The 140,977-nt window shown below is 51.4% G+C and overlaps 2 protein-coding genes, 2 long non-coding RNA genes, 4 other non-coding genes and 1 pseudogene across 8 annotated transcripts; 1 reads left to right on the top strand and 8 right to left on the bottom strand.

Moving 5' to 3' along the window:
* Positions 1-44,793: 44,793 nt before the first annotated feature.
* PDGFB (platelet derived growth factor subunit B) lies at positions 44,794-64,384 on the bottom strand. Its single transcript, XM_074326416.2, has 8 exons — positions 63,665-64,384; positions 63,347-63,491; positions 55,368-55,464; positions 53,014-53,103; positions 51,582-51,787; positions 50,020-50,164; positions 46,770-46,920; positions 44,794-46,381 (listed from the first exon to the last, which is right to left on the bottom strand). Exons 1-7 carry the CDS (start codon positions 63,691-63,693, stop codon positions 46,796-46,798), a joined length of 837 nt encoding a protein of 278 aa, XP_074182517.2. The 5' UTR covers positions 63,694-64,384; the 3' UTR covers positions 44,794-46,381; positions 46,770-46,795.
* On the top strand, positions 64,314-67,298 carry LOC141570179 (uncharacterized). Its single transcript, XR_012494132.2, has 3 exons — positions 64,314-64,454; positions 65,924-66,219; positions 66,987-67,298. It is a non-coding gene; the product is annotated as an uncharacterized LOC141570179 (long non-coding RNA).
* On the bottom strand, positions 65,775-73,383 carry LOC141570180 (uncharacterized). The gene is made up of 3 exons (XR_012494134.2): positions 73,252-73,383; positions 67,306-67,357; positions 65,775-66,039 (listed from the first exon to the last, which is right to left on the bottom strand). It is a non-coding gene; the product is annotated as an uncharacterized LOC141570180 (long non-coding RNA).
* A 23,887-nt stretch (positions 73,384-97,270) lies between these two features.
* LOC109448783 (beta-centractin pseudogene) lies at positions 97,271-102,636 on the bottom strand (annotated as a pseudogene).
* A 15,832-nt stretch (positions 102,637-118,468) lies between these two features.
* RPL3 (ribosomal protein L3) lies at positions 118,469-125,448 on the bottom strand. The gene is made up of 11 exons (XM_088792981.1): positions 125,352-125,448; positions 124,807-124,979; positions 123,682-123,874; positions 122,842-123,010; positions 122,158-122,293; positions 120,919-121,105; positions 120,304-120,464; positions 119,699-119,800; positions 119,210-119,305; positions 118,721-118,840; positions 118,469-118,569 (listed from the first exon to the last, which is right to left on the bottom strand). The coding sequence occupies exons 1-11, from the start codon at positions 125,446-125,448 to the stop codon at positions 118,525-118,527; spliced, it is 1,479 nt and encodes a 492-aa protein (XP_088649107.1). The 3' UTR covers positions 118,469-118,524.
* Positions 119,358-119,448, bottom strand: LOC141570295 (small nucleolar RNA U83B). The gene has a single exon (XR_012494300.1). It is a non-coding gene; the product is annotated as a small nucleolar RNA U83B (small nucleolar RNA).
* On the bottom strand, positions 120,766-120,859 carry LOC141570294 (small nucleolar RNA U83B). Its single transcript, XR_012494299.1, has one exon. It is a non-coding gene; the product is annotated as a small nucleolar RNA U83B (small nucleolar RNA).
* On the bottom strand, positions 122,294-122,347 carry LOC141570303 (small nucleolar RNA U82P). The gene has a single exon (XR_012494308.1). It is a non-coding gene; the product is annotated as a small nucleolar RNA U82P (small nucleolar RNA).
* Positions 124,258-124,321, bottom strand: LOC141570268 (small nucleolar RNA SNORD43). Its single transcript, XR_012494273.1, has one exon. It is a non-coding gene; the product is annotated as a small nucleolar RNA SNORD43 (small nucleolar RNA).
* Positions 125,449-140,977: the final 15,529 nt, after the last annotated feature.

Raw genomic sequence — 140,977 nt, 5'->3', positions numbered from 1 at the left:
GCGGCGCCGTTTAGCCAGTGCTGAACAGGCGCCTCTACGTCCGTCGTTCCACCCGTCAGTCCGTCGGTCCGCAGGCTGTAATGCAGAGACACCTGGGTCGCTGCCTCGAGGGTCCGCGTCAAGGCAATAATACGCAGCAGGTGTGGCCTCGGCGGATAAAAAGGTGCACCCGGGAACGGATTTTGCTGCCAAGCTACCCTAAGTCTCAATATACACACACCACGCTGGGCGCTTAGCGCAAAGTAGATGTTCAACTATTTGTGGAATGAATGGGTATTGAGGTCCCGAATGAACTCGTTATAACTACCCACCCCCAATCACCCCTTCTATTTTCGCTTGGTACTTCCATTCATCCGCTCCAGGAACCCGGGGTCATCCGTGCCCCTCTGACTCCCCTCTGCCACGAATGATCCCAAATCTTGACACTGACCTCCTCCCCTCCACACCCTTTGTCCTTTCTCTGGACTGCAGCAAAGATCTCACTGAGTTGCCATTCCCTCCGACCAGTATCCACACATTGCCAGAGTGCGCTTCCTAAAAGGCAGATCTGACCGGGTCACCCTAATGCTTAAAAACTTTTCATAACTCCCTATTCTCCTCAGAATAAAGTCCAAACGCTTCTGTCTGGCACACAGAAAAAAAAGAAGTGACAAATTTATACTTGACTTTTTATCAGGAGCAACGGAAGACAGAAAGCAGAGGAATGATACATCCAATGTTCTGAGAGAAGATAACCATCTTCTTAGAATTATATACCCAGGGAAATTTTCTGTCCAAAACTGTACCTACTGAAAATATCTTGCCAGAACGAAGTGAAGTAACAACATTTACCAATAAAGAAACAGACTTTGTCACTAGCAGACCCTCCCTAAAGGAAATTCCAACGGAGTTACTTCAGGCAGGAGGAAGACATCACAGACAGAGGTCTGATGCAATGGGGAATAAAGAACAATGAACAACATTGATAATACAAAACAATAACCACGTCTTCTGGATAAAAATAGAGCTAAAATACACAGCAACAATAGCATATAACTTAGGTGAGTGGAGTTAAAGTGCTCGAAGATGCTTATATTCTTCAGGTGGACGGGAAGATAGATACCAAACAAATTTTGATGAGTTGAGAATGCAACTGTTATTACAAGATAAACATTAAAAGAATAGAAATGCAGTGTATAACATTTGTCCCAATTATTAAAGGGCAAAAATAGAATGAGAAATATCAACCCAGTCAATCCTAAAGTAAGCAAGAATGGACAGAAAAATAAATACAAGACAGGTGGGACAAACAGCTGACAGATATAAATTCAAATGCACTATAATTCAATAAATACAACTGGACTAAATGTTGTAGTTAAAATACAAAGATTCTCATACTGGATAAATTCCAACTGCATGCAATTTACAAAAGACATCCACAAGAGACACTTCCAAAACTTAAGGATACTGAAAGAGTGAAAGTAAATGCACAGGGGAAAATATAGCATGCAAAAGTTAACCAAAAGAAAGCTATGTGTCAATTGAAATTTATTTTAATATTTTGATGTTTATTTTAATATCAAAAAAATCACTAAAGATAAAGAATGTCACTTTGTAATGAAAATGGTCCAATTCACCAGAAAGATAAAACTATTTCAAATTTGCATATAAATGCATAGTCTTAAAATATAAGAAACAGGAAGAAGAGAACTACACAGAAAAATAAACAAATCCACAATTATAGTGGGAGATTTTAAAACACATCCCTCTGTAATTGGTAGAACAAGCAGACACATATTCAATAAGGATATGGTTAAGAAACTTGACTAGTGGACTTTTATAGAATACCAACTGCAGAATACTGTCCTTTTCAAGATATATAGAATATTTATAAAAAGAATAAATCTCAACAAATTTCAAGCCTGAAATCAGATACAGTATATTTTTTATCACAATACAAATAAACCGGAGATCAATAACAAAAAGATAATTTCAAAAGCCCCATATGTTTGGAAATGAAGAAGTACATTTCTAAATACCTGATGAATCAAAAAAGAAATCATAATGAAATTATAAAATATTTTTAACTGAATGAGACTGCAAATGTTACATATTAAAAATTGTGGGATACAAGTAAAGCGCGACTTAGAGGGAGATTTACGGCTGTAATACTTATATTAGGAAAGAAAAAGGCTGAAAGTAATAAGTAAGCACCCATCTCAAGAAACTAGAAAAAAGACAAAAAAAAAACAAAAGGAAGCCAGAGTAAAGGTAAACGAAGGAAGTAATGGAATAGGATCAACAAAAACAAAAATTATTTCTATGAAAAGACTGATAGTATCGACAACCCTCTGATGAAATTGATCAAGAAAAAAGAAGTCACAACCAATATCAAGATATGAAAAGTTAGAGAGTCTGCAGACATTGAGAAAAAGAAAATACAAGATATTATGAATAACTATTAAAATAGCTTAAACTTTTTTAATGAAATAGGCATATTCCTAGAAAAATATAACTTACCAAAACTGACTCAAGAGGAAACTGGAATGAGAACCATTCCTGGTCATAGTATCAAGTATTTAACAACCCAGCACCCAACACTGAGCATTCATAACAGGTGCGAGCTAGCCTTAGCACTCAGCAGAGTCCAAGAAGACCCTGGCCGGGCATTAACTCTTCGATCTACTCTTCACTGGAAGGTCTGGGGGAATCTGGGGCTACCATGGAGGGGTTGTTGCAGTTACTGGTTGGGAGTGGTGGCTAGGTACCAACTGGCATGAAACTATTTTAGTACTTTAGCAACCTGAAGACCTGTGGCATCAGCTGCACGTCAGACCTCCCAATAACCATTAAAGGAATTGAATCTATCATCAGTTTTCACAAAGAAAACTCAGGCCCATAGTGTTCAGTGTTCACCTATGAGTTATTTAAAGAAGACATGATTTCAGTATTACCACATAATAAAAAAGGCGACTATGTCCCAATTCTTTTTATGACAACTACAGTACAAAACAATAATATAGGCCAATATCACTCATGAATATAGATACAAAAATCCTAAACAAAACATTAGCAAACCAAATCTGGCAGTATAAAAATGATCATATGACAAAATCAGGTCTCATACAGAAATGCAAGTTTGGCTTAACGTCAGTTGGTTAGAGCACGATGCTCGTAATACCAGGGTTGCCTGCGCCTCCACAACTAGATTGAAACAACTACTTGCCTTGGAACTGATGGGTCCTGGAAAAACACACTTAAAATAAATAAAAGTTTGGTTTTTTTTAAAGTTAAAGGAGAAAGATATATGGTCATCTTGACAGATGCAGGAAAAGTTCAACATCTGTCTATGTTTTAAAACTTGTAGCAAACTAGGAATACAAGGGAATATCTTGATCCTAGTAAAGGTGTCTACAGAAAACCTACAGTAAATATCTTAATTAATGGTGAAACGTCGAAAGCATTCCCCCTGAGATCTGGAACAAGGCAAGGATGATTGCAATCCCCATTTCCATTAAACATTGCACTGGATATCCTAGCCCTGCCTTGCCCAATATGGTAGCAACTAATCATCTGTGACTACTGAGAACTTGAAATGTGACTAGTCTAAATGAAGATGTAAGAGTAAAATTAAATACACATTGGATTTTAAAGACTTAGTACAAAAAAAAACACACTGAAAAATACCTCATTAATAATTTTATATCAATTACATATTGAAACAATAGTTTTTTGATACATAGGGTTATATGAAGTAGATTATAAATTAATTGCACCTGCTTCTTTGAATTTTTTTAATGTAGCTATTAGAAAATTTCAAGTTACACATGTGGCCTGCATGTATGTCTCACATTAGATTTCTGTTGGACAGTGCTGTTCTAGACAGTAAGACAACAAAATGAAACAAAGTAAAAAGATTAGAAATAAACTTTAAAACTCATTATTTTCAGATTTATGTAAAAAATTCTTCTGATTATTTATTAGAATTAATAAGAGAATTTAGCAAAATTAGTGACTTTAAAAAATAAATATACAAAAATCTGTTTTGTGTTTCTTTCTGCCAGCAATAAATAATTAGAAAATGAAGTAAAATAAGATATCATTTACAGCAAAATGAAAATAGGTAAACTATCTAGGAATAAATCTAATGAAAATGTGCAAGGTCCTTATGGAATAAAATATTAAAATTGTATTTGAGACATTAAAGAAGATCCAAAAATGGAGAATTAAGCCACATTTATAGATTGAAAAACTCAGTACTGGAACCATGTTTATTTTCTCCAAGTTAGTCTATAGAGTCAAGACAATCCTAATGCAAATCACCACAGGTATTTTTTGGAACTGGATAAGCTGAATGCAAAATTTGTATGGAAGTACAGATGGCTGAGACTAGCCAAGGAACTCCTTGGAGGAGGAGGGAGAGGAGATGGTGGTGATGGGAGCATCCCTAACAGACACCAAGATATTACAAAGCTACAGTAAATAAAGCAGTGTGTTATTGACATGAGAATAGACAAATAGGACAATGGAACAAATGAAAGCCCATAAAAGAAAGAGGCAGAGAGAGACTGAATCTGCTGGTTACTGGGTCTGAACTTTTCAATAAATGGTGCTGGGGTTATTAGTTATCCATATGGGAAAAAATGAAATTAGGCCTCCTACATCCCCCAAATTAACTCCTTATTACTTAAAAAGCTTAAATGTGAAAGGCAAATCTCTGTAACTTTTAGCTGATATTTAAAAATATCTTTATTAACATGAGGAAGGGAATAATTTCTTACACAAGAAACAAAGAGCATAAATCATGTAGGAAACAATTGATAACTTCGATTACATTAAAATTATGAATTTGCTTTATCAAAAAACTGTAGCGAGCGTGAAAAGATAAAATATTTTAAACACTCAGAAATTGAAAAAGGAGAATATGTAAAGAGTTCCTGGAATCAGTATAGAGGACAGACCAACTGGAACAAAAATACAGGAGTGAAGGGTGGCAAAGACAGAAAAAAGCACTTCATAAAGCGGAACCACTAGTGATCAACAAAATGAAAAGTTGCTCAACCTCATGAGTAATGCAAATATAAGCCCACAATAAGATACAACTTCAGCCCCCACCTGCTAAGCAAAAAGTTTGTATAGGGATGCATGCATAGGTAGCAATACTAATGAAGAAACAAGGAAATTATTATTGAGAAGTCAGAATGGTGATTTCCTTCTGGGGAGAGAGATGAGTATGAATTCAGAGGAACAAACAGTCCTGGTTACGTGCCCTTTCTTAATTTGGAAATTGTTTATGTGGGCGTTCTCTTTTTTATTATTCTTTGAATGTTCGTATGTTTTATACACTCTTATGAATGTATTATGTGTTACAATCCAAAATTAAAGTAACTTTGAAAGAAATGTTTTTGAAAAGTTAGAGGCCAAACTACACAGAGCATTTTAGGCTATGTTAAGGATTTTTGTCTTTATCCTAAAAGTACCAGATAGTTGAGGGAGAACTGCGGCTGAAAGAGAAATACTAAGAGTGATGGAAAAAAACTGACTCAAAAGAAAAGAAAAACAATTCAGAATATAAAAGATAACTTTGGGATGAAAGCACCTCAGAGATATTTTAGGAGATACCACATGCACAAAACAAGAACAGGATGCTTTGAGAAAGGAGCCATCAGAAAATAAGAACTCTTGAACATTAAAAATATTGCTGAGGGGTGGCCAGTTAGCTCAGTTGGTTAGAGCGCGGTGCTCTTAACAACAAGATTGCCAGTTCCATCCCCACATGGGCCACTGTGAGCTGTGCCCTTGACAACTAAATTGAAACAACTACTTGACTTGGAGCTGATGGGTCCTGGAAAAACACACTTAAAATAAATAAAAGTTAAAAAATTTTTATCTTTAAAAAAATTGCTGACATTTTAAAAATTAATAGAAGAGTCAGTGGATCCTAGAACATAGGACATAAAGATGCAGACTATGAAAGCAAAGACGAGCTATAAAAGATCGATCCAGGTCCAACACCTGCTATTAGGAGTTTTAGAATGCGACGGTGGGAGAGCAAAGGGAAAGAAATGGTAGAAAGTAATTTCCCAGAGCTGAACAGAGACACAGACATCAAACTGGGAAGCTCATCAAATGATGAGCTAGTTAGAAATGTTCTACCTTTATGTAACAGAAATACAACTTAGTGCCTTAAACAAATAGGAGGCTACTTTTCTCATCTAACAAGACATCTGTAGGGAGCACTTCTGGCTTGTTCAGTGATCAGAGACATCAGGGCTAGCATCTCTGTGATCTCACAGGCCTTTACCCTATATTGTTGCCACACGGTCGGTCATATGACAGAGCTGCAGCTCCAGACATCACACCCATATTTCTTTCATAGCAGCTAGGCGACTAGCGATTAGCCTCACTAGCCAAACTCAAATGTGAGAGCTAAATAAAGACATTTCTCAGACCATACAAGAGCTCTGGAAATTTACTTCCTAAACACCCTTTGTTAGGACGTTATTTGAAAATGTACGTCAGCAAGATTTGCAGTGTATTAGTCAGGATAAGTAATAGACCAAACACGTGCGCATGCGTACACACACACACAGTCTCAACAATTAGATAAATACACTAAAGCTTCATTTCTTGACCACGTTAGAGGTCAGTGTGTGTTAGTGGGGCCAGGGCAGGGAGTGCCTTATTGCATTGGCTGAGATCTCCAGTACAATGAGGACTGGAAGTGTGGAGAGTCTTTGCTTTTTCCTGATCTTCGGGAGCAAGCACTCAGATTTTTGCCAGTATTTATGATCTCAACTATAGATTTTTTTGGAGACACCCTTTATTAGCTTGAGAAAGTTTCCTTCTATTCCTAGTTCGCTGAGATTTTTTTATTATAACAGTGTTGAATTTTGTCAAATGCTTTTCCTATAGCTGTTGGGATGATTATATGGTTTTTCTTGTTTAGTTAATTAACATGGTGAATTGACATGTGACTTTAAAAATTAATAATGAAGTTAAATATATTCCTTTAAAGTTTGATTTTTAAAAAATATTTTTTATTGGGGAATGTTGGGGAACAATATGTGTGTTTTTCCCAGGATTCATCAGCTCCAAGTCATTGTTTTCAATCTCGTTGTGGAGGGCATAGCCCACTGGCCCATGTGGGAATCGAACCAGCAACCTTGGTGTTATGAGCATTGCACTCTAACCAACTGAGCCAACCGGCCGCCCCTAAAGTTTGATTTTTAAATACAAAATGCATGTCCCCAGGCCATGTTCAGTGTCCCGGACCCTCCTTCTGGCTCACCTCCCACACATCTCTCCATTCCATCCCCTTCTCCACAACAACCACACCACAACCCCTCTCCCAGATCAAGCCACCAGTACTTCTCACTTTAGTCCCCGCCACCCCCTCCATCCAGCACTGGCAGCCACGACAGTGACACTCCCTACTAACCTTTGTGATACTGTGATTATAAAAACACACACATGTGTTTGGTCTTCTTCCCCATGTGTGGCACAGACCTCCTAAAACCCTTAGAATTTCCTAAGTGATAAGAATGATAAAGGTATCTTGATGTTCATAATAACCCCCTTTTAACCACATCCAAGTTTGTGTTAATGAGGTGACTTTTGCTTGGTGGTGTTGGAAAAATCACACACCAGACTACCCTTCAATGGCTCAGCTCAAGGGCTCCATACTCTGCCTATGCTCTTCCCCTCATGGCGTTCCTCCCCACCCCTGCCTCTGATTACTAAGGGCCTCTCAAACGTCTCCGCCCCCATGAAGCCCCCTGGTCTACCCTTCTACTTGCTTCCCCACTAAACCCCTGGGCTTCCCTCAGTCACAGCCCTGATCCTGCTGTTGGTTTGTGTGTGTCTCTCTATTAGACTGGGAGCTCCTCCAGGACAGGGAACATGTCTGATACATCTCACCGTCCTGGTGCTTTGCCTAGGGCCAGGCTCACAAGAGGAGTATAGTGTTTGTTGAGTGAATAAATGCTCAGTGAGACGTTGGCTTTCAACAAGACACAAGGGAAGAGGGCAGAAGGTGGGGGTCACACAGAAGGAGGTGGGAGGGCTGCTAAAGCGTTGAAAACAATTGGCCGAGGACTGGCTACAGAATGCTGGGGGCCGAGGTTCCCGCTGTGAGCCCTGAAGGACAGTGGGACTGGCTCTGACCACCAGGTGGCGCCAGACTCCCAGGTGTCTGGGTGCCCTGTGCGCTGTCTCCAACTTCTCTCATGGGATGGAGCACTAAGGAGGCCAGAGCTTCCTGCAGGTCCCACAGCAGCAACACAACAGGGTCCCTGGAGGCTAGCCCTTGATGTCACCTCAGGTTCTCAGGGGGGTTGCTCCATCTGCTTTTCTGTGCCTGAGATTCCACCACAGGAAATGGGATGCCTGCTTTACACTGCAAAATCCCCTAGGTAGGAGTGCCCTGGGTGACAGGTGTGTCACAAGAAAAATACAAAAGAATGGGACTTGGGTTCAGGAGACCTGGGTTCAAGTCCCCACTCTACTGCTTATTGGCTGTGTGACTTGTGTACTCAGTCTTGCGGCGTGGAGGCATATTCTGAGTGCTTTACATGTGTTACTTGGTTAATCCCTCCACCACCCTGGGATGTAGGAACCACTATCAACCCCATTTTACAGATGAGGGAACTGATGCACAGAGAGGTTAAGTATCTAGCTAACATTTACACAGCTAGGAGGTGGGTCCTGGCCCACCAAGATCCTGCTGGGAAGGCATTAGTTGTGGATGTACTGCCTGGAACCAGGAAGAGAGAAGAGGGTGGAGGCAGAGGCCCCAGAAGCAAGGTCAGAGGGTCCAGGCTGGCAGGAGAAGCCAACCAGACGGAGGAGGGGCCACCAGAGGTTTGGAGGAGACCGACAGAGAGGGCATCTTGGAGCCAAGCGGGAAGGAGACGTGGAAGGTGCTGAGGGTGGATGAGAGATGTGACAGCTAAGGAGTGACTGCAGTGGCCTTGGAACGAAGGGAGAAAGGCACTGTGGACAAAAGGGAAAGGGGAGGATAGGGGGGAGCTGGGGGTCACGGGGGAGGGGCGTGTTCATTTTAGAGCAGACACCGGAGGATGAGTCTGAACTGCTGGGGGAGAAACAATAGAAAGGGGGCGGCTGGTGGAAGGGGGAGCAGTTGATGGTTCTGGAAGGAAAGGCGCCAGGAACATCTCATGGGTGCAGGCTGTGCCCGCCCTGCCCTTGTGTGATGTCCCCCGGTCCTCATGCTTCCAGCTGTCATTCTACAGAGGAGCATGCTGAACCCTGAAGGGTTAAGTGACATGCTGAGAAACGCAGGCTGTGCACTCTCCCCCAGGACCACCTGCCTCCCGGGGTGCTCCTGCTATGTGCCAAGCCCCCTCCCAGTCCAGGGAGAGACTGACAGAGCAAACCCAATGGCCCAGTCCTACAACGACGCCAGTGGTCAGAGTCAGGAGTTTCCCACTTTCCCTCCCTCCTCCTCTGCCTGTTCCCATCTCTGTCCTGAGGGCCAGGGTGGGCACAGGGTCTGGAAGTGGGGCTGTCCTGGGGATCCCCAGTTAGAAAGCATCTTAGAATGGTTCTCTGGGCACTCATAACCTGCCCAGCATAAGTGCACTAACTCTCTGGGTCCTCCAGCACTCCGGGAAATGGGTGCTGTTACAATCCTCGTCTTGCAGGTGGGGAAACAAGCACAGAGACATTGAGTGCTTTGCCCAAGTCACACAGCTAACGAGTGATGGAGCCAGAACATTTCCACACCGCAGACCCTATTGCAATGTGTGTTATTAAAACGCCTCACCATCGGGTCTGTCTGGTGTGGCTGCGGAGCCGCAACTGCGTCCAGTTGCCGAGCCACACTCTGAAGCTCTAGGCCAGCCTGCTGCTTTTCCCTACAGTCAGATGAGGAAACTGAGGCCCGGAGAGGGGACTAACTCAACAGAGACCCCACCCCCTGTGTGGAGCAGAACCAAGATAACAACTCTGGCCTGGGGGCTCCAAGGCCAGTGCCCCTTCCTCAGCCATTTGTGAAGACCCTTTGTCTCTTGCTGTCCTAGGAGACACACGCTGCTCCCGTTGGGCCCCCTCCCTGTACCATCCAGCTCTCTCTGCCTCACCTGCTGCAGACAAACCACCCACGGGACTGTGTCTCTTTCCTGCAGCCCATTTCAACAGCCCCCATGAGGATTTCCACCCGGGATTGGAAGAGTACACTGCCCTTTCCCATCCCCGGGGCAGGTGCATGAGGGGCACCGGATAAGGAGGCAGGAGGACGGGTGTGGGCAGGCATGTCCTTTCTGGGTCCCACCTGAGGCCCTCAGCTGCAGCCCTGAACTCCATCCACTGCGTTTGGGGCCTGGCTTCCCGCTGAGCAGGCCCAGGCCCAAGGGCCAGGGGCTGGGACTGAGACTGACTTCCTCTCAGCCCTGGCTGCACCTGCTCCTGCCCCTCACATCTGCTTCTCCTCCCCCTCGCCAAGTCCTGGTCTCTGCAGCTTTTCCTGCAGGACCCCCCACAGTTATCCCATCTCTTCTCAGACGCCCCCTCCTTCCTTCCCTCGTCTCAGCCTTCCTGTCCCCCAGCTGGGCCTGGTGTGCCTCCCGCCTCTCCATGGCTCCCCACTGCTTCAGCTCCTCACTAAAGCTGGTGGTAGGAGAGCTCAGAGGGGGCTGGGGCTTCTTCCATGACCTCTAGGTCTACGGCTGGGAAAACTGAGGCCACTAACTCGGGCTCTTCAGAAGCATAGCTGGGGCTTGATTATCTGTGTGTCCCCAAGGCCTGGCGTGGAGCGGGCAGAGGGTTAAACACTGAGTGTGGCACGCCTGAGATGGCAGGTGGAGTCAGCTGGGCTGGAATCTGGCTCCACTGTTAACATGCTGTGCAGCGTGGGGCAACTCCCGCAACCTCTCTGAGCCTCCATTTTCTCATTTGTAAAAACTGGAAAGAATGAGGCCTACTTCATAGGGTTGAGGTGAGAATTAATAAGACAATGTATGCAAAATAAATATCTCAGTATAAGGTGATTATTATTCATTCAGTTAATAAATATTGATTGAGCACTTATTACGTGTCATTATTATTAAATTCAAAAGAAAATAAGTCAGCAGCCCCTGGTCCTATGCTCTTTCCTGGTATCCAGAGATATCTCCCTCAATTGTCCAATTGCACCTATCCCTGCTCTGCTCAGAACCCACCAGTGGTCCCCTTGCACCTGGAATATCAGGCTGAATCCTGGGTGTGACACTCAGGGCCCTCTGTGATCTGGTTCTTATCTCTTTCCCATCAGGTCTCCCCTTATGTTGTGACTCCAAATTTCACTTCAGTTATATGAATCCAGTTCCTATGCCCAGAAGATGTTTTTCTCACCAGCACACCTTTTTGCACATGTTGTGCCCCTGGGCAGAACAGTGACCCCTTCTGTCACTGCCAAACTCCCATCAGCTTTTCTGGTCCTCTTCCTCCGCGGCCTCCCTGACTGCCTGGGGCCAGCTCTGAACTTCATCAGCCCGGTCTTCTAAGCCTCCTGTCCCCACAACCCAGCCTCCGCCCTGCACTGCCTTGCTCTCTCACTAGCTATTGACAAGGACTGCTGGCCAACAGCAGGTATGGATCAGCCCACGCAGCAGAGGATGGCCTGTGCTCTGCCACTGTCCCGCCAGGGTTATTCATCTTCAGCACATTCCGAGGGACTTGAATGGTGGCCTCCTCTGCCCCAGAGCCTGTTTTCAGAGATCTTGGTCCTGTCCAGGTAATGGCGAGAGAGCTCAGGGTCCCACTGTCTCCACCTGCTGTCTCAAGCTAGAGGCTCCCCTCCACAGGCGCAGGTACCTGCCAGATACCAGGCAAGATTGTTCTATCCAGACAGCGTCACTGGGCCAGAGCACTCAGCTGGTGGGAGCAAGGATCCTCCACAGCCCCTCCCCCAGGACTCAGTCCCCTTGACAAGAGCCCACCAAGTGTTCCCAGCCTCTATGCCCCCTCCTGTACTGATGGGGAGCTCCGTCCCTCACAGGGCATCTTGCCCATCTCTGAGTGAGCTCTTGCTGAGCGGCACCTCGCCTCCCTGGAACGTCTGCCCGGTTCATTCATTCTTTCTCTAGGTCAGTTGATGCCAATTCATGTGTCAACTCATTGAAGCTGCACAACACCTCAGTGAGGTGGGGAGGATGGTGCTGTCAATGGTGACAATGGTGATGATGGGAAACTAGTGAGGAAACTGAGGCTCAGGAGAGGTTGTCACTGCACAGGATCCTGCAATCCGGCCGCAGTGGGGACAGGAGCTGGGTTTCCATCTCAGTGCCCTACCCAGTGCTCTTTCTTCCACTGAGCTAGCTGCTGCCCCCTGCAGGAACTGGGGAGTAATAATACCTGCCGGTGCTCTGTGAGTGTGTGTGTGTGTGGGGGGGGGAGATTAGCTCATCTGGTCCCCCAAAGCCTCCAGTGGAGGTCAAGGAACGACCTGGGTCAGGCCTATAGAGCCGGTGGGTGTGAGCCAAGCGGAGCCAGGCTAGCCTTAGGGGCCTCAGAATTTGGGGAGCTCAGCAGAGGTGCCACTGGGAAGGACCCCTCTTTTCCCCCAGGAGCCTTCTTCTGAGAAGGAAGTATTATTTAACTGACATTGTGTTGGGAGGGGAAACACAGGGTCCTTGGAACTCAGCCAGCCTCCTGCCTTCAGGCTGTTTGGCTTTGTTTGTTTTTTTGGCCTTTTTTTTTTTTTCCTTTTTCTTTGGGCTAATTGTTCTCATTAAATCTTTTTGTCCTGTTTTGTTTTTTACGGGCTGACAATGCTGCACAGTGCTCAGCGCTGCTTCCTGTGTTTCTGCCCCAGCACAGGCCTTCACCGGGCCTGGCTTCCTGTTGTGAGCTGTCGTCATGGCGACTCAAGGACCGGTGGGCTCCACGGGGGTGGGGAGGGGGTGACATGGTTGACATCACCGGGTGAGGAGGCAAGGGGCCGGGGTCCAGAGGGGGTTGAATGGGGACCGGGCAGGCAGTGGCGGGAGCCTGGCGCATTGCTGAGGGGTGACTCACAGGCTGGGAAGGGGAAGAATGCCCTCACATTCTTTCGCGAGGTAAACAAGGTCAGGGAGTACGGCTGGGATCCTGTTTACCTGACCCCGGCCCCCCCAGGGGACCAGGAGCCAATGCAGGACAGCATACTGGAACAGAACCAGACAGACCTTAGGGCTAGGGGACCAGGCGGGAAGGCCAGGGGAAGGTGGGGGGGCAGCGGCTGAGCCCAGACCCCCTGAGGGCTGGTGGGTGCCAGGGACAAGACCAAGATTCAAATCACAGCTCCATAACTATGAGCAGGTCACCTGGCCCCCCTGAGCCTCAGTTGCCCCTATTTCTAATGGGTTAGTCCCCCTATAGATGGCCCTGTGATCTCCAATGTCTTAGGGCCGGGTTTGGGGTGGCCTGGGTCTGGGCAGGCAGCACAACCCATGGTCACCTACCCACCAACAGGGTCTGGTTCAGTCAGGGGTGGGTGGGCTGCACCTGGACCAGGCAGGAGCAAGCTGGCCTCAGAAGGAAGGAAGAGATGGGTACACAGCCTGGGAGGGGGACCCCTCTAGACTCACAGGGCCGGAGTCTGGGTGCAGCTCTTGCTCTCCCCCTGCCCCTGCCTCTCCCTTCAGCCTTCCCAGATCCTCACCGTCTACCACAGCCCTTTCACCACCCCCTGAGTGATAGCTTCCCCTGCCCATCACAGAGTGCCTTGGAGGAGCGGGTCCTGGAGCCAATGGCCTGCGTCCTGGTCAAACTCTGGGATTCCCTGGGAGGAGACCCCGCAAGGACAGCCAGGGAGAGGGCCAAGAGCTGAGCTTCCAGCCCTGTATCTCAGAGACAAACCTCCCACACTGACCCTTTGCCAAATGCCAGACAGACCAGCTGCCAACAGGAAGTGGCTGCCTCTCTGCAGCACCCCGCCATCCTCTGAGGGGGTAATAGGGGCACCAGGGGTCGGCCCCCAGCAGCCACAGTGGTGTTGAGGCCACCCGGCCTCGTGACTAAGAGCCTGGGCGACAAAGTCAGACTGGCCTGGATAAGTCTGGCCTCGCCACTCGCCATCTGGTACCCTTACAAACTCCTTGGCCTTTCTGAGCCTCGATTTTCTCATCTGAGAATCAACATCCCAGGGTTGTGGTGAGAGTAAGTGAGTGAATACACATGAAGCGCTTAGCACATAGTAGGTCTTCAACACATGCTGAACCCACACAGACCTGCTGTGTCCCCTGCAGTGCCAGCCCCCCAGGCTCCCCTGTAATGAATGCCCCTCATCCCAGGGCAGGAGCAGTGCCCACCACATGCCCCATGGTTTTCCCATAAGGGGGTGGGCCTTGGGCTTCCCTGGACAGGGAATATCCTGTTCTCCAAGTGGGGGGAGGAAGAGGAGCGGGAAGGACACAGCCGCTCTGCATTCTTGGCATTCTTGGCGGCAGCCCCAGCCAGCTGCCTCTTAATATCGCTGCCGCCCGGGGCACTGGCCCAGTGCCATGCTGTCCCGGCATGGCAGAGCAGCACCCCACTTGGGGTGCCTCTTGGATTTGGGGTGACACAGGACCCCTCTCACACCAGGCTTCCTCACCCCAGGTGATCACAGAATCAGATAAACCCCAACACTGGAAGGAGAGATTTGGGGGTTCTGGGGCAGTCAGTCAATAGGAGAGGGGTTTCTGCTTTCAGTTCGACCTGTGAGGATCCCCAGCCTGCCTCCGACCCCCAGGGAAGCTCTGGAGAATGGCCAGGGGGCAAGGTGGGTGCGTGGGAAGGGGAGAGGCAGAGGGCTCCTGGGTTCTAGTCTCTAGTGCCAGGGACAGTTGTTTTTCTTCTCTGGGACTCAGTTTCTCCAACTGCAAAATGGAAGGTTTGTCTCCCTTCTCACCACTGCTATATTGTAGTGTCACTATCAAGTGATTGCCTCTTTGCAGAGCCTCTTTTGCTGACCAAGGGCAAAAACCCAGCCCTGCTCTGCACTGAGCCTGGCCCAGTGCATTTAGTGGTCCCCCCTGTTTATTTATCTATAGCCAGCTCCATCTGGAACAGAGGCCTAAAGGCTGAGACTCAGAGAAGAACTGGAAACAGCACAGTCCCACAGTGGTCAGGCGCCAGAGTCTGCTACCTGGGTGTGTGTCAGGCGGGGGGTGGGGGGGTCCTGGGAGGGAAATGACTTGTCCAAGATCCCACAGTTAGTTAGGTCAAGCTGACTCTGGACCCCATGCATTTGCTGCTCCTCCCCAAAGCCAGCCAGAGCTGAGTTCCTTCTTTTCCATGTTTTTCTTCTGCAAGCAGCCTCTGGTTTCAGACCCAGCCAGAGCTCTCTGGAAAGGAGCAGGGCCAGGGCAGCTCCCCAGGATTCTGCCTCAGAGACCTCCTTTCCACAGGAGACAGAGCCTGCAAGAAGGTGACCCCAGACACTGGCAGCTCCACCTCTCCCCAGTTGCACTCTACAGACGGGGAGCCTGGAGGTGTCTCTCATGGCCCGGTGGGGGAGGGGCTGCACCCTGGTGGACACAACTGGGGTCAAGCCGGGGTGCCAGTCTCTGGACTCCCTCTCTGCTCTCTTCTCCTGCAGCTCAAGGACCACTGCAAGCCCTTCTGCCCAGTCCTTGAGACGCTCCAGAGCAGTCTGGCCTCACTCTGGCTCTCAGGACAGAGACCAAGGGAACCTGGGCCAGGCCTCACAGGGAGGCACAAATGCTCTTTTCTCAAGTCAGGAGCCCCGAGAAGCCCCAACCACTGGACCTCAGCGTCTGCATTGATCACTGTCAGAGGATTGGACGAGACGGTCCCTCCCCACTCATACGCTCTGTGGTCCCAGGATTCTGAGGTTCAAGTTTTTGGTTCTGTGACCATCCACCTCCCTCTGCACAACCTTGAGAGTATTAAGCAGAGGAAGCCCCGTTTTGTCACCTGCCCTTGTCTGGGGCCTGCCGGTTGAAGTGCAGCCAGGACCCTTCTCCCAACAACCCCACTTTCCTCATCACCTGATCCCCTTGAAAGCCTGAACACCCCAAAGCCGTTGCTTCCACTTTCCCCTGGTCCCCCCTCGACCTCCTTTTCTCTCCCTGTCTGCCTGCACTGTGTATGTCTGTCCCGACATCTCTGTCTGAGGAACAGTAAGAGGAAGAGGCTGGAACCCGACCCTACGGGGTCCCCGTGATCAGTGTACTGTTCACCCTTCACTGGGAAGTCACCTCAGTTGTGTACATTGGGAGCCACGGGAGTGTGTGCCATTGTGGTTGAGGGTGTGTGTGTGGGGGATGGGTGAGGGGTTTGTGTGTGTGTAGCATTGGGTGGGGCAGTAGCTGTGTCATTACATTATGTGTGGAATGCTTGATTAAATAAATTACAATAAATTGATACAGTGGAATATTATGCAGCCATGAAATGTGATATCTCTGAAGAATAGACATTAGAAATGGTCACAATATAAGATTTAGTAAAAGAAAAAAGTGTGCCCCCAGAAGAAAACGTTGGAGTGAATACATCAAATGTTAATAATGACTATCTCTGGATTGCTAAATTACGAGTAATCTCGTCTTTCCTCTATACTTTCGTATATTTTCTGCAATGAACACATGTTAGTTTCATAATCAGAGGAAAAGAATAAAGGTAATTTTAAAAAACACGTTAAAGATGAAATAGAAAACAAATAAATATGATTTAAAATAAAAGAAACTGAAACCTAATGGAAAACATTAAACATGAAAGTAAGCCAAATGTCCAACTCAAATGAGCAAACACTGAGTGAGCGTCTCTGTGCGCTGGGGCTCTGCTGAGTGTGGGATTATAGAACAACCAAGACAGCCCTGCCTGGTGAGTACAACAAGCATCAAAAGGGTAGGACAGTCACCAGTCACAGATAATGCAGACACAGGTGGGATATGGTCCCCCTGGAGAGGGCACCAGAGAAGGAGAAAAATGGGTGAATCAGGAGGGCTTCAGGGCAGAGGTGACTGCTCATAAGAGGGCTTCAGGGAGGGGATGTGGTAAAGGAGGGAAATATGGTGAGTGCTTGGAGAACTTGCTTTGTGTCTGGAGCATGGATTAACTATAGAGCAGGGGTGACAAACAGGCTGCAACTCACTAGAAGTTCGCGGTGCTGGCTTGAAAGAGACTCCAAAGCTAAGCAGGCATTCACGGGGAAAGAATGCAAGGATATATTAGCAATTCATTCGTTCACTCAAGAAATATTTCTTGAGTACCCACTGTGTGCCATGCACTGTCTGAGGATCCTGTAGTGCAGCTTCCATTCAGATAGAGGAAAACAGGCACTAGAACAATTAATGAGCAAAATGCATTCTATGCCAGATATGAAAAGTACTATAAGGAAAGATAGGGGTGGGGGTGGGGGAGGCTGTGGGGAGGCGCAGGATGATTTTATGTGAGGTGGTCAGGGAAGGACTCACCCAGAGTGGCATTTGATCAGAGACTAAAGGAAGTCAGGTGTGGGTTCTGGGGGAGGAGGGCTTCAAACAAGGGGCACCGAAAATGCAGAGCCCCAGGGAGCACAAAGGAGGCCAAGTCAGCATGGGGCCCGCAGGTCCTTGTGGGCCATGGTGAGGACCTGGGGTTTTACTCGGAGTAAGTGCGGGAGCCACGGAGAGTTTGAGCAGAGAAATCCCTGGTCTGATTTATGCGATAACAAGGTGGACCAAGCTGCGGCCTGGGGCGGTGGTGGTAGGGCAGCCAGGGGCTAAGGAGAGGTGGGGGGTGCTAGGCTGGGCTGGCAGCATGGAGGTGGTGAGAAGTATTAGGTTGGTGCAAAAGTAATTGTGGTTTAAAAGGTTAAACATAATTGCTTCTGCAATTACTTTTGCACCAACCTAATAGTGAGGGAGCTAACAGTGTTTGCAATGGATTAGATGGGGGTGGGGGGAGGGAAAGAGAAGGATCAAGATCAATTCCAAGGTTTTGGCTTCAGCACTCGGAGGATGGGCTGGCTCAGGAGGGGCAGGTTTAAGATGGGGGGGAGCAGGAAGAGTAGGCGCTGAGGTTGGGCAGGTGAGGGTTGAGATAGATGCCGTGATAAGTCTGAGACATCCTCGAGGAGCCTGAAGTTCAGGTCCCAGCTGGGGATACACATGTGGGCATCATTGGCTTGTGGGTGGCAATTAAGCCATGAGATGGGATGAGATCCCCTGCAAAGGGGTGTAGACAAAGAAGAGGTCCAAGGATTGAGCCCTGCCCCCCCCAACATTTAGAAGTCGGGGAGATGAGGAGAGACCGACAGAGGAGCTTGAGCAGCCAGGGAGGTGGGAGACCCGGGCGAGCAGGGTCCTGAGCCAAGGTGCTCAGCTCTCAGCAGCATGGAGGCCAATGGAGACACAGCAGTGCCTGCAGAGCGGTGGTTGAGAGCCTGATAGGAGAGAGAGGGCTCCGGGAAGATTAGGGGAGAGGACATTAAAAGGGCGAGTCGAGGCAGCTCTTCCCAGGGGTGTGGCTGTATAGGGGGGCAGCAGTATTGCCCTGAAACCCAGGCAAGAGGTCAGAGGGCCTCACGGGGTTCCCCTCCAGCTGCCCTTCCAAGCTGTAGCCAAGGGCAGCTGTCTTCTCCAGGGACAGTGGACAGAGCTTGGGCTGTGTGTCCACATACAGGTGCCCAAGGCTGTCTAAGGTGTGGGTGGAGCCAGACAGGATGAGGAAAGAAGGGGGCTGGGCTGGGCACCAGGGCCAGGGCCAAGGCTGGCTCTCCCCATGCCACCATGTTTCAGAAGGGGGAGAATTCTGACTCCAAACCTGTCATTAAGAAGATCTACTTCTCAAGTGGAAAGAGAGAACATATTTGATTTAACAGTTGGTTAACATGTTTATACTATTTTGACATTTAGACTTAGAGTGTGCAGGACGCCATCTGTCCCCGGCCCTGCAAATGTTAGGGCTGACCTGGGAGCAGAGAACTTGACTGGTAGGATGAAGACAGCGTTGTTTTTTGGTTTTGTTTTGTTTTTAAGATGGGAAAAGAACTAGCATTCTCTCCTGGGGATTGATCCTTAACAGGGAAACTTGGTATTACAGGAGGGACAGATGGGATCCAGGGCATACATGAAGGGCCAGCCTTAAAGAGATTCTCAGACACTCCAACCACAGGACTGGGGGGAAGGTGCAAGGCCGAGGAGGTGGATGGTGGGAGCATGTGGAAGTTCTCCCATATTCCTTTCGTTATTTCAGTGAAAAAGCAGTAAGGCCATGGGCCTCAAATAAGAGAAGAAGGCCCTAGAGGTTTGCAGAGGGAGGACCAGAGAAATGTAGCAGCATTGTCCAACAGCACTCTGGCAGATTGCATTTTCCAAGATGGTGGCAATATCTCCCACCCCACAAGCTCTTCTAGAACCTTCCGCTCCCCCACTAAGAATTGGAGTCTGATTCCCCTTCCCGTGAACCTGAGCAGGCTTATGACTCACTTACTACCAATGGAATGCAGTGGAAGTGACACCGCAATGCTTCTGAAGCTACATGGGAAAAGCTGTTGTGTTGTAGAACACTCAAGCTATAGCCCTGAGCCACCATGCTGTGAAAAAGCCCAGAGGAGCCCAGGCAGAGAGACCACATGGAGTGGCTCCGAGTCTGGGGAGAGGAAGAGATGCCCAGCTCGTACCCACATGCTCCACCCCAGCCACCATCTGACTGCCCGTCTGTGAGACCCTGAATGACCCAGCTGAGCCCCTCCCAGATCCATGACTCACAGAATTCATGAGAGATAATAAAATTATTGTGGCCTTAAGTCTTTACGGTGCAGAAATAGCTAATTGGGACCAATACCAAGGGCCAACAGGGGATTCTTGGTGGTGAATTTAAAGTGACACACCTCTTTGGCCCAGTGAGAGACAACACATTTGGACTTGCCCCTGTAAGAGTACCCCAATGAGAGCTATTTACACTCCAGGCATATGCTGGGCCCATTCTGGGTTTAGCAATACAGAATGCAGCTGCCATCCTCAGATGTGCTGGGGTGGGGGGAAGAGAAGGGTCTCCCCAGAAGCCTGGCCATAGGTCTGGGGTCTGGGGACTCATAGTATGGCTGGATTCTCACTCCCTTCCCATCAGCCAGAGCCCTTAGGCACACAGCCGGTGGACTGGGAGAGTGGTGAGTCTCAATATTCCCATCTGAAAAATGGGGACCTTGAACTGAAAGCCTCTAAGTGGCCTTCTGGCTCTGAGACTAAGGATGGGACAGGGACATTTTTGGTCACGTTTCCATAGGACAGATGCTGGGCTGGACCCTGGGCTCCATCCTGTGAGCTGGAGATGCAGGAAGAGGAGCTGGAAGCCAGGCCCTCATTATGCTATAGACCTTGTTCAGGATTTTTAGGTTCCAAGTAGCAGAAACTCCGACTCATGGTGGCTTTAAAAAATGAAATCTATGGGATGTGTAGTAACTCAAAAGCACAGGGGTAATTGAGGTTCCAAGCAAAGCTTGATCCAGCCATGCAAAGGGTGGCAGGACCTGGTTTCTCTGCCTTTATCTCTCTCACTATGACCCCTAGTCAGGTTTGGGTCTACCTGCTTCTCTTCATATCCAGCGGAGAGAGAGAAAGTCCACCTTCTGGAGGTCTTGAGTCATCTGTTCATCCCTGAACCAATCACAGTGGCCAGGGGGTGGGATTTAGTAATTGGCTTAAACCAATCAGGGTCCACCTGGAGCTGAGGCTGTGTCTATCCCACTGAGATATGGGGAAGCATGGGGTCCCATCAGGGAATGGATGCCAAGGAGGCAGCCCCCCAATATCTGCTGCTATCAGACACACTTGAGAAGAACAGGCAAGGAACCAAGGCATGACCCCAGGTCCACCCAGAAGAACCTTCTGGAGACTGCGTGCTCTGTCAGAGAGGAAGTGGTTGAGCACCGGAAAGTGGGGAATCTCCCATCAAGGCTATTTCCAGCCGCCAGTACCAGCTGCCCATCTGGCCGGCCTGGAGCCCTGGGATGGGGGCGGCCACCATTGGCTGGAACCCAGGGCCTGCCTGGGACACTTGAGCAGCTGGAGACTGATTAATCTGGGAGAAGTGCAGGCTGGAGAGGGCTGGCCTGGGGAAGTGATCTGACTCTTCCCTAACACCAAAAAAGGGAACAGAAAGGGTCCGCTTAGGCACCAGGAGGGATCCAAACAAGTAGCATGTGACAAAAGCCAATAGCCTCTTCCATCTGGGCTCAGCTCTGCTGGGTCCTTCCGTTCCTTGCTCGCCCAAGAACCCCAGGAGCAAGGCTGGGTACGGACTATCCCATTGCTTAGATGGGAAGGCTGAGGCCCTGAGAAAAATGACTCACCCAAGGGGACTAGGGTGGGGTAGGACAAAGCCATGAACCTGAACTCTCTCAAAACCACCCCCTCCCTGTAGCACAGCCCAGAGTCAGGGCCATGACCACACAGAGTAACATGATGGTGAGGCCACTGGTTGGGAGGGCATTCAAATCCCCCATGAACCCCACTACCTGGGAGGCCAGCGAGATAGAGGAAAGGGGCTGCAGCGTCCAATTGGCCCAAGTTCAAATTCTTCCTCTGCCACCCTGGTTGTGTGAACTTAAGCCCGTCAGTGTCCTTATTTACGAAATGAAGGAACGAATACTTCTGTTAGAGGTCACTAGGAAGCATGACTGACATCACATATGTGAAGCAACTAGCAGTGTGGCACATGGTGCTTGCTGTGTTCCTCATATAATGGAAGGAAAGGGTAGCGTTGCATTCCCATAGCACAGCAGAAGTGCTGTGATCGGCTGAGCCAATGCTGTAAGATGCAGAAGGTCAGGGATTCTTCCAAGTAAACACTAAGAAATGGAGTGGCAGTGACACATTTGTCCATAAATGAACCAGGGGTCCAGGCGTGAAGGTCCTCCCTTTCTGGGAGGGACTCAGGTCCAATGCTAGCATGGTCCCTACTGCTAAGCAGAAGCCCAGACACTGTAGGGTATTTCCACCCTCTCCTGGGGCCAGATCAGGACTGTCAGCCCCGAAGTCTGAGCTCAGCAGGGGCAAGGAGCCCGCAGACAGGGGGTCATTGTCCATCCCAGCTGGGCCCAGATCCTGCAGCTGCCAACCGATCTGGGGCGCAGGGTCATCTTGGACCAGCCTGGCCATATGTGTGTTGTGGGGAGGTGTTTGTCCCCCGGTTGCCAGGGGAGACCCACATTCTACTGGGCACTCTTTCCAGTGTCCCGGTGATGACCCCACAGCATCTCCGACCAGCATGCTTGGGTGGGGCCTGGAAGGACAAAGCCTCTTTTGGCTGCCTGCGGCCAGGCGGGCAGAGTGCGTCAGCTTGTCGGCCAGACAGAGAGATCTGGAAGGCAGCCTGGCAGCCTTGTCATGCCCCCCCAGACCCCCCGTCACCACATACATTTTGTTTTTGTCATGACATGACATGACAGATGTTGCTTGTCATTTCTGCGGCTGATGTATCTCTAGACCCCTGCCCCTGTTGTCCAGCCACACAGCCGCTGCCTGCCCTGGTCACTTCCACCATGACACCCTCCTTCCTGGTCTTACAATTCGACTGCCCTGCATCCCACAGCCAGGGGGAGCTTTTAGAAACACAGTTCAACCACATCATGAGCCCCTGGTTTTGAACCCTTCAGTGAATATCTGCAAAACACATACCTGACAATGACTTGTATCCAGAATATATAAAGTATTCTTCCAAATCAATAAGAAAAAGAGAGGCAACCAGTAGAAGAGGGGCACGTGATCTGAACAGGCCCTTCACAAGAGGTTCTCCAAATGGCCTGTAAATACATGAAAACATTATTAGTCACCAGGTGAATGCAAAATAAAACCACAATGAGATACTACTGCACAGCCACCCAAACTGAGAAAATGAAAATCACAGAACATACCAAGTGTTGGTGGGGATGTGGAGAAACTGGAACTCTCAGAAACTTCTGCTAAAGAAAGTGTATTGTAACCTGGTACAAACATCTTGGAACCCTTTCAACATTGTATACTAAAGCTGAACAGATGCTCACCCTATACCCAGCAATTCTGCTCCTGGGTAGGCGTCCAGCAGAAATACATATACACATCCACTGAAGGACACGTGTGAGAGCAGCTGTTGCAGCTTTATTCTTAGCCCAAATCCAGAACTAACTCAACTGTCCGTCAACAGCACAATGGAAGGAGCATGGGTGAGGTTCAAATACCACAACCACCTGTATGCATCTCATGGTGCTGAGAGCTGGACACAGAGGAGTGTACACGGTGTGATTCCATTCATGTGAACTTCAACAACAGATGCAACCACACAGAAGTCAGGACCGTGGGTCCCTTTGGGAAAACAGGAGGAATAAGGCCTGGTGAGGCACAAGTAGGATTTCTTGGCCGGGAATGTCCTGTCTCTTGATCTGGGGGCTGGTTACACAGGAACCTGTGAAAATTCATTGAGCTGGACACTTACAATATGAGTATATATTCAATAAAATGTGGAAAAAACAACAACCCTGAACCTACATTGCCCAAAGTGCTCCGTGGTGATTCCCACCTCCTACTTCTGCTTGGTTCCCTAGACATGCCATGGGACTCTCTTACCCAGTTGGCAAACACTGCTCTGGGGGCACCACCACCACCAGGAAGCCCCCCCCCCGTGGCCCCAGGCAGAGCTGATCGCCCCTCTTTGGGGAGCCATATGCATCTTCATTTCAGCCTTTATTCCTCTGACAGTCACTTCACAGTGTTTACTGAGCACTTGTTATGTGCCAGACACATACACTTGTGAATACAATAGTCATAAATTAACAGGTTAGATAAAAAAAAGTTTTAAATAATCACCAAAATAAAAAGATACTGACAAATTGCAACAAATGCCCCCAAAGGACAGTCCAGACAATCAACTGGGAAATAATACTCGCTGGGACCTCAGGACAGGGCCTGGCCTTAGGTGTCTGGGAGTATTTTATGAACGAGTGAATGACAGGAGACTGAAGAGACAGACAGGGTGGGCACAGGCAGGGGTCTGGGGCCTCAAGGACACAGGTTACCCCTTCACAAGTGTGCACCTCCAGCTGGCAGAGCCAATGCAGGAAATAAAGGTTGGGGTTCCGAGCAGCACAGACCCTCCCATCCCAGCAAGTGTGCAGAGACACAAGCCAATCATGCCTTCATTTATTCATTCAGTTGATAAATATTAATTGAGCACCTACTGTGTGCCGGTGCTATACTAGGGGCTGTCCCTTTTGCCTCTCATTCGTGACAAATTCCCAGAAGCTATTTCCACTTCTGGGATTTCTGGCATTCAAGTCTCTCCCTGTTTCTGAATGTCCCCTCCACTGGACCAGGCAGGACTCTCCCCTGATCACCAGGGAAAACCCAGGTAAACCTTGGGTTATGCCAGCTACTTATTTATGAGTCCAAATGTGATTTAGGGGGCAGTTGTTCGTTTTGCCAAAATAATGCCTGCTTACCAAAGAATTCCCAAAGCTATCTTAATTTAGTTTTCCCTTAATTTAGACTTTCTCAGACATTGCTGGCGGGCACATAATCAGGTACTGCCCTCCCAGAAGCAATATGTTAGGACTTAGAGCAATGATGACAGCACGTGCCCGTGACCCAGCAACCCCATTCCTTGATGTAAATTTCAGAGCATGTTACACCCAGGCCTACAGGAGGCATGCCAAGGTGTTCCTGGCAGCAGCTGGGAACTGGAGGTGACCCAGGCATCCCCCACTTGGTAATGGGTAAGTGACTGGTGGTGGATGCATGTGGTGGTTATAAGTAGTTCACCTGTAGAATAGCATGGGTCAAACCAGAAAGACCTAGTTTTGAGTAAAAAGGGAAATAAATAATTTGGGGTGTCTGATATACCACTTGGGTAAACTTGAAATGCATTTGTTGAGGATCAATCATATTTAAGGGCACATATTGAATACCTTAGAGGGAGAGCCTCTGGAGGGAGGGTAAGAGGCGTTGGTTCAAGAAGGAGGGGAGATATTTTTTACAAGCACACACCCTTATATACATTATATAAAATAAGAGAGTGCCTTGCATGGACAATGAAAGTTACTAAGAACCAAGGATTTTAACTAACTCAACAATCTCCTCTTGAGGTAAAAAATAAAATTTAAATTTGAAAAGTTGGCTGTTTCTGGGAAGATGTAGTAGGCGTGCTCTCTTTCCTATTCCTCCCACTAAGTACGATGAAAAACCATAGGCATAATATATAAAACAGCATAAGGAGACTCTGAAAGGAGGGCAGGAGGAGGCAGATTAGCAGGAGATTGCAGGATCCAAGGAACAACATGGTGATGAGTTTTCTGGGTTTTTGTGTGTTTTTTTAATTTGCCTCATACATCCCAGACTTGGAGCTGAAGACGCAGCAACCTGGATAAGCCAAGGGCTCTGAACATTAAAAGCCTTCTCTCTCTAGCCAAAGAACCAGAAAAGGCGCAGCAAGCCAGACAGAAAAATTTTAGACAATAATTACTCTACTCCAGCCCAACACCTCAGAAAAATCTGTGACCCCATCTGTGGCGGCAAGACTGAGTGTGGAACCTAGATTTCCACCCTCAACAGGTGACAGCAAGGTGCTCCAATCTCCCTGCCAGGGTGTGTGAGAGAAGGCCAGGTAGGGAGCTGGGACTTTCCTCCCCATCTCAGCGGTAATAAGGAGCCCCACCACCAAGGTGGAGAACTTGGACTTCTAACCTCATTTGGCAGTGATGAGGCAGCATCTCTACATCCTTTGGCTGTAGTAGCATCAAAGGAAACCAGTTAAAGAAAGTTTAATAAGCTACAGTCTCATAATACCCTAAATATCTAAAAACAGAACAGAGAACCAAAAAAATAGAATGACAGAATTCAGCCCTAATATATCAATAATTACATTAGTTACGTTAATAATGTTAATATATAGATTAAAGACAGGGATTGGCAGAGTAGATTTAAAACATGACCCAACTCTATACTGTCTATAAGAAAATCACTTCAAATATAATGATCTCGGCAGGTTGAGAGTAAAAAGCTGTATCGTGCTAACGTTAATCAAAAGAAAGCAAAAGCCATGATATTATTATCTGATAAGATAGACTTCAAAGCCGAGAAAATCAACAGAGGGAAAGAGAAACATTATATAATGATAAAAAGGTCAATCCACCAAGAAGTCATAGCAATTCTAAGCATGTACGCAGAAAACAATAGGACTGCACAATATGTGAAGCAAAAACTTATAGAACTAAAAGGAGAAATAGACAAATCCCCAATTATAGTTAGAGACTTGAATACCCTCTTTCAATAAGTGATAGAACAAAAAATAGACATAAAATCAGCAAGGATATAGAAGAACTCAACAATACCATCAAACAACAGAACCTGACCAACATTTATAGGACACTCCACCCAACAACAGAATACACATTCTTATCAAGTGCCTTTGGAACATATACCAAGATTGACCATATCCTGGACCAGAAAAAAGGAAAAAACCCAGTAAAATTTAAAATAACTGAAATTATACAAAGTTGTTTCCTGACCACAATGGAATCAATAACAGAAAGGTAACAGGAAAATCTCCAAACACTTGGAAACTAAACAAAACACTTCAAAATAATTCACAGATCAAAGAGGAAGTCTCAAAGGAATTCCAAAAGTATATTGAACTGAATTAAAATGAAAATACAACATAGCAAAATTTGTGGGACACAGCCAAAGCAGTGCTGAGAGGGAAGTTATAGCACACACATTAGAAGAGAGGGAAAAGTATCCCATCTCAAGAACCCAGGAAAAGAAGAATAAAATTAACTCAAAACAAGCAAAGCAAGAAAATAATAGAGATGAAAGCAGAAATCGATGATATTGAAACAGAAAAACAATAGAGAAAATCAGTGAAACAAAGCTGTTTCTTTGAAAAGATCAATAAAAGTGATAACCCTCTAAGAAAGAAAAGAAAGATGCACAAAGAAAGATGCAAATTACCAATACCAGAATGAAACAGGGAATACCATTATACACCCTATAGACATCAAAATGATAATAAGGACACACTACAAACTACTCCACACAAATTTGACAACTTAGATGAAATGTACTAATATCAAGAAAACCACAAACTACCATAACTCACTCAATATGAAATAGATCATTTGAATGGCCCTATAACTATCAAAGGTATTGAACTTGTAATTTTAAAACTCCCCTGAAAGAAGTCTCCAGGCTCAGATGGTTTCTCCAGAGAATTCTACCATACTAGGAGGAAACATTTAACAAAGAATTCATACCAAACCTACACAATCTCTTCCAGAAAATAAAAGAGGAGGAAACACTTACCAATTCATTTTATTATCCTGACACAAAAATGAGACAAAGACAGAACAAAAAAGAAAACTACAAGCCAATTCTTTTCATGAACATACATGCAAATATTCTTGACAGAAAATCAGCAAATAGAATTCAGCAATATATGAACAAAATTATAGACCATGACTAATTGGGGTTTATTCCAGGGATGCAAGACTGATTCAGTATTTGAAAAACAATCAATGTAATCCACCGTACTAACTAACAAACTAAAGGAGAAAAATATGATCATATCAAAAACATTTGACAAAATCCAACACTCATTCATAATAATAAAAAAAAAAAACTCTCAGAAAAAAGAATAAAGGGGGAACTTCCTTAACTTGATAGAGTATCTACAAAAAACCTACAGCAAACATTATACTTAATAATGAAAAACTAAATGTTTTTCCCCTAAGGTTAGGAACAAAGCAAGAATATCCACTCTTACATTCTTATTCAACATAGTGCTGGCAATTCTAACCTATGCAATAAAGCAAGAAAAAAGAAATAAAAGACATAGATCAGATAGGAAAAAATAAAACTGTCCCTATTTACAAGTGACATGATTGTCTACATAGAAAATCTCAAGGAATCTATGAAAACAAAAACTCCTAGAACGAACAAGTGAGTTCAGCAAGGTGGCAGGATACAAGACAAATATGCAAAAATCAACTGTATTTCTATATCCTAGCAATGAGTGCATAGTCATCAAAATTTTAAATACCATGTACAATCACTCAAAAGAAGAAATGTTTGGGCTGGCCCAGTGGCTCAGGCGGTTGGAGCTCCGTGCTCCTAACTCCAAAGGCTGCCGGTTCGATTCCCACATGGGCCAGTGGGCTCTCTACTATAAGGTTGCCAGTACAACTCCTCAACTCCCACAGGGGATGGTGGGCTCTGCCCCCTGCAACTAAGATTGAACACAGCACCTTGAGCTGAGCTGCCTCCCGAATGGCTCAGTTGGTTGGAGCGCGGGCTCTCAATCACAAGGTTGCCAGTTCGATTCCATGAGTCCCACAAGGGATGGTGGGCAGCACCCCCTGCAACTAAAGATTGAACAGGCACCTTGAGCTGAGCTGCTGCTGAGCTCCTGGATGGCTCAGTTGATTGGAGCACGTCCTCTCAACCACAAGGTTGCCTGTTGGACTCCCGCTGCGCCCCCTGCAACTAGCAATGGCAACTGGACCTGGAGCTGAGCTGCACCCTCCACAACTAAGACTGAAAGGACAACAACTTGAAGCTGAACCGCACCCTCCACAACTAAGATTGAAGGGACAACAACTTGACTTGGAAAAAGGTCCTGGAAATACACGATGTTGCCCAGTAAAGTCCTGTTACCCTTCCCCAATAAAATCTTTAAAAAAAAAAAAAAAGAAGAAGAAGAAATGTTTCAGTGTAAATCTAACAAAACATGTATACAGGACTTGCATACTGAAAACCACAAAATGCTGACGAAAGAAATAAAAAAAGGTAAATAAATGGAGAGACATACTATGCTCATGAAGTAGAAGACTAAACATAGTAATGATGTCAATTCTCCCCAAAGCGACATGAAGATTTAATGAAATTCCTATAAAAACTCCAAACAATATAGACAAGACAATTCTAAAATTTATGTAGAAAAGCAAAGTAACCAGAATCATTGAAACAATTTTTGAAAAAGAACAAAATGAGAAAAATCAGTTTACTTGGTTTACTATAAACCTTATATACAAGGCATATAAAACTGAATTATATACCTACAGTCATCAAGACTGTGTAGCATTGGCAGAGCGAGTGACACATAGATCAGTGGAACAGATTAGAGAACCCAGATGTTGACCACACAAATATGCCTGATTGATATTTTACAAGAATGCAAAAGTAATTCAATGGAGGGAAGACAGACTTTTAAGCAAATGATGTTAGGACAACTGGACATCCATAAGAAAAACAAAAACAAAACAATATTGACTTTATACAAAAATTAATTCAAAATGGACCATGGGCTTAAATGTAAAATGTAAAACTATAAAACTTTTAGGGGAAAAGTACACACACACACACACACAACAACAACAACAACAACAACAACAACAAAAACCAGGGTGCAGCTGGATGGCTCCGTTGGCTAGAGTGCGAGCTCTGAACAACAGGGTTGCCAGTTTGATTCCCACATGGGCCAGTGAGCTGCGCCCTCCACCAGATTGAAGGACAATGAGTTTGAGGTGATGGGCCCAGGAGAAACACACTGTTGCCCAATATTCCCCAATAAAAATTAAAAACAAAACAAAACAACAACAAAAAACTATCCTCATTTAAAACAAAACAGGAGTTAAACTTTGGGATCCAGGGCTAGGCAAACAGTTCTCATACTTGACACCAAAAGTATGATACATAAGAATAAAGATTGATAATAGGACTTCAATTAGAATTTAAAATTTTGCCTTCGTGAAAAAGTTTAGAGGAAGAAAAGAAAAAAAGTATAGACTAGGAGGAAATATTTGCAACCCACTTATCTGACAAAGGACCAGTATCTAGAACATACAAGGAACTCTCAAAATTCAATAGTAAAGAAAGAAAAATATCCATTTAGAAAATGGGTCAAACACATGAAGAGACATTTCACCAAAGAGGATATGCAGATGGCAGATAAGCACTAGAAAATATGTTCAATATTATTAACCATTAGTGAACTACAAGTTAAATCTCAATGAGATATCATTTCACACCTATCGGATTGGCTAAAATACAAAATAGTGACAATACCAAATATTGGCAGGGATGCAGCGAAACTGGGTCATTTAAACATTGCTGGTGGGAATGTAAAACGTTATAGCCATTCTGGAAAAGAGTTTAGCAATTTTTTAAAAAATTAAATGTGCAACTACCATGCAACCCAGAAACTGCACTCCTGGGCATTTATCCCAGAGACACGAAGATTTCTGTTCACACACAAACCTGTACAGGGATGTTGATAGCAACTTTATTTATAATAAATAGCTACAAACTGGATACAATCCAGATGTCCTTCAACGAATGAATGGTTAAATAAACTGTGGGACATTCATATTATGGAAAACTACTTAATGATATAAAAGGAATGAACTATTGATATACACAACAACTTGGATAATTCTCCAGAGAATTATGCTGAGAGAGAAAAGCCAATTCCAAAAAGTTACATGCTGCATGATTCCATTTATGTAGCATTCCTGAAATGACAAAATTGAAGAAATGGAAAACAGATTACTGCTGGTCAGGGGTTAAGGAGGGAACGGAGGTGGGAGGAAAGTGGGTGTGGCTCTACAAGGGCCATGGGATGGCAACATTGTATCTTGTCTGTATTGATAGTAATGTCCTGCTTGTGATGTGCTATAGTTTTGTCAGACATTCCCATTAGGGGAAACCAGGTAAAGGGTACATGTATCTCTCTGTATTATTTCTTAAAACTGCATGTGGATCTCTTGGGAACTGTGACTGATGCCCAGCTTCCAAGGATGGAGCTGCCACCAAGATTCCAGCTGTGGCTGCAGAGCCCGGGCATCAGAACCACTGCCATCATCTTTGAGGAAACAGAATGGACTGGATCCAGGTGCTAAAGGAAGGTAAATGTTTCAAATGTTGAAAAGAGGGGAAATGTTGATACCAGAAAATATAAACCGGAGGGCTGGATATAGCCCTAGCAGACTTCCAAGGTGGACGAGGACACAGATGGTTGGAGATGGCTGGGGTGGGGAGGAATATTTAAATCACAGGAGCCAACCTGGAGTCTCTAAGGAGCAGTTGTGGGGGCAGGCCAAACATTTGGGTTTGTGCAGGCCAGCTGGAACCCAATGAAAAGCAAGGGACCCTATATGTGGAAATTTTGCTGTAGCATGAGAATGTCACTCTCAGACATCCCTGTATTAAGACACAGAATTGGGGCTCACCAACAGCTCAGCTTTAGTGGGAGGGGGTATAACTCATTGAACGAATGAGATTTAATTGTGGGAATGGTTTGAAAACTGTAGCAATGCACTGCGTGTGCTGGTCGATAGGGGACCACACACATGCTCTCCACTGATCGTCACTATAAAACTCCGGCATCTGCTAGCTGCTTAATTTTGGGGAGCACAAACTGTCCTTCTGGCCCTTTTGTCTCAGTGTTTCACACCACCCCCCTCCCCCACACACACACAGAATTCAATTTTCCCAATCTTTCCTCTGGGTTCTAGAGCTTAGAGAATTGTCTGATGCTGCCTTAAGACCCTGGAGGGGTAATGTGACATTTCCTAATTTTACAGACAAGGGCCCTGATGCTTAGAGAGGGGAACTGACCTGCCCTATTGCACAGTTAGTTGGCCAGGATCAGAACCAAGGCACCGGCTCTCCACTCAGCTTCACTTGGTCAGAATGGGAGGAAAGGGGAGGCTCCTTTGCACCTGGAAAAATGATAACCAGAGTCCCCTGCCCCAGTGTCCTCTCTCCAGCCCCACAGAACACCCTGGCTCAGTCATCACTCATCCAACAATACATGCTGAGGACCTACTATGGGCCAGGCACTATTCTAGACTCTGAGGGAACAGCAGTGATCAAAACACACAGATACCCTTGCCCTTCAGAGCTCACATTCACACCCACAAATCTGGTCTTTCCTCCATCCTGCGCTTCCACCTTCATCCTTCATCCAAGGGTCCTGGTTGAATACAGAGGGTCCTGTCACCAGTAGCGGTCAGGAGGCCTGTGGGCTTGGGCCTCGTATTCAGGGAAGACCTACTTTGACTTAGATCAATGTCAAATACCTAAAGCACCGTGTGATTTCACTAATCCTATTTGAATATTTCTTCGTGCTTTCAATATAACCAAAAGCCTCAATAAAATGGATGTTTTCATGGCACCTCTGGATCTGCATGAGATCCAGGGTAGCCAGCCCCCTCCTAGTCTGGCCTCAGCCTCCTCTGCCATGTGCTCTTTTGGGATGGGGAGGGAAAGAACCCTGCCCGAAGGGCAAGAGGGCTAGGATTCTAGTCCTGACCCTGCCAATTACTCTTGAGAACTTGAGTCAATTCCTTCCCCCTATGTGACCTCAGTTTCCCCATCTATAAAATGGGACACAGGGTGATGGCCTCCAGGGTTCCTTTCAACACTAACTCCATGATCTCCCCTGCTAGACTTCAGCTCCCCAAGGTCTATGAGTCCCCCAGCTCCTGCCCCTCAGGTACACACAGTAGGTCTTCAGGAAACAGGTGCAGGACACAGAGTTGGCACGAGGTGGGTGACCCCAGAACCCATCCGATTGTTCACAACTTGGCTGAGCTGATCCAGTGTTTTCCTTTCCAAACACTCTTGTTCTTACCTCTCCAGGTGTGGTTCCTGGACCAGCACTAGAGGCCTCCCCTAGGAGCTTGTTAGAATGCAGAGTCTCAGGCCCTACCCCAGACCTGCTGAATCAGAATCTGCATTCTAATTCCAATGAGATCCCCAGGAGATTATTTTGCACATTAATGCTTGAGAAGCCCTGTTTTGTAGCATAGAATCCCAAATCCCCCTACCCAGCCCAATCCCATTTGTTCAATCAATAAATTAATCGATCATTAAAATGCTTGTTAAGTGAATGTTAGCACCTTCCACTGGGGACGAATCCAGTATTCCCCAGGCAACCATCCAAGCAGCCCCTGGGCTCCCATGTTTGCAGGGTCGGCACCACCCTGCTCAAGGTGAACAAGCTGCCCTGGCTGTGCCCATGTGGCCCCCTCAGTGGGGATCTGTTAAAGATGAGAAAGCCCAGTCATGTCCCCCGACTCCAGCTCAGGCCCCTCCCCTGTGTGTGTGTGTGTGTACGTGCGCACACGCGCGCGTGTGTCCACACACACGTACACACACAGCAGGCCCTGCCTCCCTGGCCATGCCTCCCATTAGTCATAGGGTGATTCACAGGCACCTCCCCCTCCCTGATTTTGGGGTGGGGGGGTGGAGGGAGAATGGGAAAGGGAGAAAGAAAAGAGGTGTCTCAAAGTCAAACCTAAGAAAGTGACACAGCTGGGCCGAGGGCCTGTCAGGGTCTGGGCTGGGGTCCGAGCCGGGAATCCAGGGCATCCTGCCTGTGCCAGCTTGGAAAACAAGACAAGTCCCCAAGTCAAGTCCTGCCTTCTTCACTAGCCCCACAGGCCTGTGTTGAGAAACTACTGGGACACAGAGGCAGATGGCGATAGGATGGCACCCACCACAGCCCCCCAGTGAGTTCTTAAGGCTTGGGGCCATACAGACTGGTGGCCAACCATCAGTACCCCCTTGGGCTCCATCCCTGGACCTAATCTGGGGACTGTATCCACCCACGGGCATGTATGTAGACAGAGGACGGAGTCTAGACCCACGCAAAGCCCATACCACGCAGGGTTGGGTGCTCATGTTATCAGCCGAGCCCTCCCCACCTCACCCCACCCAGGACATAAGCTTCATGAGTGACAAGCCAGAGAGTGATGGGCTAGGAGAACACGCAGCCTGCAGGCAGGACCGCTCAGGTTGGGATGACCATGCCACCCCCTTGAGACCTGGGGCCTGCCTCAGTTTCCCTGTTTGGGTAACTTCCCATCATCGCTGAGTGTTCTGGGTATCTATTACACCATGACTCAAAATGGGGAGGATATGTCGGCAGGGCTGGCTAGGGGCAGGGGGCTCACGAGGAGCAACCTTGGAAAGATGGACACTTCCCCTTCCTGCCCCCACCCACAGGCACCCACTGTCCGTGTGTCCTACTCAAAGCCTCCTCCCTGTCTTGGATCGTCCTCTGGGCTGAACCCTGGACCCCATTCTCCCACCTACCCCAGAGGGAGCTGGCGGCAGATGAGCGATGCCTAACTGGAGACTCCTGGGGATGTGGAGTGAGCTGTGGGGTCCCCTACATCTGGGAGTTTCTCCCTAGCATTCGTTGCCTGACTGCTTCCCAGGCCCCAGACAGGTGGCCATGGCCCAAGACTAAGGGAAGCCTCAGGCAGCGGCCCCCACGCCCCTGCTTTCCACCTTAATTAGCAGAAACATTCCTACATCTGTCACGGCAAGACAGCCTGCTCCCCATCACCAATCACCCAGGAAACATAAACACATTCTGGCTGCACCCGGACCTTCTTCCCATAAAGTCACAGGCACTTGCAGGGTGCCTTCCCCCTCCCCGGAGCTAAGGGGGCAGCTGTGTGGGAGAAGCCCTCCAAACTTCATCTTCTGCCACAGCCAGGGAAGGTCTGAGTCATGGCTCTTGCCTTCTTCCTTGTGCACACACACACACACACACACACACACACACACACACACACAAACTCAGGAATACAGAGCTGCCAGCAAAACACAGATGCACTCACCACCACACCCACAGACAGCTGTGCACACAGACACTGAGACTACCGACCACAAACCCACAGAAAAGGGGGGCAAACGCACATCTCCACTAGGCTGAGCTCCTGAAGGGCAAACATCTCAGCTCTCCATATCTGGTACCCAGCATGTCCACAGTGAGTGGCCCTTTGGCACTTGTGCCAAGTGTTGTACCCATTTCTTCCATCCGATTCCATTGCCCTCTGCCCCCACTAGGATATGAGTTCCATATGGACAGGATCTCCTGTTCACAGTTGTATCCCAGCACCCAGCACAGGGCTTGGCACATAGTAGGTGCTCAGTAAACATTTGTTTGTTGAATGAATGACTGGGCAGCCCCACCCCAGGTCCGGCCCCACCCACAGGCGACCCTGCCCTCATCCCTCAAGCCAACCTCCCAGGGCTTGCCTGATTCTCCTGGGAAGCAGATGTGAGAGAACTGTCTTCCAGAACCCAGGGCGCCTCAGCCCCTTCTCCCTCACCTGCCTCAGAGGTGCCACCTTCTGACCCACACAATCCCTCTAACCTCAACTCCCCTTCCTAGCACCACCTTCTCCTAGGACATGGTCCTGCCCTCCCCACCTCTTGGTCCTGGCCATACTCACTTCCCCTGCAGGCCTGAGCCACCTGTTGCAGGCTAGCCTGATTCAAGGTCAGGCTCACCCCCGCACCCTGATCACCCTGGGCCATGCCAGTCTCACTCTCCAGGCTCCAAACTCGGGAGGACCTGTGCAGTCCGTCTGGCGGCCCAGGGCACAGGCAATGACAACAAGGGTCAGATGATGGGGACACACAGGCGGTTGTGGAGGTCCCGAGGTGGTGACACCCAGCAGAGACGGCTCCATGGGGTTGCTCTTGGTCTTCCTGTGGATGCTCACTGAGCCCCTGGAGTGCGTGTCAGCGGGCACCACTGTACCTTCCACCTTTGCCCACATGCTGCCCTCCGGCCATGCAGAACTCTGTTACCTAAGCGCCTCAACACCCCTTGCGCCTTCTCTCATCCTCAGGTGCTTCACTCATGCTGTTCCTTCCCCTCCTCTCCTGTCTGCCTGCTTAACGTCTCGCCCACAAAGCCCAGGTCTAGGAGTCTTTTCTGTCCCAGTTCCCCCTGCCCTCTCCCTCCTTTGGCAGAGTTAGAGACTGACCTCACTGATGCTCCCACAGCCTCTCTGTCTCCCACCATCACAGCCTTGTTGCTCCATCTTGAGGTAGTTTACCTGCCTGTCTACCCCCGTGGCCTTTTTGAGGGCAGAACACTGCCTTATTGGTCTCCATGTCCCCAGTACCAGTGAGGCCTCACCAGGGTCTGGCACGTAGTAGAGTTAAATGAACATTGGATGTCAGATCCTGAGGGGCGTGCAAGCTGATGGAGTCTTCATTTAACCTTGTGTCCGCTGCAGTGTGGACTCTCTGCTTTCTTCTCTCTTGCTACCGTTAACTTGTTCCTCCCCCAGGTGAGCCCTGATCCTGGGAAAGAGGCCCACAACAACCCTCCTCCCCAGCTGAAGCCTTCACAATCCACAGTCATTTCACAGTCTGGGTCTCATTTAATCCTCACAAGAGTCTGGGGAGACAGGTGTCTCTACCTGTCTCTTAGACATGATGGGACACTCAGAGAGTTGTACACCTTGCCCAAGGATGGAAAAGAATAGGAGGTCAGATAAAAACTCACATTTGTTGGGCTATGCAATAGTGTATTCTATAGGAACGCATTTGGTTGTAAGTAAAGAAAAAAAATCCAATTCATATTGGCTGAGGGAAGAAAAATAGGGGTTTAATTTTCCTCCATCACAAGAAATCAAGATACAGTAACCCTGGCATTGTCCTGTGGCTTGACAATGTCAGGCTGGAATTCCTGCTTTTCCCTTCACCTCATTAGCATCCTTACCACCTCATTACCGCAAAATGGCGGCTGATCCTCCAAGCATCACATCTGCATTCAAAGAAGGGAGAAGGGAAAATAGGGGAGAACTATCTCCCTGGAAGTCCCTGTCTTCTTATTGGGGAAGAGCCACCACTGTCACCTTCTCTCCATACCCGCCAGACTTCCTCTTACATCTTCTTAGTCAGATGGGGTCACATGGTCACACTTTGACCAACCATTGGTCCAGCGGAATTGGCTGTCCATGATGGGGTTAGACCAATCGCAATTCATCTTCTGGTGCTGTGGTCACTGCATTTCTGCTGGTTCCAAAAGCAGATCAAGGTTCTGTTTGTTGGGAAAAGGGAGGACGGCACTGGTCAGGTGAGCAAGGTCTGCTCCCCCAGACTCTACGCTGAGCAGTTTACATATATCAGCTCATCTGGTCCTCACACAACCTTATCGAACTGGGACTGTTTTCTGCTAATTTAGGAAATGAGGAGACCAAGCTAGCAAGCAGCAATGTTCTTAACCGTTCTACCAGATTGTCAGGTCATGGAGAGACTCAAATGCCAGGAAAGCAGGCGACAGTTCAAGGGGACCAGGGTCAGGCCCTGCTCACCACCAACTTCACCACACTCCTGCCCTATAGGTACTGACAGGTGACTGCACCAGTGTCTGGGGAGGGCAGGTGGAGCTCACTGCAGCCAGAGTGCTCTCGGGAGTTTGGCCAGAGGCTGAGCCCCCACGTCTTGTCCCTTCATCCACCCAGCATCTGCCAGTGCCAGACATCCAGCCAGACCTTGCAAGAAACAGAGTGGTGGTGGTTGAGATACAGATCCTGCCCTCACAGAGAGACCTTGACACCTAGTCTCTCTTAATTCAAGGAAATCGTGGGTAAATGTTTTAGGGGACTCAGAGGAGAAAAAATTCACTTCTGGCCACAAGAGCAGTCTTTTCTTTCCCCTGTGGTTTTTTATTGTGGTAAAATACACACAACATGAAATTTACCATCTTAACCATCTTTAAATGCACAATTCAGTGGCATTAAGTACATTCATATTGAAGTGCAACCATCACACCCATCTCCAGAACTCTTTTCATCTTGCAAAACTGAAACTCTGTCCCCATTAAACATTAACTCCCCCGTCCGCTCCCCCAGCCCCTGGCAACCACCATTCTACTTTCTGTCTCTATGAATTTGACTCCAATAGGTCAAATTTGACTCCAATTTGACCTATTTAAGTGGAATCATACAGGTTTTGTCTCTTTTTGACTGGCTTATTTCACTGAGCATAACATCCTCAAGATTCATCCGTGTTATAGGATGTGTCAGAATTTCCTTCCTTAGCATTTTAAGGCTGAATGCTATTCCATTGTATGTAGTAGGCCACATATTGCTTATTCATTCATCCGTCCATGGACACTTGGGCTGAAGTTTGCTCCTTTGAGCTGTTGTGAATAATGCTGCTGTGAATATGGGTGTATAAATATCTCTTCGAGACTCTGGTATCAAACTTTTGTGTGTGTATACATATATATATACGCAGAAGTGGGACCACTGGATCATACGGTGATTCTGTTTAATTTTTTGAGGAACCGCCATAGTGTTTTCCACAGTGGCTGCCCCACTTTACATTCCTGCAGGGGCAATTTTACAGTGAATTTGAAGTTGACCTTGAAGATGGTCAGTGGGGTTTAGATGTGGGGAAAGGTACTCCACACAGGAGCTGGAGGGAGAAGGTGCAGCCCGAATAGCGAGGAGGGCAGGCAACACGCACGACAGCAGGAGAAGCTAGAATATAGATGCGGCGGCTTTGCACATCTTAATGGTGACTGTGACCCTCGTTTGGGGCCAGCAGCCACAGAAGGTTTGGAGCAAAGGAGTGGCTTGACCACTCTGCCCCCAGGAGGCTGAGTGAGGTGGACTGTGGTAGAATATTCTGGGGGGTGGGGAACCCAGGAGGAAGTGCTTGATGATTGGGGCAAGAGAGAGTGAAGATATGAAACCAAGTCCACAAAAGGACAATGGAACCAGGACAGCAGGACCAGGACTAGTGTAAGGCAAGTGAAGCACCCTCTTCAGACACAAAAATGTCAATAAAGACATTGGTATTTGAATAAAGGATCTGATAGGGCCAAGATTAGGGACCGGGAGGGAAGCACCATGCAGAGGCAGGGTTGGATCCAGTCTCTCATTGAAATTTCATATTTGGCTTATTAGGGATTTTTAAATGAATTTTTATTTAAAGAAACTATTAGAGTTGGGGGGGTGTAGCTCAGTGGTAGAGCACATGCTTTGCAAGGACAATGTCCCTGGTTCAATCCCTGGCAAATCTCCTTTTCCTTCTCCCAACCCCTTTTCTCAAGCTTTTCCTGTTCCCAGGAAAAGGAAGTCCAATGGGTTGCTTTTATTGTCCTCCCATTTCTACTCCCTGGGGCTTACCATCTCCCAGGGTGGGGCATCTGCAAAAGGAAGATAAGAGAGAGAAAGAGAAAGAGGGGAAAAAAAAAAAAAAAAAAAAATATATATATATATATATATATATATATATATATATATATATTGCATTCAAGTATTACTTATCTTGATCACTGAGCTTCTGGTGGCCCCTGAAACTGCACGTGAGGTGACCACCTCCCTCACCCCACTTCAGTCCTGGGCTGAGGGACAGTTTCATACAGTCATCCAAGGACACTTACTGGGTGCCCATGATGTGCCTGCAACTGTGCTCGGATCCAGGGGCCCAACAGTAAGTGAAACTGGAGTTCTCCATTTTCCAGTTTACGACCAAATAGAGCTACTAAACCAGAGGAGACAGAGAACGGGGCAGGTAGTCTAGCCCTGTGCTAGCCTGGAGGAAAGTGTGGTGCAGGAGACAGACATTTGGCTGTTGCTTCCATTCGTTGTTTTGCCCACCCATTCTCTGAACGCCCCCCCCCCCATGGGTTCAGCCCCCTCTATAGAAACTAAAAATACCAGCCACCCTTGCAGCCGGGGCCTTTGAGGCTCACTGAGCAGATGCACCAAAACCAAGATTTAAAAACAGAACTCCTGCCGCAAAGAAGCAGAGTGCCTCCCCGCTGAGCCCCTAGGGCAGCAGTGCCCGGTGCTGGTGTTGGGAGTGGGGCACGCTGGTCACAGGGGCTGCAGTTCTGACCTTGTGGGCCGTCTGGGGGTATTGATCCTGTTTGCATACCACAAGCCCAGATCTCCAGCTCACTCATGATTCGTGAGTCACCTAACATTCTTCGAATACTCTTTTGAAAATCTATTCTTTGAACATACTCTTCTGCTTAAGTTAACCAGAATTCGTTTTTGATGGCTACAACTAAGAACATTGCCTTATATAGAAATTGGTGCCAGGAGTGGTTTCAGGCAATGGATACGGGAGGAAATTCAGAGAAGCGGGGGTGGGTTATCTGGATGGCGTGGGCTGGAGACAATAAAAGTCGAGCACGTAATGAGGGATCAGATCTGGAATCCGATGGCATGAAGAGGGAATTGGGGATTCAGATTCACCACCTGGAATCACCTGGAGTGAAGAAGAGCCCGTTGAAGGCATGGCTTTTGAGTCTGAGACTCCAGCCTTGGGAGAGAATGGAAGGAACAGAGAATTAGACTGTGGATGGGGCTGCTGGTTCTCAGCGCTGACCAGTGGAAGAAACAGAAGATAATCTCCAAAATCCTAAATTCTTGGCTCAAGACCCAGATCAAAAACTGAAGATTTCTATGCTAACATACCTCTTAATTCTTGCAGCCATAGTGCTGAAATAGCCAAAAATGAAACTCAAAATGTGAGCCTGCAGAATGGCAAGTGATGTCATTAGCTGAGGCCGCGGCCTCACCAGTGCTTCTCTGTGGACGTGAGACTGTTGATTATGAAAGAGCAAGCTCGAGTCACGTGGGAGGGTTTGGGCTGATGCTGAAGCCCCTGAGCCCCCAGTCCCCACCCAGCCCCCTTGTGGGCTAAAACATCCTCTCCCTGTCTGATGAGGCTGGTCTTGCATTCACAGAGCCCCTGGAAGGAGCCCCCTATGCCCCACCATTCCTCCGTGTCTTCAGACAACAGCTGGGTCCCCAGATGTAACAGGATTGAATATCAATCCCCTACCAAAATCTGGGCAAAACTTTGCTATTTTATATCACCAAAAATATGGAGACAATGTGTGAAAGGATCAATTAAGTGGAACTTACTAACATGGCCGTACCTACTGGCAGTTCTGGATTTGGGGTGCCAGCCTCATAGCTGGGGGTGGCTCTCATTGTTTCCGGGGTTGGTTCGTTGGTTGGCAGGGGTGCTGAAACCCGACTCAGCAGTGGGCCATGCTCACTGAGGCAGACGTGGCAGAAACGCCAAGGTATAACGTACAGACAGAGTGTGGATTAACCACGAGTGACCACTGCACCTACCCACAACCCTGTGAGAGCCCAAAATACCATCGTCCCTTCACCAAGATGGCATGAACCGCCTTGTTGAGACAGCCCAACAGCCTTCCAAAGGCCTCAGTGTAAGGTGGGGAGTCCTACCAGAGGCCTGACACCTGATGTCTGGGGTGGAAACCGAGACCCTGGGAAGACTGAGGCCCATGGCAGCAGACTGCCAGGAGCAGCGTGGACACACTCCCATAACAGCACCAAGTGGCCGTCCCAGTGGTTAACCAGCAGGGATTGGTGGAGCTAATGGATCACAAGGTCCCCAGGGTAAAAATGGATCAGAGACCCACAAGGACCTGTGGCTTTTATAACCAGGAAAGTCTGGTAAACAGAGGTCTGACTTGAGCCCCTGGATGGAGAGTCTGGTCCCTCCCCAGCCCCACACCTGAGTCAATTCACAGATGCAAAGTTCCTAAATAAGGAAAGAACCTGGCGCTATGTTCTGAGTCTGTCCCATGCATCCCCAAGGGGACTGTGGCCATTTACGGGAGAACTGTGCACTGAGGAGCAAGGGGGAGGGGTTTGAACCTCGCTGATCGTTGTTTCCTCATCTGTGACAGGAGGACAATAATATCTGCCTGAAAGGATTGCTGGGTTAATTGAGTAGAATAATGGGAGAGTGCCTGGAATATAAATGCATGCATTGGCTGCGGCTGAACTTTTAATCCCTCTGTGATTTTGTGTTCATGCTTTCATTTGTTTCCATCTTCACTCCACTGTACTGTGATCAGCCATTTGCTGGGTGCTGAGAGTTAAAAAATAACCCTTACCATTGACCGAGGGGGCAGTACGTGCCAGGAGGCAGTGGCTGGCCTTCACGTATCTAACCTATGCAACTGCTCTGCCAGGGCGTGTAGTGGGAGGTAGCAGTGCTGGGATAAGAACCTCGTCTTGTGCTGTTGCTAAACCTGTGTTCTCGCCAATGTGGCACCAAGCTCCTCTGAAGTTAATCAAATGAGGCGGCGAGTCCAGAGCTTGGGATGTGGTAAAAGTGATAAATAGGGAGGCGATGAAGGAGATGAATGGAGGGGCAGGTGAATGGACGGATGGGTGGATGGACAGATGGATGGATGGACAAATGGATGGGTGGGTGGGTGGATGGATGGATGGACAGATGGATGTAGATATGGAGGGAGATGATGGCTGGATAGACTTAGATGAATTCAACATGACACCAACCCTTGAGGATCTCCCAATCCAGAAGGGTGCAGTGCTAAGCACGCAGCTGGCTGAGAAGCTGAGATGTCTGTGGTTAGTGACATAGTGACACCCTCAGACTCTGCAGTTGTCCAGCGACACCATAGTATGTGCAATGAACACCAGCCAGGCAAGCTGCGAGTTGGGACAGACATACTTGATGTCTCCAATAACAGACTTTTATGTTCACTCATTGAACAGGCATTTATTGAGCACCTACTACGTACCATGTACTATTCTAGGCTCTGGGGTCAGAGTTGTGAACAAAATAACTCCATGTGGGGCTTCCAAGGAGGAGACAAGGAAAGATGTACATGGGGGGTGAGCCTGATGAGGATAAACTATGGAGACAAATAAAGCAGGGATTAAAGAGGGGCACGCTGGGGTGGGGCTCTTTTGGAAAAATTGGAGAGGGCAGGCCTCCCTGGTGGGTTGACACTTACATGAAAGGCCAAAGGAAAGATGGAAGCCAGTCAGGCCGACAGCTAGAAAGAGCAGTGACATTCCTAGATCACACAGTAACTAGGCAGCTGAATCAGGGCTATAACCCAGGTTTTGTACAGATGCTGGAGGCCTGAGGTGCCCCCCAAATAGAGGAAACACAACAGATATGGTGTCGTCAGGATCCAGCCAGTCAGGAGCTGTGTGATCTTAATCTCCTTAGGCTATCTGCCATCATTTCACCGCTCACTTCCTTAAAACAGTCTTGGAACTTTATTCCTTAAAATAATCTTGCGAGTATTAAGAATTCACAGATATTTTACTTTATAAGCAGTGAATGTTTGCTATTTTGTTATCTTATGGAGGCAGCAAATGCTAAGCCTCCAAAGAGGGCCACAGCGCTGCTCTTGTGGAGGGAGGAGGGCAGCTGGCTGGGGCAGAGGAGGGGTTCCTCAGGGAAAATAGGATCTGAGTGGGCTGGGAATAAGAGAAGCGTTCATAGCGAGATGCTGAAATGCCCAAAGATTGTGCAAGATAAACGGACCAGCCTCATGGATATATTCTATTATCTCTTTTTTTTCCAGAGAAAAGGGGGTTAGCTATTAGGATTAGGTTCTGTTACAAAGGACAGAAAACCCAAGGGAAGAGTAGCTCAAACAGAAATAAATTTCTTCCTTTCTTTATGCACAAAGTCCTGAGCTAGGCAGTCAGGTGTCGGGGACCCTGCCGCTTCCACCTTGCTCCACTTTTCTCAGCATTTGACTTTCACCTCAGGCTCAAGATGGCTGCTGGAGTGCCAGACATCATGTCTGTATTACAGCAAATAGGGCAGAGAAAGGAATGAAGAAGGAAATGCCTTCTCCCCAACAAAGGGGTTTCTAGAAGAATACCATTTTAGCTTAGTGGTTCTAAGACCCAGAGAGGGCCCATGAGGCCCCTGGGAGGCCCACAGGCTCTGCACTGTTGCTGCCTGGAATGGCACCGGGGAGGGGGGAGATGCAGTCAGCTCTGCCTGTTTCTCCCAGGGAAGTTTCTGCAGCCATCCATTAAACAGTACAGCTGTTTGCAGCTGCCACGATGCCACATGCACTGAGCCCTCCAACTGCCCTCTCATTTCCATCTCCTAGTGGAGCTGTCCCCTCCTCCTCCCATCCAGAGCTTCTCTGGTGCCCTGGGAACCCTGGAGGTTTGAGGGAGAAGGGAGGGTCCTACACACAGGGTTGGGAGGGCAAGGGTGAGAGTTTCTAGGTAAACCCCTCTGACCTGCACTACCCACCACCCAACATGAACTCCACTTCCTCAAGTGCAGGCCTAGGAATCCTAGGATGCATTTAAACCACATTGTTAGAAAAGCCCCTGGTAGAGACAGACATGTGGTAGGAGGTCAAGGTGAGCGAATGAATGAAGGAATGAATGAATGAGCCAATCAACCAATCACTCAGTCGTGGGGAGCCCAAATGTTATTCAGTCTAACCTCAGGCAAGTTGGCACCCAGCTTCCACTTCCATACTTCCAGTGACAGGAAGCTCACTACTTCCAGGGGCAAAATGGTTTTAGTTTTAAATGATCCCTATGTTGAATCAGGTTCTCCCCCTCCTGGGTTTCCCCATCAGCCCCATGCAGCCTGCAGGTAGGACCCAAAACACGTTTAAAATCTGTTTTATGGACGAGTACCGACGTAGGCGAGGGAAAGTACAGAACGCCACAGCTGGACCTTAGAGGCTACAGGTCTCCTGGTCATCTTCTCGTGTTCCAGATGAGGTTCTGGCCAGAGAGGGTCTGTGCTTTGCATGAGGCCACACAGCTGGCTTAGGGCTGAGCCAAGATCAGATCACAAACCCAACTTTCAACTGTGTTCCCTCTAAATCCCACAGCCCCTCCGGGACCTCCTCCAGCCTTCCCTACATTGGGAACCCCCTTCCCACAGCCAGTCCCACTCCGTGATGCTGAGGACCTGCTTTCCTATGGAGATCCTCAGGCTGGTTTGCAAAGCCACGTCTGGTCACTCCCAGAGAGAGGTACAGGGCTGAGGCCTGCGGTCCAGGTATCAGTAGCAGCTGCAGGACCAAGGCCTATAGAGTGGACGGCATAGCGCTTACCCACTCCCAGACAGAAGCCTCCCTCAGGGCAGCGGGCCCATGTGTGTGGGTACACGTGTGAGTGTGTGTGCGCGCGCGCCGGAGCGTGCACCGGAGCCTCCCAGAGTGAGAGGAACACGCAGCAAGCTGTCAGCAAATCCTGCCAGTGCGGAAAGGGTAATCGCTGCGCACGATGCCAACAGACAGACCTCCGGCAGATTCATTTGATTTGGTTTTGTGGTTATTTTTTTTTACAACTTTAAATACGGAATATAAATAAATTTTACATTTAAAAAATAAAAGGAAAGCCCCCAAAAATATAATCACCGACTTTACAAACTGAAGGAAGCAGATTTTGGAGAGGGGGAGGGGAAAATGTCAGTGGAAGGTGGCAAGAGAGGTGGGAGCTCAGAGCCTGCCCCTAGGGGGTCCTGGGGATCTTTTCCCTTTCTTTCCCACTCCCAGCCCAGGAGCTGGTTTCCTGGAAGGAGCCACCAGAGGTGGAACTCAAAAGCATCGAAGATGGGGAAGTATGCATGGGGCACAAGGCTGCCCCCTCCGTTGGAGACTTCCAGGTTTTTCACACCTGCTTGAGCTGAGGACTTGGGGAAATAGGGGACAGATGGACATATGCTGCCTCCCCACCTCCCTACCATGAGCTCACTCCTATCTGACCACTCCAAGCCACCAGCTGGGTCAGAGGCACAGCCAGTCCACACAGAGCCTTTGTGTCAGTGAGGAAAAGGATCCCTTTCCTCAAGACACTTTACCTCCACCCGCCAGAAAACTGTCATAATAAATATACAAATTGGCCATGTCTATGATGTGATCGGTGATCCCCGCAGGCAGTGCCCTGTGCAGTGCACAACCTGCACAACCTTACACGGCAGTCTTGGCCGGGCTGGGATATAATGGACAGGCCCCCTGCTGCCCTGGCCCCTGGTCTTCTGCCCTAGGAAGCAGTGACGGGGGTCATTTGGAGCCTCAATAAGAGGTGCTCCCTTTGTTGGAGCAGACTGAAGGGCCAGGACAAGAGAAAGTTGCAGGGTGGAGGTAGAGAGATGAAACAGAGGAGGAAGTGAAAGGGGGGAGGGGGAAGAGCTAGCAGATGCCCAGGTCACCATCTATACCCACCTCCACAGCAACCTTCATCTCTAACCCATCTGAGAGGGCACTTGGCTGCTTGGCACTCGGGCCACACTCGCCTGCAGGAGTCCACCTCTTCAAATATTTCATACGTGGAAAATGAAAGGAAGCCACTGAGCAGAGGTGACCAAGGAGAGGTGACTGGGCCTGGGCACGGTGAGAGGGGGTTTTCTCCAGTCTGTGCTCCCCCACCTGGTCTAGGCCACAGGGGTAGGAAGGATCCTGGCCTGCCTGGGGTGTTCCCGTCAGAGCTGGCTGGAAGTCCAGGAACCAGGCAGGCCATGCAGAGAGGTCCTCAGGGCCACATGCAGGGTTCCTTGGGCCAGTCCACAGCGCTCAGGTGTGGCCTGGGCCAGGTGCTGGGGAAGGGAGCCCCTTCCCCCATCAGTCTCTCTTGTACCCCTGTCCCAGATTTTTGGGGTTGGAGGAGGAAGACCTCGATGGAATCCAGGTCTTTTGTTTCCTTCTCAAATTTCCGGGCAAGATGCTGGAGGCCACTGAGGGGAGACCCACTGGCGGAGGGGTGGACGGACGCGTGGAGGGGCGGGGGAAGCACCATTGGCCGTCCGAATCAGGCATCGAGACAGACGGACGAGGGGAACAATATTATCACTCCAAGGACCCCATGGGGGCGATACAGCAAATACCATATTAAATAACCCTGTAAGATAAGCAGAGGGACACGGGGTCAGAAGCAGCCTAGGAACTCCATGCCACGCTCACGAGCCCCTCTTGCCAGGGACAAAGAGCTGGAGTGGACCAGTCATCGCTGATTTTCAGCAGCACTCAGGGCTGATGACTGATTTTTTGAGGGCATGCTGGGACACAGCTGGGCTGGGGTCTCCAAAGCGCCCCCGACCCTCCACCCCACCTCCCCTTCCCCCCCTCCCCCGCACAATGGAAAAACTCAGCTGATAACTGGGCAGCAGGGATCAAAGCTTAGGGCCTATGGGAAAATGCTTCTCCCCCAACCCCTTCCACCGCCCAAAACACAGGCCCAGGAGAAGGAAACAGGGTTGTGGGCCGCAGCGCCCCCTCCTGGCCCTCACCTGCCCGCACTCTCTTGCAGATGCCCCTAGGCTCCGAGGGTCTCCTTCAGGGCCACCTTGTCGTGCGTGTGCTTGAACTTCCTGTGCTTCCCCTTGGGGGGCCGGCGGACTCGCACAGTCCGAATGGTCACTCGAGTTTGGGGTGTCTTAGCTGCTCAAGAGAAAGAAAGGACTTGTCAGCAGGCAGAACCACTGGTGGGTGGGTGGAGGTGTCTATCCCTCTCAACCAAGGCCTGCCACACACCTCCCCAGAGCCTCTGTGCTGAGGGAAGGGGCCAGACCTCCTGGGTTTGAATCCCAACTACATCGCTCACCGGCTGTACATGCCTTGGGAACAATTACTAAAACACTCCATGCCTCAGTTTCCCTATCTATCTATTAACCAATAAAAGGAGGCAGAGCAGTGCTGTGCCAGGTCCAGGCATAAGCCTAAAAAGGCCTGGTAGCTCCCACCTTTGCACTTCGTGGAGCCCTGTGCCGCCACATAAGAAGTCTGGTTACCCTGCTGGGGAGACCATCTGGGGAAGAGAGGCCCTGAATGACAGAGGCCCAGCTGTCCCAGTGTGGCCTCCAGATGACTGACTGAAACTATGAGACAGCAGTAGAACCACCCAGCTGAGCCCCATCAGCCCACAGACATAGGAAAGAAGGAAATGGCTGTTGTCTCTGCCACTGAGTACAGACTAAGCTGTGATTGGCAAATGGCAGCTGCTCTTATGAACTTCCCTTTCGTTTCCTCGGCTTCACCCATTGAGGTTTTCCTCCCACCAACCTGTCAGCCCCTTGCAGTCTTGTGATGAGTGAGCCACTGGGCTTTGGGCCACAACCAGACCCCCCACCATAGAGCTGGGCCTTTCCATCAGTTGTGCACGATGTCTGCCTTACCTTCGCCACTTAGAGTAAAAGCACAGTGGGGCAGTCCAGAGCTCAGATGGTGGGCCAGACCACCAGGGTTCAAATCTGGGCTCTCCCACGTGTTAGTCATGTGGTTTCGGGCAAGTCATAGAAACTCCCTGTGCCTCAATTTCCACATCTCTAAAACGGAGATGCCAGCAGCCCTGGCCTCCTAGGATTAGGAGATAATATATGAAAATAGCCAGAACTCTTAGCGAGCACCTGGCAATGTTCTAAGCTCATTTATCCTCAAGGTGGGTACAAGTATGTTTATACAACAGGTGAGAAAACTGAGGCAGAGAGACTGGGATTTGAACCCAGGGATCTGTCCCGAGTCCAAACTGTCAATCAACCCCTCTGCTGTCAGTCACAGTGCCTGTGAGCCTAGGTCAAGGTTTGCGCTTACGTTCAAGGTTTGCACTTACGTCTCTCTTCCTCCTGGGCCCCCAAGTAGAAAATGAAAGCTTTCTCTGCCAAGCTCAAGGCCCACCCCACTCTTTGGGTTAAACACCTGACCTTCCACCTTGCAGACACAAGCTTCCATAAGGTAGTTACCCCATCTCTGCAAGTCAGGGACTTGGGACCTTTGTACCCAGAAGAACCATTGAGGGCCTAGAGTTTCTGATCCAGAGACCAGGCCACCAGCAGGACACTGGACTGGCAAAGCCTGAGCCAGCTCAAGGTTGTCATACAGCTCACAAGTGACAGAGCAGAAATTTTAGCCCAGGGTTCTGACCACCACATCACACAGGCCACACCACCAAGCCTTAGCCTGGCCAGGACAGTGTCCAGCTGCCAGAAGTACCCACCACACGGGGCCAAAATGCTACAACTAAACAGCAAGATATTATCTACATACTAATTGGTTTAACGTGCCTCCCAAGAAACTGGTTTGGAAAATCATGTGAAAAAAAATGCATGTAAAACAACTCCGTTCTAAACATGAAGAAAAATATAATTTTTCCTAACTAGAAAAATCATTCTCCATGTTAACTCTATAAATAATTTACAACGCGTCAGTTTGAAGCTGTCACATTATCAGCCTTCCCAGGACATCCAGGCCTCTGCTCAGCTCTGAGAACAGGACAAAGAGGCTAAGAGATGGCCCTGACTTCCAGAGATCTGTTAATAAGAAACGACGGTGAGACTGTTCTGTCCCCCAGCAACAGAAAGTTACTGAAAATCAAAACAGTCACTTGAGTGACTTTTTTTATGTGCATCTAATCACATTATTTTAATGACTCTCATTTGATCCTTACTACAAACATTTGAAGGAGAAAAGGCAGCAGTATACAATCTGAAGAACCCAGAACTAGATGTTACAAGATCTGGGATTGACTGTGTGACCTCTGGCAAGATCTCAGCTTCTCTGGCCGTCAGGCACCTCATCTATAAAATGTGGAGGAGGCAATTAAACCAGATTTTTTTTTTTTGGGGGGGGGTCCTTTTCAAGTCTTTAAGTCAAATTATGCCCCTAAAATTATGAATTTATAAAATTTCAGTGAATGGGCATAGCAAAGTCACCAGAGCATTCAGCAAAAGTGGGGCTCACTAGGATAGGGATGGAACTCTGGTTCCACTTATCCATCGGATGCTTGAAACTTGTCCGTCACAATCCTGCTGCCCAGCCTTTACTTACACACTTCTAATGACAGGGAACTCACTACATCACAAGGCAGACAATTCCGTCTCAGACCCCTCATGGGTTTATGGAGTTAAACATCTCTCTCTGATAGCTTTGCCCCGTTCATCCTAATTCCCCCTCAAGGCCACAGGAATTAGTTTGATTTCTCATCCCTAAAACAAGTTGTCAAAAATCTGAAGACAATGTACATGGGGTCTTCTCTTGTCCAGGCCCTGGTTCCTCCCCATTTCATGTATTCCTTAAATGAGTAAGGGTAGCAAATCTGGGATGGGGGCTACTCTGGACAGGGTGGTCAGGGCAGACTTCTAGGAGGAGGTGACTTCAGAGCTAGGATGCAAATGAAGAGAAGAAGTAGGCTTGTGAAGAGCTGAGAGAAGTGAGTTTCAGACAGAGTGACATGTGCAAAGGCCCTGAGGCAGAAATGTAGCTGGCCATTCAAAAAGGCCAGGCTGGCTGGGGTGTCACAGTGAGGGGGGATTGGTTGGCAGCAAGACCAAAGGGCCAACTGGGGGCTACATCCTCATATAGAGCCTTGCAGTCAGGGGATGAATCTGGATTGTTCTCAGTGAGATGGAAAGCTTCAGATGAATTTAACCAGGGGTGGGGTCTGAGGCGCATGCCTGATCCAATTTCCCCCCACCCGGCAGCTGCCACAGGAGAAGGGACTGGCCAGGCCGAGCAATCAGAGGCCGACCCTGGACTGAAGGTTACCTCGCTGCTCCTGGGAACTCCCCGGGCTTCGGGTCACAGGTCGTGCAGCCACTATCGTCTCACACTTGCACGCCAGGTGGTCCTCCAGGGTCACTGTGGCCTTCTTAAAGCTTGGCTTCTTCCGTACAATCTCGATCTTCCTCACCTGGAGGATAGAACCACCCAAGTGCCTCTGTAAGACCACCTGGGCAGGGGCTGAGGTAGCTGCCTGCCTTCTCTTCCCACCCCAGCGTCCCCTGTGGGGAATCTTTCCTCGAAAGCCTGAAGAGCAGCAGTGCAGACACTGCGGCCAAAACAATAGCAGGACCTTGCCCTCTGCCCTTCTTGTAGCTTTTCCATCAAAACAAGCCCTCCCGACCTGGCCTCCAGCTTGGCCACAGCCCCCCTCGGTGCTCTCAGAGAGGGAGAAAGGCATTTCCGGGTGGAGCGTGGAGCCTGTGGTGTCCTCATTCCTGGAGCGCCAGCCAAGGTCAGGGGCTGTGGCAGAGGCGGGGAGATGGTTGTCTGGAAGGAAGTGAGGGGAGGCTTTATCCAGGAGGGAGGCGGGAAGGGGGAGGTCAGCTGTCAGGTGTCCATCCATAGAGCTGGAAGCGTTGGGGACAGGAGATACCATGGCAGTGGGAGGTGGGGTGGAGAGTGACACTCGTAATCTCGGGCCCAGGGCCCAGGCCTGGGATGGAAGGTGGGCAAGAGGAAGGGCCACAGCTGACCGCAGGGGAGGGGGCGTGGTGAAGTCACCAGATCATTCAGCAAATGCGGGCTCAGCAGCCAGCGCTGGCCCTCGGTGTGCCTACCACCAGCACCTCGGCTCAGTAGAGGTGTGTGGGTGAGGCTGGCCCGAGGGGTACAGAAAACTTTCCACATGAATCAGAAGATAGCAGAGACTTCTCTGATCCTGCCCTGCATGCCATGAGATCAGGAGCTCCCGAGGACAGCCTCCACTCTAAAATTTCCCTTGAGTCATAGTGTGTACCCAATGTTTCCAGAAAAGAGGCAGGATGCAGCATTCTGACTCTGTGCTAGGGGCTGCCCCAGCTCTTGCAGTGTCTGAAGCCTAGAGGGTCTCTACACCTCTTTATAAAAGACACGGTTCGTCAAAGGGAGAAGAGCAGGTGTTACAGACGCAGGGGAGCCTTTCTCTCAGCAGAATAAAGAAAACTGACAGGCCAGAACGGGAGAGCTTTGGGGGATCTGAGCAGCTGCCCAGAACATCGTGAGGGTCCAATATGTTTACAGACATGTCTCTTCAAGAGACATTTTGGGATTTTATCCCTGTAAAGAATGAGGCAGTACCCTTTACTTAATATCCCACACCCAGCCTGTCTGGAGGTTTGCCTGTGCCTTTTGGTCACCGCGGCTTGGGAGGCCATAGAGGACTCTTGGGCAGCCTCGGCACACCTGTCCGGAGAGCTTCCTGAGCGCGCCTTCTCTGGACTGAGCCCACACCCTGCCAGGAATGCCTTTTGACGCATTCAAGAGCCTGGTCCGTGAGTGCCAGCCCCAGCAGGGCAGACCCTGCTCTCAGCTGGGCCAGCCCGGGAGGGGACGTGGGGCCTGCACACCTGGACATGTCGCAGCTGCACCTGGGTGGGGCGGCACTGCACGTTGCGATTGTTGCAGCAGCCGGAGCAGCGTTGCACCTCCACGCAGGGCGGCCACACCAGGAAGTTGGCGTTGGTGCGGTCAACCAGGCGCCGGGAGATCTCAAACACCTCGGTGCGCGTCTTACACTCCGCGATCATGGCTGGCTCGGCGACCGTCTGGGAATCTGAAGGGAGAGGGGACCTCCATCAGGAGTGGGGGTGGAGGGCTGCTCAGAGCCCCTACCTGGCGGGAAGTGGAGCACCTCCAAAACGGTTGGCCGATTCCCTCTTCCTTCCACGTCAGGGGAGGTTTTAAGTACTGGCTGTTATCAGCCATGGTATTTGGGCAGGTTGCTGATGGGTTCTGAATCTGTTTCCCCCTATACAAACGGGTGTGATGAGATCTACACCCAAGAACCACTGTCAGGATCAAGTGAGGTAATTCAGAGGGTGCTGGCATGTTGTAAATGCCAGTCTCCTTCTGCCAGCCCCCACCCATTTCACTCTGATTTCACACCTTTATGGGTTTGTCTGACATGTGGCCCTAACTATTATCTTGTAACCACTTTACTTTCTCGTTTTACACTGTAATCTGTTCTGACATCGTTGCTTCTTTCGAAGCTACAGTTTCCTCATCTATGAAATGGGATAATAACAGTGCCTACATGGCACTTGCAGACCTAAGGAGTGAGGTGAGTGAAGCCTGGCCTACAGCAAGCGGACAGGCAATGCTGGGGTTTGTCATAATTCACATATAGAAAAACTGAGTCTCCAAGAGCTAAATTAGATGCCCAAATTCACAGAGCAAAGATTGGAACTCAGGCCACTGACTCTTTCCTGGAGGCCCCCCAGTCACGGTCTACACTGTTTTGGGGACTGCAGGTGGGCAGAGAGGAAGAGGGGCGTGAAGTGGGCACTTGCCTTCCCTGACCTACATTCTCCTTTTGGTTTCTGCAGTACAGCAGGAAGCAGGTCCCAGGCTTTGCTCCATGCCTGCTGTCCCAGGCCACAGCCCGTAGCCACAGCAGAGACACGCAGCAGGTGGCACTGAGAAGAGCTATTGGGATCCCAGCCCCACCACATGCTGGCTATGTGACCACAGCCACTTCTTTACCTTCTCTGGGCTCCAGTCTCCAACTTTATAAAATAGGGTTAATAATGTCTATCTCTAGGGTTGAAGTAATGAACAAATGAACTTAAAAGACTATATTTAGGAAACAGTGTATGTTAGGGGTGGGGCATGATGACAACTCAGTACAGGGTATTTAAGGAGGTTATTCTTTCTGGGCTCAACTCATTTCTAAGTGTGGGACAAACAGGGCCCACCCTCACAGCCTCCGGCAGGCTGTGTGCCCAGCTCTTCTCCCCTGGCCCCCACTTTGAGGGCCCCCGTTTTCACCCTCATTCTTACCTAGGCTCCTTCTCCCTCGGGATAAGCTCTCCAGCTTGCCTCCAGAATGGGACTGAGTCAAATTCAGGTCCAACTCAGCCCCGTCTTCATCTGCAAGAGAAGGCACAGTCAGATGCACTGTGACAACTGCTGGCTGGCCAGCCCACGGGGTGGGGGCTCCAATGGGGCCTCTGGGGCAGGCAGGAGGATTGCCTCTCGCCCCTCACTGGGACCCCACTCCAGAGAACATTCTCCCCTTCTGGCTCCCTGCCTCTGAGGAAGCGTCCTCCAGGCAAACCCCAGGACGGCCATGGGGTTCAGGAGGTGGTGGGGCCCTGACTGTATCCTCGGAGGGCCTTCAGCCCCACTCTGGGCTCTTCAGCCACATTTTTGGACAGAACCCATGTCAATGGAGTTAAAAATAACCCTTCCCTTTTGCTACTGTAAGCGAACCCTCCTCGGCCTCCAGGGCAGGGCAAGGACCCAGAGCTCTGAGGCCACTTTCCAGTGCCCCTCCACCCAGAGTTCCCATAGGAAGTGCTGAATGGAGAAATTCCCATAGTCCCCAGGGGGGACCAGCGTGCCCTGGACACAGCCCCTCTGGAGCCCCTGACAATGGTTCAGTTGGGCGGGAGAGAGGGTGGGAGGGAGAGGGATGGGGTGGGGTGGGGACTGAAGGCAGAGAGAGGTAGGGAGCTGGAATTGCTGGGATAGGGGAGCCCTCACCCAGTGTCCTTCTAGGTCTTGGTCTCTCTCCATCTCCCAGTCTCTCATTGTGTTTCTGTCTCTCTCCCTCTGACCTTTTGCCCCATGCCTGCCCTAAGCTGTACATTTATTCCTAAGGTCACAACTACAGCTCCCTTCTTTGGCCTGGGAGGCCTTCATCTCAGCACCATCAGCACTCCTTGGAGACAGCCCTCTGTGTAGAGGCAGCCGGAAGCTGGCTGCGGAAAGCGAGGGCTGGACAGGAGAACTTTGAGCTTGACGTTGAATGGTGGGCAGACTCTTCTAGCTCTCTGATGGCTGAAAGCCAGCAAATACACTGAAGGGTGTCGGGGACTAGCTCTGTCCCCCTCCACACAGTATCTCAGACTCACACTGTCTCCCCATCCCACTGACACTGCCCATGACAAAACTATTGCTCGTCCCTGTGGGCTCCCAAGGGGCCCTGTTTAGAGCAGACTTTCCTAAAACTGATGCACTTCCGTCTAGCCTATTGTCCCACGAACAGTGTGTCTGTCTGTCCCTCTGGCTCCATTCCTTTCTCTCTGCCATTTCTGGAATGTCCCTGGTTGGGAGGAGATGGGGAAAAGATGTGCTTTGTGGAAAGGTTAAGTTGATTAGGAAAAAATAGCCACATGGTTGCCTCGAAACAGGCCTGCTATTGAAAACCGTCTTCCCCGACCCGACCCCCACCCGGGGTGTGGAGGGGCAATATGAGGGTGGGGGCGAAGGACCTTGGAAAGAAACAGCAGAAAAGCTAAATTTGGAAGTTGCCCCATTGTGTTGGCCAGGGCTGGCCAGTCTGGGGTGGGGGTGTGGGAGACATCGGGTGGGGGGCCTGGTGAACAATAGGTGGGCCCAGCTGGGGCCCCCTCCTGCCTGCATCATCAGGCCCCGGCATAGGCGGGTTTGAAAGGGCCCGGGGAATGCTTTTGAGAGGCAGCCAGGGGCCCAACTGGGAGAGGAAACAAAGGCAGGAAATGCTGTCCCCCGTAGATAGCAGTCTGGGCAAGGATTACAAAGTGACAAAGAGACAAAACCCCAGAGGGAAGGGGAGCTGGGGGTGCAGGGGGGTGCTGACCAGGGCTCCAGGGAACAGGCCAGAGGTTAGAATAGAATGGAATTTGCTCTGAAGACAGCGTTTATAAATACATTCCCGACACAGCCCGCCAGCCCTGCCACGTGTGTGCCACCAAGCACGTGCCCATTCTCTGAGTGCCCTCTTGGGCACGGGTAGGGCTGCCCACTGGTCCCAGCCAGGTGTCCCCGGGAGACCTTGTAGAGTGTGGGCCCTTGGCCAGAGAGACAGGGAGGTGGCTCCTCCAGCACCACCCTCCCTAGCTGAGTCCACACCTGGATACTCATGGGGCAGATGCCCTGGGCACCTTCTCCCTGCCTGCCTCCCCTCCCACAGCCCCACCCTCTACGCCAAGCCAGAGCCACATGTGGATGCTTCTCCTGCCACACCTCACATCCTAGGTACCAGCCCTGCCCCAGACAGGTGTGGCCAAGTCCTCCCTCAGCTGCCACAGGTCTCTGGTTCTCTGGATGTCACAAAAGAGAGGCTGGCCCTTGCCCGGCACCCACTCCCCACCCCCTGGCACCTGAGGACTCGGTGGAGAGCCAGAGCCCTGGGCGAGGATTCAATTTACCTACGGAGTCTCCGTGCAGCAGGCGCTGGAGGTCATCGAAGGAGCGGATCGAGTGGTCACTCAGCATCTCATAGAGTTCCTCAGGAATGGGGTCCCCCTGCCAGGCAAACACGCTGGGAGTAAGGACTTTCAGCCACAGCCCTCTTCGCCCCAACAGACACTACCCCCTACAGAAAGTTCCCACGGGGCCTCTTGGACATGGACAGGTGGACAGCTGGGCTAGGGGTGGGCAGGAGGTAGATTCCAGGCCTGAGAACCAGGAACACAAAGGCCCAAAGGCCAGAATCTGCCGAAGCCTTGAAGACCCAGAGAGGATGCTGTATCCCTCGCCTGCAAATAGGACCCCCAGCTTGCTCTGATTCATTGTATACATCCATCTCCCCCATCACACTACAGGTTCCGGGAAGCTTCACAATCTTTATGCTTCTCCTCCACACCTGACAGATGACAGCCAGCATTTGTCATGGGAGATCTAATTATCAGAGATAAGAAAACAGAGGCTCAAACAGGCAACACCCTTTGTCCGAGTCCTACAGCCGGTCATCAGCAGAACCTGCATTCAAAGCCCCGTCTTTCTGACAGCAGAGAGTCAGAGGTGTTTAATAAATGCCTGCAGAGTTGTACACGAGGTGTTTAATAAATGCCTGTAGAGTTGGATGGTCTCAGGAGGCCACAGGTACTAACGATACCTATTTGGTCTTTCACTCAAAGAAGGCAGAAGGGAATCCTCAGATGCGGCCGGGAAACCTGAAAGCTTACCCATGCCCCATGCCCAGGCAAACCCTATTTTTAGAGCCTCTCTGGCCTGTTACCAAAAACACTTGAAACTTAATAAGCACTTTAACAGGCCCCACTCGGAGCTGGGCTTCCTCCAGGGAAACCACAGGACCCACAATGACATGAGAGCAGCCCGATAGGAAGGATGCAGCCACATCCCCCCCTGTCCAGGGAGACCCGAGGGGCTGAAGCCAGAGGTCTAGAGACAGAGGTGAGGGCAGATGAGAATCTGAGACACACAAAGCTGACACGCAGCGCCTCAGGGCAAAGAAAATGCATAAGATGCTGCTGTACCTCCGAACTCACTCCCAGGCAAACACATACGTGTGTGCACAAACACACAGGACGGCACGGTCTCGTGGGAGGAGCCCTGGGAGGGCGTCAGCTGACTTGACTTACCACTGTTTAACCTTGGGTCTAACAACTCGGTGCCTCAGTTTCCCTGGATTAAGAAGGGAAGAGCCCCTGCTCTCGTTGGCTCACGGAACACTCCAAGGACTGGAGCTCTGGGAGGCCTAGAGCAGGTGCCTCCAAGGGAGGGAAGAGGCCTCTCACTGCCTGACAGGAGGGGAAGTCATCTCGCCAGGAGGCCACCCTCAGAGGGCTCTCTCCAAAAGCTCTGCTAGGAGCCCCGTGATTGATCAGTTTCTAGCCCACAAAGCTCCATTTCCTCGACACTGACCGTGACTTATAGTGGTGTCTGGGAATACCTCCTCCAGGGGTTCCACCATGCCCAGCTCTGGCCACCCAAGTTGGCCTTGGTGCCGGGGAACCCAGGGCAGAGCGTGGCATAACCACTTTTAAAATGACTTCCTTAAAACCCCTGAGCTCTTCATTTCAACGCGGAGCTTATCATCCTGGTTGGTGTCAGGGCTGTCAGGAGGTTCGAGGGAAGGAAGGTTGGGGGCCTAGCAGTAAGCTTGGCTGGGAGCTGGGGTCTCTCCTTCAGGGTTCACAGCTGTGCAGCCAGGGAGCCAGGGGCTGCATGTGTGAGAAGAGGAGGGATGTTGGCTTAGCTGTCCCTCGCTTTCCTCCCTCATCTCCAACACCAGGAGATATACCACACCTTCAGTGGTCTCCAAATGTGGTCACAGGATCCAACCCAAGAACCACAGGCAGGTGGCTGATCGCTACTAAAGATCAAGGCAGGCCATTTCCCCACGGGGTTCTGTCACGCCCAGACCTGGTGATCCAGAGAGCTGGAGGCCACCATCCACTGCTACTCACTGCCTGTGACCTCAGGTTGGTTGCTGCCCCTCTCGGGTCCTGGCTATCACCTGTGAACTGAGGTGGTTGTAGCCATTTGATTTGATTTTAATTCTAATTCTGTCTGGGGTTGGCAGGAGAGGCAGCAGCAGAGGAAAGCCGAAGTGGGGGTGCCTAGCCAGGTCTCCCAGGCTGTTTGTGGCATAACGAATCAATTAACCTCTCAGGAGAGTGGACTGAAGACCCAGTACCAAATGGCACGTAGCACTCATGCCAAGACCTCCTTGCCCACTGGAGAGCTGGCTGCAGCTGCCAGCCATGGCAGAGTAGGCAGATCCCAGCTGGGCCCAGTGGACACCCTGGACCCAGCCTATAACACAAAAAAGATGATGATGTCTTAATGAAACAAACCCAGAACCCCACCCTCCCAGCCTGCACGGGGAAGAGCCCAGGACAGAGACTGGGGGAAAGCACAGAGTAGGTGCTCAATAAACACTGGTAAAATGCATGAAGGACTCTCCCCTTCTCCCCGGGGTTCTCTCCTGCATGATTCCCCCACCTCCTCCACCAAGATGACCACGTGGGATAGTGTCCCATACCACCCCCCACACATGCAAATTGTTTCCTATAGAGTCCACTTTATTCTAAGCAGAGAGGTCATTCCTGCACATGCTTCTAGCAATTTGACCACTGGGTGCCCAGAACTCACTGAGGCCCTGGGTTTGATAATACCACAACTAACTCATAAAGTGCTGACTAAGAGCCAGGCACTGAGCTGAATGCTGTACTGTCAATCAACTATAATTAAGAGGCTGGCACTGTTTGCATCCCTGTCTTCCAAATGAGGAAGCTGAGGCTTAGAAAAATTAAGTAAATGGCTAAAGGTCAACACGACTGGTAAGGAGCAGAGCCGGCCCCTCCCTCTTTCATGGACTGTTTTCAGTTCAGGTCCGCTCTTCACCCAGTGGAGGTCATAGAGCAGGGAGTGAGTGACCCCCAGGGGACACTGGCCAGGTCTGGAGGCACTTTTGGTTATCACAGCTGGAGGGCTGCTACTGGTGTCTAGTAGGTAGAGGCCAGGGATGCTGATAAACATCCTACTATGCACAGGACAGCCTCCCCCACAATAAAGAACTGTCTGGCCCCAAATGTCAACAGTGGAGAGGCAGAGAAACTGTAGTAGCTTCAGCTGCCAAGGAAACCTGGATTGTTAGAATAAGTCTTTTAACAACCTTAACAACCGAAAACCTCAGCTTCTTTATCTTTTAAATGGGGCTAATAATACCTCCCAGGGTTATGGGGAAGCTTAATTGCACCTAGTAGAGCAGCCAGCAAATAATGGGAACTTAATGAGCTGTCACAGTGGTCATTGTGCATTCCTTCGGTGTGGCTCCTTTGAGGGCAGCAGCGAGCAGCACATGCCCCGCCAGCCCGGGGCCAGCAGTGCAGGACATTTTTGAGGATGACAATGGGTGGGTGGAGAGCTGCCTGCACAAGGGAACGTGTGTGGCTTTGCCATTATCCCCTGCGCTGGGTCACAGGAAATGGCACCCTAGCCTCACACTGGCACTGCCTGGGGCAATGTGGGCTGACAGGTCCCTTCCAGGCCAGAGGGCGGGTGAAGGGTGGGGAAATTCAGCTCGTGGTCAGCTTCAGGATGCAGTGCCCTAGGGGCAGACTCCCCTGGGCACCTGCTTGAGGCCAAAGGCTCCTCTTAGTGTGGGACAGTGAGCACAGGGTGAGGGTTTTCCTGGGCACAGGCTCTAGAAGCCTCCTTAGGTGGGCAGCTCCCCTCAGAGCTAGGAAAGGAGGCTTGGTACTATGAGGAAACTGTCCCAGATCTCAGGCCTGGGGTTCCTGGCAGGGTGAGGGCGTGGCGAGAAGGCAGCTGGGGCACAGCCAGCCTTGGGAGCCAAGGCAAACAATCTCCTCCCCACCCCACCCCACCCCCAACACCAGCTGCAGAAAGTAGGAAGCGTGAGGCCAGGTGAATTACCTGCTCCCAACCTTGCTGGCAGATCAAAGGGGCTTGGACCCCACCCTCCACCTGGGCCCCAGCGCACACAGACACACACTCTGCACACAGATACACACTCCCCAGTGCGCCGTTCAGCTGAGAGAGGACGTCGCTCTTGGCCCCAGCACCCAGGGGCGTTGTCTATGGTTGGCAGAGGCAGAAGCCGACCATGCCTCCAAGCGCCAGCCTGCCTGAGAGTCTCAGGCCTAATTTAGATTCAACGCCAAAGCCAAGCCCTTTGAAGACGCCTCCTCTGGGCAGACCACAGAAGCCATTTAGACCCAGCCTTTCCCACCTACCATTTCCCTTCTCTAGGGCTCCAGAGGCCCTCCCCTCTCCCCCACCCCTCCTTAATGTGAGCCCAGCCTCCCACTGGGCTCCCACCTCTCCCTTGAGCAGGAAAACTGTTAGAGCAGGAAGAGAGGGGGGCAGTGCAGCAATCTAATCCTGGCAGCCCAATCACTGCCCCCCACCCCACCCCACCCCAGCTCCCAGCACCTGGTGGGTAGGGCCCAGGGCTCTGCATTTTCAAGAGGCCCGGTAACTCTGCGGTTCTTGGGGGAACTCTGAGCTAATCCAACCGTCTCATATTCTCACATGGCGGCAACTGAGGCCCAGCCCAGCTCAAGATACACAGAAGCCTTGCGATCTGATTTTCCTTCTGTTTCTTCCCCTCTGTCCTGTCCAATCTTGGCAGCCCAAGTCCCAAGACATGGAAAAGAAAGACATGTTTGTCTCTCAAGATGGGGGGTCAGGGGGCTCGAATGAGGATGCCTGGTGGAGAGCAGCGTGGCCATGCTAGGCTACCCTGGGGTGAGCATAAATGAGGCTGTGTTTATAAAGCACTTACCAAGCGATGGACACATATCGGGTCCCTCCCCCGCCCCCAGGATTCACTGTCCTTTCCACAAATATTTACAGATTATCCACCATGGGCCAGGCACTGTTCTAAGCATGGGAGATGGTGATGACTAAGACAAAAGCTCTCTAGTGGAGTTTACACTCCAGTGAGAAAAAACAGATAATAAACAACTAAATAAACCAGAAAATGAAAATAGCTGTCTAGAAGGGGCATTTCAACGGGATGGGGTGGGGGGGGAGATTGTGAGAGATTTATGAGGCCCATGGTAAACACCTCTTTACCACTCCTGCTGAATCTCTCTCTCTCTCTCTCTCTCTCTCTCTCTCTCTCTCTCATGCGCGCATGCACTGTTCCTAGGTTTGCACCAGAGCTCCAAATTCTGTTTGATCTTAACCTTGCAGACACGTCTAGAGCTGGGAGATTCCAGCAAGTTGGTCTCCCACCACCTAAGGCATTAGCAAACCAGAAGGAAGCTGGGTGGTGAAGGGTTGTAGTGCCCCTTCACTCTTTCCCAGCAGAAGGGTGCTAAGGCAGGAGGCATCATGTGACAGTAGGAGTCACTCTCCTGAAGCCAGTTCAGCTGGTGGAGGTGGAACCTCACAGGCCTCAGCTGACCCCCTGCCAGGCCCTGCCTCAGACGTCCCAACCCGCCTTCCCAGCTGCTGAGGCCTCTACCTGAGGCTCACCCACACATGCCCGAGACATGGCCAGCCCCAAGGCCACCTCTGCCAATAAGATCTCCTGGAGTCCACCTTCCTGGACTGGTCCCCATGTTGATAGGTTTTCCCTTTAGGTCTCTTCCCCAAGAGCTGCCTGAGGCTTGCTTACTCAGAGTAAGGCTTAGCAGGAAAGTGCTTCATAAACTGCAAAGCACCACACAACTGTGGGTTCCTGAGGGCCATGTGTCCAAGGATGCTGTGATTAAAGTGAGGAGACAGGCACCAGTGTCTGTGCCATAGCCTCACCCCCCCAAACACATACCCATGGAGTTGTGGGAAAGGAGGGGGAGGTGCTGGATGAAGCTGGGAATGGTAAGGGCAGGCAGGGAAAGCCTCATCCAGCTGTCACCAGCCTCTGGATCATGCTGGCTGGGATCAGCAAAGAGGACAGAACAGTGGGGAGTGGGAACTTGAAGGTTCAAAGAAGGGCTTACTTGAAGGGAGAAATGCTCTGAACAGTACCCCCCAAGCACATCAACACTATTTTCAGCCACATGGGAGTGGTTGAAAAAAAGCAATCATAGAAGGGTAATGCGCAAAGAGCGTGGAACTGACCTGACCGCGGATAAAAAAAACCCATGGGTGCTGTGGAGAGGGACCTGAGGGAGGGTTCCTGTTTCCCCTCCCTCAGAGCACCCAGGAAGGAAATAGAGTCACTAGAGGTGACGAGGGCCTACCGTGGGCCCACCTGTGGCGCGGGGGTGGGCACCTGGCGCTAGGCTGTGCGTGCGTGGGTGTGCGCGCACGTGTGCTCAAGCCGTGTGTGCGGGGACCATGCGTGTATGTGTGTAGTGCGCGCGCGTGTGTCCCGCATGTGCACGGGCGTGGCGGCGGGCGCGCGACCCGGCCGCGCCAGTGCGTGCCCGTCGCCCTGCGCGCCCGCCCGCCGGAGCGCAGCATCGCCTCCGGCCAAGAGTGTGCATGCGTGGGGTGAGTGAGCGAGTCGGGGGGCCGGGCGGGGTGGGCTGCGGAGAGCAGCGGCTGGGGCGCCGCCGTTCCCAGGACGCCCTGGCACAGGGCCCAGCCCCCAGGCCCCGCGGCGAGGCGGCAGCTGGGGCCGGCCGGCGCCCCCCGCCCCAACAGCTGGCCGCGGCCCGGGGGGCTTCAGCAGGAGGAGAGGAGGGGGCGTCGGGAGGGGACTGCAGGCAGCCAGGCTGATCCCCGCGTCCTCCCTCCCGGGTGCGGGCCACGGGGGACGGCCGCGGAAGGGCGGGGCCCCAGGGCGGACGGCCGGCGGCCCTCGAGGAGCCCCGAGAACAAAAGGAGACGGCGACGGCTCCTCCGTGGTCAAAACAACCTGCGCTGGCTGCGGCCCAAGGCCCGGCCGCGGCCTCGAAGCCCTTCACCTTAACCCCTTCGCCGCCGCCGCCGCCGCCTCCTTCCTGCTCCTCGTTGGAGGCCCGAGAGGGGCCGGCCCTCCCAGGAACCGGCTAGGTGCCGGCTCCCGGCGGCCGCCGAGCTGAGGCGGGACGGGACCAGGCGCGTAGCGCTCCTCGCAGCCCCTGAGCCTCTTCACCTCACGCCTCCTCCCTGCCCCGCCCCCTTTCCCACCTGGACACTGTGTAGACTTGCTAACTCACTGCTGCGTGAGGCTGGGAGGGGTGGGGTCTGATCCGACCCGAGAGCTCCCGCAGACGTTTTCATACCCCACCTCCCTTGCAGCTACGCTTTTCCAGGCGGCACGCTCTGTACCCTACAAACGGGGAAGAGAGGTGCTTCCTCCTTTCGCAGGGCGCGGGCGCAGGTATGGCGGGGCCTCAGGCACACACCGCCCCGGGGCTGGATTCCTTAAGAGCCCCCAGTCCTCCCTAATCCCAAGTTCCCGAAACCTGTCTCTCTGTACCCCCGCCGCGCCCAAGACACAAGCTGCTCCTGCACCGCGCTCTGGGGCCGAGCATGCAAGAGCTGGAGCGGGAGCCAGGGTGGGACGCAAACCCCTGCCGTAGGTTGGCGTGGCTGCCACAGGGCGCGAGCTCGCACCTACCGTGCAAGCCTGTTCCCGGACAGAACCTAAGCTGGAACTGAAGTGGGCTTGGAAGGACGCGCCGCCTTCTGCACCCTCGGCACCACCCCACCCCCTCTCCCTTAGGCCAGTTAGGGGCTTATTCTGGGGTTTCTGAGGAGGTGGGGGATAAGACTACACACACCCTCCCCCGACGCTTAAAGGCGCGGAGATCTGGGATCGCCCCTGGGAAGGAAAACCACCTCTTGCCCCCTCCCTATAGCGCCTGGCACCTCTCGGACCTACCGTTTCAGCCCTCGGAGGTCACCTAGCGCCGGGCGCCAGGCCCACGGGCTGCAAGGGTCCAAAGTTCACTGCAGGGAGGGGAGGGGGCAACAGGGATGGGGGTGGGGGCGATGAATGAAGCGAACCAGCCCCAAGGCTGTCGCAACTCACCTCGGCGCTGACCAGACGCAGGTAGCAGCAGAGAGACAGGAAGAGCGGCCAGCAGCGATTCATGCCGACTCCGGGCCCGGCCCCGCTGGGCCCCGGACGCGTGGACGGTGCGCGCCGCCCCCGCGGCCAGGGTGGAGGGCGGGGGCTGGGGAGGGAGGTGGGCTCGGCTGGGGTCTGCGGCGATCAGGCACTCAGGCCGCTGCAGCCGCCGCCGCGGCTCACCCGCATGGCCCCTGGGCGCCGCCGCCCCCGGCCCCGGCTCCGTCGTTGGGGGACTAGGAAGGGCCTGGGTACGGGACCAGGGTCCGAGGCCGCTACCTGGGCGGATCCCGAGCCGGAGCGAGCATCCACTGCCGGGGGGCTGCGTCGCGAACCCGCCGAGGCGTCTAGCCGTGTGGGGGCGCCCAGGGGACTCCAACCTCCAAGAGGAAAAAGAACACGGCAGTCGATCGTTGGTCTTCACTCGCCGGCTAAAGGCGCTCTCCTCTGCCCGCCGGCTTAGCTTTTTTGCAACATTTTCTGGAAAGGCCCCCGAAGTCGGAAAGCGCAGAGGTGGGCACCTCAAAGCCAAAGTCTCCCCCCGAAAACTTTTCCCAAAGTTGGATTTGCAGCGGCGGCCCGAGTACCCGGGCAGCGAGAGGTGCAAACTCCCGCCCGGGCCGGGTGGGGGGGCCGGAGCGTGTGCGCCCTGGCGCGGGGCCCGGGCGGCGGGCACGGCTGCTCCGCGCGCGCGGCGTGCCCGCTGCGCGCTGGGCCCGGCACGGCAGACAGGTGGATGCGGCGCGAGTCCGTAGATCCGTCTGCCCTCCGGCTCGCTACTCAGGGCGTCCTCTGCGGGCTTCGAGCTGCGGCTGCTCCGGCTTTCTCTTTGCAACGAGGCGGGGGGTGGGCTTTTTTTTTTTCTTTTTGCGCGTGTGTGTATGTGTGCGTGTGTGCAAAATATCTCTGTCTCGGGAATGAAAGATGGGCGCTGGCGGCCGGAGGAGAGCCCTCACGGAGACAGCGGGGATCGAGCGCTCAGGAAGGCACGGCGTCTGGAGAAGTCCCTACCCTTTCAGCTGTTCGGCCTTTATAGATGAGATGAGAAGGGAGAGTGCGCGCGAGAGAGGTGGGTGGAGACAGCCTTTCCTCTTCTGGCCGAGAGTCAGCACCAGTAGGGGGGTGGGGGCAGGAGCGCCGGAGGGCCAGAGACGAGGATGGAGGATGGAGAGTTTAGGGGTCTCTGAGAACCCAGCAGCCACTCTGTCCAGGAATTTGGCCCCTGGAAAAGGAAAGCTGGGGGCGACCAGCCTCTGAGCCCCTCAACACAGTGACCGTTGCCTGGCTCCACGTGGTTGGGGAAGATGTCTCCAAGGCCTGGGCCAGGAGTCCAAGCCGGCTCCTCCAGAACCAGATATTTGCACCCTGGCACAGGCATGATGGAGAACTCAGGCTCTGCAGCTCGATTCAGATCCTGCCCTGGTACTGAGTAGCTGGGTCACCTTGGGCAAGTCACTTCCTTTCTGTGCTCCTCTGTCTAGCCTCAAAGTGAAATAGGGTCACTGTGAGGACTTAATACCAGCAAGGGTGGAAAGCACCCAAGCCCAAGCCAGCCTCCAGGTGATCACACAAACCCCACAGCCAGTACCATTCCGCTGAAAGCTGGGTCCACGTCTCCTCCTAGCTGGTTGCCTGGCACACAACAGGCACTGCCAGCGTTGACTGAATTTGAATTTGTTGAACTGCAGAGTCACATAAACCCCCACAATCCTGCAGCACCCTCACGGGGCCATCGTAATCCTACAGTCACCCTGATGTTTACTACCTCCCTCAGCCCCCAGGCTTGAGGCCCAAGGCCCCCAACCCACGCCGGCAATCACACAGTTAACACCTTCCGCCCCCAGCTTTGGGAGCTGCTATGTCCCTGTCTTCAGCAGTCACAGGGTCACAGTCACAGAGTCACACGCATACCCGCATACCCGCAGAGCACAGCACCCACCACGGGACCCACAGGCTCACTGCATCACCCTTCTCCTAGCTTTCGGACACTTTATCTGGTCCCCTTGCAATGTCTCTCATCTGCCCTTTGTACCAAACATCCTTCTGGGGTGGCAGCCTGTTCCTCACACATGCACACACCCTGTCACTGAGACAAGCACACCAACATCTCACAAATCGTGGTCTTGGGCCTGAGCAGGGCTGGTGTGGAGGAGGGAGGACTTCCCAGGAGGACTTCTTTCCAAACAGCCACACGCACCCACCCTCCGGCCATTACCTTGGGGGCAGCATGGCACAGTGGCCAAGAGGCAGACTGGGGGCAGGTCACCTTGATAAAATTCCCAGTGTGGTCACTTGCTGGCTTAGTGTCTCCAGGAAGGGTTATCTCTCAGTACCTCGATTTCCTCCCCCTATAAACTAGAGATACATCTATAGTTGGAGGGAGGGAGGGAGGGATTTCAAAGAGAATGGGACAATTTTAGGAGTGATGGAAATGTTTGTCATCTTTGCTGGTTCACATGTATATACATAGGTCAAACTGAGAAGTGCGGTTTACTGTACTTCCGAACGGTTGTAAAAAAATGTTCACCTACTTCATAGAGCGGTCTGAAGGCTCAGACAAGATAATCCTCGTGGAAGCACCGAGCAGGATGCCTGGCGTGTGGAGTGCATCGTTCCTTCAACACAGCTTTCAAGTGTCTCATGGTGGCCTGGTGCTGGGGAGACAGCATAATGTTAATGCAGGCTCCTGCCCTGGAGGAGCCCCATCCAGAGGACAGACAGATGCTTAAACAGATAAATTAGGAGCCAGGGGACAGGGAGGTAGGATGTGGGAAATCATCCCCAAATACAAGATTTGAAGTCTAAAGACAGCTAGAACCTGCTCCACTGGACAGGTAGGTGATCTTGACCTTCTATATCCTTGGCTGTACATGAGATGATAATAGCTACCATTATTATTGAGGTGACCCTGTCATAGGTAGTGTTCTTATTCTGCATATAGCCTCTCAATGCTCCTATGAGATATAGTACTCCTATCCTATAACTGGAGAAAATGAAGCACAGAGAGGTTAAGCAACTTGTTCAGAGTCACACAGCCAGTAAGTGGTAAAGCCAGGACTTGAACCCAAGCAGCCCAGCTGCAGAGCCCACACACTTAAACCACCATGTTGTGCTGTCTCCTAGCACATAATGATGGTGACAACAATGACACATAAGGCTTGCTTGTGTAAGCATCAAATACATTAATACATGTAAAAGTACTTGGCCAACTGAAAACTGCTGTATCAATATGAGCTCTCAGCTTGCATACAAAGTACTGTAGGAGCACAAAGGAGGGGGCACACAGCTCAGCCTCGGGAGGAGTGCAAAAGAGAAAAGGCTACTGGGTGCAGCATCAGTGAGCACCTACTGTGTGCAGGGCCCTGCATGAAGCACTGAGTAATGGAATGAGAAAGGAGACCCAGTCCTGCCTGGTATCTGAGACCTCCCAGGCTCTTGAGTGAGACAGACACAAATCATTACAATCCACATGCCTTTGTGCACTGGTGAGAAGTGGCAGGACAGGAACCACAGAGCTACCGAGCTAGTAGCAGGGACCATATGGCACCAGTCCTAAATGCCATGCTGAGAAGTACCCCTTTCCTGTATCCTCTCCTTGCAGACACTACGTCAGTGTGGGGGTCTTTCCACACAAACAATTCCCTAAAGATCACCTTCTCTCATCCTCCGGTCAGGCTCGGCTTAGATGACACCTCCTCTAGGAAGCCCCACCACCACCACCACCACCACCACCACCAGATGGCTTACTGCTTATTCTGGGTTCCCACAGCATGTACCCTATGGTATTGTCATTGCCCGTTTATCGATCTAGCACTAGACTGAGCTCCGGGTGAGCCAGTCTATCATTTCCAGTTCCTATCATGCAGTAGCTGCTCAATAAAGATCTGCTGAAGGAATGAATAAACGAGTACACATCTTACCTGTTTCTCTCTCTGAGTTCTGGTCTGTTGGTGGAAAGATGTCAGACTCTGCCTGAAGGGTGGAGAGAGGAGGGGAGGGTCTTGAGCCTCTAAAGTCAGAAGCACAGGGCATGTGAGGGCACCACCTTCCCAGACCTGGGAAGGCCTCAGCCTATCTCTGGTATTGGGGCCACTGAGGAATCAGGCTTGCCAGTAGGGCTGGGAGCAGGTTTATGTGGAGTTGGGGTGACACCCCCATAATGCTTAGCCCCCCAGTCCCCTGACAGGTCTGAGCCAAATGGAAAACCAAGTGGCCACAGCCTTCAGCCAAGTGCTGGGGTGGGGGCTGCCCAAAGCCAGGGGCTTTTTAGCCTGGGTGTTTAGACAACCCATGCACAGTCTTGTCCATTGAAATCATCTCACATCCTGGGAGGGGGGACCCAGGGCCAAGGAAGGAGTTGGCTTCAATCCCAGGGGCACACTCGAGTCCAGAGGATGGGAATACCCCCACTCTGCTGAGAGGGCCCTTGCCAGGCAACTGTGCTTTCTTGGCTTGATGGAGAAGGACATGGGGCTCCAAACGGGACAGTCCAAGGCCATGCCACAAAGGACCTGAGACCCCAGCCCTGGGCTGCACGATGGCATAGTGCATACTCTGCTCCATACCACAGAGCGTGGATCTGCTCCCACAGACCTGCCGGCCCCATCCCCACCTCCCCATCTGCACGACTTTGCCCTGCTTCACCATCACAGTCACCAGCAAGGGCGGCATTATGCCGTACGTGCTCATTTTACAGATGGGAAAACTGAGACTTAGGGCAAGAAACTAGGCTTCCCATCAAAGATCACCTGGTTTTAAAGCCCCGCTATACCATTTACTCACTCGTGATCTTGAGCGAGTTACTCTACCTTTTTGAGCCTGTTTGCTCATCTGTAAAACGTGGATAACAGTGGTAGTTATTGCGTGGAGTCAAATAACTTGTGCATTCAGCATCCTGAGTGTTGAAAGCAGGAGTGAGTGCCCCGCAAATGCTGATTATCTGGATTATTATCATTACTCCACGCTATATGCATATGTGCGCATGTACACACACACACACACACACACACACACACACACACACACGTGAACTCCAGAGACGGGGCGAGGAGAGGAGCCCAAGGCTGGGAAAGCCAGGGCACAGCACCTGGAGGGGGGGAGGGATTCCCACATACAGCTCCCACCCCCTCTGTTGGAGACCCCCACCCTGGTGAGGCTCGGACAACTGTGGCTGTGAGTACCAGTACCAGGGAGGCAGGGGAGACCCCCGGAAGGCAGGCAGACAGACAGACCGACCCCCAGGCCAAGGGCAGCCTGGGGTGCCCACCTCACCGCCTGTGGCCTTGGTCTTGTGTCCTGTATACAAAAGCAAGGGAAGTGCAGTGTTTGTTTTCCTGGGCCGAGTGATGCATTTTTAGCAACTCCAGTCTCCAGACGAGGAAGAGGATGTTTGGATGGGGCGCTCGGATCTACCTGTCCTGGAAGCTGGCTGGACACGGGCGAAGGCTCCCAGGGTGAGGGGATCTGGGCCACATGGGCCTGGGAGATGCCTCCCCTGGGATCTGGTGAGAATACTCATCCTCTCAGCACCCTTTGCTGCTCACCCGCTGGGTCTCGGGCACTCTGATAATCATGGCAGCCCCACTTCCAGAACATTCGCCCTGGGCAAGGCCCTGTGCCAAGCATTTTACCTGAACTGACAGCAGTGAGGGAGGTACAGCAGTTATTCCCATTTTATCAACAAAGGAAGGAGGCTGGCTGAGTCCTTATCCCCTTCCTGGAGGGCTGGCGCTCTATGGTGTTCATACCTGGGGAGGGGGCACTGAGGCTCAGAGAGGGAAATGAGCTTGCCCAGCACCACCCAGCAAGGAACTGGCAGTGCCAGGATTTGAATCCAGGGCTGTGATGGCAAAGCCCACGCTTTAGCCATCTCCCTGTTACGTGATACCTCCCCGTGTCTGCCCAGCTTTGCATATCACGTTGCACATAGAAAATTTAACAAATGAGCTAGATGGCCCTGCCCACCACCGAGCTGGGAAGCTGTGTAGTAGATCTGGGTGGCGGCCCGTTCTAAATCAGGGTATCCTTGCTGCCCTGTTCTGAGGATTTGACTGGACACTCTGGAAGGGGTGGGGCAGGAGGGAGAGAGGGGCAAGCAGGTAGCAGCATCCCCTCTTGGTGAGGGTATGGCTAGGACAGCACACAGACCCCCACCAGCTTTCCACAGAAAGATACTTGTAACTGCAGGAAACATGATGGGCCTGTCAAAAGAATGGGAAGCCAGCCCCAGTGTGAAAGTCACCAATTTTTCATCACTATTCGTAAGAGCAAATGTTCACATGGCACACAATGTGCCTATGAGAAAGGAGCTACGATCACTCCCATTTTACAGAATGGGAAACCAAGGTCTGGAGCATCTTTGAAAGGTCAAAGATGAGTGATTGCAGAGCTGGGATTTGAACCTGGGCAACCTAGTGCCAGTGTCATTCTCTGGCCTCTGTGCCCATCTGCCAGGCTGGGCAAAGATGAAAACACACAGCTGCCTGGTTCACCTGGCTCCCAGCCTCCTTCACCCACATATTTTGGCTGAGCTCTACCCCTGTCTGGGGAGGGCCCTCGGGTGGGCGTTAGGCTGGATCTCTGGCTGGACCTCTGACTGAAGGAGCTTGCTCTCGCTATAGTGAGCAGTGCTCTGCCTGTTGGGCTGACACTGGACAGGGTACCCTAGAGTCTGCTAGAAAAGAAATGCAGGTGGCAAGTGCAGTGGCCTGTAGCACTTACAGGGAGCCCTGTCTTTGTCCTCTCCCCCACCTCATCTTTCCACCTCAAATCCCCATCTCCTCCCACCATTAGGAAGCTCCCCTTTGGGAGAAGGCCTGACACTGCCCCAATGTTCAAAACCCTGTCCCCACAGTACAAGCCAAGGGCTTCAGAAGAGATGTAAGTTCGGAGATGTCATATGACTTGCTCAAGGTGACTCAGGGACTGAAATGGGGTGACAGTTCTGCCAACTCCAGGGACCCTGGCCCTCCTCTGCCAGGGGGAAGGACCCCAAAGCAGTGACTCTGGAATTGTGTTCAGTATAGAAGGATGGAAGGAGTTGGGTAGGAAAGAAGGGGGTCTGGGCGAGGCTGGGGTTCACAAGGAATAGCAGATGGCTAATTTTTACCCCAAACCACACCTTTACTGGCACTGTTCTCAGAGTATCGTTCACGCTCCTGTCCAACCCAGGTCTCACCCATTTCCTCACCCTCCTGCCTGCCTACTGGGAAGCTCTCCCTAGGGTGAGTTCCCAGAAGTAACAAGTTGTCCTTTCCCACCAGCTGCCTGGAGACCGCTTGAGGATGTTTCCATGTCCTGGGTATATCTTAGATCCCCGCCAGGACAGTGAGCTTCTCAAAGGCAGGACCTAGGAGACTGTGCAAAGGTTTGGATTCATGGACAAGGACCCTGTAAGCCCCGCAGGCCTGGCTTTGAGACCCTCCATGCTAGTTTCTGGCTGTGTGTCCTTGGGTGGGGCATTGACTTCTCTGGGCCTCTGCTTCCTCATCTGTAGACTGGGGATGTCCACATTTGCCTTGTAGGGATGCTGTAGGGATTGGATGTGAGAATGGTGGTAAGGCGCAGTCTGGTGCCTGGCACAGCCCCGTACAGTTAGTACGTTTCCATCTCAGTCTAAATCTATACTGTTGCTCCTGAGAGGGTGGCCCATCGACCAGCAGCTGCCTCACCTGGGGGCTTGTTAGAAATGCACAACTCCAGGCCTAGTCAGAACTGCCAAGTCAGAATCTGCATTTGAAGAAGACCCCCACTGGGTGACTCCTGTGCACAGTAGGGAAGCACTTACCTAAAGGGTAGGTCGCAAATGGTCAGAAGTCGATTTCACACGATTTCACACAGCTCGAACTAATACATCAACCCCCAATCACCCGATGATAATCCAGGCAGAACAAAGTATGTTATCCCCATTTTAGACTGGGAAACTGAGTCCTGGAAAGATCACATGACTTCCCTAAGAAGCATGATCAGGAGGAGGAGGCCTAGCCAAATTTGAACCAGGGTCATGGGCTTCAGCACTCTACCTCCGGGAGTGGCCGTCCCAGGCCAGTCCACTGCTGGCCTTGGAGGAGCAAAGTCCCAGACCTCAGTGTCCTCGTGGGTACAAGGGGGTCCTCAACACAATCGGACTGCGGGGAGTCTGTGCAGCTTTGCGTGCGTGGTACCCCGGGGTTGTCCTCACACAGAACTGGGTGTTACATTGCCAGCTCACTTCTCCGGAGCCCCCTGCCCTTGAAGAGCTTACAGGCCGAGGCAAGCAGGTGGAAGATAGACAGAAAGACCGAGACAACTGAACAAACACCCTCAGGCAGTGCTTAAGTAAGTCAATAAGCAAACAGAGGGCAGCCCAAGGGGACTGACTGTCTCAATAGTAATCACCACAGCAGTGGGCGCAAGGCTGCTTGGGTGAAGATGCACCCCCTGGCCACTGAGTCGCATCCCTAGGGAAGTCATGGAGTTTCATTGATGGTCCCAGGTGGGAGCACAAGACTCAGGGAAGCTGGGATGCCCTCTTCCCCCTTCCCTCTCCCTTCCTCCTTTTCCTCTTTCAGTCTTTCTTGGAAGCAAACAGTGCTGCCAGAGTTCATGACCAGCCTCCATCTCATCCCAGCTGTGTGACCCTGGGTGAGTGCCTGTCCCCTGGGCCATAGATGAGGATAATTCTGGAACCTACCACATTTGGTGATGAGGTTAATCTAGCAACTGAATGTAGGTGCTTAGCACACAGAGAGCGCTCGGTAAGTGGGAGCTGTGGTTACGGCTTCCCTCACTTGGACGAGGCCATCCCCACAATTTTCCCCAAAGGGAATGACCGCACCCCTATTACAGATGAGAAAACTGAGGCTCAGAGAAGGAAAGTGACTTCCCTAAGTCACCCACTGGTTGGAGTAAAGTCAGATTGAATTTAAGACCCAGGACTCCTCAAGGGGAGGGGAAAACAAGAAAGTTAGGAAGTCCCACGCACCCAGAGTGAGACTTTTCTCCTGTGGAGTCTGGGAGGGGGGGGCGTGCGGGGATGGGCAAGCAAGTCTGCGTAGTGTGGGAACCTGGGGGAGCACGGGTCTGTGTGCTTCTGTGTGTCCATGAATGCACACAGGCCTGGGAGGAAGGGAGGACAAAAACATCCCCGGGACAGCCAGGGATGGCCCACACAGGGGACACCCAGGGCCAGCCCTGTGCCAGTGGGCCCCAGACTGCAGGTGCCTGGGGCTTCCCCTCCCTGAAGACCACCACAGTGTAGAGAATGCCACTCGGCCGCCACCCGTCATCTCCCTGTCCGCCCTCCCACCTCCTCCAGCTCCTTCCTGTTTTGATGGAAGGAAAAAATTTCAGCTTTTTCCTTCTTTATTTTTCCAGACGGTGACTCGCTCGGGAAAGGAATTCCCCCCTCCCCAAACTATCATCGTACCTATATATCGATGCCATGGATCCAGGCCCATCCTGTTGTGCTGGGAGAGTCACAGTTATTTTTGGGTGCGTTACGGGGGTGGTACCCCAGGGGAGGGCACATGGGGGTGCTCAGCTGCCTTCTCCCAGTCCACATCCCCCCTCCCAGGTTCCTCCCCACCCCCACCCCATCCTCCCTGCCCTGAGTTCTGGGAGGAGGGAAGGAAGCCTGCTAAGCCAGGGTATAAATAACTCAGGTGGTTACTCAGCTCCTGAGAACATGATAACATGAGTCATGATGTGAAATCAAGAGGAGCAGTGAACAGCCTTGGGCCGCCGCCCCGGGCAGGGCAGCGGGGCTACAGGGAGATCTGGTACCTCTGGGGACCTGGTGGGCAGGGCCCAGGAAGACAGGTGAAGCTGCTGCCCCATGAATGGTCTCAGACACGCCTCTTCCTAGCTCAGACCCTCAGGTTACTCACCTGTACCCGGCCGGGGGTAAGGTGGGGGAAGGGGGCTGGCTTCATTCCCAAGGCCCTTCCTGAGCTGGGAAGAGGAAGGTGGGCAGGGGCCATTCTCTGAGCGTCCTTGGCTCTCTCGCTGTGCCCGTCACAGGTCTGTGGGAAGAGAAGGTCTGTTGGTACTGTTGGTCCCCTCCCCCCATTTCCAAGGCAGGTGTGGCCCACGGGGTCCGCTGGGCCTCCGCGGGACTTGCAGGCTGGGAGGTGGTGGTGGGCTTGCACAGGAGCTCAAAGGGCCCGGACATGGCCTGCTGAGCCTTCCCCCCCAGAGCAGCCCTGAATTGAGGACAATCTCCCCTCCCTTCTTTGGCTGCCTGGCCGAAGTGTGAGCATGAGGCATGGGTGCAGAAACAGGAGACCCTCAAGAATCATTGACCTGGCCCGTGCGGTCAGCCCAGGCAGCTAAGCTGGGCTGCTGGCCTCGGGGGCTCTGGAAGGCCAGGGTCAGAAGGCAGCCCGTCTCTGTCTGCTCACCCAAGGAAATCCTCAGCTTAAGGCTCATCTCCAGAGCAGGGCAGGCCTGGACCCTGGGTTGCCATGGCAACAGGTTCTGGAGCCTGTGCAGGCAGAGCCACCCTCTCCTGTCACCCTGAGGCTGCCTGGACTGGTGGGGTGAGGGCCCACAGCACTTGTCTTGGTGGAAGGGCCATGGGCCAGGGGCACAGCTGTCTGCTGCGGACCCAGGCTGGGAATCAGGACACAGCATCCATGTAGCTCCCTGGGTCTGAGTCTGAGGCCCCTGGCCTATAAAATGGCAGAGTAAGGAGGAGGACTAGTGGTTGTCTTGGCTGTTGTGAGGGTTGCACAGCTGAGTGGTTGTTATCAAGGCCACCTAGAGACCCCTCCTCATTCTGAGGCATCCTCGTTTCCACTTTCGGCCTAATCCCAGGGGCAGCGCCCCCGGAGCCTGCACCCCCTGGCTCTGCCCTGATGACCCTTGGCCTAGGTTCTCGCCTGGCAGGGAGGGGCCACCCTTCCTACCACCCCCAACCCCTGCATGCCCAGACAGCTTGGCATGGCTCAGACCCAGCCATTCAATGGACATGCTGCCCTCTGGCCCCTCACAACAATGGGGACTCCAGGAATATTGTTCGGCCTGAGCTGAATCAAATGCTCTAAATTTAGCCCATCTGATGCGTCTTCCACTTCCTGCCACTGCTGCCCTCCTTTCAAGGCAATGAGGTCACCCCGGAATCACAGCCCAGCAGCCAGACCTAGGGGGTTTCCAGGTCCAGGGCTGCTCGCCTGCTCTTGGGGAACTAGCTACGAGGGGACCAGGGGTCATGGGTCTTCCCTCCCTCCCTGCCCTGCTGGCCCCTTGGCTGCTGGGCCCAGAATTGAGTCCCCAAGAACTTTACCACCAACAGGGGGTCGGGGGAGGGAGTGGCTGGTAGGGAGGGAAGCAGGGAGCAGCGAGCATCCTTGGACAGGAGGGGAAGCACACTGAAGAACCAGGGGCTTGGGCAAGTTGGAAGAAACACCAAGTCTCATAGTCATCCATTCAAAAAAGACACTGAGAGCCTGCTGCGTGCTGGGCCCAGCGCTGGGCAAAGAGCCTGACCCTGCCCCCCCTCCAGGGGACAGTGCAGAGGAAGAAGGACAATCAGCAAGTAAACAATAAGTGACCAAGATCATTTTAGTCATCACAAATGTTATGTAGGAAACAGATCATAGAGAGGCGATCATGAAGCCTGTGGGGGGTGGAGGGCCCTGGTTTAGAGAAAGGGTCAGAGAAGGCCTCTCTGAGAGACGACATTTGAGCTGAGTCTTGGATGACCAGAAAGAACTATTCGAAGATCTGGGTGGGGCTGAGCTCTCCAGGCCAGAGGAGGGTCAAGGACAGCCACCCAGGAGAGAAGAAAATTATCTGGCTTGGGGCATTCTGGAGGCTGGGACACCACTCCTAGGAGGGCGAGTGGTCAGGAGGCAGCATTCTGTGAGAGGTGGTCCCCCAGGGTGATGAGCAGGGGAACCAGTGCCTGACTCACAGATTTAAAAGGATCTGTTGGCTGCTATGTATGTATCAGTGGGACCACAGGGAGACCAGGGAGGAGGCCAAAGCCATAACAGCTTGGGATAATAAAAACCGTTTGCTAGAGGGAACCTTCAAGATTGACCTGCTTCAGTCCTCTCCTGAGGCCCAGAGAGGGCATGTGTCTTGTCCAAGGTCACACAGTGACTTGGAGATCTGCCTGGAAAACCTCTTACAGTAGGTAGTAAGAGGAACTTTGCCACCTGTAAAGGACGTGTCTTTTCACGAACACCATGCCTGAGACACTGCCCTCAGCCTAGTCCCCCATTTTGTACGCTGCACTGTCACCCCTCCCAGGCTCCTGTTGCAGTGGGGGTGAGCAAGCCAGAGATGCACAGTTCCTGGGGGTTGGGTCGGGGGTCTGCCCTGTCTCTGGCCTGGCTTCTCCCACGTCCTGTGGACAGGTGTTCTGACTCTGGCCCTTCCCACAATCCTCCCCGACACAACCCTCACCCTCACACTCCTGTCCTGTGCATCTCCCAGAAGCCCCCACTCTCCTGTTCTGCCAAGAATCCGGGGTTGGCAGAGAGTTGCGGGGGGCCTCTGGAATGTCGCTTTCCGGTGCCAGCACCAGTGTGCCAACCTCGGCAGAGGCCTCGGGGGCGGATGGGGGATCACCGGATCTTGTCTGGAATGGTGAGGCTGGCAGCCATGAGCCACAGGGGAGGGCTGGTCTGCCTGCCTCATCTCAGGTGGGGGACACCCCACACTGGAGCTGCCCTGAACTGCTGGCCTGCTCTCTCTCCTTACCATCCCTCCAGGGGTGGGGGAGCTGGTTCCCTAGCAACAGTGCCCCTCCATCACACTCCTCCCTCCAGCTGCCCACACCCACAGTACCTCTAGGTTTACACTTGAACCCTGTTGGGGGTGAGGGGAGGTAGTGCTCTTTGTTGGACATTCCTATTAACCCTTCAGACGCTGGGTGTGAGGAAAAGAGCTTTGGGCTCATCTGGGTTCAAATCCCATCTTCACAGTGACTGTCTCTTGGGGCCTCGGTTTCCGCATGTACAGAAGGCAGACAATCCCCCTGTGCAAGGGCTTGGTGTGAGATTTTCGGAAGGTAATAGCCCCGCACACACCAGGCCCTGGCTGCTTCTCTCCCTCCTCTCCCCACTGCCCCTTGGTTTCCACATCCCTAACAACTCAGGGAAAGTAGAAAGCTTCTTTCCTCAGTGGGCCCCTGTGGGCAGCCTGGGACAGGAGCAGTGAGAGGTGGAGCACTGGAGTGGTGAGGTTAGGATCCTGACTCCGGAGTCAGACAAACCTGGGTTTGAGCCTTGGCTCCTCCACCTCCCAGCTGTGTAGCCTTGGGCAAGTTACTAAACCTCTCTGAACCTGGATTTCCTCATTTGTTTAATGGTAATAATAACAACACCTTCCCCACTAGGGTTGTTGGGACATAGCTATTATTGGTAGTATAATCAGCTGGTGGGGGAAAGCGGGTATGGGGGGAGCTTGTGTCCCCCCAGTGGCCCCAGGTTGTTGGAAGCTTCTGGTGAGACTGGGGGCAGTCTTGAGTGGCTAGAGTGAGGAGAAGGCAGCCAACACCCAGCTGCCCTCCGCCTGTGCCTCTCATGGCAGGAGAAGCTGAGGTGCCAGTGGTTCTCTGGGGACCCCCACGCTCCCAGCCATGCTGGTGGTGGAGCTGGGTGAGGCCTCCTTTTCCAGCCAGATGCCCTTCAGGCCTGGGGCAGGGCAGGGCCACCCCCTCCTCCCCTGTGCCAGCAGGGCCCAGGCCAAGATGCCTTTATTTTTAAACCTGAGAACAATGCCTGGCCGACACTGGCCTCCCAAAGAGGACAGAGAGAGCAAGGACGGGCTGAGAGCCACGCTTCCTGGGCCAGCACTCCTCACCCCCAGACAGGTGCCTAGGGGACTCTGTCCTCCCACTGACAGGGACACAGAGTCTGCTCTCCCTCAGGGGATCCGGATTCTAGAGTCCTCCCTAGTCCCTGCCCCTCCCCCACCCCTGGGACAAGCCACCCCCATCAGAGAGGCATGGTTGAGACATACCTGCTATGCTCAGGCCCCTGCAGGGGCCAGTCCCAAGAGTGGCTTCAGCATCCAGGACACCTGGCCCCTCAGACTCTCCTTCCACCCCCACAGTCCCCCAAGACCAGGCTGGACGTTGTGCCTCCTCTGGGAGGCTCCCCATCCTGCCCAACGCCCATGATGCGCTATTGCCTACTCACACCTTTCTGCTCACAGCCCTCCAGAAAAGTTCCGAGTTGGTGCAGCAAGAGGATAGTGCAGTTGGCAGTGACTCAACACTTCCCAAGGGCAGGGTAAGATGGATAAACCAGGAGTCAGGGACATGGCTCTAGTCCTGGTTCTGCAGTCAACCTCTGCGTGACCTTGAGCAAGATCCATACTGTCCTTTCTCCCTCAATTTCCTCTTCTGTAAAACTGGGATAATTGACCCACCTTGCTGACATCTCAGGGTGGGAGAGTGCTTTGTAAACTCTGAGGTGTTGTGCACCTGTGGGCACAGGGTCTCCAGATGGGCAGGAGACACTGGAAATGGGTGTCCCCAACACCTGGTGGTGTTTATGGAAAGCCAAAGGCACCAGACCCCAGAGCCTGGCTTCAGATCCCGGCTCTCCACTGTCAGGCTCAGACTTTGGGCACCTCCCTCAGCACCTCTATTTCCTCATCTGTAAAATGGGATCATGAGTACCTGCTTCGCGTAAGGCTGTTGGGACAATTGAAATGAAATGGGTAAAGCACATAGTAAGCATTAGCTCTTACCATGTGTGCAGTGGAGCCAAGATGTGTGTGTATGCGTGCGTGTGCACCAGCCTCTGTGTGTTTGTGCTCACAGGTTATGCTCCCAGAGTGTGGAAACCATTGGGTGTATGTAAAATAGAATGAGCACCCTAATTGGGGTGTGGATTTGCACACGGACCGGAGTCCAACGTCAGTGTGTGTGCACTAGTGTCCGAGAAGGACGTGTGTGCCCAGGACGTACTCACAAGGACCTGAAACAACTTGTGTCCCCTCGCCCCACCAATGAGGTGGGAACACAGTGTGTCCGTATGTCTCCTCCCACTGTCATCTCCTCCTGCGAGGACAGGAAGCATCAGGGCCCCCGTCCCAGAGCCTGGCCCCACCCCAGGTCGCTGGGGAAGGGCCTCAAAGGGAGGCCTGTGGGAGGGCGCAACGGAGAGAGGACAGGTCGCCAAAAGCCTCCAAAGGAGCTTGGTCTCTTCTGTCTCCTGGGTTGCTGTGATTTTCCGTGTAGCATCACTGCCTGTTCTATTCCCTGTAGTAATTTTGTCTCCCCCGCCCTCCATGAGGATGGGGATTGTCTCCATTTTGTATGCTGCTATGTCTACAACAGACAGTGCCAGGCATACAGTAGGTGTTCAACAAGCACTTGGATGGCTGAGGAGCGTGGAAAGGTTTTGTTGTTGTCAGCTGTATCATGGAGTCATGTACACACAATAAAAGTCACCAGTTGTCAAACCTCAATGTGTACAGTCATGTAACCTTTACCTGAACCAGGACCTAGAACGTTGTTTTCACCCTAAAAGTTCCTTCTTGCCCCTTCACCCTTGCCTCTGGCGGCCACTGGCCTGTCTTCTAGTCCTGTAATGTTGCCTTTTCTAGAATTCCATGCCTGTATCTGAGGAGATTGCTCAGGCAGCCGCATGGGCCACGAAGAGGAGGGTCAGAGAGGATGGAGGGTCCCCGCAGGATGGAGGTGACCGTGACAGGCCTGGCCCAGGAAAGGTGAAGGCGGGCCACCCTGAGAATTGGGTTTCAGAGAGATCCTCTGGGACCAGGTGAGCAGCTGGACCTGGAGGACGTGGCCAGGTTTCCTGCAGGAGCAGCTGGCTAGCGGCTGAGATGGCTCTCATGGCTTGGTTGGGAGAGATGTGCTCACAGGCACGTGAGTACATGGGTGTGCACGCACAGACTCACCTGTACACGTGCCTGGGCACAGGCACATGCACACACACACGAAAGGAGGAAGGCAGCCTAGGCCCAGGCAGGTGACACGGAGTTAGCAGACCCCTCATGGCACAGCAACCCAACACCTGTTTCCACCTTCGCTGTGGAGGAGAACCACTCTAGGCCACGCGTAAGGAGGCACACAGTCGGGGGGGAGGTGGGGAGCGCAAGCTCAAGTTCACTGAGCCCGTCCCTGTGAGAGGCAGGCTCATGGGCTACCCCAACTTTAGGATGTAGCTGCTATCCGCTCCCTCTTACAAATGAGGCAATGGAAGCGTGAGGAGGTTGCTCATGTCACACAGTGACAGCACTCAAATTCGGCTTTTACAATCTGTGACAGGTTGCGTTTCCCAGCGAGGACCACAGCAATAGCTTTCAACGCATACATTCTTATAGCACAACGCGGGTGCTGCTCCCACAGAGATACAACGCTTCCTGCGTTCCCTCTCCTCGAATCTGGGTAGAATCCACAAACTTGCAAAAGCCGTGCCCTGGCTTCTGAGCTAGGTCGCAAAATGCAATGTAGCTTCTGCATGGTTCTCCTGGGACACTCACCTCTGGAGCTCTGAATGGCCATGCTGTGAGGAAGCCCAACCAGCCCACACCGGGGGACCAGAGAGACCAGAGGGAGAGTCCCCAAGGGTGCAGGAAGCAGTTGCCCCGCCAGCACCCACAGCTCCCACCCGGCTGGTCCAGGTCCAGCCACTGACTGTGACAACCTGAGAGACCCCAAACCAGACCATCCCAAGCTCATCCCAAATTCCTGACCTACAGAAACTATGAAAAATAATAAAATGATTCTTATTGTTTTAAGCTACTAAGTTTTGGGTTGATTTGTTAGACAGCAGTAGTTAATTGGAACCCAATCCACTGCAAATCCTATTGGGCCGATATTCAAAAAAAAAAAAATCCGGACTCCAACTGCTTCTCGCATTTTCACCCACCTCCCTAATCTGGGTCACTGCATCTCCTGCCTGGACAACTGCAGCAGCCTCCTGATGGGTCTCCCTCCTCCGGCCTCGACCCTACCGTCTGTGCACCACACAGCAGCCAGATTCAGCCTGTGGAGCACAGGCACCTCTGCTCAAAGCCCTCCTGTGGCTCCCATCTCCCTCGAGTCCTGACAGCGACCCACAGGCCCCACACAGTTGGCCCCCACAGCCTATCTGACCTCAGCTCCCCCTCCCGTCCCCTCACTCACGCTTCTCCAGTGTTTCCCTAAACTCATCAAGCCCATCCCTTCCTCAGAGCCATTGGCCATGCTGTTCCTGCTGCCTAGGATGCCTGCCCTGCTCACTCACCCCTCCAGCTCTCAGCTCCCGTGTCACCTACTCAGTGAGGCCTCCCCGATCACCCTGCACCCCCCAAACTCCCCATTCTCCCCGTGCTTTGTTTTACTCCATTGAAGTTCCCATCCCAATAATGATGACAAATTGTATCTCAATTTTTGTTGTCTGCCTTCCATTTTTATCAGATCATGAGCTCCCTGCCCGCAGCGACTTTGTTTTTACTGCCTTATCCTCGGTGCTGAGCCCAGGACCTGGCCTATGTAGAGCTTCTGATGTCCATTGAATGATGGATGAATGAATGAATGAATGATTCAAGAACGCTTCCACTCAACCGAAACCCCCGATGGGAAAGGTCACTGAGCCTCTCAAAATGGGCTGCCCTTCTGCCCATTCAGGGTCAATCCTCAGGCTCCAAATGTGGAAACTGAGGCCCGGGGCAGGTAAATCATTGGTCAAAGGCTAAAAGGTCATTCGCACATTCAACACATGTAAAAGCTTTATGGCATCCAAAACTTCCAGCATCTTTGAAGCCAGACTTCTTGAGTTTAAATACCTGGGTTGCCCCCTTGCAAACCAAGAAGGCAAGTTACTTAACCTCTCTGTGCCTCAGTGTTCTCACCCCTAACAGGGGGGATAATCCCCCCCTCAGAGGCAGGGGCAGATTTGCCCTGTGGCTAAGGAACTTGAAGGCCCCACACCCCTCGCCTGTGTAGGCTTTTCCAAGGCACCATGCCTATTGAACATTCCTGACCATGTATATTTTTCTTAAAGATCCTGAGACTGACTCAGCTTTGGGCCCCACCGTTCCAGAATCGGCCCCTACCCATAGCGTCTTCAGAATGAAATGAGTGATTGCCCATAGGACAGTGCCTGGCACATGGCTAGTGCTCATGCTATGTTGTGGAGGAACCGCTGTGTGCCAGGCACTGTGCTTGGAGCTGGGGATTCAGTGGCGAACAGCACAGACGAAGCCCCTGTCCTCATGGAGCTCAGGTCCCGAGAGTGAGCAAATGGACATTAAGTGGCAGGCAGTGACAAGGGCAATACGAACAATCTAGTGGTACTGGGGGTAGGGAAGACGGACAGGGAGGGGGCAGTGAAGTTTAGAGGGGGCAGGAGACTTCTCTGAGGAGTGACATTTGAAGAGGTGAGTGATTAAAAGAAGAAAGCTGTTCAGGCAGAGGGAACAGCAGGTGCAAAGGCCCTGGGGTGGGAATAAGCTAGATGCGTTGTAGAACCAGAAACAAGGACAGTGGGGAAGTGAGTGAGGAAGCGAGCAGCAGGAGATGAGGTCAGAGCAGCCGGGTGCTGGGTCCACTTCCTTCACCCCTTCCTGCATCCGAGGGACTAGGACTTGCAGAACTGCAACCCCCATCCTGGCCAGAGCTGGGGTGCCACTCTTCCACCACCCCTCTTGCCTTGTGACCTCAGCCCCACCCAGCTCCCAGACCCAGCCCCCACTTCCCCTTCCAGCTGTGACCTGGAAAGACAGCTACCACATCCTTTCCTCAGGGCCATCTCTCCTCCCTCAGACCTCCAGAGTGGAGGGCAGGGGACAAAGCAGCTGACCTTCCGCCTGTGGGTAACTCCCTTCTGACTTCTCATCTGCCTTCCCACCCCTCACCTACCCACTGGCAATTGCAGTGTCAAACCCTGGCAGCCGCCTCTCCTTCCCTTTTGCTAACCCTCCCAGAAACCATGGGGGTTCCTCACATGCATCAGCCATTCCGTAGGCCCAGAACGCCCTTTCTTCCCTCCTCCTCTGACCAAATCTTAGTTGTCACCTCCTCCTGGAAGTCCCTGGGTCATGAGCAAAAGATGGGTCTTGTTCCTCTCTATACTCCCAGGGCCAGGCCTAGAGCTTGGCACCCAGAAGGATCTTAGTGGATGGATGAATGGATGGATGGACAAACGAACAGGGAAGTTATTTGGGTCCAACCAACCAATTATTTGCTGATTTGTACATAAAGCACTGGATTTGGGGACTGGGCTCTTTGAACATAAATGCGAGTGAGTCTGTCTGTCGGGGTCGTCCCTAGCTTCTTGGAAAGCCACTGACCTGGGCTGAGTTTCTCCTCATTTGCCAAAGCAGCAGGTGGAAGGGGCGAAATGATCTCAAAGCATCATAATTGTAAGTGTGGCCTCCAGCCAGATGGCCTGGGTTCAAATCCTGGCCCTGTCCCCTTGCTAGCTGTGTGAACTTCGATGAGTTTCTTAACCTCTCGGAGCCTCCATTTCCCCATCTGTAAGTGCTAAAGAGCATCAGGGCCTGTCCCACAGAATGGTTCTGAAGACTCACGGTGATGACTCCTGCAGAAAGCCCAGCCTATGGGAAGCACTCAAGAAGCATTAACCATATAGTTAATTAGACCATAATTAGGTCTGAGGTCCTTGATCTGCGTCTACAGGGATGAGACAAGTTTGTACGGACACATCTACTACGTGTCAGAGCGGGAGGTTAGGAGTGTCCCAGACTGAGTTTCCCTATGGTGCCAAGAACAGGACCAACTGTCACCCCCAGGTTGGGAGTGTAAGCTGTGTGTACACGCTGCCTGCCCTGAAGCACCTCCACCCTTTTCCCCACTGTTGAACCCTTGGAAAGGTCATAAGTGTCAGAGGGTGCTGAAAGGAACCTTCGATAATCCCATCGTAGCAGACTGAGCTTCCAGAGACCAGCTGGGAAATGTCCCCCCAACCCCTTACACCCTCTGGGGGAATGCTGGACTAGAAATGAGGCCACAGGCCACACATGGGCGGTCTGGGGACCTCAGCGGGTAAGGGGCTGCCGCTCAGGCCCCTGGCTCCCTGCCCTTAAGGGTCTAGGTGACATGGCCTCGTTTAAACAGAGACAATTTAGGAATCTTAGTGATCTCTGTGTACAGAGCCCAGGGCATAGGGGAAGCTGAGGTCAGGAAGGCTGTGTGACTCGCCCAAGGTCACACAGCAGTGGAGAAAGAGCTGGGACCCAGGACTCTAACCCCCCCACCCCCCGCCCCCTGCCATGCTCCTCCCCCACACAGTGATACATTTCTGGAAATTACCCCAGCTCTACTTTCCACAATGAATCAGGAACAGCTGTACCTCCAGGAGCCAAAAATACTCCTGGGGCTCCGGGACGAGGACACTGACATCTGTCCTAGGTGTCTGACAGCAGAACTGGCCTTTCCCGGGAACTGATGATAACGATACCATTTAGTTCATTCGGTCAGAACTCCCAAAGGCCTTATGAAGCCGCATCTTAGTCCTGTTCTTGCTATGCCCCTGTGAAATAGGGGTCCCGGCCCCATTTGATAGGTGACGCCACTGACACCCAAAGGGGTAGAATGATTTTCCCAGGGTCACACAGGCAGCCCTGGTTCTGACAAGCACGTGGCCAACCCCAAGCCCAGAACCTTCCCTGACACTCTGGAGGTGAGTTTGACCTTCCCTCTCAGAGACCGAGGCAGGTCTTAGACAGCATCTACTCCCACCCCTGAATTCTAATTCTTTTTTTGTTTTTTCATGGCTATACTATCAAAGTAACAATACATGTTCACTTATGAAAATCTGAAAAATGCAGAAAAGTCAAAATAAGGAAGAAAAATCACCACCCACAGCCCCACCACCCAGAGACAATCATTGTTAAGGTTTGATGTATTTCCTTCCATAGTTTTTTGTTTGGGGACTTTTTTTTTTTAACATAGCTGAGATCATACTGTATATTAAAAGAAAAAAACAAAACTGTGGTATCCTGCCTTTTTGACTTGCCATTATATCATGGGCACTTTTTAAGTTATTTCACTCTCTATAACGCATTTCTTTTCCTCTTCTCTGAGCCTCATTTTTATTGGCTGTCTAGTATTTTGTTGAGTGGAAGTTCCATAGTTTATTTAGCCATTTACTTATTGTTGGATATCTCAGTTATTTCCAGTTTTTTGATGTTATAAATAATATATTTTGGTAGATCTTTGCACAGAAAGCTTTCCTTTTTCCATATTTAGGGATATCTCTGTGGCTGGAATGGAATTACTGGGTCAGTGAGTCATATATGTTTCTGGCAAACTCGGTCAAATTGTTTTCCAAAGAACCTGAGCCACACCCATTCTACTGATGAGCAAGGACAGACCCCAAGAGGTGCTGTGAACAGTGCACAGCCACTCAGCCAGTCAACGATGCCTGAGGCCCTTCCTCTGTACCTCACCTACCTCCATCATCATGCATCCCTCTAATCATTCATTCATTCATTCATTCATTCATTTTTTCAAAGGGTAAGTTGCACCTACTATGTGCCAGGCACAGGTCTAGGCCCTGGAGATACTGCAGAGAACAAAATAGACACACCCCTTTCCTTCAAGGTGTTTCCATCCCAAAAGCTTGGAGGGAAGGAGCAAGCAGGAAGAAGGGCAGGTGCACTCTCACCTACCTTGCATTTGGCTGTCTGCGGATCAAGGAGCTCATTTGCATCAAGGTGTTCATTTGCATATCAGAGTCTGTGAGCAGAGCTGAGAAAAGGCAGAGAATGACATATGCCATGAGCAGAGTCCAGCCCAGTTTTCCTTGACCCCAAATTGTTTTCTAAAATTTGCCATTCCTTCCCACACATATTCAGTCCACGGGCCTTTCTTGACGTGAGTTGGGCTGGAGGGACTTGGTAACAAGAACAATAATATTAGTAGCACTGCGACAAGTAACAAGAAGGTGAAGTCACTCAGGCCAGGTGATGGAGATGCAAGTGACAGAGGCAGGATTTGAACTGAGCAGTCTGGCTCCTGAGTCCAGGCTCTTAAATGCATCTGACTGACAGTCCACCACAGAAGCCATCAGGTACCAGCAGACCCCACAGGTGGACATACAGCTTTGCTTTGGCCAGAGGAAGTTCAAAGGGGTCCCCAGGACAGCACAGGTCCAAGAAGCAGCACTGAGAAAACGGGCCTGGGAGCCGGAAGTGAACAGTCAGATTGGAGATTTCCTATTTCTTTGAACCTGGGGTTCCTTCTGCTCAGAACGCCCTCTCTCTCTTCCTTTACCTCCTTACAGCTTACTCTTGCTCAGCTGAGATACCACCTCCTCCAGGAAGCCCTCCCTCCAGGGAAAGGTTTACAGCTGGCTCCTGAGCCCTGGTCCAGCCTGGAAAGGGCTTGGGGCCTGGCTGGGTGAGAGACTGGAGCTCCTGCAACAACCCACCCTCCCCGTGGGAGATCCTCACTCCCCGACCCCCACTCCCTGATTCAGCTCTTTGTGGGTTAGGAGAGAAACGGAGAGTGAACAGTGATCGAAGGACAGTGGGTGTGGTTGGTGGCCTCGAATCCTGGGTGCGTATCCCAGTTCCACTGTTCATTCACCACATTCCTTAACCTCTCTGTGCCACGGTTTCCTCATCTCTGTAACAGACTGTAACGGTGTTCTTCGCTCTCGGTCGCTGTGAGACTTACCTGGAACAGGTCTGGCGCGGACGCCCCAGTAAGTGTTCACTCTGTTATCATGAAAGAACAGGGGAGCAAGCACCCACGGAATCACAGGCTCACAGAACGCCGGGGGCTTAGAGAGCCCCAGCCCCGCTCTCCCACTTCACAGCTGAGGAAACTGAGCCCAGAGACGGAGGAGGCCATACCCAAACAAGAGCCCTTTACCCCCACCCCAGTCCCTGTCACCAACTGCCCTTGGTCCCGGGTCCTGGGTTCACCCCCCAGAAAGAGTTTCTGGTAAGAAGAGCCTCAGCGACTACGGAGAAGTAGCCTCAACCCTGGCTCTTGCCCTTAAAGGTCCAACACGAGTTTTCTGTCCTGGGCCCGGCCAGGGCCTGCTCGCTCGCTCCCTGAGCATTCACCTCTCTGGGAAGGAACTTTCCCCCCAGAGACACCTCCCCGAGGGAGGGGGCTGCTTCCTGGCCTGAACAATGGGTCCGGGATGTCCCTCAGCCTCAGGCATGCAGGGGTGTGGGGACATCTGATGAGGATGCCATTCCCATTCAGGGAGCGCAGGGAATGTGGAGATGGGGGCAGGGGGCAGCCCCAGGCCCCAGCTGGAGGCAGCATCTTTGGGGAACACTCCTTGTCCTTGTGACCTTGGGCAAGGGGCTCCATCTTACCATGCCTCAGTTTCCCCACCTACAAAAGTGAGAATGACAAGAACATCTCTCATAGGACAGCCGTGAAATTGACCCAGTCCTCTCTGTAAAGTGCCTAACACTCACCAGGTGGGGTCGGAATTCACACACCAGGTGAAGCCAGGCAGTGAGGGCAGCAGCTACCCACACACACTCAGCCACCGCCTGCCTAGGTAAGAATCCCACTCTGCTGCTCCCAGCTGTGTGTCCTTGGACAGGCTATTTAATCTCTCTGTGCCTTAGTTTCCTCATCTGTAAAATGGGACTAAGAATAGTGCCTCTGTAGAGGGATGTTTGAAGGTTAACTGTGTTAACATATGTAAAGCGCTTACAGAACACGGGCCCTTTCTGAGCACTTGTCACGGTGACTATATCATCAATACCTCCTCACCTTCTGTATGAGTTTCCTGTGACTGCTGTAACAAATGATCACAAACGTGGTGACTTCAAACAACACACATTTTTTATCTGACAGTTTTGGAGGCCCAGATGTCGGCAGGGCGGTGTTCCTCCTGGAGGCTCTAGGCAAGAATCGGTTTCCTGGCCTTTTCCGGCTTCTGGAGGCCCCCGCATTCCTTGGCTGGTTCCATCTTCAAAGCCAGGAATGTAGCATCTCCCAATCTCTCGTTCTGATCTCTGCTCATGTCGTCACATCTCTTTGACTCTGACCTTCTTCCCTCCCTCTATAGTTTTAAACTTTTTATTTCGAACTCACTGTAGCTTTCTAGAAGTTAAAAAGGTAATTCAAAGTTCCCCTGTACACGTCACCACCCAGATTCCCCTCATGGTAACATCTGACATAACAGTGCTGTATTTATCAAAATGAAGATGTTAGCATTAATACAAATTTGTAAATTGCGGACTTTCTTCAGATGTCACCAGCCTTACCACTGAGGTCCTTTCCCTGTTCCAGGATTCCACATGGCATTTGGTCTTGGGTCACCTTAGTCCCCTCCATTTCTGATGTTCCTCAATCTTTCTTGACTTTGACACTTTTGAGGAGTACTACTTGGGTATTTTGTAGAATGTCCCTCCATTTGGTGTTTTTTGAACTGCTTTATTGAGACATAATTCATATACCACACATTCAAAGTGTACAACTTAAATTGTACAGTTCAATGACTCTGAGTTTATTACATTATTAATTTTCTGAAATTGTAGGAAAATATATGTGTGGGGACAGAGTCCCGGAGAGCAGTTCCCAGGCTCAGCCTTACGTGGAAAGGTGCTGGCTCAGGTAGTAGATGGCCATCCGCTGTGACTAGTTGACCATCAGCTATTACTGGTTAGCTATTAGCCACTGATATAACTGCCGTGGCTGCGCTGGGTTGGTTGGTTGTTTAGCAGAGAAGCAGACGGCAGGTTGCAGATCATGTGGCTCCTGCTTCCTGTGTCTCCAGCCCAGCCGCCAGCGAGACTATAGTGGTATGACTCCCCTCTCTATGGCTCCGTGGGTGTTCCTTTTTGGCCTCACCATATCCTACGTTCTTGTGCGAGCAGTGGTAGCAGAGACCCTGCACGACAATATGTCACATAACATTGGTCATTTTAACCATTTTTAAATGTACACTTCAGTTTGCCTCCCTCTTATAAAGACCCTTGTGACTACCCTGGGCCCCCCTGGGTAATTCAGGCTAATCTCCATCTCAAAGTCATTAACGTAATCACATCTGCAAAGTCCCTTTTGCCCTGGAAGGTGACACAGTCCCAAATGCCAGGAATTAGGACATGGCCATCCTTGGGGGGCTGTTATTCTGTCTGCCACAACTTCCTTGGAGCCACCACAAGCCACCTCATACCTGGGATTACTGATTCTTCCCTAGAGCCTCCAGGAGGAACACGACCCTGCCGACATCTGGGCCTCCAACACCGTCAGATAAAAAATGTGCGTTGTTTGAAGTCACCACGTTTGTGGTCATTTGTTACAGCAGCCACAGGAAACTCATACAGAAGGTGAGGGGGTATTAATGATGACAAGCACTTAGAAAGTGCTTTGCTTGCTGTGTCCCCAGTGCCTAGAACAAGGCTTGGGAAACCTGAATTCCTCTGTTCATCACTCTAGCCTGAGCATGGGAAATGGCCATTTTAGTAAAAAATGGTCCAATAGCAATTTCACCAGTCACCCTCACCTGCTCCCGCACAGTGTGCAGCTGCGGGCATAGAGGATCTTGCTGCTGCTTCAACTCCCTGTGCAGACAAGCCACTCCCAGGCCCATTTTACAGATAAGAAATCAAGGCCACACCCACACAGGTAGCAGTTCGAACCCAGGTGTCTCTACCCCCAGGCTCTCCACAACACTGTAGGCTGGGAGTCCCGAGGAGTCACTCAGGTTGCTAAAATCCTGAATTACACCCAAAGCAACTGGTAACTAGCTTCTGCTCCAGGACTCCAAATGCCCCCCACGCTGCCCAGACCTCCCCCAGAGCCCCCAGCCCCTTCATGAGCGAGTAACTACACAGCCTATCCCAGCAGGGAAACCCTGGAGCTGCTTCCAGGTCCCCTGACTGGCAAGTGCCTGGGTCCGCAGGATGTGAATTATTTTAAATCTCTCCTCTGCTCTGGCACATAGTAGGTGCTCAGTGAGTACATAGAGAGTGAGTGAACAGAGGGGCTTGAAAACCCTCGAGGCCCCCTTACTCCCAGCCTAGTGCTCAGTCCACTCAGACTCACTTCTGTCTCCCCTTGTGGCCTCGACTCTGTGGTAGTGCCTCCCCCATTTCCTGGGGGAGGGGGTAGTGGGCATGAAGGGGTGCAGAACAAGAGGGCTTTGAGACAGCTCTATCTCCGGAGGGAAGTGGAGGAGATAACGCAGCTTCTCACTTTCCCAGCTTGTCCCAGACCAGAGATAACCTGGGGGAGACAGGGTGCCCAGAGCCCTACAAGCAGCAGGGCCACCCACCTGCCCCCCAGGTTTCCCACGATCCCGCTAGCACAGACTCCAGGCTGAAACCGGAGGAGCCACTCGGAAGAGCCACCCGAGACAGGCAGATGATAAGCTGGGCCAGAGCTGGTGGGGAGGGGACAAGTCTCCAGCGTCCCCTGGAAAATGACCTGTAGGCTATAGTCACCTTTCCCTAAGCCTGGTTCCACCTGTACCTCCTCAGGGAACCCACCCTGACCCACCCTAAGACACAGCCTCTGCCAAGGGCCCTTTGAAAGCACCCGGTCCAGCCCTCTGGCTGACCAATGAAGAAGCTGGAACCAGAGAGGTTGGGGGGCCTTGCCCAAGTCACACAGCATCTTGATACGAGTGAGGGTTTAAACCCGGATCCCCTGGCTGCTGCGAGTTCTTCTTCAGTACATCAGACATCCGTCCTCAAAAACTGGTCAAATATTGTGAGAAGAGGGGAGGGGAGTTGCAGAAATCCAGGTCTGAATTTTAGAGGGTGGGGTGAGGAACAGAGAGGAAGGGGCACATGGGGTGGAAAGGAACCCAGAGCTGGGAGCAGAACACCGGGTTTCTGCCCCTCACTCTGCAACTAACTCACTAGGGCCCCTCAACCCAACCCCTGAGCTTTAGTGTCCCCATCTGTAACGGAGATAATAATGGTTTTGCCTAAGAGTGTTGTCCAGTGGATTAAATGGCTGAACTTGTCCGAGGGCCTTATGACAGTGCGTGGCCCCTCTCAAACGCTGGGCGGATGGCTCTGCTTGCTGCCTTTGGTGCTCTGTCTCTCCTGATCCGCCAGGAGCTCCATGTGGGCAGGTCTGGGAATATTCAGCTCTCAGCACAGGCCCCAGGCTCGAGGTGTTCACTCCTTCAGTAAGTTATCTGAGACGATGACCATGCTGTGGTCAGCGTTTGCATCAGGACTGCACGGGGCCACTGAAGGGCAGGCCCCAGGGCTGGATAGATGAATGAATGAATGAATGAATGAATGAATGAATGAATGAATGAGTCAGTGAGTTAATCTGCTCAGTTTTATACCAGAGGAGGGGCTCTCAGCCTAGCTTCCTCCCCTGCCTGGTGGACGTAGCAGGTGGACAGTAGGCAGGAGACACTCCCTCAGGGACAAATGTACTGCTTCCCACAGACTAGCAGCCCAGGCATTGCCCATGTGCTGTGCATCTGCTGTCCACTGACCTGAGCAGGGTCTCCCTGCAGGCCCAGAACCTCCCAGCGTTTAGTGCCCAAGTGGGCAGGCTGGGCCGTCCCAGACAGAGGCCCCTGCCCATGATGTTGTTGTGAGAATTAAATGAGGTGCTGCCATGTGAATAGACATTTCTCCAAAAAATATATAGGAATGGCTAATAAGCATGTGAAAAGACGATCAACATGATTAGTGGGTGGAGAAATCAAAGTCAAAGCCACAATGAGATACCAGTTCACACCCACTAGGATGGCTGTCATCAAAGACAGATAGTAACAAGTGTCAGTGAGGGCGTGGAGGAACGGAAGCCCTCATACATCGCTCATGGGCGTATAAGGTGATTCTGCCACATTGGGAGCAATTGAACAGTTCCTCAAAGTATTAAGTATACAGTTACCAGATGACCCCGTAATTCCAGTGTAGACCCAAGAGAAATGAAAACATTTGTCCAAAGACTTGTACAGGAAAGTTCAGAGCAATATTCTTCAGAACAGCCAAGAAGTGGCAACAACCCAAGGGGCTGTCCACAGGGGAATGGATAAACCAAAATGTGGTCTATCCATACGATGGAATATTATTCAGCCATTAAAAGAACGAAGTACTGATACATGCTACAACAGACACTATGCTACGTGAAGGAAGCCAGTCACAAAAGACCACATATTGTATGATGCCACTGATTTAAAATGTCCAGGATAGGCACGTCCGTGGAGAGTAGATTGGTGGTTCCAGGGGCTGGAGAAAGGAGAATGGGAGTGACTGCTGATGGGTATTGAGTTTCCTTGGGGGACTATCTAAAATTAGATTGTGGGGATAGTTGTACAACTCCGTAAATGTGCCAAAAACTATTGAACCACGCACTATAAATGGGTGTGCTGTATGGTATACAAATTACATGTCGATAAACGTGTTTTAACAAATGAGATGCTCCCAGCCCACCTGCCAGGTATCTAGTTAGAGCTCAGGGACTGGTAGCCACTAAGATTGGGGTTCTTGTTATTTCCATTATCATCTCTTTTGTTCTTCACAACAACCCTGTGATGTGGGTATTTGGCAGGTCCGGCAAAGTGAGGCTTGGAGAAGTGAGGTGTCTGACACAGGAAGTGGTGAAGCCCCGATGCCTCCCTGGCCTTCTGGACAAAGGAGAGCAGAGTGAGGGGACTCAGCATTTCCAGGGGAGGTGGGCTGGGGGCACCGTGAGCTGTGTCTTCACATGCCAGGCTCTGTAGCAGACTAGGGTGCGGGTCCTGCAAGGGCCCCCAGGTTCGAGCCTCCCACCCTTGTCAACTCCAGGCCTGTCTTACTGTCTGTCAAAAGCGCTCCAGCAGTGGTTTTCAAACTGTGTTCCAAGGCACCCTGGAGCCAAGAAGAGGTTTCAACTGTCCCTAAGAGAGGATGCCCTCAGACTCCACCCACATCCCTGCCTCCCTTCAGGCCTGGCCCACCCCTGAAGGCAGGATGTGACTGCCAAATGTAGGTGGAGAAGAGGAAGGCGTGGGGGGTTGTGTGCAGGAATCCACATCCTGGGGACCAGGAGATGGGAACTCCAGGTGCCTGTGGCCCAGCTTCCGGCTTCAGCCTAGAGAAGAAGCCTCCGCTGCTGCCTCCTAGAGCACGTCCCGGGGATGGTGCCGGCACGTCTGTTTCCCTTCTGCTGGGGGAGACACTCTGGATCCTCGCGCTCAGGGTCGGGGTCCCCAGGCCCAAACACATCAGAGCGTGAAGCTGGGCCTATGCTGGTCGCTGGGGACCCTGCCCGTGGGGAGTTCACGAAGTTCCCAATATGTTTGCTTTAACTCGAACCCCAGCATCAAAGACCCTCACGTGGAGGCCGACGAGATGAGGCGGGAACGAATGTAAGTGACCAATGTGGCGAGGCAAGGTCTGCAGCCAAGTGGAGCACCCTTGCCCCACCGAAAGGGCTCCAGCCAACGGTTGCCAGCCTTTTGATCTTTCAAGAGAAACCAGAAATCTGGATTTTAATGTGAAATCTCCAGATTTGGGGAAAATTAGGGGAGCAAAACACATTGATGAGCAGGATACAGCCCGATGGGCCACCACTATCTCATGATGGACAGACACAACTACCATCTTACAGGTGAGAAAACTGAGGCTCAGAGAGGAGAAGCAAGATGTGCAAGGCTCCCCGTGTGGTGCGTAGCAGAACCCAGACTCAAACCCAGATCTCCCGTTATAGACTCGAGGAAGGACGTTTCCAAGAAGCTGTTCCCTTGCTTTAATAAAGAAGTAAGTAAGTAAGTAAATAAATTGCCCTTCCGTCTACATCCAGTTAAATAAACGCTGGAATACCCATAGGCCACGGCCACGAAACAGAACAAGGAAGCAACTGTACGTTTTGGGGGGGTGTGAGACTGAGAAAAGAATGTAAATCTATCTTTGCCTGTATCTGCAGAGGCCCATATTCTCCCCTGTCTCTGGGAGACACAGGACCCTACCTTTGATGCATTCTGGTTGTTGGATATGCAAGTGTGTAAACTCCAGCAAACATATAGTTTTTGTTTGGTTTAATTGTCCCCCCTTCTCCCCCTTTCTGTCATTCTCTGAGCCTGAGACGTGAAGGGGCATTTGCAGGTGTCCTGGGGCCTGGGACCAGGTCCCTGGAAGCCAGAGAGGATGGGGTAGGGGAAAGACCCCGATGAGGCCTGCTGTGTGCCGAGCCCCTGCACGTGAGCCATTCGGTTCTCACAACAAGTTTGTGAGGTGAGGCAGTTAGAACCCCGTTTTATAAGATGAAGAAACTGAGTCACACAACCAGAAGTTATAGAAGCTGGCTCAGAACTCAGGTGCCTTGTTCTCAGGCTGTCCCTGCTCCCCGCCTTTCTTAGCTGAGGACTTACAGCCTGGAGTGAACCATGGCCCAACCCAGTACCCGTGACACAGGCTCCTACTCCAGGGTCCTTCCAGAGAGCTGGTGGGGCAGTTCCCAGCCCCCCAGCCACACCCTCACACTCTTGCCCCTCAGCTGGGCTCAGAGCAGCTGGATTCCTTCCGGGAATGGCTCAACCCCAGATCCAACGACAATCTGGCTTCCAGTCAGAAACATTTCCACCCTTGAACCTCCGGTCCAGCTGAGGGCTGCGTAGCCCCCAATGGAGTCTCTGTCTGCGGATCCCCCAGTGCATCCTGCCCAAGGTGGCATTTGCCTGTTGATACCTCAGGAATTCATGGTGTTCCCTTAGACAACACACAGCATCAGCAGGAGGAGATTCGTGTCCCATTGATTTCTCTGATAAGGAGACCAAAGAGGCTATGCCATTAGCCTAAAGTCACAGAGTCAATGGGCACTTTGGGCCAGTCATGTCCCAGCAATGCATCCGCTTCCTCCCCTGTAAAGGGGAACAGATTGATATCTTCTGGGCTGTGACGGGGAAGGAAGGAGTGAGGAAAAGTCACACTTCTCTGCCCTTAGAAGCTCCTGCTCTAGGGACAAGAAACCAGGCCTGACTTCCAGAGTGAAGGACTCCAAGAGATGGAGCGGCCCAGGCCAGCCTGGGGGTCAGCGAGCACTTCCTAAGAAAGGAGCATGGGAAAGACTTGGGGGCAGTGCAACTAAACTGGGAAGTGGCTTCTGAAGGGTGGGCATCAGCCTTCCAGAGGTCAAGCGTATGGCCAGGCCAGGGCAGGAAGCTCTCAGGGGACCTCTAAGAGGGGCTTTCTGGGCGGAAGTGGAAGTAGGGGATCCTCAAAGTGGAGAATGAAGTCAGGGCTTGGCCGTCATCAACAGGTGATTCCTCCTGGCCAGTTCCTGCCCTGCTCAGAAGGACGCCCCCCACCTCTGCCTCGGGCCTCCCCTGCTGCCAGCCAGTGGTCAGGCTTGGGCTGCCCGATGCCCCCTGTGCTGACTCATGTCCGCCTGGCCAGCCCTGAGGGAGGGGGCGGACCGCACTCCATGCGTGACCTTATCAGGCCTTGCTTGTGTCCAGCCGCCTGGACGTGGGCAGGGCCTCAGCACTTCCCCACCCCTGCCCTGCCCTGGCGAGCAGGGCCTGCATGAGCTCATGGGAGCCCTAGGCAGGGACCAGCAGGCAGGGCGGTGGCCCAAGCAGGGAGGAGGTCACCAGCTTGGCTAGGGTGCCCTGTGGGGCTGCCCATCGGCCCCCTGCCTGCTGGGACAGGGCTGGGCACAGACTATTTTTAGTTCCCAAATGAGGAATGGTGGGACCCTGATGTAGCAGCTGCTACAGGAGTCTTTTCACCACAGCAGCCTGCCCGTGGCATGAGCGTGCACACACCCATGCACACACACAGCTCTCATGCAAATACATGACCACACGCATGTGAACGTGTTCATGCACGGAGGGACAGACACACGCCCACATGTACCCACAGACATGCGCAAGTTATTCACGTGTGCAGAGATGCACACGTACCTCATCCAGGCCTGACACAACACAGAAGCCTGCACCCCAGGCCCACCTCAAGCAGCCTTGGGGTGCACAGGCTGCTTGAGGGCCACTCCGCTGTGTAAGCACCTCAGGGCACCTGTGTGCACACATACCTTGTCCTCACTTTGGACACTTCAACCACTTGCTGACCCTGCTGCTGATGCCTTCGTGGGGCTCCCAAGCCAGCAGCCATAAACAGGCCATGACCACACACTGGGACCCTCGTTGTGGTGATGGGTACAACGTGGGGGCTGTAGGTGCACAGAGGAAGTGGCAGCTCAGCCAGGGGTGGTCAGGGAAAACTTCCTGGAAGAGGAGGCCCCTGAATTTTCTAGTGCCTATGAAAATAACAGCAGTAACAGTTAACAGTCCTAAGAGCTACCATTTACCATGCTTACACTATGCCCTGCCCCCTCCATGCATCATCTCATTTCATCCTCTTAGCACCTTACAGGGCAAGTACTATCGCTATTTACAGATGAAGAAACTGAGGCTGAGAGAGGTCTTACTACATGGCTGGCACGACTGACCCCAAAGCCCATGTTCAGACACTGGTGGTGACTTTTTTGGCCATGGGGGTATTCCAGTGTTCCTTTGCTTTGTAACCCATGACCCAAAATTCAGTAGCTTAAAATAAGGTGAGCATTTGTTTGCTCACAGATCTGCAAGTTTAGCAGGGCTGAACAGAGAAGGCATATCCCTGCTCTAGGTGGCATGGGGCAACTCAGCTGGGGGCTGGATGACCCCTTAGCTCTGCTGGGGTGAGAGCAGGGGCCTCTGTTACTCTCCATGCGGCTTTTCCATGGGCAGTTGAGCTTCCTCACCGCATGGTGACTGAGTTCCAACAGCAAACATTGTAAGAGAGGGACATGGAAGCTGCAGTTTCTCAGGGCCTGGGCCTAGGCTCTGACCCACCGTCACTTCCACCCTGTTACTCAAGCATTCACAGAGCCCAGATTCAAGGGAAGGGGATCCCCACATTCAGTAAGAGGAGTGTCAAATAATTGGAGGGTGCAGCACGTTCTAAAACTGCCAGAGTGCGGATGGAGGTGGCCCCAAGACAGGTAATCACTGTGTAGGCCAGAACCCCCTGCCCTACCCCAGACCCCAGACCTCCATCAGGGCTAGCAGATCGATCCTAGAGCAAGCAGCCCCGTTTCCTCCGCCCCCACCCTGGGCCTTGTCACAATGATCACTATAATGATTTACAAAACAGTTTCTCCAGGCAGTTATGTTAAATTGTATTGTATCTGGGAGGGGGTGGCGGGTCCTGGCCCAAGGTAATGAAGACCTCCTTCCTGGGAGAGGTGGAAGAGGAGATGTGGCCCCCTCACCCCTCTGGGTCTGACTCCTGATTAAGTGGCTTCCCCTCAACAAGTGAAGACCATTAACCCTTGAGGGCGAAGGAAGTTAATGAAGTGCTTTGAAGTGGGGAGCACAGACTGTGGCCACCCAAACCCCATGCATCCTCTTTCCTGGCTCCAAAGGGTCTGACCTGGGCCAGACCCCCTCACTGGGGAAGGCAGACTTCCCAGGACTCAGCCTACACCAAGATGTCCATTCAGGAAGAGAGGCTGCAGGAACAGTGTGTGGAAGGTCAGGGATGCCTAGGAGTGCTGGCCTCTGTGCTACCCTGTCAGGTCAGGAAGAGGAGGTGGCCCGAGAAGCAGTGACACACCAGCAGGGAGCTGATGGACATCCCGTCTACCACCCCACTCCCCAAGGCTAGTTATACAGGCATCCAGGCACCCTGGCCCTAGAAGGGACCCTGTCAGAGGAAATGGGGGCATTTGGGTGTCTGGCCTTGGAGCTCGGGGAAACAGCCCTGAAGGTCAGAACCAGGAGCCACAGGCCTAATTGGCCTGGCCAAGAGGGACACCCCAAACCACTCAAGGCTGGGCTCCTCAATTCCTGTAGTGCAGCTCAAGACTCCCAGCCATTCAGCTAAACAGTACTGTGTGTGCACACAGAGGAGAGGGCCACAGGGAAGCATGACTGCACCCAGCTGGCGCTCAGGGCATGCCAGGGACCCTGGCATGTATGTCCAGACCAGAAAGGCTCAAGGGCTCTGGCTCCCCTTTCCTCCCATTCTCCCAACATGCCACCCCCTTCTCCTTGGGCACTAGAAGATTTTACAATGAATAGCATGGGAGCCATCTGCTTCCTACTCCTTCTTGGAGACCCGCATCTTCTTAAAAGTGTTCAGCGAGGCCAGGGTGGAGCCACCGACCCACGGGGAGCACAGCCGTTCCTGAGGGGCCGAGATCTTGATTTTGACATCCTTCGGGGCAAGCTTCTTCACTTCGCTTCGCCTTGAACAGCGGGGAGCCCCACTGAAAACACGATATTGGCGAACAGCGTCAGGCAGAGGTCCAAGTCGGACTTGTGGATGGCTAAGGTCAGCGCTTCATGGAGCCCCTCGCTCTCGCCCCCTACCAGTTCTGGCAGGAACAGCAGCTCGGGGGCCCGGAATCGCGCAGGCCCCTCGTCCAGCGTGCTGCCACCCCACAACGTACACACAGCACCTTCTCTGTCTCCAGGGACTCATCCTTCTGCGGCTGGATGGACAGGTCGCAGCCTCACTCTTTGATGGTTCGGACAACCTCAGACTCAGCTGAGGTGTGGAAGTCGACACCCTCCTTGTGTGGCAGCAACTGGACATAGGAGAGGTCGGAGCCAGCCACCTTCCCTGCGTGATGGGATGCACGTGGCAAAGCCCACATACATGGGGGCAGCATGGGTGGCCCCATCTTGTGTACAGGCTGAGGATGGCCGGCCCGGAGCATGAACAGGGCTGGCACGTTGAAGGTCTCAAAGGACACCTCTGCCGCCTTCTCCCGGTTCTTACTCGGGTTGAGCGGGGCTTCTGTTAGAAGAACAGAAAGCTCCTCGGAGAAGGTCTGCAGCTGGTCTTGGGAGGAGACGTACTGCCAGATGCACCCGCCATCGTTCCATTCCCGCACCACGCCGTGGGCCATGGGCTAGCGCAGGGCCTGCAGTCCCCTGTGCTCCTCTGGTCGGATGAAGAGGCCCCTCTCCAGGGGGGCGGCAGGAGGGGGGCAGGAGGGACCGGCAGACGGGCACACATTGCTATCTTCTTTCGTGCCACACACAGAGTGTGACTACAGAGGCCCAGCTGGCCTGGCACCTCGGCTGGGCAGGGACAGCAGCCTTGTGGGGCAGAAGAGCTGGGTGCCCAGGCTGGAGAGGCGCCTCACCCCCTGCCAGAGCTCCCTGACACCCCCAGGGTCCCAGGCCCCCAGTCCTACCTCATCTGCTTCCTCCTCGCCCACTCCAGGGGGACAGAGACTCAGGCAGGGTTTGGGAGTGGCCCTCCTGGGTCCCCAGCATAGATTTTCTTTCCAAGGCCCCCTCTCCCTGTGTCCTAAATGTTCATGATTCTGAGGTTGGAAGTATCCAACACCACACAACCCAAAAGTCTATTTCCATGCTTCTCTCCTTCGCAAGAGTCTAAGTTTCCAAGTGCTTTTGATTCAATTTGACAAAACAATCAAATTGTGAAGGAGCTTACCCTTTGACCCAGCAATTCTCCTCCTAAGGAATCTCCTATGCTCCAGAAATCATCACATGTGTACAGAAGAGACAGCGCAAAAGTGTTCACTGTGCCTCATTGAGGATAGCTGGAAACTACCTCACGTCCATCAATGAGAGCTCGTTAAATAATGGGTGGTAGAGTGACACGATAGACTGCGGCCACTAGAAAGGACTGCAGGAGCAAGAACCCGGAGCCTTCTCCCGGGTGCACCAGGGCGGGAGCGAGAGCCACCTACAGAACATTACATGGGCTGTATACCTATTGAAATTAGACAAACACAACCTCTGTACGTACAATATAGTCACTTATTGTACGAAGAGCAGAGATGAGGGACGGACAACAGATTGTGGGATCTGGGTGTGTGTTGGTTTCCTGTGGCTGCTGTAACAAATGACTACACACTGGGGGGCTTAAAACAGCACACATTTATTCTTACTGTTCTGGAGGCTGAAATCAAGGTGTCAGCAAGGCCTCACTCCCTCCGAAGGCTCTGGGGGAGAATCCTCCTGCCTCTTCCAGCTTCTGGTGAGTCCCGGCCATCCTTGGCTTGTGGCTGCATCACTCCAGCCACTGCCGCCGTCTCACATGGCTTTTCCTGTGTCTCTGTTTTCACATCCACCTCTCCTTTCTCTTATGAAGACACTCAGGTTGGATTTAGGACCATAAGTCCAGTATGATCTTATTTTGAGATCCTCACTCTAATTACATCTGTGGAAACCCTCATGCCAAATAAGGTCACACTGAGGTTCTGGGTAGACCTGAATTTGGGGGCGGGGGGTGGGGGATGCAGCCCCCTACAGGGTGGGAAGGCAAATATGCCTTCTAATATGAAAATGTGTTTATGGATTTAGATCTGACTTGTGTTATTTCATTTCAACTTACACAAATTCTGAAAATCACAGAAGATCAGATGTCTTCAAAGATCCCTTGTCTCCCAGGGTCAGTGTCTCAGATTTTCTGGGAGGCCCAGTTCCTTCAGTGATAAGGTAAAAATGGGCAACGTGGGCAGGGCTGACGCTTCTCCCACACCTGCCCTCGTTGGTCGGGCCAGAAGTCTCCTGGGGTCTTCTGGCCTGCAGCTAATGAGACTTCTGTGTTATTGGAGGTAATCAGATGATAGTCACAGCCCAGCACCTCCCGGAGTGTGAGCTGAGCCCCCTGGGGGATGGGAGGGACAGAGGGGAGGGGAATGGTGCGCTGGGGACTCTGTGTGACACCAATGACCGCTCCTCTTTAGACGCCTCCCAAGGTCCTAGGCATTCACTGATCCCAGCCCCTCGTTCACAGATGGGGAAACTGAGGCTGAAAGAGAAGACAGTACTTGGCCAAGGTCACCTCCTGCATTAAGAGCCATTGGTCCTGTCCTACTGCTTCTTGGATGGAGCCCTGACCCCTTAGCTCCCCATCACCCACCAGCGACAGCCCCTGGTGTTTCCACTCGAGATTCATTCTTCCTGGTTTACCCCAGGAGGCAAGCAGGATGGTGAGGTAGATGAGGGAAACTGAGGCTCAGACGGGGCCCGTCCTGTCCAGTCAGTGGTGCTGGACTCAAGGACCCGAAGCTTCCAGAGCGCCTTACAAGTTCAAACTGGCCCCATGTAACCAAGGCTGGGGAAAGGGTGCCCTGGTCACAGGCACCAGGTGCACTCAACCGAGCCCCCTGGGTCTTGGTAATTAATTAATCATCAGGCTGTTTAAAGATTAACAACTGCGGGATGGTGGGGGACAGGCTGACCCATGGTAGGGGCACAGAGGAGTTCACCCCTTCCCTGGTGACCCCTGGAACCTGTGGCATAGAACAGGGTATGAAGAGGGCTGGCTGGCTCTGTACCTCCACCCCACCTTGCCCCCACCCCCTGGCAGCCTCCCCTGGTCTCTAAGGAAGGGGGCTGAACTCACATGGGGGGGCTGGGGGACTAGGGGTACAAGAGGAAGCAAGAAAGTTCTTCCAAGGACAAGAATCCCAGGCACGTACCTGGGCAGTGTGACCTTGGATGGGTCATGCCCCCTTCTGAGCCTCAGTTTCCTCATCTGCCAACAAGAGCACTGACAGCAGGTTGGTTTGAGATCCTCTGAGATAATGTTTGCCAAGTGGAGGCCATGAGCCTGGTGTTTAGTAGAGGCTCAGTGACTTCCAGAGACCTGGCACTAAGTCCTGGCACTGTGTCCAGGCAGAGCCATTCTCTTCTGAGAGTAAGTCAAGTTCAAGTTCGATGCCAACCTGCAAGGAAGGGAAAGTAGTCCTTTCTCCAGAGCCAGGTAGGGAAGGTGAGTCAGCTTCCTCACCTGGGCTGATTCACACCCGTGCTTGGACAGGACGAGGAGGAGACAGGCAGACAGACAGGGATTTATTCCTTCCTTCACTGTGGTGCAGTCACATGCACAGTCCCGAGCTGGCCAATTCCAGCACACCCAAGCTGGAATAAACGGGGGGAAAATTCTAGATGAAGCCATCAGGAGGGGTGATATGGCCCCGGAGGCTCAGAGAGGGGCCCGGATGCCCCTCACAAGAGAGGCAAACACCATGGGCCTCCTTTCTCTACCTCTCCCTGCACCATTAGGTAACCTGCACCGTGGGCCGCCTCCCCTCCCTCCAAAGGTGCCCAAAGGGTCAATGAGTGAGGCATAGGTGACTCATGAGTGGGAAAGGCCCATGAAGTCATCCAGAGGCGCAGGTCCCCTCGGGAGTTTGGGAGCCTGTCTGGCCCCTGCACTCACTGGCCGGGGAGGGGAGTTCCCCAGGATGAAGCTGTCTGCTCCCCTGGCTGCCGGATGGAGATGGCCGCTGACCGATGGCGACCAGCCTCATGGCTCCCAGCCCTCCACTCCACCTGCCCAGACTGCAGTGCCCTGGCCCGCCCAGCCTCCTTTCCTCACAGCCCCGCACCGCAGAGAAGAGTGGAGGAGACACCTCGAATGAGCTGTTGGCCCAGGGCCCAGGCCTTTGCCTGAGTGAGAGTCAGGGAACATAACTATGATTATTTTTATTATTTGCTAATCATTCCACCTGAGCACTCACTCTCAGCTTTTAGTACTGGGATATCAGAAAAGCTAAAACTCAAAGGCCCCAGACACAGGCATAACAAAGACATGGGTTCAAATCTTGGCACTCCTTGATGCAAGGCTTGGAGCCATTGTGGGGACAGAGCCAGGAGCACAGTTTCCAGGCTCTCGCCCTCACGTGGAAAGGTGTTCACTCGGGTAATAAATGGCCATCAATTGTGATTGGATGGCCATCAGCTGTGACTAGTTGGCTGTCAGCTGTAACCAGTGAGCCACTGGCCACTAATATAACTGCCGTGGCTACACTAGCAGAAAAATGGGGGGCTAGCAAGAAGATGGTGGCTGAGCTAGCAAGAGCAGATTGCATTTAGCACGGCGGATTGCAGTTAGCAAGTGAGGTTGGTTGGTAGAGAGAAGTGGACGGCGGGTTGCGGATCATGTGGCTCCTGCTTCCTGTGTCTCCAACCCAGCCGCCAGCGAGACTATAGTGCTGTGACTCCCTTATCTATGGCTCTGTGGGTGTTCCTTTTTGGCCTCACTATGTCCTGCGTTCTTATGTGGGGTGCAGGACTAGAGACCCTGCATGACACCCTGCCTGACAGCCATTCACATCCATTCACTCTCTGGGCCTCAGTTTTCTTATCTGGAAAATGGGGATCATGAAAGCTACCTGGCCCAGAGGCACGTGTCAGCATCCTGGCAAAAAAACAGACATCACGGGCTTTAGAAAAAGAAATCTTGGGGAAGGGAACACTCTGAACTGTGGGCAGATGGGGTATGAAGCTCCTGGAGAGAGGCAATGGGGAAAGGGGGAGCTTTGGCCATACCCAGAGCTGAGGGGCATGGAGGGGCAGAGGGTCCATCAAGCCAGTGAGAGGGGAGGCAAAGAGGAAGGCCATACACAGAGGAGCTGCAGCCGCGGTCATCATAGTTGCGGCTGGGACCAAGGAGGGAGCAGGGAGAAATACTCCCTCTTCTCTCCTCCCACCCTCCCATCTGCAGTGCCTCCCACTGGTTGAGCTGCTGAGAAGAGCCCATTGCCCTGAGAGCCCGTTGAATGAAGGCAGCTGACAGGGCAGGATGAAGAAGACAGAGAAAGGACCTGAAGGCAGCAGGCAGAAAATAGTCTGAATAATGATGAAAATGTCTTCATTCAGCAAATATTTACTGAGCACAGCCATGGCCAGACTTTGTTCTGGGCCCAGGGGACAGATTAGTAATAACTAAGACCCCACTCCAAGAAGGGGAGGATGAGGGAGGGTGAGGGAAGTGACTGGGCCAGGAGGGATGTTTTAACCCCAGGAAGTCCCTAAGGAGTGATCAGAGACCACAGATGGGGAAACTGAGGCCTGGAGGGAGGCAGGGACTTGCCCAAGATCACCTAGCAAGTCAGTGGCACAAGGAAGCTCTGTGCTCACCCTGTCATTTTCCCAAGGCCCAGAGAGGTTGCTCAGGCTTTCAGGGGGTGGGGACCCAGGAAGTCCCAGTCTGCCAGCACCTCCCTTGGCCTCTGCTCCCTTCAGCCATTCCAGGCTCTCAACCACGTGTGACAGGGTGTGTGCGGCCATCCAGGGAGCCCACCGTCGGGTAGCAGGCCCTGAGGAGAGCCATGTGCTTGAATTCCCAGACAAGCGCTCACATTCCTTCTGGGGTGCCCAGTGCCACCCTACCGTCCCGCCCTATGCCCCCGCACACAGCACCCATTGTCTGCCCCAGGCACTTTGAGCTGCCACTGTCTCCTGCCTCCGACACCTCCCCATGTCCTCCCGTTCCCAGGTGGGGCTGGCCCCCGGACAAGCCAAAGCACCCCTGTCCTGGTCCCTGGCCCCTAAGGGCAGCTGTACCATTTACCTTGGAACCAAGCAAGGATCAGAGAGGGGACGTGACTTGCCCCAAGTCACACAGCCAAAATCCAAATCCCAGGGTCCCCAATTAGTTACTCTTCCCTAAGTACTCCTCCTCCTCCCATCCACTGGGCCACTGGGCACCCCAACTCACAGCTCCTCCCATGGGCCAGGCCTGTGCCGGCCCTTTGTGTCCCCTACCTGTGTGCAATATCCCCATTTTACAGTCCAGGAAGCCAACTCACGATGAAGAGCAGCTTGCCAGGGCCACCCAGAGAGGTAACAACTGAGAGGAGACCTGGCCCACGCCTTGTACCTACTGCAGGGAACAGCTGGGCGTGGAGTAGACCTCGTGGGCGGCACTGAGAGAGCATCCAGGGGCAAGTGGTGTCCAAAGCAAACCTCGCCACGAGGAGAGGATGTGTGCTTGATCGACAGAAGTGGGCCTAAGTCGGTTCACTCATCCATCACACATACTGAGCCAGCAGCCCAGGCCAGGCACAACGGGGGGCTGAGATGTGGGGGGAGGACTCAGGGCAGTCTATTCAGTGGAGAGAAAACAATAGACTCAGATTGAGTCAGATAAGTACTCTACAGGCAATAAAACCGGGGGCTAAAAATCAACCCCCAAATATATCAACTTCTAATATCAACCCCTAAAATGACAACTTCCAATTACCCTGCCCCAGTTTCTGTTTCTTAGCACTTACAGTGTCCCATTCTAACCCACTGCAGTATTTATCAGGATATGTTTCCGTATTTCCCTCCTTTGCCGTGAGAGCCTCGTGGCTCCTTCCCTCTTCCTTCAGGCTCATCTCCCTGGCCCTGCGTCCTTTGCCTCCCAGCTCTTTCCGATCTCTGATTTAGGACATATTTACTTGTTTTCTTGCTCACCCACCCGGGTCCCGCCCCTACTAGGACGGAAGGTGTGAGAGAGGGGATTTTCAGCTCCTGCCATATGAAGTAGATGTGGGAAAAGAAGAATTTAGACTGATGATTAGAATTTTTTAACTCAACATACCCACAAAGCCGGCCCCAAGATCAAGGCACAGATCATTCTCGGTGCCCAGAAGCTCCCTCGGTCTCCCTCTGGCCGGTCCCCACCCCCTGTCAAGGGGAGCCATCCCCCTGCTCTGTCTGTTCCTGACCTTCATGGACATGGAGCCGCTCCCACGCTCCTTTCACACCCTGGCTGTTTGTTCTCTGTATGAGATGGGTCTGAGTTGCCACGTGATGGGGGTTGGGGGCGGGGAGGGGGTGTGTTTGTAGCTTAGGCAGCTAGGTGGACAGTGGTGCCATTTACAGAGCTGGGGACAGCCGGGCAAGAGCAGGTTGGGAGGATCCAGGGTTCTGTTTCAGGAGGCGGGTGTGGAACAGGCAGCCGGGCATGGGACTGGGCTGGAGATGAAAGTCGGGCAGCTCAGCTCGTCAGTGACGTTGAAGCCATGAGAGTAGAAGAGTGTGTGAATTATCTAGACTATCAGGGGACCATCTCTTGCTGTCACAGACTTAGGGCCACCTGCTCTGGGTCAGGCCTCCCACCCGCTCTCTGCTGGGAGGCACCTAAGGGACCCAGTTTGGAAACTGACCCCTATTTCAGGAGAGGAGTTTCCCAAGCCCAGCAAGGGAAAGTGACTTGCCCAAAGTCACACAGCTGGTTAAGGTTGAGCCAGGACCCCTTGCTCTGCCCTAAGACCCCTGCCCTGCCCTCTGGGTGCACCAGATCAGCTTGGGCAGAGCCAGTTGGCATTCAAATGAGGCTCTAGCCCACAGTGAGGGTCTGGGTTAGCCGGGAGGTGTTCAGAGAAGCAGAGTAACCCATGAAAGCTCCCAGTAGGAAGCAGGTCTGGCACTGGGCCTGAGAAGCCTGGGGCAAGGTAACCCCCACATGATGTCACTGTCTCCCCAGCAGTGATGTCACTGGCAAGCCAGACTGCTTGCTCTGAGTCGAACAGCTAGGGGACCAGGCAAGCTGGGGTGTGGCCGGGTGGGCGGCTGGAAATATGTCACCAGTCTCCGGGGCCAACCCCCAACAGAGCCAAAGGCTCTGATTAACCCCCAGGTGCCTTGGAAACCAGAGGGGAGGCCATCAAGGTGCCCACCATCTGTGGTTTAAGTGCGTCGTTTTAGAGATAGGACAACAAGTGCCCGGAGAGGGCAGTGCCTCTCCCAAGGTCACATAGCAAGTGAGGGGCTGATGAAGAAAGGGACCCCCCCTCCCATCTCCCAGCACGGTGCTCTGCCCTCCAAGCACTTCCTGGGACATGGTGCCCAGCCGGGGTCCACCCTCCCCAGCGTCCTGTTGGGTTAGGGTGGGAGGGGAGGCATAAGGGGTGGAAGAGAACAGGGGCTGTGTTCAAGAGGGGACAGGACAGGGGGTCCATGCCCCCCGGAACTCACAGTGAGGGAGGGAGGAGCACAACTTGGAATCTTTCCCCTACTTGCTCCTCCCACAATGTCATCTCCTCCGTGCACTGTCCACCCACTGCCCAGAAAACGTGCAGCTTCCCTGACCCCGAGTTCCCACATCCAAAGATATGTGGGAACTGGACTCCTCACCCATCGTTAAGTGTTCACGAATTTGGCAGACCAGCTTTTAAACACAGTCATGATTAAAAATTAAAGTATTTAAACCTGTACGTAAATAAATACAACTCATCACTTCCTAATGTGTGTTTTTTTACATTGTACTGTTATCTATTCTCTTAAGGTTATTTAAATCTATTGTCTCTGTAGAGTGGGAACGCTGTATAATAATAGGCTACTGTGCATCTCTCCCCCACTGAGTTCAGGAACTTCACACTCCATAGCTTGAAATCGACCATGGTGGGTATATTTACACCACAAAAATGGGCAAATGCTACAAATCAGGGATTCCCCCCCCCCCCCCCCCAGAGAACCAGTGGTTAACCAGCTCCCCTCTGCCCACATCTAATTTATCAGCAAAGCTCTGGCTCTGAAATAGTAATAAAATCTGACCACTTGTAACCCTCCAGGGCCCCACCTGGACCCAGCCTCCATCCACCTGGACTATTGGAGTTGCCCCTCACCCCCTCCGTGCTTCTGCCCTGCCACCCCCACAGTCCATCCTCCACCCAGCAGCCAGAAAAACCTTTCTCAACTTAAAGGACCAATGATGTCAAACAGAATGAGACAAAGACACCTTCCCCTGCACCACCTCTGAGGCACCTCCTGCCCCTCCAGTTCACTCTCCATACTGATCCAAGGGTCTTCTAGGCCCCTTTCAGCCTCTCCCATGCTCCCTGGCCTGCACGACTTGCCCCATCATCACAGATTGCCTCTTTCTCATCATTTATGCCTTCTTCTCAGGTGTCTCCTCCAGGAGGCCCTCACTGGTCTGCAGAAGCCACCCCCAGCCACCCTCTGCTCCAGCACCTACTGGATTTGTATCTTTGCACAAAACTCTCTCTGATCTCCCAGGTCTCTGTTTATCATCGGTCCTCACACAGAATGTAAGCCCCATGTGGGTAGGGTTTCTCTCTGTCCCACTCATGGCTGTATCCCCAGCACCTAGTGCAACACCCAGCACATAGTAGGTGCTCAATAAATACTTGAACTAATGAATGAATCCATAGAAGGATATCAAGGAACTCTAAAACTGCCATCTGCACACATGATGTGATTGAAGACAAGGTTTGCGGGATGTGACCCCAGGCCACCGCCACCCTTCCTCTGCTCCTACCAGCCTGTCCTGCCTTACGTGTCCCTGACTGTGGTTCCCTCCCAACACCCCACTCAGTCCTGACATCCAGCATGCTCCCTGCCCCTTCCCACAACTCCTCCTTCCCCATGGGCTTGTTGGGAACAAGCAGGAGGAATTCCTGGCCCCGAGTCAGGGGAGGTGCCCCGGCAGGCGGGAGGCAGCACACACACACGCCAGGGACCGTTCCAAATTCCAGCTCCCACGAGCTTGCTGGGAGCGTGCCAAGCGGGGCCAGGGAGGGGTAGGGCGCCCCTCCTCACAGAAGCCGAGAGGGCACAGGGGAGCCTGGGGAAGGGCCATGGGTGGAAGGAGCAGACGGTCAGAGTGGCCATGGTCACAGCCCTGCAGGCAGACAGCTCACTGCCTCCACTGCCCAGATGGGAAGACTGAGGCCCCCTGGTGTCAAACTCTGAGCTCCTGATTCTTCCCCAGCCAAAGATCTGGGGTGACAGGGTATTGTGGGGGCAAGGAGGGGGGGTGATCAGTCTGTGACCAGAGACTCAATATCCAGAGAAAAAGAGGGGTATCTGAGGAACAGGTTAACAGGAGACCCCCTGGGAAGAGCCCTGGACAGACAGGGGTGTTTCCTTGAGCTGCCCCTGCCCTCGGTGGGACTGGAAAGCCCCTCCCTCCCAGACTATGTCTGGAGTCCCCACTGGTCAATGGGGGGTTGCCCTAGGTGGGGCCAACAGTCTCAGCCACTGTGAGCTCAGTGGGCAACAGGAGGGGTTCCCAGGGAGAGAAGGAGGTGGCAGAGCTTGTGGAAGGCTCTCAGCCTGGCCTCTACTGGGTCCCCCTCCTGGCCCGTCCCCACCCTGTCCTGGGTCAGGGCCAGGTGCCATGAGCTCAGGCAGCAGCCCCCAGCTGTCAGCACCAGACCTGCCGCCAACAACCACACCAGCGCACCTGGCCTGCCACTGTGCTACCCTGCCACCACCCCCTCCCCAGTTCCCACTCCCGCCCCCACTCAATCCCTGTGGTATCATCAACCCAAGGTGTGGCATCAGACAACTGGATCTAAACTTCCAGAACCACAATGCCTTTGAACTAGAAAATTCTAGAACCATGGTTCGTAAAACCAGAAAATTCCAGGACCATCAAGTATTGGAACATTTTCCATTCCAGGCCCGAGATCTCTCAGAACCAAATAATTTCAAAAATGCAGCGTCTCGCAACCAAAGATCAAAACCACAGACACGGATTTAGGGCATTCTGGGAGCAAGGGCTCTGAGAAGCAGAAAATTCCCAAACAACAATCCCATTGTCCCAGAAGACACCAGCCGTGCATTGTCCCCAGCACCCAGACTATAGACGTCCAATAGCAGAACAGGCCAGGCCCTGGCCAGGGTCCTTCAATGTGGTCTCTGCCTGGGGGCAGTTTCTCTGCAGCAGGAACAGCAAAGGCGGGAAGGGAGAGAGGAAGAGACGGGGCGCTTCTGAGCTGAGGGCCTCTCCTCTAGGCCCTGGGCGGCTACCTTTGCCAAGAAAGGAGAAAAGAAAGAAAGCTGTTGATGCCACAGGTTTGGGCGGCGGGTATGTGGTCACAGGGGGTGGCAGGGCCCCCCCCTCCCCGGCCGCAGGAGCTCGGAATTTTCTCCTGGCAGGAAGGGCCCACCCTCCTATGAATGGAAACAATCCTTGGCATCTGGCCCCTGAGGTGTGCAAGGCCGTTGACAATCAAGCATTATTATCCTCCCTGCCTCACTCCCAACCCAGTGCAGAGGGAAACCAAGGCAGGTGGGGTCTCTGTCTAAACCAAGAACCCGACTCTGCCCCTGGGAGGGGCCTGGGTCAGCTCTGGCAGAGGAGGTGGCAGCAAAGACCACAGAGGGCACCGGTTTACCCAAAGTCGATTACTCAGCACGCTGTGGCAGAGTCTCTTTTTGCCACCACTAAGGCTCACTTCCAGTCTCCCCTTCCAGCAGGCTTCACAGATCATTGCCTCATTCCTGGGCCCTTTTAGCCCCTTAAGATTTTACTGCTCCACCAGGCAGTGTGCTCTAACTACTCAGGCCTTGTTCTCTAAGTATTTGGTGCAAAAATATTTCATCTTCCTGGTCTACATTATGATGGTGTCTCCCCATCAGCCTGGAACCAGAAGTCTTGGGCTGAAGCCTCCACATCCCTGCTCAAACACCTCCCATGGCTCCCCATTGCCCCGGGACAAAGTCAAACACACCCTGGTACTCACTGAGGAGGCTCCTGAGGCTGCACTCCAGCCTCACCCCTGGGTCCCACGGGGCATGGGTCTTACCCAGTCCCTGGCAGCCCCCACCAGGCCATCTCTGTCTCTTACTACCCCACTCCCTGCAGCCCCTTTCCTTCGCTGCTCCTCTCTGGCCAGAGCATCTTCATGCCTGAGGCCTCCGCCGAAACCACTTGCCTGGGGCCAGTGCCTCCTCTGCAACCCCCACTGCACAGCAGGTGGTGGGCTCTACCTGGCCACCCATTCCCAGAAGCTGGGTTGGGTTTCACTCAGGCTGGATCTTAGACCAATCCCAATTGTGAATATTTACTGTGGGCCCCCTACTGGCCTCTGCCCCTCACATACCTTCACTCAAATCCTGAAAACAAAGATAGACAGTGGGTTCTTGTCTGATCATTCCCATTTTTCAGATTATGAGACTGAGGCACGTTGTAGCGAAATGGCTTCCTCAAGGTTACACAGTTAGTGGCTGAGCTGGGATCGGGACCCTGTAAGTCCAGCTCCAGAGCCCACATGCTGTCCCATTAGGTCACACCATCCAAGGAGAGGAAAGATAGAAACACCGAACCCCACAGCACTGAGGAGTCTGGGGGCACCCAGGAGTGAGAGACCACATAGCTCAATCCCCTGAGGCCCTGAGGGGGCACGTCCCTTGTTTCAGGAGCCCTTCCCCCCGACATACACTATACACACAGGGAGACACACAGACTCAGAGACACGACACATGCTCGTGGCCTCTGGGACCGGCTGCAGGAAGCACTCAGCTGCCCAAGCCTTTTTCACTTCAGCTTTTCCTAAATTTGCTTTGAGGAACTTGTTGCTTGGCGTTCTCCCCTCTCTCTCACGTGCTCCAGACCACATCCCTTCCCACCCTGACTTCTCTGGAAGTCTGAAGAACAGTGACCCAACTAAAGGGAGTGGGAAAGAGACAGTAAATGCGAGGAATAAGTTCGGGCTACAGATGGTAGCAGGTGATTGCGCTGTGAGAAAGAGCCGAGGTGAGGCTCGGGGCGTGTCAGGAGTGCTGGGGGAGCAGGGTGCCATTGCGACGAGGGTAGTTAGGACAGGCCTTACTGACAAAGGGGCGTCTCTGCAAATTTCTACATGAGGGACATTCTAGGAAGAGGAAGAGCCAGTGCAAAGGCCCTGAGGCAGGAGTGAGCCTGCCATGTTAGAGAAACAGAGAGGAGAGGAGGCCAGTGTGGCCGTGGCTGAGTGGGGAGAGTGAGGGAGGGTAGGTCAGGGAGGGCCCGGCCCACTGTGGTGACTTGGGCTTTTAACTACTCTGCTTCCAATGGAGGCTCTGCAGGGTTTGGAGGAGAGGAGGGATGCATTTTTTTTTATTGTGGCAAAATACACATAATATAATATTTACCATCTTAACCATTTTTAAGTGTACGTTTTAGTGGTATTAAATACATATCCATCCTTACAACCCGTTTCGTCTTGTAAAACTGAAACTCAGTATGGAGGAACGCAATCTAACTTGTTTTAATAGGATCGCTCTGGCTGCTGGATGGAGAATAGACATGACTGTTCAGAATGGAAGTGGGGAAACCAGACAGAAGGCCAGAGAGGGTTGGGCACTGCCGCAGAGGCAGGCCCCCAGGGTTCCACCGTGGCCACGCTGCACAGGCCATCTGGGTGACCTTGGGAGAAATCACTTCTTTTATTCTTAAATTTATTTGTTTTTCATGCCTTCAGTCAATTGGGCTTTCAGTGAACAGTGATTGAACACCTAATATGTGCTCAACACTGTGCTGAGTGCAGAGGGCACAAGAATAGCAAAACAGACACAGGCCCTGGCTGGGAATGTAGATACAGAGCCCAAAGCAGCACAAATGATAATATACTGATAGTCCTGGTGTGGGTGGTGAGGGAGAAGCAGAGAGAACAGAAAGAGCGAACATCAGAGGACCCTGATGCAGGTGGGGATCTGGGGAGGCTTCCAGAAGGAGGTGACATTGGAGCCAAGGCCAGAAGGTGAGTTGGGTTACTCACCACAGAAAAGAAGGAAAAGCATTCCAGGCAGAGGGAACAGCCTATGCAGAAGCTCTGAGGCACTGGCCTCCTGCTTCTATGAAAGGCTTCCTCTCCTCCAGGTAAAGGGGCCCAGAGGAGCCTGGTGTGAAGCCCAGATTCCTCCTCTCTAAAAGGGGGTCTGCTTAGTGGCTACCTCCCCGAGAGGAGGAATAAATGAGCCAGTGCAGGACAAGTGCCAGGTGTGGTACCTGGCGCACGGCACATTATGGACCACAAGGTCAACTTCCCCACTGCCACCGACCCCATCCTGGTCTGGAGAAACAGGGCCCCTTGTGATGAGGTGTGATGGAGAGTCTCAGGGAAGACCTCCCACAACCCACTCCCAACCCCCTCAGCTTGCTTCCTGCTGTGCCTGAAATCTCTCTATTACCAACTCATTCCTTTGAATTGTAATTTCCCACCCTTCCAGAACCACCCATTCCTATTCAGGTTAGGGCAGGGTATTGCTCAGCCTTCACAGCTTAGCTCAAGCCTCCCTCTTTCAGGAAGCCTTCCCTGATTGTTGCAGCACATGGAGTCTCTCTCTGTCTCTCTGTCTCTATCTCCTCACTTTGTACTGGTCTTTGGCCTTCAGAGTCCCAACCTCAGAACTGAAAGAGGACTGAGAAATTGTCCAACCCAGACCTCCCTGAGCCCCCATGCTTCAGATGAGAAAACAGAGGCCCACACACTGAGTTCTCAGGGCAGCTCGGATGGGGGCCAGCCTGTCCCCGATGCCTAACCCAGTCACTGTCCAGCCTGCCACCCAGCCAGAGCAGATCAGATTTACCATTGGTGTCACACATACAAAGGAAATGTGAAGGCACCCTCCATGTGGCAGGATTCCTCTGGAAGTGGCTCTTTTGCAAAGAGAGGTCCCCGTGCAGCTGGCGTTCCTTCGTTTGCTTGCCGAATGGAACTCCCAGGCGTTCCTTTAACAGCTCTCTGGTCATTGGACCGTTGCATTGTATCCAGGTTTGTGCTATCGATCAAGTTTTTAAAAATAAAAGCAAAGCTTTGAATTCCCAAATTCAAAGCCTCAGTAAAACAAGCTCACTCTGAGGGCCAAACCAATAGCTAGGGGCTGATTTGGCCCTTGGGTTGCCAATTGCCGCTTGTGGCTTAGCGGCTGTGGGTGCCAGACCAGGCATGGCCATGTGCTGGCTGTGTGAGCCTGGGCGAGTCTGCTGCCCTCTCTGAGCCCTGGTTTTGCCATCTGTGAAATGGAAGTAATATTGCCTTCTGATAGGGCTGCCACACACTCAGTATTTACTGATGGAGAGTGTGGACCAGAAGGTAAGAGTGGACCCTACTGGCTGGGCATATTCCATGCAGGATCCCATTGAATATCCCTATAACCCTGAATGCTGCCATGGCCCTGGGAGGAGACTGAGCCAGGATCCAGCCATGGCTGGCTCTTCCCCACCACCCGGAGCCACCTTGGCCTGTTCAGGATGACTCTGGGGGGCCCTATACTGATGGAGGCACAAGAGCCTGTGATGAGCTGGTAGGTAAACCAGGGCCAAATTGTGAGGAGCCTTGAATGCCACACCAAGGTGTCTGCTGCATAGTAAGTGCTTAATAAATGTTTTATATATAGGAATAAATGAATATGCAATGTAGAGCCATGGAGAGCTTTGGAGCAGAGAGGGCCTGCCTTTGCTATTTATGAAAAGTGCCTAGAATAGTGCCTGGCTCCCCAGGAAGCAGAGCAAGGTGTTAGGCACACCTTGTGCTTTTCCCAGACTTTCGATCACGCTCCCATCCGCTGCTCTGTGCCCCAGGATGCTGACCTCTAGGGATTGCATCCACCCAGCTCCTTTGCCAGTTTCTAGTTGGGTTCAGCCACTGGGAGTCACCAGCAGGAGATCTGAAGGTTAAGGCCGGTAGTGGGCTGGTTTAACAACCAGCTGTCTGAAAGAAAGGCCCGGATGTAGTGTCTCCAGTTTCCCTGGTGTGAAGGCTTCCATGTGGGTGCAGATGGACTCATTGATGAATGGGTGATGGTGTGGGCCTTAGTGTTGCCATGTCAGAATGTTCAAGATCATGGCCACAGGGGAAAATGGTGTGATTGTGTCAGTGTCAAGGTGTGTCCGCACGCACTGGTGTAGGAATGGTCTGGTGTGCTCGTGGGAGCTGATGCCCCCTCCGCTCAGGCTCATCCCCTGTAAAGTGGGGGTGATACAAACGCTCCTGCCTCCTGTCAAGGGGATGGCACGAGCAAGACGAGGCACATCCCTGCCTTGCTGGGTGCCCAGAGGGTGGTGAGTCTTCACAGCATGACTGTTGCCTGGGTCCCTGTTTTGTGCTCCAAACTGGGCAACCAGGCTCCAAGGAGTGGCCTGACGTGGAGCGCGGGCCTGCGGGAGCTGGGGGACGAGGTGGTGGCCAGCCAGGATGAGGAAGTCGGCGGCTGGCTATCTTTAGCGCCTTCTCTCACAGCACTTTTCCTCTGCCTGGCTGTGTGGGGCTGGGGCCTGGAGGCGCCACTTCTTCAGTCACATGAAGCCAGTGACCTGGAGGCCAGCTGTGGGGCCAGGGCCCGAGGAGGGTGGGGCTGGCTTCAGGACCAGCTCTTCTACCCCCACCTGTCTGCTGGCAGCCGAGGGCAGCATCCCCTGCCACCCTGCCTATCATGCAAGCAGGGGCCCCTGTGAGCCTGTGAGGGGAGCAGAAGCCAAGGGACATAGGTGCTGCAGTGGCTGCTGGGCAGTGGCGTGCCCCCCTCCTCACAGGAGCCTCCAGCCCCCCCCCAGTGTGGATAGTGTGGTACAGTGGTTAGCACTAGAGTTCTGGAGCCAGGGTTTGAATCCCTGCTTCACCGCTCCTGAGTCTGACCTGAGGGATCTTTGCTGAGCCTCTCTGTGCCTCGGTTTCCTCACTGTGAAAGTGGGAGTGGGAATAGGAGCACCGACTCACAGCTCGTCGGGCTGTTATGATCACTCAGTGAGATGCAGCATCTAAGACGCCTGGCAGAGCACATTCTGGCTCTGTGACCTTAGAGGATTCTCTTTCTAGGCCCCCATTTTCCCCATCTGTGAAATGGAAATAGTGGTTGCAAGGAACTCTGAAGTGTCTAGCACACAGCTTGGCACACAGTAGGTGTTCAACAAATGAACAAGCATCCTACTCTTTCTCTCTTAAGCCAAAATGTGCTTTACAGGCCCCTAGTAGCTTCCCAGCCCTACCTGTTAAACACTGTGTGCCTCTGAGCAAGCTGGGAAAGTTGCTTGTTCTCGCTGAGCCTCAGTTTCTTATCTGTGAAATGGGGTAATAACAGAAACTGCCTCAAGGGGCAATCCTGAAGACGAAGTTTATATAGACAGTACTTAGGATGGTGCCTGACAGGCGTGAGGTATCCACAATTACTACCACCTGCCAGCTTGGGCACTGCACTCTGGAGGCATTTAAAGTCCGTGTGAGTACTTGTCATTGTGGGCCAGGGGGCTGATGGATGCTCAAGACATGGTAAGGATTCTGACATTTTAATAGTTCTGATGTTACTAGGCCCCGGAAGGTTCCTGAGTGCTGCTTCCCTCATTCCTGGGTCGTGGGCATTCCTCTCGTCTCTAGTGATGTTTGGGTCAGGCCCCTCTTCTCTTGGTGGTTCAGTCAGCTTCTGAACCTGATGCTGAAAGGGTGGGGAAGGCTATTTGGGCTCCTGGGAGCAGGCCGGGAGCCTGGACTTGGGGTGGGGGGCGGGATGCTGGAGACTCTGAGTGCCAGCGAGAGCAGCGAGACATCCATGGCAGGCGGGGGACCAACAGAAGATTCAGACAAGTAGCTGCGTGCTGAGAGCCGATGGGAGGAGGGTAAGGCTGCTGGAAGCACAGGGCTGGGCACCCGGGGGTGTGGGGTGTGGGGGGAGGTGGACAGAGGGGCCCGCGCAGCACAGCCCCCACTGGCAAGGCTGTCAGTGAGAATCCAGGGGAGAGCACCTGGGGCGAGGCAGCTGTCCACCCCCGCCACCCCCCAAGGCCACCCCCAGGTGAGCTCAGGGAAGTCACTGGCTGTTGTACCTTTTAAGGTGATAGTGGCTCCCGCCACCTCCTTGTTCCCACTTGCTCAGAAATTCCCAGCAGGTTTGGTTTTATTTGTTTTTTTAAGAGGAATGGAATGAGACTTCTTGTTCTGTCACCGCAGAATTCCATTGAGGCCTGTCTGGGGGTTCTGGTGACAGGAAGCCAACAGAGATGCACCCTCAGTGACACAGACTGCAGGAGACTGAGACAGCCACCCCACCGACCGCAGGCCCCCAGAAATGCCTGAGGACCCTGGTCTGGGACACCCACACACACAAGCGCAGGCGTGTCCCAGAGATGCAGAGAATATTTACTGAGCACCTACTATATGCCAGGCCCTGGCTAGGGAGATTCAGTCCTGCCTTCAGAGCTCCCTCAGACCTTCTCCTGGGAAGCTGCCTCCCCAGAATCTGAGCGGGGAAGCCTTGCTCCCCCAGGGCCTTTGCACCTGCTGTTCCCTCTGCCTGGCCTGTCCTTCCTGCAGAATTCCAACAGGCTGGCTCCTTGGCACCTTCAGCTCTCAGCGAGGCCTCCCCGCCCCCATCACTCTGTCCCAGGGGCCTGTTTATTTCTTTACAGCATTCATCACTTCTAACACTATCTTGTTTACCGTCTGCCACCCCAACTAGAATCTAAGCTCCTGAGAGAAGGGCCTTTGTGTTCGTCACTGCTGCCAGCTCCTGGAGGAATGGTGTCCACAGGAGCACTCAGGATTTCTTGTGTGAAGCTGAACGAGCACGTGCGCACGCACACACACACACACACACACACACACACACACACACACACACACGCACACACGGTTGAGCTTCCGTACTGCCCCCAGGAAGACCCTCGTCCGTCTCAGCCACTTAACTCCAGCCACTCTGTGAACCCACTGGGTCCCCATCTGGTGCCACGACCACCGCTGCTGCGGTATTAAGTCACCGCAGGGCAGAAACAAGGAAGATTGGGGATATGGGGATGGTCAACAGACAAGGGCTCAGCTCCTGTCAAGCACGCCTGCCCCTGAAAAGGGCTTTCTACCTACTGTTCCCCTGAAAATAAGACCTAGCCAGACCATCAGCTCTAATGCATCTTTTGGAGCAAAAATTAACCTATGACCCGGTGTTATAGTAAAGACTGGGTTTCATTAATTTTTGCTCCAAGACATGTCAGAGCTGCTTGTCCGGCTAGGTCTTATTTTCAGGGAAACGGTATGTGTCACGTGTGGAGACATACAAGGGTATGGTGACAGCCCACCTGGAGGGGTATCTGTGGTGCTGGATGTGTATGCGCGTGTGCACGTTGTCAGCCTGGGAGCTGTCTTCTGCCCCAGGAACCCTGTTCTCTGGGCCCCACATCCCCAGTCATCCTGGCTATACCAACTGGGGAGACCTTGGGACAGGTAGCAAGGCCCAGCAATGCCCTCCCTACCTGGGCTGGGAGGGGAGGCCACTGGGATGAGCAAGGGAATGAGGTAGGGGCCCTGCCCAGTTCAGCGTCTTCCTGAGGACCTGTGTGGACCAAAGCCCTCACAGCAGAACCCAGGCCCCATGCCTGGCTCTGCCTTGGTCAGATCCTGAGCCCCTCTGGGATTGTCTCCAGGGAGCAGGGGATCCAAGACCCTGGTGGGGGAGAGGACTCTGCCCCCTCCAAAGCCTGCAGGGAGCCCCTTCCGCAGGGGCGAGGCTGGCCCAGCTGGGCACCGCCCACTCCCACCCCCTGGTGGCTCCAGGCTGAAGTGCAGCTCCAGGGGCTCTGGGCCCTGGATTCCGATGGGAGGCACCGCAAGGGTAGTGGGGTTCTTGTGCACTAGCCCACAAGTGGCCGTTTAGGCCCACTCCCCTACCCAGTTCATAAGGGGCTCCAAAATGCCAGGATGACACCTAGTGGGTCCAGACTCAGGCCTCCTGCTCAGTGCACTCCCAGCCCCATCCCACCTGCCTCAGAACCCATGTCTGCAACCTCCTCTGACCTTGACCTGCGTTTTGAAAGCCTTTGAGTGCCATGCTGCCACCTCCAGCAATCACCTTGGAGACAGCACCACGTACATTGGACCCGTAGGATCAGAGAGCACCAGAACCCAGGTGACACTGCTAGGCAAGGCAGTCAGAGCTGCTCCAGCTGTGACCTGGCCCTCAGCCGGGTGGGGCTGAGGCAAAGCATGCCACAACCAGATGTTACATGGGAAGCAGCCAAGTGCACCCTGCACACCTGGAATGCCAGGAGCGCCCTGGGGTTCACTAACCGAGTCAATCCCTGAAGGGTGGGTCAGAGAGCTCAGATCAGCGGCGTCTGAGCTGCTGGAACCTCAGTCTCCAAGCCACGACGGGCCCAAGGACTTGACCCAGCTGGGTGAACCTGGCCCAGGCATGACCTCCACATGCCCACGTTCTCACCTGGAGTGAGGCCCTTTAAGCTACCAGGGCCTTTCTCAGAATCAACAGTGTTCCCCTCCCAGTTCCAGGTGCAGTGCAGGCCTTGTGACAGCCCCTCTCCCACATGTCCTCCAGGTTACAAAAGAACCTCAACAAGCCTTAACTGGATCCTGCTCCTGTGTGGATTAATAACTAAATTACTCATACGTACCCTCAAGAGACCCAGGGTCAGCCCTGCCATGCCCATCAACAACCAAAAGCATCAGGGAACAGCAAGGCCTGACTACCTCTTCCTATCTCCACAGCTGCCACCCAGGCTGTGCAAACACTTCCACAGCTGAGCCCCAGCTGCCTCACCCTGGTGACAAACACTTTGCACAAAGCTCACTGCTCGCCTGCCCCAGGGTGGCTTTACAAGTTTGGGGGCAGACCCAGGCTGAGCTGCAGCCTCCTCCTACTGGAGTCTGCTCCAGGCACCAGGACCAGGCAAAGATAGGGCAGAGGAGAGCAAGGGCAGCATTACTCTGGGAGCACAGGGCCTTGTGGAAGCAGTCAACACTGGGAAGGTCCAGTCAGTCAGATGTCACTGGAAAATAACTTTTATTGAGATCCCACCAGCTGCACAATCTGTTCTTGACACTATGCTCCTTCCTCCTTTGCAATTCGGTCTTTCTTAAGTGGTCCCTGTGGAGGAAGGTGCAGGGGACAAGGTTAGAGGTGGAGGAAGGCAGGTGGCCAGGAAGAGTAAGCCACTCCCCAGTGGGATCAGGTGCTGGGCCATCTCCCAGCCCGGAGCCACCCAAAGCCCAGGCGAGGGCAGCCTGTCGGGGCTCACCATGAATGCTTTCTTCTCCTCCACAGTCTGGAAGCGGCCATGGCCAAACTTGGAAGTGGTGTCGATGAACTTCAGGTCAATCTTCTCCAGGGCCCGCCGTTTGGTCTGCACCAGCAAGGACTATGGGCCAAGAGAAGGTTAGTTAAGCGCAAGCCTTTCTCCGCACCATCTTATGTCAAGGCCTCAGAGGGCAGAGATCAACTCAACCTGAATCAGCTTGTTCTGGAACCAAGGCTGCCCACCCCCACACCTCATGGTCTGGCCCGCCATACCCAAGGAGCTGCCTTCTACATGTGAACACAGAAGCAAAGGGCTGAGCCAGACTGGAATTTCCTCCTTCCAGGACTTCAGAGGATGTTCAAGGAGCAGGTTTCCTTTAAACTCCCCTCCCTAACAAAGCTCAGCCTGACTGGGCTGTTCCTTCTGGCAGTACTTCCCTCCCCCCACCACAGGATCCCGATGCAAAGGCTACCCTTCCCCCAGCCTCACCTTGCGGAGAGTGAGCACCCGCTTCTTGGTTCCCACCACACAGCCTTTCAGCATGACAAAGTCATTGGTCACTTCACCGTAATGGACAAAGCCACCCTGGAAAAAGCAAGGCCATGGGTCAGCACAGATCAAGCATGGGGATCCCAGAGCTGTTCTCAGGAGGAAGGAGCAAGGCATGTCTCCAGTCTGACTCCGGCGCTGTGCCCAGCGCTCATTCCAGGGCCTCATTACCAAACAATCGGGCTGGAGAGACCCCACTTCTCACCAGCCAGCCCCAACCAGTGGACGGAAGACAGGCCATTTAAAGCAAAGACAGCAAGCTGCTGTGCAAAGACAACTGTGCAGACGTGGTCCCATGAACCAGCTAGGCCCCAACACACCAGGGCCCCCAGCCCCACAGGTGAGGCCTACGGTAGACTCACAAAGAATGAGGGAGAAATGTGCCAGACCCAGGACTTCAGAGGCTTTACGACAGCTCCCATTACTCACCAGAGGGTTGATGCTCTTGTCAGACAGGTCATAATCGGTAGAGGCGTTGTTCTTGATGAGTTTGCCATCCTTGATGAGGTAGCCCTGGCCAATCTTGTAGATCTGAACCAGAAGGGAATGCGTGAGCACTTGGGGAGATGGGGCTGGACTCACATGCTCTCAGCCCCTAGACAGGACAGGTTGGCACCAAGTTACGGACTGCAGTGGACGAGCCTGCAAAGGACTCTGGGAAAGCAGCCCTGACCTCAGGCCCAGTGATGAGGTACCCCAGGCTCAGAGCAGAAAGAAAAGCTGGCTGGCTCGAAAGCAACTGCCATCCAACTGAGACTGTGGATGGAGACCTCTTCCGACACTTCCCAGGGAGAGGAAAGGACAAGGCTCTTACCACCTGTCCAGCTGAGGGTCAGTGGTGCTGGAACCACCTTCGAGGATGGCACCTTACACATCGTGACACCCAGGAGCCAGAACGGTGCCCATCCCACGTGGGCAGCGAACTCTCTGTGATGCCCAGAAGCACCAGAGACAGGAACCCTCCCTCCCAGTAAGGGGGTCACCTCCCCCTCCCTCCCAGGGCCGAACTCTCCACCTGGACCCCAGCACCTCACCTTCTTGTTGATCTCAGTGCGGTGATGGTAGCCTTTCTGCCCAGCCCGGGCCACCGAGAAGGCCACCCGGGCAGGATGCCACGCCCCAATACAGGCCACCTTGCGCAGCCCTCGGTGGGTCTTGCGGGGCAGCTTCTTGGTGTGCCAGCGGCTGGTGACCCCTGGAATAGACACAGGCTGTTACCAGGGCTCTGGCACTCATGCCATTTGGCCCTTGGCTCCTGGGTGTGCTACGTTGAGTTCATTCACTTGTGGACAAACACTCAACGACTGGGTAAGTCTGAAGGACAGAGGCGGGTTTGACCTGCCCGTTACCCTCTAATTCCCACATCCTCAAGCTGAACACCTGTCTAGGAAGGAGTCTTGAGTTCTAAATGTGGGAAGCACAGGCCTTGGAGAAGTAGCCCTGAACCAGACAGGTCACATCCAGTCCCCCGTGCCTCCCCAGCCACCGACCCCAGGGCTGTTCTCAGAAGGAAGGCAGCAAGGAATGTCTCCGCAGTCTGTCTCGGGCGCTGTGCCCAGCGCTCATTCCAGGGCCTCATCACCGAACAGCTGGGCCGGAGACCCTCCTGAGAGGCCAAACACAGCAACCTGGGCCACTGCAAAGCTTACCTTTGTAGCCTTTGCCTTTGGTGACCCCAATGACGTCGATCATCTCATCCTGTCCAAATACTTGGTTCACAGGGACCTGCTGCTCTAGCCTCTCACGGGCCCAGTCCAGTTTTTCAGCCACCGTGCCTCCATTCACCTGGATCTCCATGAGGTGGGCCTTCTTCTGGCGTAGAGGAAGCAGGCGCATCTAGGAGGAAACAGACACAGCTTAGCTTCCTGAGGTTCAAGTCAAACTCTCCTCCCGTGGAGCAAGAACTTTGTGACTCCCCACTGGGTACAAGTCCCCTTTCAATGCTGAAGCCTGAATTACCATCAAGCCTGAATCACCATCAAGATGAGCCCAGCCTTAACAGACACACCAAGACAGGCCGACTTAACCAGATCTGGGCACCAACGAGCCCGTTTCTGACCACTGTCCTTTGGCCAGTTCCTTTGGGGTACTGCCCTAGTTTCCCATGGAGAGCTACCTTGCTCTAATTAACTGTCAACAAAGCCACTTCCACTCTGGAGAGAACAGCATTGCAGCCCAGAGTATAAACTGCCAAGTTAGAAAACAAATTCAAGCCTAAAGGTTTTAGTTAAGACTTGCCCAGTGCTGTCCTACAGAACTTTCAGTGACGGATACCTGCTATAAATCTGTGTTGCTGTGGCCGTCACTAACTACACAGGGCCACTGGGCACTGAGGAATCAGGAGGTACGCACCCAGGATAATGGCTCAGGTCACAAGAGGCGCTCACTCTAACAAGTCAGGTTTGAAGTGCAAACAGCCAGTATTTCACCACTGACTTCACTATTTTCAATCATGCCCCTGACAGTGTTAGTCTGAAGTAACCAATTCATTCAACCAGTATTCCTTAAAACGAGGCATGGTTTCCCTAATTAAGAGCCAATGGGGACTCAGTGCCCTCTGCTGGCAACTGAGAGACCAACCCACAAGTGCGGCAGCACTGGATGCCTTCCCAGGCCACAGTCCATGGCCTTAACCAGGCCCTAGGAACCCCGGCGCTTCAAGGGCAGGGCCCCCAGGCTGCTCACTGGCCTATCTCCATCACTACAAAGTTTGAGACACATGAACCAGTCTTACCACCCCCCTAAAATCCTAAGGCACGGCACAATCAGTCAGAGCTGAGTCTCCAAACTAGGTGGCATCTGATATTCAAAGCCACATATGGTCACAGGTCACCTAGTCAGGAAGCAGCAGGCAGAACGCTGCCCCGGGCCCGCCAGTGAGCGCTCACCTGGGTGTGGGCGATGACGCGGATGACCTGGCAGTACTTCTTCATGCTGCTGAAGTCCTTCTCCAGCTGCTTCTTGCCATCATCGTCCTGCCACTTCTTGCAGTACTTGGTAAAGGCCTTCTTCTTAGATTTATGCCTTCAGGAGCAGAGCAGAGTTGGGGGGGGACCAGGTGCAGGCCTTCATCACCCTCCAAGGGGTGAGCGGAAGGCACACAGGCACCAGGCGGGGATGTGGCTCATTGCCGGCTTCTAAGGAGCCTTTTCCACCGGCAAGCGGAGCCTGGATGGAGCTCATCGGGCAGAGCCGAGCGGAGCTGAGCAGAGGTCCACAGGTTAATGGAAGTTACAAACATTCAAACACACATTAATGCTTGCTCCGGTCTAGCCATCACCCAGACCGCACCCCCTGGGCAGGACTCGGGGAGTTACACTGCTGTCTCTGGGTTTCCACCTGGGCTCAGTGCTTTCCAGCAACCAAGAGAAGACTGAAAACTCAGTCCTCAGCCAACCCCCACTAAGTGGAACACAAAAGAATGTCTCAAGGTGCTGCTTCCAGCTCAGGAAACCACTGGCTGCTCAAGGTCTGTCCCCAGCAACGGTTCTGTTCAAGAGGCAACTAACCGGACCGGAGCAGCCCCCCCCCAGCCTCACCTAGGGCCTGGGTGCCCCCCCCGCCCCCCTTACCAGTTCTTATAGAAGCGCCTTTTGCACTCGTCACTGATGTGCTCAGCAAAGATGGTCTTGAAGGTACGGAGGCCTCGAGGGGTTTCCACGTAGCCCACAATGCCCACCACCACCATGGGTGGCGTCTCCACAATGGTCACAGCCTCCACAACTTCCTTTTTGTTCACCTCTGCAAAGCAAGCAGGTGGTCAGACTTGAGTGGACTGAGTAGAATCCCCAAGGGGCTCGTGTGGTTTAGACAACAGGAAGGTGACAGAAGCGGGGCCCCTAGCAGCAACCTAGACTCTCCAGGGCTGCTCTTACTACACTTGTCTGCAGACTCCAATCAAAAATATAGGATCCTAATGAGGCAAACTAACAGCCCAGCCTGGCTCCAGTTCCTGTCCATCACAGGCATCTCTAGAAGCAAATTCCTTGTTACCTAAGTAACACACGAGTCCTAAGGAAGTATAACAGGATGTCAAAATAGCTCTGAGCCCAGGTAGACAATATGAACCTACCACTGGTATCTACCATGGCTAAGTATTGTGTCCTGCTGGGCGACTTTCCTACTTCAAACCTCACAATCCAGGGACGGGGCAGTGTTCAAGCTTTTTAAAAGGTTAGCATACTTCTCTATGCTGTGGCTCTTGACTCCAATACATCCCTCCACTGAGACCAGGCAGTGTCAGCCCTTTGTAAAATATTAATTCATCAGTCCTACAATATATCATCTCCATCCTGCTACTGAGCGGTTCTGGTGACCTCTTAAGTCTGCCCTGACAGCTTTGCCCCAACTAATCTGTCCCCACCTGCAATTTCTTCCACCCCACCAGCAGGGAGAATGCAGCAAGTACGTACTGGATCCTGGCCTATCGACCTCCCGCACGATGTGGGTCATGCCAGCCTTGTAGCCCAGGAATGCTGTGAGGTGGACAGGCTTGGAGGGGTCATCCTTGGGGAAGCTCTTCACTTTCCCGCGGTGCCGGCTGCTGCGCTTCCGAGGCAAGAAGCCCAGGGACCCATGCCTGGGAGCGGAGAACTTCCTGTGAGACTTGGGAGAAAGTGACTACCATTAGCACCTGAACTCGTAACTCACTTCTCTTAATTCCCAGCTGCCTCGGTTGTTGAGGATTCTCAGCAATGCTGAATCCAAACCACACACCCCGCCACCCATGCACATGTTGAATTAGGTTAACTTTTTGCAGGGTCACGTGTTCTAAAGCAGTGTTCAAATGAGTTAAACCTTCACCTCAAATCCTCATCTAAACGGAACAAAAGCACACCAAGTGCGGGCAGTAAAAATAGCTTCACAGGTGGCTGAATGAGTCAGATTCGACGACAAAAAGGGAATTCTGGAACAAATGCCTTGGTAGCAAATAGAACTAAAGGCTCCAGCTACAATGGTACACATAGGCCACTAGAACTCGACAGAGCCAAATCAGAACATGACAATCAGCACATAGTCTCTGTCCGCCCGTCAGTAAGTTCATCATCTGTGGTTTCTGGGAACTCTAGAGGCCTAAGGACTTGTATCAACAGTCCGACATTTCACAATAACTCAAAAACCCTTGCCCTAAGTCTCCACCTCCTGCCTGTTTTCATTTCTGCACCTACCAGTTGAAAAAGAATTACAGTGCCAAGCGCCCCCCACTTAAAGTCCTCCTGGCCAAAGTGCTCAAGGGCTCCAATCTCGATTAGCATTACACTGGGGTGGTCGAATCCCAGAAAGAATCCATTGAAAACTGTCGGGCCCCGGCCTGACTCCCGCCCGAAGGCCTCTCGCCGCCAGCCAAACGGCAGGCCCAAGACCAACTATAGGCCTCGGGTGCTTCCAAAAATAGGACTGAATGCGGATCCCGCCGAGTCCCCCGCGCTCCCACAGCAGGCCCCTGCCACTGGCCGAGCCGAGATGGCGGCGATGGGCTGCTGATTGAGCCACGCCGCCACTACAGACAAGGAGGGAGCCGCCATGACACTACGTACCATCACCCCGCCGATTACTGCCGGTAGAGGTCGAGCGGCGCCCGCTGCACGATATATAAAGCCTGCCGTGGCCCCGCCTCTTCCGGTGCGAGCGCGCACCCGCGGCGGACGTCGGGTCGGGGAACGGGTGCCATTTCCACGCACGCTCCTCCCGGCCCAGCGTTCATTCCTAGCTAGAACGTCAGTTTCAGAGGCAGGAGTTAGAGCCCCCTACGGCAAGCGGCTGGGTTCAAACGTAGTGAAACGCCTCGGAAACGCTGGCAAAGCGCTGGAACGTAGTAAACCTACAGCGACGGGCAGCAACCAAACTTGATGAAACACGCCGTCCGGCTTAAGCAAGATGGCTACGTCGCTTCTTTTCATACGAAATGCGGTCATCTCTGGAATTGAATAACCCCTCTGTAGGCTTCAGTCCAAAACTCTTTGACACGTGGTATCCATTTCCGTCCCACACAGATCAGTGTTGTTGCCATTTTGCGGGCGTGTTGTGTTGGAACGAGTTGCGCCGCTCCCACCTGCTCTAAGTCGGAGAGAAAAGACCGAACCCCTGGTTTTCTGGCTCTCAACCCAGAGCCGCTTCCACAACACCAACTTGCCGTTAATGCGTACTGATTTCGGGCATCTCCCATCCTCGAGTCCCATGTCGCTATTCCTCCCATGTGTCCAGTTGCAGTGGCCCGAGCTTGATTCTGTGGGTCTCTGAGACGGTGAAAACGCCTCTCCACCTGGGGTCATGGGTCCAGCTGCCCAGCCTCGTGGAACCTGGCCTTCGCTGCCTTCCACACTCTCTGCAGGAAGGATCCTCGCTGATCTCTGCCTGGGCTCCAGAATTGCCCCTCCAAATCTTTCTAAGAGTCAAATCTCATTTTGTGACTTCCATGGCCTGCGCTTGTTTCCTCAGGATTAAGCATTAATTCCTGGGGCTACCCCCTACCCCCAAAACTGCTCTAACTGGCCTCTTTGTTGCCGTCAAGCACACACATTCTCCCTTATATCACCCTCCTCCATCCCACCCTACAGGTTTTTTTGATTCCGGGCCTGGCCATTGCTCACACCGTTGTTAAAAAAAACATTCTCTCATTTAATCCTCACACCATCTTTGAGGGGCAGCACTGACAGGTCCTCAGTCCCTTACTGGAAATCTTTGGGGCCAGATGTGTTTCCAAATTCAGCATTTCTCATGTTTTAGATAATATGCAATATGGTGCACATACTGTATGTTATGTAATCCTCCCAAAACTCTTCGCTGAAACACGTTAATTAATTCTGTAAAGAAACATGAATATTCAAATGAAGTACAAAAAATATAAATAGCCTCCTCTCAGTTCAAGGCTAACTTTGCCTAAAAAATTGAGGTCAGTTTGGTTTTTGCCACCAAATGACTTAAGAAGTTTTTTGATTTCAGAATTGCAGAGAAGGGATTGTGACCCATATTGTCCCCACTTACCATGAAAACTAAGTTTCAGGCCAAGAGGAAATTACTTGACAACAAGTACACAATTCATAAAGGACAGCACTCAAGTCGGACCGACTCTAGATTGAGTTTTCATGACATCAGACTCGGAAATTCAGTGGAAAAGGAGCTCACTGGAAAAGGAGCTCTGGGTCCTGAGTCAGTCATTGACTCAACAAGAAATTCTTACTGAAGAGCTGCCCTGTGCCAGGTACCACACCAGGTTGCGGGAATAAGGGGATCAAGATGGCCACCATCACAGACCAAATTAGACTGTTTAAAATTGTGATGAGCGATAAAGTACAGCATAGGGAATATAGTCAATAATGTTGTAATAATTATGTGTGGTGCCAGGTAGGTGCTAGACTTATTGGGGATGGGGGTGGGGCGAGGGAGGGGAGCCTGTGGGAAACACTTCGCAAATTATATAAATGTCTAACCACTAGGCTGTACACCTGAAACTAATATAAAATAATAGCGGGTGTCAAAAAAATTGTGGTGAGGGCTAAAAAAGATTTAACAATGTCTCTGAAAGTCCTGGACAAACTGTTTCCCCTAAAAGGAATTCCCTCTCTGCAATCATGAGAGATAACAGCATTAATAGATGGGCACTGTCATGCTAATTGTCCATATTGCCTTGGGACCCAGTTTCCCCATGTCAAATGAGAAATTCATTCATGTATTCAACAAGTGTGTTCTGAGCCTGCTCTGCCTAAGAATGACACTAAGGAGGCAACTGGATTGGGAGAGGCCAGCTAAAAGGTGGGGATAAGGTAGAAGGGCTTTCATTATTCCCTGCAAGCCATCAGGGTGGTGACCTGGAAAAGGGCCCTGAGGGTGGACATGAAGGAGCAGAATCAGGAGATATTTAGGATGGACAGAATCTGGAGACCATTTGTATGAGTCACTGGGGCTGGGGTAGGGGGAGGAAGCAGAGAGGGCAGGAGTCAGCATATCCATTTTAGAATATTGGGTAGATAGTGTTACTTTTAGAAGGAATAGATTAACTGATATATGTAGGTTTGGATTCATTTATAGGGTTAACTGTATCCTTTCCTTCTAAGATCATGTCTAAGGCTACATACCAAGATGTATGCAACTCAACAACAACAACAAAAAAGTAAGAAAATGAGAGAAGAGAAACAGGATGAAGCCAGAGAGGGTTCACACCCAAAGGCATTGTAGAACTCTGTTCATGCCACATAGTCCTTACATTTGGTTCCAAGCCTCTGTGCAGCCAAATAAAAATGGTGAATATGACTAGTAACATGATTCACAATATCCACATGATAAAAACAAACCAGTGGCCAGAAGGGGTTCACTGTGCCTGAAATGAGGTTTGAAACAAACTTCTCTGGGGAAGGAGGTTCTCCTAAAGGGGCCAGAGTGGGATGTCACTGACAATACCCTGAACCTCACCCTACAATGAACACACAATAGCTGTGCACGCTCCGTGCCAACCAATGAACTCATGGCACCAATCCGATCTGTGCGAGCTGTTAACAAGGGGCCAAAACAAGGGGGTTGGGTTACCTTAGCCTAGATTACTGGTTTAATCCAAAGATAAAAAGCCAGAGTCTGGAAAGAAATGAATTGATTTTATTTAGAAATGGTCCTCCATCAGGACTGTTTCCGAAATGGAACTTCCATTATAGTAAGGTGCAGAAAAGGGTCCAAGGTTTTGCTCAAATACCTGAAGGGCAGATGTTCTTTGCTGCCAGGTAAAACCCGAGGTGTAGTCTAAGGATGGTGAAAGTTAAGTGGACGTGAGGAGGAGCAGAATGGGGAGGCAGAAGGGCAAAGGGGGAGCTGAGTGAGGCAGCTTTGTCATGACGGTGTTTCAGTGTCCATCTGCCTTACCAGACCGGAAGTTTCGTATTGGCAGACACTGTCCTGCTCCCACATGCCCAGCCCCAGGGCAGGGCCGAGCACAGACAAGAGGGCAAGAACACAGAAGGCTTCAACTAGAACATGCGAGTTGCACTTTCAAAGGCTGCCTCCCTTGACCGTTGAAGCAATAATGCCCCCGTCTTTGACATGAGCTCACATTCTGATCTTTTGTGTTGTCATTGATTGTTGCAAAACCACCTGGCCCAGATGACAGGGCCTTTGGGCTGGGGGATCCGTTAATATGAGCCTGTGGCATGAGCACAGCCCCATGCCCCCGGGGCAGGAGCCTGGGCACAGAGCCTCTGGGTTATGAAGGACCCTACTCCCTGCTCCTCAACCGCCAGCTGCCAGGGAGATACCCCGCAGAACGAGAGCCGGCTGGCCAGAGGTGCCTGGCAGCTCCTGCTCCTGCTCCTCTGTAGCCCTGACCTGGTGAAATTCTGTGGACCCCTGCTGGGGCTGCAGGCGGCCATGGCAAACATGGCCTCCCGCTACCTCTCAGTCGGCTTGCTGGGCCTATGCATCTTGGGGTGAAGCAGCCTGCAGCTGGGTGCTGGGCTCACCCTCATCCTGGCCTGGAAGCTGTGCATGGAGGTGCTACTTCCGGTCCAACAGGCCTTGAGGCAGCCACTGACCCTTGTGTGGGCCTGGAGCTTTCAGCTGCTGGTCACCCTGATCCACGGGGCCTGCCGCGCATACTGCAGCTCCTGCGGCACTTGCGATGGGCGGCCCACCTAGCCATGCTAACCGTGGCCCAGCAGGCCTGTTACAGCCTGGTCTGCTTCCCCCCCGAGAACAGCAAGGCCTTGGAGCTGCTGCTGCGGGCTGTGCTGCAGCAAGTAGCTGTGTCTCTGCTGGTCCGCTGCCTAGACAGGGTGTTGGGAGGCCATGGGGCAGGGGCATTGAACCCCTGGAGTGGGCCAGGCTATGCCGGGCAGCCTCCAAAGACCTGGATGCGGTTACCGCTATCCTTCCAGCCACCACTGTTCCTTTTAGCCAGCGCTTCCCTGCACCTGAGCTTGCCATCGACCCTGAGCAGGCTCACATCAGCCTCCACTGGCCTGCACCTCAAGGTTGGGGACAAGGATGCCAGCAAGGGAAAAGGAGGCTGCAACTCTGGGGCCACCGAGGTGCCCATCAGCACAAGGTTCCAGAGCAATAGGACAAGCAAGATGGCCCTCAGGTCTTCATCCAGGCAGGTGCTCGCCCAGCAAGCCAAGGCACCGTGCTCTCATTATTCTTCCGCATATCGATGCCGTGTCTCTCTTCGTGCAAATCTTAAAATAAATGATCAAGTGTGAACTGGCCTCTGGTATGTCCCTGGCTTGCTTTATCAGTGAGACACTGAATGACGCCAGATCTATCCCCTAGGCCTTCACTGGGCTGGGGCAAGTGTGGGTGGTATGCAGTGTGCAAGCCACACACATACCAGAGGCTGGGCTGGGAGACCTAGTCTCAGCTCTGTCACGACTGTGTCTCCTTGCTGAGGTCCCTTCACCCTTCTCAGCTTCAGTTTCCTTTTCTGTAAGTATAGCTAATAGGACTCCAGGGAAAGAGGATATATAAATGTGCCTTTTGTAAATTATAGAGTGCTCTGACCTCTCTAATTTCCTTAACAAGGCCTCTTTAAAGGACACTTTTATATTCTATTACGGGACATAAAAAGAAGACCTGAATAAATGGAGAGACATAGTCAATTCATGAATGGACTGATCTAATGTCTTGAAAATGTCAATTGTCTCCATATTCATCTATAAAGTTATTAGGAGGCCAACCAAAATCCCAAGGGATTGGGGGACGGGAGACTCAAACTGATTCCAAGATGTATATGGAAGATCAAATTCCTTAAAAATGTAAGGCATTTTTGAGAAAATGGAGCCAAGATGGGCACTTGCTCTGTCAAATATTAAGACATATTACTAAATCATAGTAGCAAAAGCATGCAGAGCCCAGACGTAAGCTGGCTACAAGTGGGGACTTGGTACATGAAAAGGTGACATCACAAACCAATGAGGAGAGCATGGGCCATTTAGCCAAAAAGTTGGAGAAATTGGTTCACTATATGAAAAAAATATATATGGATCTTGTCGTTGGTTGAACAGTGGTCCCCAAAACATATGTCCACCTAGAACCTGTGAATGTGGCCTCAAAATAATTCTTATTTCAAAGAGGCATATCTGGAAGTGATATATTCTGATTTCTTTCAATGATATTTCTGTACAGGGAAATAGTTCACAGCCTGTTAACCAAAATTAGATAGATCTGTATATAGCAACAGAAAAAGACTTTCAAGACACATTGTTAAATAAAAAAAGCAAGTCATGGAACAACACAAATGCTATAATCCCCTTTATTTAAAATCCACATGTATGTCCATGCACATAGAGTGAGTAAATTCACAAACAGCCGACCGGAAGGTGGCTTATGAAATTGTGGATACATTTGAGGCGTACAGTGGGCATAAAGTGTGAAGGCGGCTTTCCCAGATGGTTCTGTACACCCCGCTGTATTCTTCACAAGAATGTACTCATTGCTAATTACTGGTGCAATTTTTAAAAATAAAAATCAAAGTGAACATCTGAGAAGAAACAGAATAAGAATCATCTGGACTTATTCAAAATATAGATACCACCCCGGGGCCTGCTGAATCAGAAGCTGGGGGAAGGGGAATCACAGCCATGTTGTAAAAGAACCCCAGATTCTTTTACACGCAGGTAGGGAGAGTTTGGGCAAATCATTTGAACTTAAAATCCAAGTGACTGTAAAAGTCTTCCCTGTGCACCCAAAAACTCCTTTGGGACGTTACAAAGGTCATGTTGGGAGCCTTTGAGCAAATCCCTTTCTGTCTCTGGGTCTGAGTGCCTTCTGGAAAATAAGGGGGTTAGACCAGAATCTCTTTGTTGGATGGTCCCAAGTCCCTTCCACTTACCTTTAGGATTCTAGATGGGCTGTGTTTCTAATCCAGCTAACCCAAACCTACCACTATGTTGTTAAAAACAAAACAGCTCTGCTAATCAATACAGAATAAAAGTAGAAAATCGCCCCCTTTAAAGTTCCTAACTGAATCAGGAGGCATGGGTCTATAAGAGACGTTAAAACCGTTGGGGGAAAGAGTCGGGAAACAGGAGAGTCATGCAAATGCTCACCTACAGGTTACTTATTAATTACCAAGGAGAAGTGTACTCCAACAATAGGAAGACCGGTGGTCACTACTTTAAGCGAGCAGCACCACTTAGACGTGGGACAACCTGGCCTGGTGTCCCTCCCAATGGGTGCCTTAAGAAGTGCATGACGTTATCTGTGAACTGCTGTCCAAATGTTTAACGTACGCACAATCATGAGGAAACAGGCATATCCAGCCTCTCTGACTTCCACTTTCACCCTCGCTCTCCATGTCAGTCCCTCTAAATTTATTGCAACTCCCACAGAGGGAGTTTTCGGTGTGTATAGAGGTAATACATATGGTAACCACAACAAAGTGGAGAAGGTAAAGGAGCTTCTTTGGTGGTGAGATTTTTACATTTCACCTCTATCAGTCAAGGTTCTCCAGAGAAATAGAGCCAACAACAGACCAATCATATATATATATATATATGTAAATATATATACATGTAAATATATATACATGTAAATATATATACATGTAAATATATATATATATATATATATATATATATATATATATATATATATGTATATGTATATGATTTAGTTCAAGGAGTCAGTTCTGGGAGCTGGCAAGACTCAAGTCTGTAGGGCTGGCCAGGAAGCTCAAAACTCAGGCAAGAATTGATGCTGTAGGCTTGAGTCCCAAATCTGTAGGGCAGGTCGACAGACTGGAAACTCAGAAAGGAGTCATGTGGAGTCTGAATTCCTTCCATTCTGGGAAACCTCAGTTTTTGCTTTTAAGGCCTTCAACTGATTAGATGAGGCCCACCCACATTATGGAGGGTAATCTTTACTTAGTCAACAGATTGTAGGTGTTAATCACATCTAAAAATACTTTCACAGCAACATCTAAACTAGTGTTTAACCAAACAACTGGCACCACAGCCATCCAGGCATTTAAGCGCTGTAAGCATCCACCTCACTAACTCATTCTTCAGCTGTTTCCATGCTACTGTATTCTCTTTATTTTAATGTTTGTATTTTCGTTACTAATACTTCTCCACTTTTCATTTTTATTATTTCTTGTTCCTCTTTTATATTGCTAATATCTTTCCGTATCTTCATATTGTGCTCACTTTAAATTCTTGGTTTGTTTGTCCTAACACCCCTGCTTCAAATAGTATATGTCAGTACAGTTTATTGCCTTTTTTTTCAGGGAGTTGTATGACTCAGATTCTACTTATTTTAGCCTCTGAGCTCCGCCTCCGTCCGCCAGGGATTTCAGCTATTCAATCTGGCCATATGTATTCAGAGATGAAAAAGGCCACCTTCTACTGTGTGTTACTGTGTATTCATCCTGTAGGATTTTTGTAGATAATCTTCATTAAGTTGAGGACATTCTATTTTTAATTTGATAAGAGATTTTACATCGGATGGATATTGATTTTATTGAATAGTTTTAATGCACCTATTGAAGTGATGAAATGGTTTTTACCTTATAATCTGTTAATATGAGAAATTACATTTATAGATTTTCTAATAATGAACCAAATTTGCATTCCTAGGATAAACCTAACTTGTTTATGATACATTATCTTTTTATTTTTATTTTATTTATTTCTTTAAATTCATTTTAAATGTGTTTTTCCAGGACCCCTCAGCTCCAAGTCAAGAAGTTGTTTCAATCTAGTTGTGGAGGGCACAGCTCACAGTGGCCCATGTGGGAATCGAACTGTCCACCTTGTTGTTAAGAGCACTGCCCTCTAACCAACTGAGCTAACCGGCCATCCCTATGTTATCTTTTTATACATTGCAGGATTAAGTTTGCTAATATTGACTCAGCACTGTTTGCAATGATATTCATGAGTGAGATTGGCCTGAATTTCTCCTTTCTTGTACGACCTTTGTCAGATTTTGATGCCAAAGTATTCTACCCTTATAAACTGAAATAAGTATTTCCACTTTTTCACTCTAAAATAATTTGTGTAAAAATGGAATTATCTCCTTTTTGGGTAGCTGGTGAAATTCACTCAAAAAATCATGTAGGCCTTGCATTTTATTTGTTGCTAGATTTTTAACAACTGTTTTAGCTTATTTAATGGTTATAGGACTGTATAGATTTTTCTATGTCTTGTTGAATCAGTTTTAGTACGTTATAATGTTCTATAAAAACATAGGAAATTGTCCATTTTTGTTTATTTTCAAATTTATTGGCATAAAATTATTCACAATATTTTCTTACTATATTATTATTATTATTTTAAATCTCTGCTGCATCTCCAGGTATGACCAATTTTTTCATCCCTAATGTTGTTCATTTATGCCTTCTTTTTTATTGATCAATCTCGCAAGAGGTTTGTCAAGTTTTGGGTCTTTTCAGAGAACTGACTTTTAGCTTTATTGCTGATCTTTATTGTAATATTTTCTTTTAATTAATTTGTTTTTATTTTTATAATTTCTTTGTTTCTAATTTTGGGTGGTTCATTCTGTTGATCTTTATCTGATTTCTTAATTTGGTTGCTTTGCTCATTAATTTTCAGCCTTTCTTCTGATGTAAGCATTTAAGACAAAAAAAATTCCTTCTGCATATTACTTTAGCTGTATCCCCCAAATTATAATTTTAATTATTTTGCAGTCTTAAGTATTTTCTAATTTTCATTATGATTTTTTCCCTTGATCCTTGGGTTATTTAGTAATGTGTTTTAAAATTTTAAGTGTTTTTTTTCTTTTTAGTTTTTTTATTGTTCTTGTTAACCATTTCAACTTAATTGTATTGTGGTCAGGAAAAGTGATCTCTGTGTTACTCATTCTTGGAACTTTTATGAGAAATGCTTGAAGATCTCTTTACTTTAAAATAATTTTTACTCTCCAATTATTAAGTACTCTGCTCTATAAATTCCATTATGTAAAGCTATTTGTTATATGTTATATTGTCTCTAAACTTAATGACTTTTTTCTCCTTGACCTATCAACTTCAGAAAGGGATGTGCATTCACTGTGATGCAGAATGTGTCAATATCTCAAGGTTCTGTCAATTTTTAATTGAATATGTTCTGCATCTATTTTATTTTATATTGTGAAAATTAATCAAGGAAACATCAACTTGGAGTCAGGAAGGCCTGTAGAGGGAGCTCTCATGCCCTACCGCTCATCCTCAATTACCCCAGACAGGAAGAGCCTTACTTTCCTTCTCCGACAGGAAGTTGTATCTACTTGACTATCCTCCCAGGAGGAAGGTTTTCTTCTTGAACAGCAACAAGCCCAGACAATGGAAAATGCTACAGCTCAGCCAATGAGAAGCCATTTTTATCCTGAATTCTTACTTTCCTCCAATGAACTTTCATTTTTCCTTTGTTAGTGACTTCCTTGCCCTACCCTCTTTTTTTTTTTTTTTTAATTATTGTGGGGGCAGAGCCCCAGAAAGAAGTTTCCAGGCTCCCGGCCTCACATAGACAGGTGCCTGGCTCAGGTAGTAAATGGCCATCAACTGTGATTGCGTGGCCATCAGCTGTGGCTAGTTGGCCGTCAGCTGTAACCAGTGAGCCATTGGCCACTAATATAACTGCTGTGGCTACGCTAGGAGAAAGAGAAAAATGGGGGCTAGCAAGAAGATGGTGGCTGAGCCTGCAAGCGGCGCAGTGAGGGTTGAGAATTGTGTGGCTCCTGTTTCCTGTTTCTCCAACCCAGCCTCCAGCGAGAATATAGTGGTATGACTCCCCTACCTATGGCTCCGTGGGTGTTCCTTTTTGGCCTCACCATATCCTGCGTTCTTGTGTGGGGAGCAGGAGCAGAGACCCCCAAGGCCACCCCGCACGACAAATGGCGGAACGAGCAGTGTCTCCCGCACGACAATTATTTTATCTGGGAACATTGGGGAACAGTGTGTTTTTCCAGGACCCATCAGCTCCAAGTTAAGTCGTTGTCCTTCACTGTAGTTGTGGAGGGCGCAGCTCAGCTCCAAGTCCAGTTGCGGTTTTCAATCTTTAGTTGCAGGGGGCACAGCCCACCATCCCATGTGGGAATTGAACCAGCAACCTTGTTGTTAAGAACTCCTGCTCTAACCAACTGAGCCATCAGGCTGCCCCTCCGGTAGCTCAGCTCGTTGTCTTCAATCCAGTTGTGGAAGGCGCAGCTCACTGGCCCATGTGGGAATAGAACAGGCAACCCAGTTGTTCAGAGCTCGCACTATAACCAATTGAGCCATCCGGCTGCCCTGCTCTTTTCTATTTTGTGTAACTCCTCAGAGTATCTCCCTGCTTGCTAGATGAGATGCTTCCTGATTTATGAATCATTTGATAAAGCCAATTAGCTCTTCACACTAACTCAGTTGAATTTTGTTTTTTAACAAATATATGAGTATTATATGAAATTTTTGGTATATTTTCTTGGCAAATTGAACTTTATATCACATCATATAGTGATGTTATTTATCACTAACAATACTTTTTTCTTTTAAATTCCATTTTGTTTAATATTTCCTATAGATCCATTAGCCATAGTTGGGTTCATATTTGCCTGGTATATTTGTTTCCTTCCTTTTGGCGTTAGAAATTCTATTTGGTTCTTTTTCATATCTGCCTGATTGTTTTTGGTAGTCTTTGGTTCCTTTCTCATCCTTTTGATTCTTTCTTTAGTTCTTCAATACATTAAGTATTCCCATTTTATATCATGGTCACATAATGTTCTAACATCTGAATTTTTTCCTGGTCTGATTTATTATTTCTGCTGACTTTATCTCACTATCTGGTTTATTCACATGTTTTGTGATTTTTTTTAGTTTGAGTTCTTATTTGGTGAAATTTTATCTGCAGGAATTCTCTGTAGCTTGTATTGAGAAGATGTCCATTTTCCTGGGGCCTGAGGGTGCCACCTGCACAGCACCATTCAAAACTAAATTCTCTACTTGGGATTCTTCAGAGTAGGCAGAAAGAGTGAATTTGGGCAGGAGGGCTGGCTGGGTCCCAACTCCAATCCCTCTCTATCCTGCGTGAAGCCCAAGACAGCCAGCTTTCTTTGCCCTCTGCCCTTCTGGTTCACACTGCCACTGAGAGGATGTCCCTCTGGGCATCAGAGCTTTATGTGGGATCCGAATCAGCTCTGCACCGTGGTGGGTCCAGACTGCCTTCCTGGTCTCCAGTTCCACCTCAAGGCTGTTAAATTTTCAGGGCACCAGGGAGCAGCAGCTGTGTTAGGGAAACTGAATTCAGGGCCTGCTCACCTCTCTGGGTTCACGTCTTCCTTATTTGTTTGTCATCCATTGATTTTTTTTTTTTCCTAGTATTTTAAGTTTTTGGCTATCTAGACTTCCATACTGCTGGTTTTGTTCCTTCCCCCCCCTTTAATATTCTTTCTCGGAGCATTCCAAACACTTATTTTAAATATAGCCTTTTGTCTTTCTATAACTTCATCTCATCTGCAGTGACTTCACTTTCTGCTTGTTGGGAGTGGTGAATTGGTTGCCCGTGGGATTTCAACAAGGCTTTTGGAATTTGGGGTTTGTTTTTGTTAGGAGGGTTTTGTTTTTCCTTTTCCTTTCCTTTCTCCCTCCCTGTGTGCTTACGCTCTCTGTCCAGGACAGTTGCTGTCGCCTCTACCAGGCTTCGGGGCCCACAATCCAGAAGCAGATCTCACAATGTTATTTGAGGGTTCCTACCTATGGACTTACTGGGGACACTGCAGCCTCAGTTGAAGAGCCAGCAGGAGGCTTGCTTTCAGCATTCAGTGGGCAAACTAAATCTCTGTGCTCCCTTCCTGGACCCACCTATGTTCTCTATGTCAGAGTCCCAGGCAGGGACTCTGCTTCCTTTCCCAGTGGTGGAGTGCCACCCTTGTCGCTGGCTTCATGCAGAAGCCTGGCTCAGGTTCTGTCTCTTGTGGAGTATATTTGTCTATTACCGTACATAAGCCGGAGCTTCGGTGTCCACTTGGACCCAGAGCCCAAAGCCGATGGCTGCAGCCCTCTGCCCATGGCTCTGTGTATGGTGCAGAAGTTTTCTGCTGACCTGTTGTGGTTGTCATCTACTCCCGTGCAACAAATTACTCCAAAACGTAGTGGCTCAAAACAACAGCCGTTTTATTGTATGTCACGATGTGCTTCAGGAATCCAGGCAGGGCTCCGCTGAGTGATTCTTTTCCATGTGGCATCAGTCGCGGTCACTCAGTATATTCAGCTGGTACATGGATCAGTCTGGAGGGGTCAAGACAATGGTGGTGATGGCTAGAAGGCTGGGCTTAGTTGGGCCTCTTGTCCTGAGTACGAACATGAGGGCCCGGTGGTCTCAACATAGACTTCTTACATGATCGCTCAAGGCTGAGAGTGTTTCAAGAGATGGAAAGTGAAAGCTAATACTATTTAAGGCCTGAGCCAGGGAGGAGTCACAAACTCTGCCTCTCTATGGGAGGACGATCAAAGAATTTGTGACCATATTTCATCAGCCACCCATGTTTATTTTTTCCCCCTGAACTATAAGATCCTTTAGGGCAGAGACCATGTGCTACAGTACTGTTGGCTCCCAAGGGTCTTCAATTACCTGCCATACAGTGGTGTCACATATACATTGAACAAATGTCTAGATGAATGTGCAATAATACATAGGCTTAGAGCTTATTGGTTCACTTAATTCAGTAACTGTTCGCTTCCTTCATCCCTTCCTTGAGAAAAGAATGGGATTGCTGGATCAAATGGCAATTTGACTAATTTCTTTAGTCAGTTGAAACATACTGTCAAACAGTTCTCCAGAAAGGTACTTGAGGCAAATTTTTAAGACTGTATTGCTGTGGTTCATCCTCTCAAACGCATTTCCCATCTGCTCAGAGAACTCCACAGACATAGAAAACAGATCTAACACCCTCGATACCAAAGCGGCCTCAAGGGGGCAGCAGAGAAGGAGCAAAGGCGAGATGCCGCTGGGCCTGGGCTGGGAACTCGAATTACCGGAAAGGACATGGCAAACTGCAGGCAGCTACGGGATTTTAAAGGCTTGATCTACAAAGAACAGTTTGACTTCCTGCTTTGGCCTTGCCGCTAACTCAGAACACATAAATACAGACGGTAAAAGAGGAGGATGTTTCTATAACCCGCAGTGATAGCTGTAGAGGTTCACAGACGAGCTCGGAAACCTACCTACTATTTATATACAGCTTTGTGTTCCTAAGAAAGTGCTTACATACCTTGTTGTGATGTACCTTGGAAACCAACCGGAATTCTTTGCATCAGGCACTATTCTAAGCACATTTTGTGCATTCTTTCATTTAATCCTGACAATAATCATCAGAGGTAGATACTATGCTTATTTCCATTCTTCAGATGAGTAAACAGGCCCAGAGAGAAGCCATTTGCCCAGTGTTGGGGGAAGCCAGGACTTCCATCCAAGGATAGCTGAGTCTGCAGCTCAGGTTCCTAACCCTTTCTGAGATTTAATTCATTAGTGTGATCACATCTGAGTGCTGGATGGTTAAGGACAGTCTCTAAATTCTTCAGTCCTTATGCCCCCATGCCCAACACAAAGCCTTGGAAGGTGGGCTTCAAATAAATATTTATTGAATGAATATTAGTCACTGATCTGAATGTTACTGATTTGGCCCATTACACTTGCACACTTTTTTTCTCCATTAAAAAAAATTAGATATAACTTACTTATAGCAAAATCACCCTTTTTATGGACAGTTCTGCAAGTTTTGACAAACATGTAATTATGTAACCATCACCATAAACAAGACACAAAATGATTCCATCATCCCCCTAAATTTCCCCATTCTCCTTAGTAGTAAATTTCACACCCTACAGCCCAATATCAGCCCCATTCCCAGCCCCTGGCAACCACTTACCTGCTTTCTGTCCCTATAGTTTTGCTTTTGCAAGCGTGTCACATAAAGTGAATCATGCAATCTGTAGTCCTTTGAGTCTGGCTTCTTTCACTTAATATAATGCATTTGAGGTTCACCCATGTTGTTGAGTGTATTGTTCATTCGTTCCTTTTTATTACCGGGTAGTATTCTACTAGATGGATGTCCCACAGTTTATTTATACATTCCACAGTTGAGGGGACATTTGGGTTGTTTCAGGTTTTGGCGATTACAAATAAAACTGCTATAAACATTGCTGTACAGAGTTTTGTGTGAGTTTTCATCTCTCTAGGGTAAATACCTAGGCGAGGGATTGCAAGGTCATATGGTAGATGTATAGCTAACTTTATAAGAAACTGCTAAACTGTTTTCCTAAGTGGCTGCACCATTTTGTATCTCACCAGCAATGTACAAGAGTTCCAGTTGTTCTAAATTCTCATTAGCACTTGATAATTGTCAAATTAAAAATTTTTAAGCCATTTTAAAGGTGTGTGGAAGTATCTCCTTCTGGTTTTAATTTGCATTTCCCTAATGACAGATGAGGTTGAGCATCTTATCGTGTGCTTAGTTGCCATCTGTATATCTTCTTTGGTGAAGTTCATTCAAACCTTTTGCCCGTTTTTTTTAAAAAGCAGGTTGTTTTCTTATTATTGGCTTTTAAGAGTTCTTTGTACATTTGGGATGCAAATCCTTCATCAGATACATGCTTTGCAAATATTCTCTCCCAAATTGTGGTTTGCTTTTGCATTCATCCTTTAAACTATGTCTTTCGATGAGTATTTTTAATTTTGATGAAGTCCAATTTACCCCCATTTTCTTTTATGGACCATGCTTTTGGTGTTGTATCTAAGAACTCTGCCTAACCCAAAGTCACAAAAGTTTTCTCATGTTTTCTTCTAGAAGTTGTATATATCATAGTATATATATATATATACATATATATATATATATATATATATATATATATATATATATATATATATAATCATCTTATAATCTGTACTCTTAAATGAGATAATGGATGTAAAGCCCTCAGCACAGAGCCTGGCACAGAGTTAACAGTCAATACACAGAGCCTAAGATGGACATCAGCCTATGAAATGTTTATAAGAGGTGGCCCCACGCCCACTACACATTTCCTCTGGTATCTTGTCACAGAATGTGGGGTGTCCTGTCATCACACAGTGGCAGAACCTCTGCAGACATCCTTGACCACCTGCTCCTGGAGCCAACGGAGGTACCTGAGGCATAGAGAAAGGCGCTAAGGACTGTATAGGTCATCAGAAGAGCCAGACCTGCAAGGAGGTTCTACCCACTGCGGCGAGCACTCCTCCATCCCACATGTTTCCATGAAACCTGCAGCTCTAGCCCAAGCTGTGATGGGGACCATAGTCTATTTATTGAACACCTACTGTGTGCCAGGCCCGTGGTTATAGCAGTGAACAAGACAGACAAAACCACAGACTAGCAGAGGAAAACAATGAACAAATAATTACATAATTAATTACTGGGTTAAGGAAAAGGGTAGGGTTCTGGAGGTGCGGGGATGTCTCATCTTTATTTCCCTTCCTCAGCCTCTGCCAATGTGCCTGGCGTCTCGGCCCCTCCAGGCTGGGGGTGGGAGGTGCGCAGACACAGGAACCCACATGGCGTCAGCGCGAAAATAAGGTAAAAAGGGGCTGTGCTTCCCAGGGCTCTGAGAAACGGCTCCTCCCGTCGTGGTTCATTCAGTCCTTCGAGAAATCTTCTTGCGGCACCTGTGTGCCGAGCATCCTGTGAGGACAAACGCGGCCCCTGCCCTGTCACTATATTGGGCGCAGATAGAGCGACAAGCCAATAAATAACGATGATGGGTTCAACCAGAGCCTTAGGCTC

This window comes from Rhinolophus sinicus, chromosome 1 (assembly GCF_057876585.1).
Source record: "Rhinolophus sinicus isolate RSI-liver-muscle chromosome 1, RSI-T2T, whole genome shotgun sequence".
In the NCBI taxonomy this organism is placed as follows: domain Eukaryota; kingdom Metazoa; phylum Chordata; class Mammalia; order Chiroptera; family Rhinolophidae; genus Rhinolophus; species Rhinolophus sinicus.
Note: the sequence above shows the minus strand (reverse complement) of the source record. Positions and strands in the feature narration are given on the sequence as shown.

Coding starts and splice junctions, on each gene's coding strand:
- PDGFB (XM_074326416.2), bottom strand. CDS start 63,693: ATGCTCGCTCCGGCTCGGGATCCGCCCAG. Junction 63,492..63,664: donor CCGGCTCGGGATCCGCCCAG/GTAGCGGCCTCG, acceptor CTCCCTCCCCAG/CCCCCGCCCTCCACCCTGGC. Junction 53,104..55,367: donor GCTGCACGGAGACTCCGTAG/GTAAATTGAATC, acceptor CTTCTCTTGCAG/ATGAAGACGGGGCTGAGTTG.
- RPL3 (XM_088792981.1), bottom strand. CDS start 125,448: ATGGGACTCGAGGATGGGAGATGCCCGAAATCAGTACGCATTAACGGC. Junction 122,294..122,841: donor AGGCGCTTCTATAAGAACTG/GTAAGGGGGGCG, acceptor CTGCTCCTGAAG/GCATAAATCTAAGAAGAAGG. Junction 120,465..120,918: donor CAAAGGCAAAGGCTACAAAG/GTAAGCTTTGCA, acceptor TGTCTATTCCAG/GGGTCACCAGCCGCTGGCAC.